The sequence below is a fragment of the Tamandua tetradactyla genome, chromosome 7, assembly GCF_023851605.1.
Source record: "Tamandua tetradactyla isolate mTamTet1 chromosome 7, mTamTet1.pri, whole genome shotgun sequence".
Lineage (NCBI taxonomy): Eukaryota > Metazoa > Chordata > Mammalia > Pilosa > Myrmecophagidae > Tamandua > Tamandua tetradactyla.
Window position 1 is genome coordinate 171,575,315 of NC_135333.1, and position 117,592 is coordinate 171,692,906.

The 117,592-nt window shown below is 42.1% G+C and overlaps 1 protein-coding gene across 12 annotated transcripts; it reads left to right on the forward strand.

The window, feature by feature from the left end:
- Window positions 1-16,954: 16,954 nt before the first annotated feature.
- Window positions 16,955-107,630, forward strand: MYBPC1 (myosin binding protein C1). Of its 12 annotated transcripts, none has more exons than XM_077111777.1 (33): window positions 16,956-17,207; window positions 33,100-33,153; window positions 35,527-35,568; window positions 43,707-43,745; window positions 44,258-44,293; window positions 45,915-46,025; window positions 48,649-48,797; window positions 49,242-49,359; window positions 50,885-50,936; window positions 53,036-53,092; window positions 58,183-58,349; window positions 60,106-60,238; window positions 61,786-61,910; window positions 65,673-65,778; window positions 66,844-67,010; window positions 68,401-68,563; window positions 69,530-69,636; window positions 70,657-70,790; window positions 76,814-76,973; window positions 78,001-78,105; window positions 79,459-79,647; window positions 80,485-80,619; window positions 83,678-83,731; window positions 84,588-84,755; window positions 87,356-87,444; window positions 89,877-90,072; window positions 91,012-91,151; window positions 100,301-100,460; window positions 101,053-101,189; window positions 102,782-102,968; window positions 104,704-104,762; window positions 106,194-106,236; window positions 107,360-107,431. In XM_077111777.1, exons 1-32 carry the CDS (start codon window positions 17,183-17,185, stop codon window positions 106,197-106,199), a joined length of 3,570 nt encoding a protein of 1,189 aa, XP_076967892.1. In that variant the 5' UTR covers window positions 16,956-17,182; the 3' UTR covers window positions 106,200-106,236; window positions 107,360-107,431. The 12 variants fall into 12 exon arrangements, with proteins under 12 accessions (XP_076967890.1, XP_076967892.1, XP_076967893.1 ...); XM_077111778.1 differs by having other exon boundaries at window positions 104,704-104,771; window positions 107,360-107,430; XM_077111775.1 differs by lacking the exon at window positions 106,194-106,236 and having other exon boundaries at window positions 16,955-17,207; window positions 107,360-107,630.
- The last annotated feature ends 9,962 nt before the right edge of the window (window positions 107,631-117,592 follow it).

Below are 117,592 nucleotides of genomic sequence, written 5' to 3' on the forward strand. Positions count from 1 at the left end.
ATTGTCCTGTAAGTTTGAATGTATTTCAAAATAAAAAGGTAGAAAATGAAAAAGAAAGTTAAGCATAGACTTACCACTTGACCCAACAATTCCACTCCTAGCACTATACCCAAAGGAATTGAAAATGGGTATTCAAACCAAACGCATGCAGTCGTAGCAGCACTACTCATAATAGCCAAAAGGTGGAAGCCACCCAAATACCCATCAATGGGTGAATGGACACGTCATTTGTGGATATATATAAATATATATATATATATATATACATACACACACAATGAAATATTATTCAGCCATAAGAAGAAATGAAGTACTGATACATGCTACAATGTGGATGGACTTTGAAAATACCGTTAAATGAGCCAGACACAAACAGTCACATATTGTATGATTTCATTTATATAAAATATCCAGAATAGGTGGTTTCCAGGGGCCAGAGGGAATGGGAATGGGGGGTAACTTCATAATGAGTATGTGGTTTCCTTTTTGGGTAATAAAAATGTTTTGGAACTCAGTTGAGGTGATGGTTGCACAACATTATGAATGTAATAAATGCCACTGAATTTTCCACCCAAAAATAGTTAGTTTTATGCTAGGTGAATTTCACCTCAACAAAGAAAAGTAAAAGTAAAACATAAAAAGCTTAATTCCTAAAAAAAAAACAAAAAACTTAATTCCTTAGAGATTAAGAAATCCTCTTCCAAATAACTCCTGGATCAATTAAAAATTAAAAATTATTAATTACTCAGAAATAATTAGCTAATTTTTCAGAAATTATTGAAAAGGTAAGTATTAAATAAAAATCTATGCAATACAGCTAAAACCCAAAGCTAAAAATAAAATCTAAACTAAATCCTCAACCTAGAAAAGCTACAATATGATTTGTCAAAAGAAATTAGAGAGAGAAAAAGTAATAAAACCATATGCTGATTCTTTCAGAGCACCAAAAAATATATAGTAAAACCCTGGGAAATCATATTAATGGAAAGAATGGAAATAAAAATATGTATTAGTAATACAAAAAAGGCAAAAAATCACAGACATAGAGTAAATTAAAGGAAAACATTGAGTACAAAAACATGCTGATTAAAATCTAGAAAAAAATTAACGATTTTGTAAAACAAACAAAAATAATTAACTTACCATGCTGGCTTTTGGTGAATATGAAAGCATTCACTCCTGCAAATATTAACAAAAGATTTCTTCGTGTCAGGCTCTGTGTAAGGCACTTGGAATAGAGCAGTGAACCAGACAGCACTGCCTCCACTCTCACAACAGTTTCTGGTCCAACATAGGAATAAGACAATTGAATAAGCAATTGCTGTGCGTGCTACGAGAGGGGATATATGGGAAGCTAAGAAAACAGAGAAGAAACCTGATGATTTAGGAAATATTGGAAAGCCCAAGGAATAAGCAGGCATCAGAAATTCAACACGTTCCTCAAAAACTGGGCAGGTTTATTTATCACAGACCAAGTTTGCCTCTAAATGCATTGTGGGGGACTCCCTGGTTAAAAGAGCCCAAAGAATCCTTTTGAGAACCAAATAATTACTTAGCCTATCAACTTGCTTTTTAATATGTTACAGGGGTATTCTTATATCTTAGTTTTGTAAAGTGTGTCACAGTTATGTACAATAAAGAATGTTAAAGCTGAAAAAAAATAATTAACTTGAAAAGAAGGAGAAATCCCCAGCAGCTTAAGGTTGAAAGAACTTGGAAAGATTGCCAAAGATATAGCATTTCTAAGGTAACAGACCCAGATGGTTTTACAGTCAAGTGTCATCTAAACTTCAAAGAACACATTCTCCTGTGTTATTCAAACTATTTAAACTATTAGAAAAAGATGCTAACATCTGTTAGCACTTTTATGATGTTGACAATTTATACGTTAGAGATAGCACAAAAAGAATGTGGGGTCATTTCATTAACAGATATAAATGAAAAAAAAGCTAAAATAAAATACAGCATATGAATCCAGAATTGCATTATAATAATATACCATAGTGAAACCATTATTAGTGGAAAGGCAAGAATTGTTTAACACTTGGAAATTTTTCAAATTATGACAATTCATTATATAAACAAGTTAAATAAGGAAAAACAAATGATTATAATCACAGACACCAAAAAATATATTTAATATAATTCAACAACCATTACTAATAAAAAGCTGTTAATAGGAATTAAAGAAAACAACCTGAAAATGATAGGTTACCTAATGAAAGTTAGTAGCAAATATCATGCTAAACTTAAATCCTACATCCATTTCCATTAAAGTTAAGAACAAGAGGAGTAGATCTATCCTTCCTAGTATTATAACATTATAATTGGACTTTTAGCTAATGCAATAAGAAAATGAAATAAACTAAATAAATATTGGAAATTAAAAAATCAAAATTGTCCTTTTTTCTACATTATAAAATTATACACTAAATAATTCCAAGAGACTTTCCTAACATTTCCATTTAAACTAAAAAAATAGTTTGATTAGGTGGCTGGATACAAGATAGCTTTTCTTCATACTCTCTGTAACCAGTTAGGGAAGTAGAAAACAGAAATTCCGTTTTCAATAACAGAAAAACCTATCAAATACCTAGCCACAAATTTAGCAAGAATAGTGTAAAACTTTTATGGAAAAAGTATAAAACTTTATTGGTATCTATAAAACAAGATCTGACTTGCAAGACATGATATTCCTAGATGGAAAGAAATAGTATTATAAAATGGCATTCATACATGAATTAATAAATAAAAAGTTATGATTCTAGTCTTGTTGGGAAAGGATAACAGGAACTGGATAAAATGAATTTAACATTTAGAAGGAAAAACATATACGAGAAAATTACAAAGAAAATTTCGAAAAGTAAGTTCCCAGACAGGGGAACTTGCCTTACCAAATATTAAAACTTAGAAGAAAGTTCATCTAATCCAAATAGTATGATGTTGGATAAAGAATAAACCTGTTGATGAGTAGGAAATAACCCTGAGTCTATTAATAGATCCCAATTTATGTGGGAACTTAATATAGACTAAAGATAACATTTCAAGTCAGTAATAAAATAATAGCAAAATGGCACTCCCTTAAAATTGGGGGAGGGAAGAGAGGTTAGAATCCTAACTCACACAATATAGAAAAATAAATTCTAGAAGGACTAAAGTTTGAAGATTTAAAAACAAATCTATTTTGGTTTGTATTCTAGTTCGCTAGCTGCCAGAATGCAACACACCAGAGACAGATTGGCTTTCAATAAAAGGGGATTTATTTAGTTAACATATAGTTTTTCAGAGGAAAGGCAGCTAACTTTCAACTGAGGTTCTTTCTTATGTGGGAAGGCACAGGATGGTCTCTGCTAGCCTTCTCTCCAGGCCTCTGGGTTCCAACAACTTTCCCCGGGGTGATTCCTTTCTGCATCTCCAAAGGCCTGGGCTGAGCTGCTAGTGCTGAGATGAGGTATGCTGAGCTGCTTGGGCTGTGCTGCATTGAGTCTCTCATTTAGTCACCAGTCAATTAAATCTAACATCATGCATTGCAGCAGGCATGCCTCCTAGCCGACTGCAGATGTAATCAGCCACAGATGAGGTTCATGTACCATTGGCTCATGTCCACAGCAATAGAACTAGGCACCTTCACCTGGCCAAGTTGACACCTGAACCTAACCACCATGGTTTGCTAATGCAATACATAATAAATGAATTGGCTTTTGCAAAGGTGATTTATTAGGTTACTAATTTACAATTCTAAGGCCATGAAATATCCAAATTAAGATATCCAGAGAAAGACATCTGGACTTTGAAGAAAGGCTGCTGGCATCTGGAATGCCCCTGTCAGCTGGGCAGGCACAAGGATGGCATCTGCTGGTCCTTGATCCTGATTTGTTGCATCCAACTTTTGATTCCAGTGGCTTTTTCTCTAAGCATCTGTGGGTTTCACTTAGCTTCTCTGTGGCAAACTCCAGATTTTATTTTAGGTTAGCATCTCCAAATGTCTGTTTCTTGGTTTCATTTCTCTGCTCCCTGTGTCAGCATTTTCAAGGACTCTGGTAAACTACTCAAGACCTACCTTGAACGGGTGGGGGTCACATCTCCATGAAAACAACCTAATCAAAAGATCCCACCTAAGAATAGGTCTGCCCTCACAAAGATTGGTTTAGGATTAAAGAGCATGGCTTTTCTGGGGTACATTACAGTTTCAAACCAGCACACAAAGTAATAATAAGTTTCAAAAATTTAAATAACACTGGGTACAGATAGTTGTTGTTTTTTGTTTTAAAGTAAGACAGGAAATCCAGAAGCCATAGAGGAAAAGAGTGACAGATTTGAAAAAATAAAAATTTTAAAATTATTTCTGCAGTAAAAGACACCATAAATCAAAAGGCAAAAAAAGAGAGAAAAAAATTATCTGAGACAAAGTTAATATTATATGCAGAACTGTTCTAGTATTCCAAAGCTGCCAGCATGCAACATACCAGAGATGGATGGCTCCTAATAAAAGGGGATTTATTTAGTTAAAAATGTATAGTTCTTCAGAGGAAAGGCAGCTAACTTTCAACTGAGGTTCTTATGTGGGAAGGCTCAGGGTGATCTCTGCTGGCCTTCTCTCCAGGCCTCTGGGTTCCAACAACTCTCCCCAGGGTGATTCCTTTCTGCATCTCCAAAGGCCTGGGCTGAGCTGCAAGTGCTGAGATGAGGTCTGCTGAGCTGCTTGGGCTGTGCTATGTTGAACTCTCTCATTTAAGCACCAGCCAATTAAATCAAACATCATTCACTGCAGCAGACACACCTCCTAGCCGACTGCAGATGTAATCAGCAACAGATAAGGTTCACATGCCATTGGCTCATGCCTGCAGCAATAGAACTAGGCACCTTCACCTGGCCAAGTTGACCAAGTTGATCTTTTATTAAGATCATTAATAAAAAATAGAGCAAAAGATTTGAAAAAAGAAATTCACAGAAGAAGAAAGAGAAGTCAGGGTAAGCGTAACCATGACCTATTGCCCAACCTTTTGAGAAAATGGTCATTCAAATAATGAGTGATCACTTCCCACTTACTAGGTTAACAGTCTTTTTGTGATATGATTTTAATGATAACATCCAGACTAGGAGAAAACAGAGTATAAGAAACAGTCTTATGCACCGCTGATTGAAATGTTGCATAGGCAACCTTTCAGGAAAGTAACCTAGGAAAAATCGATTAAGATTTAAATTGTGCACACCCACTGGCAGCTCACTTTTAATAATCTATCCTACTAATTTAGAAGTATCTCTCTATGATGTTATATAGAACATGGTATTTATTGTAGTACTACTTGTGGTGGTGAAACACTGGAAACAAACTGATAGTCCATCGAAAGAGAAGTAGTTGAGAAAATATGGCAAAATAATGCACATCCACGTGATGAACAATTTTTCAGTTCTAAAAAAACAGTTTTCAGTTTTAAAAAGTGTGGAAAGATGGATATCATAGATTAAATGGAAAAGGCAAGTTGAAGTAAAACATGGATAAAAGGCTCCCTATGTGTGAATATATAAATATGTGTGTTTATATGAAGATAGAGAAAATTAGACCCTAACTCATACCTGGGGGTGAGGATGACATAGGGAGAAGATGAGATAACAATATGGCTTATTATTTATACTTCCTTGGTTGGTGCAGGGAACATTACTGCTTTTATCTTGAAAGATGTGGCAGAAATGATAGTTGCCTATCCAACATCCCTTCTCCCCATTTCTCCTGTGATAACTATTCCAACTCAGCTTTTGAAGAGCTCGGGTTGGTGCTACACTAAGACCAAACAGCAGAGTAGGCAGAGAGTTGAGCATGGGTTTTATTGGGACTTACCAATAGGAGAAGATCTTTTCCAGTGGCAGCCATCTGGAAAATGGAAGTCACTGCCCCACAAATGGCAGGGAGTGCAAGGAACAGCTTATGAGGGTTTAGGACAAGGACATCCCATCGGGTGTGAGAATGGAGTTTTAGCAGAGTCTCGTGACACAGGGGTCTGGAGGTGTGTTATCAACAGTGATCAAGGGAGGGGAGCTCCAATGCTTTGTTTATGATCCCATCTGTACATTTTCCCCCCTCTCCCCTGAAGAGGTCTGATGACTTTCAACTTCTGTCCCTGTCACTGAAGGCAGCTTCGTGCAGTAACTTATTCTCAAGATAGAGGGAGGGCCAGGCACTGGGTCTACACAATAACAGAGTCCCCATTGTCACCGAAAATGAAAGACTACATTTTCCCGTTTCTTTTGTTACCATATTTGGCTATATAACAAAGTTCTGGCCAGTGGGATGTGATGTATTAGATGTGTCATGTGAGACTTCCAAAGGAATCCTTAAAAGGGAGAAGGTGAGTCCTTCTTTTTTTCTTGCCTGTTGCCTGGAATGTGGAGTTAATGGCTAGAGCACTAGCAGACACCTTATACCATGAGGTAACCCACAGGATATTAGAGTGGGAAGAAAACAGGAGCCTCAATTCCTATTGACACTAGGCTACTTGACCCTGGACTTGCTTTATGTGGAGAGAAATACTTCTATCTTGATTCAACTGTTTTTAGTTTGTGGTCTTGTGTAATATGTGACAATCTTCATCTTAAATAATGCAAAAGAAAGAGTCCAATAAAGCATTTACCAAAAGAAAAAAAAAGGCGGCCCTGTTGACCATTTTCCATTTTCCCTTCATCCTGAGAGTGGGAATGGAGATACGGTATCTGAAACCTTCTAGGCAGATATTTAAGGTCTGAAATTGGAGCTAAGTGTTCCAAAGTTATACAGTCCTGAAAAAATTATCCATGGTTACTCACCCTAATTTAAAATCTTCCCTCAACCATCTGATACACTGTACTAGCGTTCATCCTAGAATTCGTACATATTTCCAATTCCTCCACTGATGTTTTGCCTTTTTGTAATCAAATCTTTTATTATCAAAAAGTTCCCAAGTCAAAAAACAAAAAAGTTCCCCAGGTCACAACATATTTTCTCTATGGGTTGCAATATTTCCTGCACATATGTTTTTCAGTAAAATGATCAATGTGTGAAAACCCATCTGGGTTTCTGCAATGCATTGGAAGCTACCCATGGCAGAGAACCTCTTTTGTGGCATGTGTGAAATCTGCCTTTCTCTATAAACATTCTTCTGAAACATGACACTCTGCCCGTATGTCCATTTTATATATGGTATTCAGTATGCTGGGAAATTTGGAGAATTAAAATTAAAGCAAAACAATTGGGTGGGCAATAGTGATCCAGTGGCAGAGTTCTTGCCTGCCATGCCGGAGACCCGGGTTCAATTCCCAGTGCCTGCCCATGCAAAAAATTAAATTAAATTAAATTAAAACATGATTTTTAAGTAGCATTCCATGGTGAAGAAAGGGCTCTCCTTGTGAAACGATGTTCAGGGACTTTCTTGACTGGCTTTTCCCCTGGACATAACTAAAGCATGATGCTATTGAGTTTTAAGTAGCTTCCATCCCTATATGAAAAGTTAGCTTGGCACAGAGTTTGGCCGTGTCTTGACAAAGGAAATTAAGCAGGACAAGGTGGCTAGTTTTTTGTTTTTTTTTTTTTTAATATTTTCATTGAGAATGCTTCACACACAGTCCATACATGGTGCGCAATCAGTGGCTCACAATATCATCACATAGTTGTGTATTCATTGCCATAGTCATTTTTAGAACATTTGCATCACTCCAGAAAAAGAAATAAAAAGAACTCATACATCCGTGACCCCTTTCCCCTCCCTCTCATTGACCACTAGTATTTCAATCTACCCATTTTTTTACCCTTAGGATGGCTGTTTTGAAAAAATCAATCAAAATCTCTTGAAATTGATCACACACAAAAAAAATCCACATCAATGGCACAAGACTAGTCATCTTTATAAATAAATTCATTTCAGTCCTTGACTCTGAGGTGCTGTGCATGTGGACAAAGTAAGGTGTCTTTCTGAATTTGACCACCTGTAGTTTACTTTCATAATGTATGGGGCAGAAAGTAGCCAGAGCTGACATATTCTACCAGTATCTTAGATTTATGTTTCAGTTGCCATCTTGAAACGGTACAATGGCTGGTGGCCTTTCTGATTTTGTTTTTTGCCATAGCCTGTATGTTTTTTAAGTATATAATTCAGTAATTTTTAGAATACTCACAAAATTGTGCCATCATTACTACTAATTCCAGAACATTCTTATCATCCCCCCCTAAAACCATGCCTTTTAGTAGTCACTCACTGCCCAGTCCACCCACCCCCTGTCCCCAGGCAACCATTCACCTGGATTCTGACTCTGGACTCACAGACCCTGAACCTTCCTTGTAAAGAGAACACACAGCATGTGATCTTTCATGCCTGGCTTCTCTCACTTAGCATAATGTTTTCACGTTGCAGCCGTGTTGTAGCATGCTTCAGTACTTCATTCTTTATGTGCCCTGCTAGTTTTTTTTTATTAATTAAAGAAAAAAAAGAAATTAACACAACATTTAGAAATCATTCCATTCTACATATGCAATCAGTAATTCTTAACATCATCACATAGATGCATGATCATCATTCCTTAGTACATTTGCATCGATTTAGGAAAAGAACTAGCAAAACAACAGAAAAAGATATAGAATGTTAATATAGAGAAAAAAATAAAAATAATAATAATAGTAAAAAAAAGAAAAGGAAAAAGAAAAAAAAGACAAACAAACAAACAGACAAAAAAAAAACCTATAGCTCACATGCAGCTTCATTCAGTGTTTTAACATGATTACTTTACAATTACGTATTATTATACTGTCCATTTTTGAGTTTTTGTATCTAGTCCTGTTGCACAGTCTGTATCCCTTCAGCTCCAATTACTCATTATTTTACCCTGTTTCTAACTCCTGCTGGACTCTGTTACCAATGACATATTCCAAGTTTATTCTCGAATGTCGGTTCACATCACTGGGACCATACAGTATTTGTCCTTTAGCTTTTGGCTAGACTCACTCAGCATAATGTTCTCTAGGTCCATCCATGTTATTACTTGCTTCATAAGTTTATTCTGTCTTAAAGCTGCATAATATTCCATCGTATGTATATACCACAGTTTGTTTAGCCACTCGTCTGTTGATGGACATTTTGTCTGTTTCCATCTCTTTGCAATTGTAAATAACGCTGCTATAAACATTGGTGTGCAAATGTCCGTTTGTGTCTTTGCCCTTAAGTCCTTTGAGTAGATACCTAGCAATGGTATTGCTGGGTCGTATGGCAATTCTATATTCAGCTTTTTGAGGAACCGCCAAACTGCCTTCCACAGTGGTTGCACCATTTGACATTTCCACCAACAGTGGATAAGTGTGCCTCTTTCTCCGCATCCTCTCCAGCACTTGTCATTTTCTGTTTTGTTGATAATGGCCATTCTGGTGGGTGTGAGATGATATCTCATTGTGGTTTTGATTTGCATTTCTCTAATGGCCAGGGACATTGAGCATCTCTTCATGTGCCCTTTGGCCATTTGTATTTCCTCTTCTGAGAGGTGTCTGTTCAAGTCTTGTAATTGGGTTGGCTGTCTTTTTGTTGTTGAGTTGGACAATCTCTTTATAAATTCTGGATACTAGACCTTTATCTGATATGTCATTTCCAAATATTGTCTCTCACTGTGTAGGCTGTCTTTCTACTTTCTTGATGTAGTTCTTTGGTGCACAAAAGTGTTTAATTTTGAGGAGCTCCCATTTATTTATTTCCTTCTTCAGTGCTCTTGCTTTAGGTTTAAGGTCCATAAAACCACCTCCAATTGTTAGTTTCATAAGATATCTCCCTACATTTTCCTCTAACTGTTTTATGATCTTAGACCTAATGTTTAGATCTTTGATCCATTTTGAGTTAACTTTCGTATAAGGTGTGAGATACGGGTCTTCTTTCATTCTTTTGCATATGGATATCCAGTTCTCTAGGCACCATTTATTGAAGAGACTGTTCTGTCCCAGGTGAGTTGGCTTGACTGCCTTATCAAAGATCAAATGTCCATAGATGAGAGGGTCTATATCTGAGCACTCTATTCAATTCCATTGGTCGATATATCTATCTTTATGCCAATACCATGCTGTTTTGACCACTGTGGCTTCATAATATGCCTTAAAGGCAGGCAGCGCGAGACCTCCAGCTTCGTTTTTTTTCCTCAAGATGTTTTTAGCAATTCGGGGCACCCTGCCCTTCCAGATAAATTTGCTTATGGTTTTTCTATTTCTGAAAAATAAGTTGTTGGGATTTTGATTGGTATTGCATTGAATCTGTAAATCAATTTAGGTAGGATTGACATCTTAACTATATTTAGTCTTCCAATCCATGAACATGGTATGCCCTTCCATCTATTTAGGTCTTCTGTGATTTCTTTTAACAGTTTTTTGTAGTTTTCTTTATATAGGTTTTTTGTCTCTTTAGTTAAATTTATTCCTAGGTATTTTATTCTTTTAGTTGCAATTGTAAATGGGATTCGTTTCTTGATTTCCCCCTCAGCTTGTTCATTACTAGTGTATAGAAATGCTACAGATTTTTGAATGTTGATCTTGTAGCCTGCTACTTTGCTGTACTCATTTATTAGCTCTAGTAGTTTTGTTGTGGATTTTTCTGGGTTTTCGATGTATAGTATCATATCGTCTGCAAACAGTGAAGTTTTACTTCTTCCTTTCCAATTTTGATGCCTTGTATTTCTTTTTCTTGTCTAATTGCTCTGGCTAGAACCTCCAACATGATGTTGAATAATAGTGGTGATAATGGACATCCTTGTCTTGTTCCTGATCTTAGGGGGAAAGTTTTCAATTTTTCCCCATTGAGGATGATATTAGCTGTGGGTTTTTCATATATTCCCTCTATCATTTTAAGGAAGTTCCCTTGTATTCCTATCCTTTGAAGTGTTTTCAACAGGAAAGGATGTTGAATCTTGTCAAATGCCTTCTCTGCATCAATTGAAATGATCATATGATTTTTCTGCTTTGATTTGTAGATATGGTGTATTACATTAATTTATTTTCTTATGTTGAACCATCCTTGCATACCTGGGATGAATCCTACTTGGTCATGATGTAAAATTCTTGTAATGTGTTGCTGGATTCGATTTGCTAGAATTTTATTGAGGATTTTTGCATCTATATTCATTAGAGAGATTGGTCTGTAGTTTTCTTTTTTTGTAATATCTTTGCCTGGTTTTGGTATGAGGGTGATGTTGGCTTCATAGAATGAATTAGATAGTTTTCCCTCCACTTCGATTTTTTTGAAGAGTTTGAGGAGAGTTGGTACTAATTCTTTCTGGAATGTTTGATAGAATTCACATGTGAAGCCGTCTGGTCCTGGACTTTTCTTTTTAGGAAGCTTTTGAATGACTAATTCAATTTCTTTACTTGTGATTGGTTTGTTGGGGTCATCTATTTCTTCTTGAGTCAAAGTTGGTTGTTCATGTCTTTCCAGGAACCCGTCCATTTCATCTAAATTGTTGTATTTATTAGCGTAAAGTTGTTCATAGTATCCTGTTATTACCTCCTTTATTTCTGTGCGGTCAGTAGTTATGTCTCCTCTTCCATTTCTGATCTTATTTATTTGCATCCTCTCTCTTCTTCTTTTTGTCAATCTTGCTAAGGGCCCATCAATCTTATTGATTTTCTCATGGAACCAACTTCTGGTCTTATTGATTTTCTCTATTGTTTTCATGTTTTCAATTTCATTTATTTCTGCTCTAATCTTTGTTATTTCTTTCCTTTTGCTTGCTTTGGGATTAGTTTGCTGTTTTTTCTCCAGTTCTTCCAAGTGGACAGTTAATTCCTGCATTTTTGCCTTTTCTTCTTTTCTGATATAGGCATTTAGGGCAATAAATTTCCCTCTTAGCACTGCCTTTGCTGCGTCCCATAAGTTTTGATATGTTGTGTTTTCGTTTTCATTTGCCTCGAGGTATTTACTAATTTCTCTTGCAATTTCTTCTTTGACCCACTCGTTGTTTAAGAGTGTGTTGTTGAGCCTCCACATATTTGTGAATTTTCTGGCCCTCCGCCTATTATTGATTTCTAACTTCATTCCTTTTTGATCCGAGAAAGTGTTGTGTATGATTTCAATCTTTTTAAATTTGTTAAGACTTGCTTTGTGACCCAGCATATGGTCTATCTTTGAGAATGATCCATGAGCACTTGAGAAAAAGGTGTATCCTGCTGTTGTGGGATGTAATGTCCTATAAATGTCTATTAAGTCTAGCTCCTTTATAGTAATATTCAGATTCTCTATTTCTTTATTGATCCTCTGTCTAGATGTTCTGTCCATTGATGAGAGTGGTGAATTGAAGTCTCCAACTATTACGGTATATGTGTCTATTTCCCTTTTCAGTGTTTGCAGTGTATTCCTCACATATTTAGGGGCATTCAGTTCGGTGCATAAATATTTATGATTGTTATGTCTTCTTGTTTAATTGTTCCTTTTATTAGTAGATAGTGTCCTTCTTTGTCTCTTTTAACTGTTTTACATTTGAAGTCTAATTTGTGGGATATTAGTATAGCCACTCCTGCTCTTTTCTGGTTGTTATTTGCATGAAATATCTTTTCCCAACCTTTCACTTTCAACCTATGTTTATCTTTGGGTCTAAGATGTGTTTCCTGTAGACAGCATACAGAAGGATCCTGTTTTTCAATCCATTCTGCCAGTCTATGTCTTTTGATTGGGGAATTCAGTCCATTAACATTTAGTGTTATTAATGTTTGGATAATATTTTCCTCTACCATTTTGCCTTTTGTATTATGTACATCATATCTGATTTTCCTTCTTTCTACACTCCTCTCCATACCTCTCTCTTCTGTCTTTTCGTATCTGACTCTAGTGCTCCCTTTAATATTTCTTGCAGAGCTGGTCTCTTAGTCACAAATTCTCTCAATGACTTTTTGTCTGAGAATGTTTTAATTTCTCCCTCATTTTTGAATGACAATTTTGCTGGATATAGAAGTCTTTGTTGGCAGTTTTTCTCTTTTAGTAATTTAAATATATCATCCCACTGTCTTCTAGCTTCCATGGTTTCTGCTGAGAAATCTACACATAGTCTTATTGGGTTTCCCTTGTATGTGATGGATTGTTTTTCTCTTGCTGCTTTCAAGATCCTCTCTTTCTCTTTGACCTCTGACATTCTAACTCGTAAGTGTCTTGGAGAACGCCTATTTGGGTCTATTCTCTTTGGGGTGCGCTGCACTTCTTGGATCTGTAATTTTAGGTCTTTCATAAGAGTTGGGAAATTTTCAGTGATAATTTCTTCCATTAGTTTTTCTCCTCCTTTTCCCTTCTCTTCTCCTTCTGGGACACCCACAACACGTATATTTGTGCCGTTCAAATTGTCCTTCAGTTCCCTGATCCCCTGTTCAAATTTTTCCATTCTTTTCCCTATAGTTTCTGTTTGTTTTTGGACTTCGGATGTTCCATCCTCCAAATCACTAATTCTATCTTCTGTCTCTTTAAATCTATCATTGTAGGTATCCATTGTTTTTTCCATCTTTTCTACTTTGTCCTTCACTTCCATAAGTTCTGTGATTTGTTTTTTCAGTTTTTCTATTTTTTCTTTTTGTTCAACCCATGTCTTCTTCATGTCCTCCCTCAATTTATCGATTTCGTTTTTGAAGAGGTTTTCCATTTCTGTTCGTATATTCAGCATTAGTTGTCTCAGCTCCTGTATCTCATTTGAACTATTGGTTTGTTCCTTTGACTGGGTCATATTTTCAATTTTCTGAGCATGATCCGTTATCTTCTGCTGGCGTCTGGGCATTTAGTCAGATTTCCCTGGGTGTTGGACCCAACAGGTTGAAAGATTTTTCTGTGAAATCTCTGGGTTCTGTTTTTCTTATCCTGCCCAGTAGGTGGCGCTCGTGGCACTCGTTTGTCTGCGTGTCCCACCAGTAAAAGGTGCTGTGGGTCCTTTAGCTTTGGAAAACTCTCGCCGTGGGGAAGGTTCGCCAGCCGAAGCAGCTTGGAAGAGTGCCAATCCCAATCTCCCAGCCAGCCCGGGGATCCAAACGCGGGGAGGGTTGCCGGCCGCCCCAGCCCAGGAGAGCGCCCGTCCGAATCTCCTAGCCGGCCCGGGGCGCCAAGCATGACGGGAGGGCGCCAGCTCCCGCAGCCCGGGGGAGTGCACCGTTCCCAGCCGGACCAGGAAGCCACGTGTTTGGAAGGGACCCCGGTCACCATTCTCCGCGGCCTGGGGATCTCCGATTCAATTCTCCCAGTTGGTCCAGGGGGCCGCGCGTGGGGGGGGGTGCCAGCCGCTGCGGCTTGAGGGGACCGCCTGCCCAATTCTCCCAGCCGGCCCGGGAAGGAGGGAGGGAGGGCCTCCGGCCGCCTGCCGCTCCGGCCCGGGGAAGCCCGCGCCCCTCGGCGATCTCACCGGAGCGGGTTCTCCCAGCCAGTCAGCCATTCCAGAATGGGGCACGCTGTCTTTTTGATCTCTGTTTGGCTCCAGGAGCTGTTCTGTATCATTTCTACTCCCCTAGTAGCTGTTCTGGAGGAAGAATTAGCCAACACAACCCGACTCCTCCGCTAGCTGCAATCTGACCGCGTTGATCTTCCTCTTTTATTTAGTTTTGGTGCTTCTAGTTTGCAAGCACAATTCTTCGTGAAGGAAAAGTATCTTAAAGCCAAATAAAGTGAAGTTACTGACTTGAAGGGCAGGTACTCTTAGAAATTTTGTTCTTGTTTGCAAGCTATTTCGTGATTTCATCTTCGACTTTGCCTGTTCTTCTCGCCTGAATACGTTATATACTTTTGCACCCAACTATAGAGTAGCCCACAATCACAGTCCACAAACTTTAAAATCAAAACCAAATAGGGCTTAAGCTATGCCGAAGAATTGTGCTCAACCCTTCTAGTGGCTGGCGGGGATCACACAGTGAAATATGACGAGCTAGCAGGAAAGCAGGATCCGTGGCACGTAAGTTACAGAATTTAGGAAAAACATAACGCCGGCTCTGCATACTAAAACTCACTGAGAACATGCAGTTCGCTACGACTCTTCAAAGTGTGAATAGCGTGTTTACTGAATTGATTCATCAGAGGGAGCAGTTTCCCAGATCGCCTGACCCTACGTCCCCTTTCCTCTTCTCAAATTCCCATGCCTTTTCCTCAAAATCCTTTCCTGCCGGCCAACAGAAACTTGCTTGGCACAACGTCTTCACCTATACTGAGTCTTCAGTTTCTTGCAGGAAGTACAAATCCAAGCGGTGAAGAAAGCCAGCGCGTCCCGAGATGGTCCCAAAGGCTCCTGAAAGTGCAAGACCTGAGGAGGCATCTGACTCTAAGGGGACGCCTTAAAATGGCGCAATTTGAAACAAAATCCTTGGCTATTCCGATAAATCAGCAAGCACCCTCCGCACAAGTTTCGGTCGTTACCCTGCCGGGGTCGCCACCAAACCAGAGAAGCCGCCCTTGAGGATACAGAACACCACGTGACCCTCTACCCGAGCGCGACGCGGACCCCACGCCACTCAGCATGAATCCTGTACTGCAGATCCCCTCAGGGCGGGACCCTTCACAGGCAGCCTCCCAGCACCAACCCCCTCGCACCAGCTCGGCTCACGCGCACCCAGACACCCCCTGCTAGTTTTTTAAAGGACATGTCTTGATAAAAGGTAAATGCGTAGTATTCCATAATAGAAACCTTCACTATGTTTGGAGGAGAAAATAAGACAACATATTCAATGTGGAAATTTGACTTGGCACTTGACATATTAATAAAAAATAAGATGTAAATATAATAAAGTTCAAAAATAAAATCCAATAATTAAGACCCGATAAAGATGAAGAGCTAATGAGAGCATAAAAATTATCTGAAAGATATTTTTTACTTTCTAATCTTAGCAGAATTAAGGTATATGTTGATTTAGCATATCCTGATTTGTAATTTACTTTAGTTTTTTTTAATAAAAGGATATTTATTCTTTGTGTTTATTGGTTTCATAAAAGTACCATCATTAACTTAATGATGCCTCTATGCCTACATATTTAGATTGTTTCTATTTTGCTACCATAGTATTCAATCTGATAATCATCTTTGAAAATCTGTTTTTCTCAATTACCAATTGTTTCCTTAGGTTACAATACAGAAGTGGAATTAACTGGATCAAAAACTCTTGGTAAGTATTGCCAATTGACAAGCAAGAAATTTATATCAAGCTAAGCTCTCACTAACAATCTAAAAAGACTGCCCCACTCATTTCATTTTTCCTGTTTTGACCACTTCCTCGGTCTTTGCTGAGACTGGTAAAATATGTACTTACATGTATATGAGTGTGTATGTGTGTATATAGTGTCATTTCTTTTGTTTTTATGATAAATTCTGAAATTAAATGTTTTTAAAACATTCTACATACTACTTAATATTCATATTTATATATTATTCACATGTACAAACATTCAGATACTCTCATCTGTGCTTTATGCCAGCTTAGTGTCGTTTAATGTTCTTTTTTCTAACCAACATTTTATGTATCAAGATATGACTGCATTTTTCTTTTATGACTGCATTTTTTTTGTCCTATATATCGCAAATATTTTCCCAGCATCTTTTTTCCTATTTTCTGGTTTTCCAGTGTAAATTATTTTGGTCAAGTTTTCAGAAATAGCCTAGTTACAAGCAAATTTAATTTTTCAATCAAGAACCCATGTCAATTAAAGATCACTTAGGTATTCTGGCTACCATATAAAGGGGATAAATATTTTGACAAATACTACTTGAGCATCCAAGTTTTATAATTTATTCGCGTTTTAGGAATGGACCCACCTGTGTGATATCTGATTTGCTTTAATGTTTACCACCGAGCAAGCTTTTTGCCCTCCTGAGCCGGCATATGCACGCGTCAGGCAGAAAGAGAGGAACAAGAGGAGCACGAGGCTGCAGCTGAATTTAGAAAGTCAGAGGTGCTCGCATCAGCCACATGAGATGGACAGGAGATTCCTTCCAGTAGGCATGAGAGCAGAGCGCAGACAACAGATGTGGGAAAAGTCCTCGTGGCCATAAAGCCCCAGCATCTTCCCTCTGCAGGAGGGGAGGTGCCAACGTGATTGACATCCCGAGGCAGGATAAAAGCCCGGGGTTTGCCCCCCACTGCTTGTCACCCTGACCAACACCATCTCTCCGCCGCTCGTGGGGTTTCTGTCAACTAGCACTGCAGGGGAGAAAACGCTTTGGAAAATAACATTTACTTGTGGCCATGCCAGAGCCCACTGCGAAAGAGGGTAAGACTCATCCGTAAATCTTTTTGTTGTACTTTTTAATAAAGTTTGTTTATTTGTTGTTTTTGAACCAACATCCATTGTTTTTAGACAGAATATATAATGTCAATCCACTGATTTAAAGAAAAGTTCCTTTAGAGTAAAAAGGACAGAGGAAATACATAGGAAGAGTGTAAGCAACTAAAAAAGTTTATCTAATTATATTTTATGCAGGGATACTGACAAAAATTATCAAATTAGAATTTTATCATTCAATCTCAAGGGATCCTTAAAGTGTAATTTCAGGATGTTAATTGACAACAGTGAGCAGGTTGCATTTTAAAGCAAATTTTCTGAGGTTCAATCAGAAAATTTTCACCATGTGTTTGCAATGTTGGGGAGGGAACTTGGAAAGTTTCCTTACATGTTTAATAAATTTGATCAAGATTTCATAAAGGAATTTGTGACAATATTTCAGGATTTGTTGTATTTTTTCATGGAAAGACATTTAAAACATACAGATGCATGATTTTTTTTGCTTTTGTCAGTGTTTTTAGAGCTTCGGTTATTAAATACTTGCCTGGGAAGAAAATCAAACAGCTGGGTGGGTAAAAGAGAATACTTCTGGATATCACTGATAAATTATGTTCTTTCAGAAGTTTTCTGAAGATAATTTCATAATATGTAAACTTTTAAAAATAATTATGTATAAAACATGGACATAGTCTTCATTAGAAGAATATTTCCTCCAATAAAAAAGTTTCTCCTTTCTATAAGAAAAAGATTTGAATGGTATTTTAAAACTAACAAATAAATTAGAATTAGTCGTTACTAAAATTACTAATGGAAATCCCAAATTAATAGCACAAGTATATTAAGCGTTTTTTCGAATGGAAATATCTTAAAGCAATGTCATTTTATTCTCATTAGTTTTCATTAGTATTCTCTGAGCTTTTATTTTTCATTCCTGCAACTGAAAGCACACACAAAGATGAACAGAGGACGTGAAAGTAGTATTTAGTGTTTCAGCTTTGTTTTTGATCTTCAAAAATTATTTCTAGCCATTATTTTGAAGATCATTGACAAAGATGCTACACACTGAGCTCAAATTTGAAACAGTAACCAAATTATCAAAAGCCTTTTTAGTGTATTTTCTTTATGGAATTAAGTAACCAGTGTTGACAGGCTATGGTGATCGGTTTACACATTGGCTTTACTTAGCGGCCGAGGCCACTGGCAGATGAAGTCTTCTACCCAAAATAACCGCACCAAATGTGGGCATTAATAGGGGGACTTAATCCCGACTCCAGCCCCTGCTGAAGTGCCTTATTTGCAATGCAAATGATTTACTTATCTATCCAAGTGTCCGTCTCATTTGATCTGTCACTTGACTAGCCTCTTTAAGACTTACTTGGTTTGGGTGCAATGAACTCTGTTTCCTCACCAAGGGACACACTATTGTTTCAGTTATCCTGAATTTAGTGGACGATTCTGCATTTGTCATTTTAAAGCCCAATTGAAAATGACAAGAAAGCTGAAGACCTAATAAAAAGGTGACAGGCTGTGGAGCCTATAAAGCTAATTGAATTATTCTCACTGCTAGATGCTATGAAGTTTTACTTTTGCCTGACGCTTGAATCTGATCCATTCTACTTTTAGAAAGAATGACATTTTAGAGCTACAAAGTGAAATATATACCTTTAACTTTGGGTCCCCAATATATATTTCTTTTCCTTTTGGATAAATTGACATGGATACCAGTCTCTATTACCTTCTTTGCTATAATAGCACGGTTGACACACTGTGTACGAGTCCCTTTTCCCCCCTTGTCCCCCCACTCCCACCCAAGGACAGTAATTTTATACCCATAGATTCTTTCATTAGTTTAAATTTGGATGGTGGGGAGTAGGGGTAAATATATATATACTGATATATTTAAATTTCTTTGAGAAAGTGCAGGGATTTTTGTTGCCTTACCAGAATAAGTAATTCATGAAGGAATAAAACTTTGAAGACATTTCCTGATGAAATTGCATTTTGCTGTTGTTTCCATGAGAAGAGTAAGGAATATGGCAATATGGAGTTGACTCTCCTGGCCCTTGCTGTGACTTTTCACTGGGATTGGTTTTGGTCTTTAGAAGCATCCTTCAAAACCCAGCCCCAAGAATAAGACAAGCCACCAGACCAGTCCTTCAGGGTCATTTGAAATGACCTGCAGAAACCAGAAGCACCTGGCAACTTCTCAAAAGAGGCTGGGTTTTCATCCCTGAAGGTGAAGGTGGGCAGACTGCCGGCCTACAGTGCTCTAGTTCTAGGAGCTTTGCGTTGGGTCTTGGGAGTGCTGCTCCCTCTAAGGGGGGAGGAAGGACAGGCACCATTTTGGTCCTCCAGGATAAAGCCTAACAATTAGTCACCAGCCCTTTCTAAGGCTCTTGGAAATATTTTGGGAATCCCAGTAACATCTCCTGGAGGAAAAAAAAATGTTGTTTTTAGGGACCAGCCCCTTTCCATCCCCCTCCTCTCCGCCTTCCTCAATCGTGTAGTTATTCTTCGGAAAACTGTGATTTGTACTGTCAGTTCCAGAAAGAAAAACAGGCTTATCTTATACTTGGAATTCATGCAGACCTGAGGCCTGGTCAATTTAAGTTAGTCCAATCAAATGGTGTGAGAGAAGAGGGTCCGGGGGGAAGCTGCACTGTGGGAATCTCCCAGAGCGCCTTACTGATGCTTCGTTTATGCATCAACTGTTAATTGAGCAACCAACGCGCTGGCCGTGGGGCTTCGAAGATGCAGCCAGCACCGCCTCTCCCTGAAGCCCTCCGGCTCCATTGTCCCTGGGCTCTGCCACATAAAGGAGGCACCTTCTGCTCGAAATTCCTCTTTTCCTGTCAAAAAGTAATCTTATCAAAGTGAAATTTAAAAATTGCAATCGATTTCCTTCTGCGGTAGAATCGCTAATCGTTTAAAATCGTTTAAAATCGCTAATTGTTAAAAAATGCATTGCAGAGCCATGCAAATGCTCTGCAATGCATTTTTTTAAAAAAGGATTTTCTCAGAATTTTTCTCTCTGCAGTATATGGGGATTAAAACTGTAAAACCCAGTTCTTGAAAATACTTAGACAATCGTGAATTGTCACATACTACAGAACCCAGAGCATTTTTCTTCTAAAACCCTGAGCTGACATGAATTTCACTTTTTGTTCTGTGATATACCAGGCCCTGTTGCATTTTATGTATTAAACTCGTAGGGAGAAGGCAAAAAAAATTGGTGCCTATGGGCCATCCAAACCACCCTGGCAGAGTCAGCGTCCTTTCCTCATCTTCCATGTAAGATTCCTTCCTGAAAATTCAAAACGGTGGCAAAGCGTGGGCTCATTTATGACCATGAGTTTTGAGGGGCTCTCGGCTCATTCCAGAAATCACAGCCCTGGTGTTCTAGCGGGAGGCGCCTGCTGCCCCGGAGGGCGGCATCCACCGTCTTCTCCTCGCCGCCTTAGGTCTTTTCCAGCGCGGATAGGCGGGAGGGGGCCATCGAGAACGGTTTCTTTCCGGCCATGGGGGCTTCCCCCCTTTCTATATCTTTCCTTCTTGGTGGGCGGGGATCGACCTCACGCCCCCCTCCCGCGAGGCCCGGAACCCGTGCGAAGGCGGAGCGGCCGCCACTACCTTTCGCCTGGAGGCTGAGTCATGGGCAGAGAAGGGCCCCGCGGGGGGCGGGGGGCGGGGGGGGGCGGCCTGCCTGGGGTCCCTCCCCGCCCCCGCGTCCCACCTGCGCCACACCCACCGCCGGTCCCAAGCGCCAGCATTAATTTGTCTTCAGAACAGTTTTCTTTTATAGAGAATATCACTTTCATGCCAAATTGAGGAAATGCTAACAGTTTGTTTGGAGTTGGGGAATAGAATGGGGGAGGATGGCAGAGGTTTTATTTTCTCAAGGGCAACTGTTCTCCTCCTAGCTCCATTTAGGCCTAGTGGAGGATTTGGGTGAGGAAGAAAATGTATGCATGGATGCCACTATATGTACATGTATGTGCGTGTGTGTGAACACCGCTATACCGTTGTACTTCTATACGTGCCTGGGAAAAGCATCGCCGTGCTCTTTGGGAACTTTATGGCATAAATGTGAGCGCCCTGGTGTGAGGACTGCGCTGGGCAAGTGCACCCTGGAGGGCTCAGCGCTTGGCCGTGTCACTCCTTTTCAGTGACCTGCTTTTATGACTGCCCGTACTGCACCTGTTAGGAAGATAAATAAAGGACTGGCCAATTCTTTCCTCTCAAGCGTCCTAAATATATCGCCTTAAAAAACCTTTGGAAGACAAGATGTATCCTTGCTTCTCATCCAGAAAATCTAAAGAAGTCTCGCTCTCGTTTTCAGGCCCTGAAAGTCACAGCAATGAAGTCAGGGGTTAGGAGTTCACAGGACAGGACCAGCCCTGAGGTCAGGCTTTCTGGAGGGGCCAGGGCAGGGGAGAAAGGGAAAGAAGCACTTGCGAGCTGTTACCCTCTCAAGGGCTCGCTTTATTTCGGCCATGAGACGCAGCGCTTAAACATTTTATTTTAGGTTCTTTGTGTACACACAGAGTTTTCTTATTGATGCAATTGCAAAGTCTTCCGGGATCCACCACAAATGTTGGAACAAGTTACCGAGGCTGACATTGCTTTTAAAAAATGCCTGGGCACCCACAAATAAATTACTGTTCCTTCAAAAACTTAACTGAATATGAAACAATGTTCTTGCAATACTTCTGTAGACAAATGTATTCTCTTTTGACGATTTTAGAGAATTGTTGGAGGAGGCTGCTGTTTAAGGAAATTATGGCTATTGCTTTTATTATCCTAGAAGGCATGTTTTTGTTATTTTTGCTTAAATTTCTTATGCTCGTTTTATGTAGCTTTTATTTGAACACAGAGAAATGAATTATTATTATTATTATTAATTACTATTTCTATCTGTCTACTTCCTTAATGGCATATGAAACCTATAGGAGATGCAAAATCACCTTGGCAGCCAGTTACCCCTGTGGGTAATTCTAGACTCATCTCTAGACATGTGTGTGTCAGATGATAAAGTCAGAATTAGAGCCCTAAAATGAGTAAAACATTTTTTAATTTCATATGTGCGTTTGATGGGATGTGGCCCCTTCCTCTTTGTTTTGATTCCATGTCCATTCTTGATGGGCGTGGGTGACTTTTATGGAGTCATTGGTTTATTCAGAGTACTGAACCCTGGGGAAACTCAATAAATGTGCAGAAAAGTACTTACTGAATTACAGTGTTTAGAATTGTCATGAGGTAGCTGTTGTTTATTCCAAAGCTGTTTCCTAAAATTTGAGAGCAGAGTGATTAAGGAAGATGGAACTGTGAAAAAGACGTAAAGAAGACATTATCATTAACTTTCTAAACATATGCAAATGACCTCAGCCACAAAGCAGGGCACCTGTCCAGCAGCTTGTCACAAGGACAGGGCCCAGCAAACCAAAGTGACGCTACTGGGTCATGGCACCAAGTCCGCTCCATGTAGATGGTCCAGGCTTAATTTGCAAATAGTCCATCTGTTTTGGAGCCCCATGGATAAACAATAAGCCTAATTTCAGGGATGATGTTCCCAGCGCTGGGACAGATGAGTTATGCACTTTTATATGCATTTCAAGAGAAAAGCTTCAGATTCTATCAAGCTGGGGCATGAAGTGGTCAATCTGAAAGAGGGAAAGGCCAAGGTCATTTAATCACCTGCTTATTTCTCTCTCTCAAATAAGTTCACAGAAAACTAGCTGTCATATGATTTTCTTATAAGCCTTTCAATCAGCTTTCAAGACTGAATCAACTTCAGTAAGACTTTTGCCCTTTTTATGCTCCCTTAGGAATCCTTTCATAGGCCAATTTGGCATGTCGATACAATTTCTAAAATTATGGTTAATAATATGTCAGGTGTTAGATCTAATAATGTTACTTTATTCATCTTTTGACTTGTACTTTAGATACTTACCAGAATCCAGGGCTAAAATTTTTTCTTTCTTCTCTAATATCATCCAAATCTTCCTCTAAATAGCAACAAATCTCTTTTAAGTTCATCTGGAATCCTTTGCTTGGAGCCGGCAATAGCCTTGGCTTTCTGTAAAAAATTTATATCTTTTGGAACAGAATGCTCTCCTTATAATTAAAAATGTGCCAACTTGTCCAGTTCTACGTTTTAATTTCTCTTGGTTTTGAGTTAGATAACTTTAGGAGCATTCTGTATATAGTATGTGTTTCAGCTTTTTCTTTATAATATTAATAATAAAAAATATTCATTAAACATACTGACATAAAGTACACTATTTATAGGGCATTCTAGACAGGTCAAATTCCAGTTGTACCATGTCCTGAATTATTCATATGCTGTAGGTTTTCTCATCTAAAAGATGTGAGTAATAACAGTACCTAACTTACCTTTGTAAAAATTAATGAGATGAATCATGTAAAGCTGTCATTAGAGGGCCTAACACAAGAAAGGGCTTAAAAATTTTCCTTCTAAAGCAGCAAACTCAGAAATCTTATCTGCCATAAGGTGTTGGATGCCTCCTATTTAATATGAATTTTGAGGGCATTTCTGTCAATGCAAAGCACGTAGCAAGCACTGGCCATCTCCTTGCTCGGTGGTGATATAAACCAGAATGGTTTCTATTATTATCATAACCTTGCCATGACCATGGGTATTTTCTTTTTCTTTTTTTTTTTTTTTTTTTTTTTTTACTTATGGTGAACCATCTCAGCTTCTGTCTACGGGAGCTCAGATAACACGGGAAGGGTGGTCTCCAGGGCCTCTGTTATGTCCCTGCTGGAATGTGTCCCTTCCAGCTGGGGGACTGCAGTTGTCCGACAGAGGACGGGAGCCCGGTGCTCCTCCACCGTGCTGCGGGGCACAGCCTTTCCCACTTGGACCAAAACAGGGTCGAGTTTGTGGCTGTTTCCCCCGCCGAGGCTAGAAGGCTTGGGCTTATTGCACGTTCAGATTTCTTTTCCCAACGGAGATGTTTCTGGTAGGTGGGGCCTCCCTCTGGTCTGAATTTCTCTGGGATAACCCTGCGAAGCACTCTCCAAGGCCGCATATGGAGACGGTGGTTGATTGATTGAGTGCCGCTGTGTTTACTGCTGTGGAATTTTATTTTTATGACCCCTCCTGGCCTCAGGCCTCTCCTTTCTCTATTTTTAAAGTCACCCAGCGTGAGGTCCAGCAAGGCTTGGGGCAAGACCTTGGAGGGACTTAACCCATAGGAAAAATGTGGCCACATGAAACAGTGAGTGATCAGGGTCTGCCCGTGAGCAGACAGACTCCCCTGGAAAGGCACAGAGAGGGACTAAAGGCACAAGTTGCTGGCAATTCAAATCACTTTTGCAATAATTCCCTTTTGACCTGTGTTTACTTTGCAACCTTTCCCAGTTTGAGGAAAGCTTTTCCTGCGCCACTACCAGCTCCAGCGCCTCCCCATCCCCCCCTGCCCCACTGGGTCTTACTTTCCAACACGGTGAGAGTCACGATGAAGAGACAAGCCATCTGATCTTAGCAAGAGATCTTATTTTCGTCGATCGCAGGTTAACAGTGAGAGGCGACTTATTGCTATGCATTAATGACCGTAGTTTAATCTTTTTCCTGTGTGGAGTGACATCTTGTGTTGAAATCTTGCATAAATGGAAAGGCCTAAGAACAAGTAGACTAGGAGATGAAAAAATATCTGGTGGATTCAGGGAAATTCCATCATGTGAATAAAGAGTCACCGAAGATTTACACAATGGGTGTACAATTATACTTCATATTTTCAGTAACTTAGAGTACAATCCTTGGTGCTATAAATAAATATGGATTAAACTGATGGAATCATTCTGGATAACTGAATATTACGGATAAGCTAGAGGCTCATTGAATTCTTTAACCACTAAACTTTATTATTTCAAGCAATTTAGATAGAAACATTTCTGAAATGTAAGATATGATTCCTTGCTTTAAAAAACAAAATAGGCAGTGGTAAAATCCTTGCTCACCTTCCATGCGGGAGATCCGGGTTTGATTCCCAGACTGTGCAACCCCCCACCAAAAAAAAAAAAACAAAAAAACAAAATATGGGGAACATCGTTTAACTTTGTCTAAGTTATGGACATCCTCGATTACTGTCCCACGTTATCCTGAGAGTCTAAATCGCTTGCCTTCGTGTCTGGTGGGCTCGTGATGACTTGTATTTTGAACTTGTGTGCAATGCTCCATCGCGTTCCTGCTCTGCCCCTTGCTGGAACGTGGCTGCCTTCTGATACTCCTGTCCAAAGCTGCGCCCACACTCTCCTTTCTTCTTCGCTGTGGCCTCCACCCAAGCGGTGACTTTGGCTGAGGAGGGCTGGGGTTAGGGTGGAGCAAGCCAGGCACCAGGCACCACCTGTAAGCAGGGGCTGGCCCCGCGCTTGCAGGAGCCTGGGAGAGAACCCCTGCCGTGGGTGGAGGTAGGCCCCGGGCCCTCGGAGTCAAGCCTGGCACGCTCAGTGCTTGCTGCTTGAGATGCAGTGCCTTTGCTGTGCTGAAACCGCAGCTGTTCTCTGGGTAGGAAGGTTGCTGGATAGCTGGATTCCAAACAGCGGAGGCGACACCGGATAGTATTGCTTTTGTCTCTGTTATTGTGCATGTAGAAGAGTTCTTGCCCCCAGAATCAATCTATGACTTTTATTTTGACCATTTCTTTTATTTTACTTTCAACTTTCCATCAAGGTTGCAAGTTTTTTCCAAACAAAGCGCATGACATGAGTTTATTAAAAAAAAAAAAAAAAAAAACACCCACACAAACTAATTTTTAAAGAAGATTTGCAGCAAGTTAATAAATTCTAAACCAGCAGTTGTCAAACATTTTTGGTCTCGGGGCCACTCGCATTCTTAATAGTTGTTGAGGACTTTAAAGAGTATTTGTTTATGTGGCTTATATCAATCAATATTTATTGATATTATATTCGTGTGATTTATCAATATCATCAATATTTTATCATTATATGTATTAGAAATTAATACTGATAAATCTTTAAAATACAAGAATAAACAAGCACATGATCTATTAGCTGGCAGAGTGATTATGTCATCGCATAGCATGTACCCTCTGGAAAACTCAACATGTATTGATGAGAGAATGTGAGTGAAAAAAGGCGAATAATACCTTGGTATTGTTATGGAAATACTTTTGGCCTCACAGTCTCCCTGAAAAGATCTCAGGGACTCTTGGGGATCCCAGACCATATTTTGAGAACTAATATTATAAACCAATTTAAGGTTGCCTCTAAAAAGCATGTAGCTTTTTAAAACCCCAAGATATAAAATATCTGGCCCCATGGCTATAACGAATCGCGCAGGAGACATAATAAGCATATAGGTAGGAAAATATTAAACCAAACATTAATTTAAGTTCAAATTCTATATCTTTGGTGCCTGACAATAAAAATGTCCATGCTTGCTGACATTTATCAGCAAAAATCAGCACTTCTCCAAGAGTGTGACCGTCCCCATGCCAATGCTATTGCCTATTAAAGCAGTCTCCATTGCGCCATTGGACAGGCATTTGAGGCCCAGGTGAAGCCTGTGCTCTGTGCAAGATGCCGAATCACCAGGGGTGCACTGCTAGGGTCCACTACAAATTTAATAGAAAAGACAGAGCCTGTGCTGTAGCCCCACAAGGGACTAAACAGGAGTTGGCCAGGTAGAGCCTCATGATCGTTTCAACACATAAAGCACTCACATACTCGACTTCACATCTAGGCCCTGACTCCCAGAATAAGGAGCGACCACTAGCAGCAACATACACTTTTCTCCTGCACCCCAAATCAGCAGGTGATGCACGTAGAAAATTCATTTCTCAAAAAAAGATGTGTAGCGAAAAGAAAGCCACAAAAAAGACTATCGTTCCATCACCCGATGATAACCATTATTATATGCTTGCTGACTTTTCTATGCTTGTATGATGTATGTGTAGAATGTAATTATGCTCTTTATACCATTGAAAGTCAAAATTAAATCGCACATTACGGCCCATGAACACTTTTTGAGTATGTCAATGCCTTGTTTGAGACCGCAAGTTGATGGAGAGTCACCTGGGTGGTTTGCATCATTTAGACAAATGATGAAGGCAACAAATACAGACAAACACGAGTAGGGAGAGGCAGGTTAATGCCTTCAGACTTCAGTTTTATTTCCTCCCCCTTTGAGTTACCATGAAACCCTTGACCATGCAAACCAGGGAGAGAGCCAGCCATTCAGAGAGTTAGGGGCCAGCCTTGCGGCGCGATGGCCACATGTGGAGCTGTCAATTAGGACGCCACTGGTGGCACACCTGCGCTGCCCACAGTAGGTGGCCATAGGGAAAAGCCACCATGGACAGGTCAGGTCCTCTGAAAGCACTCCAGTGTGGCTGAGGGGGAGAAGGTCTCTGTCTGTGAGTTAGAAATCACCAAAGAAAAGTTCATCTTGGGGAGGAAGGAGCTCGTTTCAGCTGCTGGTTCAGAATCCAGTTAAATTGTATGCCGTCCATTAAAATATTTCCTGGGGCTCATTTTTCCAAAGACTCTCTTGGTGTCTTCGTTTTATTCAACCAAATTAAAAAATAGCAACTTCTACACTCATGCTTCTTTAGTCCATCCTCTTGGTACGCTTTCTAACAGACAGTAAGGGGTGGGGAAAGAAACAAAAAGCCAACTTTATTCACCTGGAAGAAAAGTCCCACGGAACGCCCTCGGGCTTTTAAATAAGTAGAAGTGCCTTACCTCAACAAACACCCACCTGCTTGCTTAAGATTTGGGGAGCTTACCCAGGGCAGGTGCTTGCTGACAGTGGTACACAGGTGGTGCAGCTGATGACAGAGCTGGGCATGGTGGCCGGGGGGGGGGAGGTTATTCACTGGGGACCTGGTGGGACAGGCACCGCGACTCGAGTTGCTTTGCTGCTTCCCACCCATCTTCAGAGTTGGGGAGGGATTCCTTAGAGCGGCAGGGATAGGCTGTAACTGAGAGCCAGAACTCTACCCCGAGTTGTTCTCCAGCTCTAGTAGAGACACGGAAGGTGTAAGCTTATTGTGTCGCTGGAGGGAGACGTATTTGTTCCCCAGTGTCGCAGCCCCTCGCCTTGCTGCCCACGCTGGGCCAGCGGACAGAGCGCACGGCTCCAGGCAGCAAGGAGAAGGGACGTCTGTGCGAGCAGGGACAGTGTCCAGTCAACTCTATTTGTGGGGCACTTGCTGTGTGGGATTTGAGAAGGAGGAGGGACAGGCACCCTGTCCTCAGGAGACTTGTGATCAAAGGGGAAGAAAAGTCCCCATCTAGATGGGTGGGTGGGCCTCCTCTGCAGACGCGTTGCAATTGCAGAATCCCATGCCCGCCCCAGACCTCAGAGCCAGCCTTCGGTTTAACCTGATGCCTGGGCCCTGTGGCACCCGGCAGTGTGAGCCGCCCGAGGGCATCCACGAGGCGGGGGCTTGAATGTTTTGAGAGAGGCTTGGTTGAGTGACTAAACTGACCGCAGCGGGGGCTGGCCATTTCCCCATCAGCGTCTGAAACACAGGGGTCCCATCTTAGCCACATTTGAAACCCCCCGGCCCTTGGGAAATTCCTGAAGGGTGCTCAGTGAATTCTGGTTGCAGGATTGTCCGGCACAGGGTCCCCACTCGGCGACTGCTGTCAGTGGATTGGTGTTGTAAAGGCAGCCGATTGGATTTGGGGAAGATGCAAATGACTTTTAGAAGCTTGATAAGAATCTCTCATCAGAGACAGAGGCGCGTTTGACTAAGGTGCTTGAGCATTTCCTACTGCGTCAGGGACACCTGGAGCCAGGGACACCTGGAGGCTGCCACTCACCAGGAACAGAGCATTTTCGCTCTGAATCGTGCTCTGTGTGACTTTCACCACTCCCGGTCCCCCATCTCTCCAGGGTTTGGACACCTGAAATTCTTCATTTTAAATGCCCTGAAAACTATTGAGAGCTCATTTCTCTTTCTGTTCCACCATGAGTCTTTTTCTTTTTCTTCTCTTTCTTTCTTCCTATCTCTTCCTTTTTTTCCTTTCTTCCTTCCATCCTTTCTTTCTCTCTTTCATTACTTTATTCACTCACTCATTCATGTACCTATTTTTCTATCAAATTCTGTAATGATATATCAGTTTCACTGAAATCAATTACTATTACCCTTACAAAGCAGGGGTGTGAGGGGCTGGCCTCCTCTATCCCATCCCCAGAAGCTTCCAGTCTCTACCCCAATTCCAAAGCTACTCTGACATGCTGAGGCCCACGGTCTAGAGAGAGGCCAGGCACTCAGCTGGCAGCCCCTGGAAAGGCCTGATGCCACGCTCCCAGGCCTGTCACAGGGAAAATCATAATAATGATGATAATCAGGAATACAGCAGCGTTCACCACGTCCCCCCATGCGAACCCATTCACTCCCACCAGCACTCCTCGAGGTGGGTCGTTACTGCCTCCGTTTCACTGAGGGCAAGCCAAGGCACACCGTTCCTACAGATAGGGTCTCGCTCTTGTGTCCCTGAGAACAAGAACGCGCATCTCAGTGGGGAAACACAGTCCTATCTCTCGGAAAGATGCACCAGCCAGCTTCGTGCGCCTCCATCGGCCTGAGCCGCTGGGAGAGGACGTGCAGGGTGACCTCCAGTCAGGTGCGAAGCTTAGGTTCACCCTCCGTGGCCTGTGGGACCCCTGGGCCCTCAATGCCCAGCTGCAAAGTGGGGTAATTACATGGCACACTTCACAGCACTGTAAGGCTTATCAAACTTACTGTAAACCAGGTCCTAGCACACCTTCGGTGCCAATAAGTGATGATCATTCATTTATTCCTCCGCTAGCTATAAAGTAGTGAGATTTCTGTGATTTTAAGAAGTTCTGGCTCTGCCTACTTATGAGGCAGGCATGCGTTTTCCTACAGCCATTGAAACATGTGCTAGCATTATTGTCTTATAAGGTTCCTGTATTTCTGACTGTCTGTATGGTTGGCTGTTAAAAACTATCATCCTGGGATTAAGCCCTTCAAATTACCCTTTTGATTCGATGTCATCGCTGCCATGTAGAACAGTGGAAATGAAGAACTCGCATCCAGGGCACATTGACAGTTTCAGTGTCCAAGACGATTTGCTTTTATTTATTTGACTAGAAAATTCATCCTTGGCCTTACTGCCAAAATAGGATTTTAAGCGACCACAGCTTCCCTTACAGAATGGGCCTTCTTTTACATAGATGCTGAGAAAGTACAGTCAATTTAGAAGTTCATACACAATCACCAAAGAAGTCCTTCTTAATTCTTTTTTATCATTAAGTTATGCATGGAATGTCTTTTAAGCAATGAGATAGCAGAGAGATAGGAATAAAATATCCCCATCCCTATTTAGTTGGGAGGAAAAAACAAATATATATATTATACAGGCATAGTTTGTTTTATTGCACATCACGGATACTGCGCTGTTCACAAATTGAAGGTTTGTGGCGATCCTGCATGGAACAAGTCTTAGCTCCATTTTCCCAACCCTGTGTGTTCACCTCGTGTCTCACATTTTAGAGAAGTTCTGTACATTGATTTTTAGACATATCGCACACTGAGGTGTGGTATAGTGTGAACGTAACTTTTATCGCACCGGGAAACCAAAAAGTTCATGTGATTCACTTTATGGCAATTTCCGCTTTATTGGGGTGGTCTGGGACGGAGCCCTCGATACCTGCCCGGGCACCTGTGTGCACTGAAACGACTGGAAAATGACCACATCATAGCGACTAGTGTATCACGCTGCCATTCAGGAGGCCGAGAGAATAAGGGAGAGGGTCAGAGAGGAGTAGTCGCCTCTGAGGGTCTTGAGAGATGATGAGATGGAAAGGATTGTCAAAGGCCAACGGTGCTTCTATTTATGGCTCATTTCAGAGCCCCGTGTACCTGCGGGGAACTGTGTCATGCACTTTACCAAAGGTTAGCACCCTAGGAAGTCTCTTGTTTTATTATCCTTACTTTACAGATGAGGAAACTGAGGCTGATAGAGAGTAAGGAATAGCCCAAGATTACCCAGCAATAGGTGTAGAGTCAGGGTTCAATCCCAGGTCTGGGGACTGGAACGCATGGAGAGAAAAAGCAGGAAGTCCCTTGGGAGGAAGAGCCTCACCTCTCTGGAGGCAGCACGTGGAAGGTGAACAGAGAAACCCCCTTGCGAGTGGAGGGGCCAGTGGCAGAAGCAAAGGAGGGCGGAAGAACCAAATAGGTAGGGACCCCTCAGGTAGAACAAGGGCAGGAGACAAGTGGGAGAAGTAATTCCTGCAGCTGCAGCACACTGAGCCGCAGGGCGGGACAACTTGTGTGCAGAGGAAGCCAGAAGGGGTCCTCACAGCCCCCGGCACCACATGACAGCGTCCAGTCCAGGTGGCAGGTGGCTTCTCGCTCGCCGCCTGCGGATATCCACGTACTGCCGCAGCTCTCCCAGACCCAAGAGGCCGCTCTTAGATGTGCGTTTCGGCACCCCGACCTCTGAAGATAAGTGCCTTGGCTGAGGTTTGATTTGCGGGTGGCCCCGGGATCCTCGCCTCCGGTTGGCACAGACCCGGAAGCATCTCTGTCCACGCCAGCCGCGGCGCAGCTGCGCTTTCACGCCATCTGCAAACTACATCCCGGCGGGTGGGATGTGCCTGTAACACAAAACCTGCCGGCCATGGCCGCTTCAGCCAATAATCAGGAGCCGATCACCTCCTTTAAGCGCTTTCTCCCGCCCTGGAGGAGAGCCGCGGGGTCACGCGTGTCGCCGATTCCCTGCGTGGATGTTCTGCGCATTCGCGGGGGTCACTGGGGGAAAGTCCACGCGCTCTGTGGTCACCGGGCCTGCCTTTGGCCGCTGGGAAATCGGTTTTCTCCAGCAGCGTCACAGCCTGACTGCGGCACCCACTGGGCCCCAGAGGCCAGGTGCCACGGGCATTGCGCTGAAATTCTGCCAGGCCTCCACACCAGAACTTCGGACGTTTTGGAATCTGCGAGACGCGAAGGTGGAAACCTACTGCAGGCATCTGCACTGCAGGAAACAGCCACGACCGGGTTGATTCTGTTCCTCACCGAACAGCCAGCGGCTCGCCTTAAAATCCAAAGCACCCCCAGGGCCGGAGGCGCTGCTTCCTCACCCTGCAAGCGTCTCTGGGGGGGGCCCCTTCCACGCTAGAGCAAGGGGGTCTCGCTGGCTGGGAGGTGCGGGCCGAGGTGCTTTCCACGCTCCCATTTCACCCCCGGAGCGGGGGCCAGTGCGCCCGCTTCCCCGAGGGGGGGCCGCCTCAGCCCCGGGCGATACCTGCCCGCTGCCCCGGGACTGACACGCTGGGACGCGGTGAATCCCCGTTTCACCTGCCCGTCTCCTCACAGCGCTAGGCCGGCTCCGAGAAATCCGTGTGGTGCCATTTCGCTCCGCCCCTCACACCACACAGGAGAAGAGCACTGAGTCCAGGCCTCCTGGCCGCGCAGGTGGGCGCTTCCCTGCTGCGGTGCCGCACAGGTGAGGCCGCGGTGGCCCAGGTGGACGCTTCCCCGCCGCAGTGGGCGCACAGGGGAGGCCGCGGTGGCCCAGGTGGACGCTTCCCCGCCGCAGTGGCCGCAAAGGGGAGGCCGCGGTGGCCCAGGTGGACGCTTCCCCGCCGCAGTGGCCGCAAAGGGGAGGCCGCGGTGGCCCAGGTGGACGCTTCCCCGCCGCAGTGGGCGCACAGGGGAGGCCGCGGTGGCCCAGGTGGACGCTTCCCCGCCGCAGTGGGCGCACAGGGGAGGCCGCGGTGGCCCAGGTGGACGCTTCCCCACCGCAGTGCCCGCACAGGGGAGGCCGCGGTGGCCTGGAGGGCAGCGCAGGCTGCGGAAGGAGCTGTACTCTGGGGTAGGAGAGCCCAACACTTACACTACTTTTCTATTTCCAGAAAATGAGGCACCAGCCCCCGCCCCCGCCCCGGCCCCCGCCCCCACCCCGGAAGGTGAGTAGAGACGCTGCCTCAAGGGTTCGAGCTGCAAATGCAGGATGCCCTCCGCTGAAGCTGCCAGCTTTCCCCTAATTCCTGCTGAGAAGATGCATGACCGTACTTGTATACTTGTGACATTGATAGTAATAAACAATGTCTTGTGTTGGAGTAACCCTTTCCTGTTATCAGACTTGGATGGCGCTTCATTACATTACCTGATCGGTTCTTATAAAACCCTTGGCTTGATTCAAATGCTGTTGCTGTGCCCACGTGGGGGCTGAGCCTGAATGAGTCCCAGGGCCTTTGGCACAGAGGGAAGCGCCAACGGGGCCCTTCCCGGGCGTGCAGGAAGCAGTTCCCAGCTCAGCCCAGGAGATCAGTAGCCCCTCCCAGACTTGGCGAAGTCACCATTAGCACCCCTGGAAACTCCTCTGGGGTTCCGGGAAGGCTTCCTGGTCTCTGAGGCTCGATGCCTCCTGAGCTTCTCGAGCTCTTGGTACCTCCTTATCCACCAGGTGGCAACAAAATAAGAGGCAGGAGAGGCAGTGCCCGGCCACACAGGGGACGAGGAGCTGCGCAGGCGCCCACTAGACCTGAGGGGGAGAAGGGGATTAGGAGGACAAGTCCTGGGAACTGTTAAACTCCCTACACTGCCTTCCAGGATCTTTTGTCTGGCCCAGCCGAATGAGCCCCAAATGCAAGCAGCCGAAGTCCTGTGCTTTTTCCCAGGAAGACCCCAGCATATCCTCTTCATCCCTCTTCCTCCTTGAACAGGAGGACTCAGCCCGCAACCAAGAATTGTTCACTGGGCATTTGCCGCATGCACAGCTGTGTTCTAAGCCTTCCGAATACACAGCCAGACGCTTGATATACCTGGGTGCCAGCATATAGGGGGAACGCTGAGTAACACTTCCCCCTTTTCACCGTGCCTGCAGCCAAGTAGAAAATATAATACAGACTGAAGAAAAATCAAATAAAATGAACCCCACCACGTTAAAATGTAAGGCAATACTGTAAGAGCCTCACAAGGCAGTATGCAATTAGCTGCAGGTTATTTGAATTGACAGTGAAATTGGAGTGAAGGGCATGGCAGGATGATGATACAGGGCTCGGCAGGATGGTGCAGTTCCCTGCAGGATGGTGCCGTCTTGGCAAACCCAGGGGCTGATAAGGCCTGAGTTTCTCATCGTCTTTTTTGCATGGAAATTTATAAGGGGATTATGAAGCTCTTCCACACTGGAGATCATTTTGGGGGGTGGCAGGACTCTCACTGCTGCCAGGGCCCCTTTATCCCGTAAAGGACACACAATTCACACATTTGAAACCCTGGAATAGTGTAGAGAGTACTGCCATGTGTCAAAATGAGTGAACAGGCTCAGTGTTAGGTGCGTTCAAAGAGGCCAAGCTCAAGTTTAGTTTTCTTCAGACCAGATCTTGAAACCAGTGTGCCATTCCTCTTAGGCTTTCCTTCTCCCTTGGTAGGTTTTCTCTGTGCACGTACAGATTTCCTTTTGCCAACACTGAGTACTCCAAGGACCTACAGACCATTGCAGCAAGCCTTTCCAGCCTGCTCTTCAGACCAGTTACTGTGCCTTGGTCACTGTAATATTTCCCTTATTATGCCACGTTTCATCTTCATTGCACAACATTGACTGTCTGTTGTCAGAATGCGTCTCCTTCCAACTCGATAAAATGGCTCTTCTTAATTGACTAAGGCTCAGATGTCTGTTCATTGGTTAAAAACAACATGAAAATTCATGCTTACACCTATTCTTTTCTTACATATACCGTAAGTTAGATGCCCCTTGCTGATGTCTGAAATAAGATGATTCTTGTGATCTCAGTGGATAAAGTCGGATGTTCCCACTCTCATATTGCAGTTTATTACCACTTGTCCCAACGCGGATTAATATGTACACCCAAATATTTTATTTGAAACTACACACGTTGTACAATTACATACTTTACACCCTGGCTCCTTCTATAATATTACCTAGAAGTGGGAACCACTGTATCAGTCAAACCTTCTTAGCGAGTGGGGATCTAAAATGAAGTGATCGCATTCTATAGAAAGTCTCATTCTTCCCTACTATGACAGTGTCCCAGCATGGCGAAGTGTGTCTTAACAAACTCTTCATTGCATGTGTCCAAGTACGCTTTTTTCCAAAAATGCTCAGAATTATTCATTGCTATCATTAAAAGTTTAATACAAATCTGAATTATAAATCTCAAATTCATAATTCATGTATAGCTCAATCCTTGGGTATGGAGCATCATTTATTGTTTGTTTTGTTGTCGTTCATTTCTTTCCACCCCCTGTGCTCACCACACAGTAAAATGCTTTTTGTCAAAGACACGTTCAAAAATGTGCTTGTACTTTCCACACAGAACCAAACAAAGAGAAGGAAGCCGGAAATAAACCAGCAAAAGGTGAGTCCAATGCAGGGTAAGGGAGGCAGAATTCAACAAAATTAAAAGCGGAAAGAGGTCAGCAATGAGTGCCGCGGTGGCCACGAGCAGTCCCTCTGCGTTTCTTTCATCAGCACGGTTCGGAGTCTCCATTTAGGCCCAAGTGCCATAATGACAAGGGCTGCTCTGAGAAGTTCCTGCTGTGCCTGTCTGGTTTTAAAAGAAAACCAGAAATGATAAAAATAGCACAAGACCTTGTTGAGATGCCAGTAAACTAACTAGTAGTTTCCATGTTGCAGTATGCAACCCAAACTGAAAGAGGTGTCTAATCTTTTTTAGGATTATACCAATATGGAAAATCAATCTGAATTACCCAGAATTTTTTTAATTGAATGTTTTCCCTTTACCAAGTGAACTTTCCAGGTTTTGCCAGTAATTTTGAAGGCTAGCATCTCATTTTGTAACGCTGACTACATATTCATGCAGATGTATAGAATGATTAATATAAATTAATTAATTTATATTAATTATAATTAATTAATTAATCATAATTTATTAAGCAAGCATTGTGTCACTTCTCACCAAACTGGAAACTCATTTATTCCTGTAATATTATTCTGTTTTTACTTGACATGAGACAGTTCCGTTTTGGAAAATGAATGAGCTTTATCATGTACTTCTGCAAACCAATGAGATATTAAATCCTTTGTCTTCCAGTGGAAGAAGCCACTGTCATTATTGACCTCTGTTTTAAGCAAAACAGCATTATTCTTCCATAGACGAAAGGTTTCATGTGGGTGGGTAGATTTGATAATTTTTCTTTAAATGTTTGTATCATCATTTTAAAAAATTTATTCTTTATTTGCGTAATGAATAGCATAGTTTAAAATTTGGAATTACCAGCTATTTCATGACTGCTATCACAGAAACTCATGTTAAGTATCGAGTTGTTCTTAATATATCTTATTTCATTACTGAATTCCTATGCTGATGTTGTCTCCTGTGCACTGGTAAAATGCTGTTCTTCTTTCTTTCAGTATGTTGGACCTCTTTTCCTCAGCTAACTTGAACTTAAGCTCTCATAAATGAGCACACAGTGTTAGTTCACCCAGTTTGTCCTTGACCTTCAGTGGTCCCTGGGACAGTGATGTGAGTTCCGATGCTGGCCGCGTGGGCCCCAGCCTGGAGGCTACTTGCTTATGGAATGCAGGCAGTGTCCAGTCCCAGAGCTCCTTCCGTGCGATGGGCTCAGGAGGCTTGGGACATCCTGGCCGAAGTTCTTGTAACATTATTCCCTACAAGGCCGGTGCATGCACCTCTGTGTCCAAATGTGGAAAGGTGCTTGGCCCAGCCTGTGAGGCTCGAGATGTGATCCCAGAGAGCAAGCTGCCAAAGCTTCCCCCACGCCTCTGCCAGCCCTAACCTGAAAACTCACCGTGTTGTATTATGTGCTGAAATGAGAAAGTGCTTTTCTATAACTTAAAACCAACCAACCAGTATGGACAAACAAGAACTCTTTTCTCTGTGGAGAACACAGTAGGATGGAAGAGCAAGGCTAGGTGACTAGGGCATCCTGGAGTTAGTAGCCTTTTCTTCCTGACATTTGCAAAAGATAAGTAAGGTCATAGCCACATGCAGCTGCCCAGGTATCTCTACATATGCCCTACCTATTTAGAAAGCAAATCTCAATTTAGGGATGGAAAGCGACATTCCTAAATAAAGAAGGTAGGTGGATGGATTTTATTTCTAAATGTACAGTCATCTTCACCCATTACCTACTTTCATCAAGGACAGGGAAATGTCAAATAAAAGACTTAAGCAAAAAGTAGATGCAATAATGATTGCTGCTTCTTTCTCCTCAGTAGAGAGAGAAGCCATGCATGCTTTGGCTTCACCAGGATTGAGGAGTGCAGCAGACCTTTCTCCATGTTGACTAGAGTGCACCCCGCCCCCTGGCTCTCAGGCCGGTTAGTTTATTGCTGTTGTGTAATCATTCAGCTCAGATTTCACTTCTCTCTGCAGCTTTCCCTGACCATCATAGCTCACTTTCATCTCCCTTCTTCCTGCTAATTTTTCCTGAACTATTGCCTCTGTCTTTCAGTCACTCTTCTTCCCTTAATCACGTACTGATGCTTGTATCCTTTCCCTAACAGGTTTAAGCTTTTTGACAGTGGGGCGCCATGTCTTAGCACCTCTTTCCTCCCCTCATCTCCTTCCTTCCAGGGTCTGGCAGACAGCTGCATACGGAAATCTCCTGGCGAATACTTGTAGAATGAATGACTGCATTTCCACGCTAGCTTAGCTGACTGTGCAGACAGTGGTCATCTGGATGGACTTTCATTCCCACTCTGCAGGCTTGTGGGACGGCAAATGGCCACCTAACCCTGCTCCTGGTCAGCAGGACGGACGAGGCATGGGCCCCATGCGTTCTGGGAGGTCATCTGCAGAACTGGCCCAAGATTTCTGCCATAAAAACCTTACTTGCTTGACGCTACTGAAAATGGACACCCCTGGATTTTAGCCTATTTTCAGCATTCCAGTTAGTCCTCTCCCCAGTTATTTGAAGTGTGTCTGATCAATAGCTCCCAAACTGCTGCTGTGAATAACATTATTTATTACAAATGCAGTGCTGTCCCAGATGGACTGGAATTCTTCTGCAACAGCTCTAAAATGTTCTGAAACATATTTTGTAGCCAGACGGTTATCTGGTTCCTATACCTATCGTATATGAAGAGTTTACGATCTGACCTGTCAATGTTTTCAGATTTACTAAGAGTCTCTGTGGGGGAAACAGTTGGTTTCCCAGGAAAAGGTTTTATTGTTGTTTGTTTGTTTGCTTGCTTGTTTGCTTTTGAGCTGGTTGTCTATCCAGCTATCCTGTCCCCTAATTTTGCCTACTTTGTCCTGGAACCCAGGCAGAGTCTCCTGGAATGGAAACAGTGGAGATGACAGTAAGGAAATGGGAGTGGTTAGCCAAACAGCAATGCCAGATGCACAAATCCTGTTCAGAGTGATCACCCCGGGAGGCAATGTCCTTGCACAGATAATGCTGCCATGACTTCATCTTTCCGATTAATTACGGGTGGCAAACCAATAGAATGTAAGTGTAGATTCTCTTCCATATCCTCAGTGGGGCCGAATATCTGCCCTTCACTCCAGCATCCACTTATTCAGCAACACTTCACCGAGTGCCTGCTGTATGGGGGAGGGGGGGTTCTGGCCCTGGAGGACGCAGTGATAAACCGAATTAAAGTTCTGTCCTCCCGGAGCTGACTTAGCTTCCAACAGCACCAAAAGAGGAAGGTGCATTCCGCTGTGGAAGTGGGAAGGAGCGTGGGGGGCCCCACGCAGACAGTGGCATGGCTGGTCAGTGGGCTCGCCCCTTTCCTTCGGCCACCCGACAGCAGATATGCGAGCAGGAGCCGGGGCGACACGCCCTCCTGTGTCTGGACAGCTGGCCCTGTGGGCAGTTTCCAGATGGGCCCTGTGGGTGGTTCCAAATGCAGAAGCAGCGTTAGGATCAAGAGGCTGCTTTGAAGGTCAGTACTCATTCCAACGCTGAAGTTCTCATAGTTTAAAATGCTTTTAAAATGTGTATATCTCATTAGTTTATAGTCTGTGTATTTTCTTAACAAGCCCAGTTACTACCGCTTTTAAATTTTCTTCCCCCCCAAAATAACTGTTTTTGATAATTGCGGCAAGGAGAGGGAAAGCTTGTTTCCTTTTGCAGGCATGCAGACAGCACTAACACTGGGACACACACCATCATCAGTGCATCCTGGTGTGTCAGAGAGCTCACGGATTTTTCATCGGAGGGTCTCTCTCTGGCCGTGAATGTGGTTGGCAGAGTACAGAGTGAATCAGCACTATTTCCAACATATTTCCCCCTGATTGATGTGGTTTTTTAATTTAAAAATTGTTTTTCTTTGTTTAGGTCTCTTTACATCTGCAATAACCCTACCCTGGTGCTTTTTACGTTTAGGATTCAGACAATCGACCAATGACTAAAATGATTCCTCGCTTTCCCTAAGTAGTCTAACCGGTTGCTTCTTTGTTCTTTATTTAAAATTGATGTCGCCATACTTTTCAATTCTAATCAGAAGATGTAGCAGTGGTCTAATAACAGATTTGGAAGAGATAAAAACTCACTAAATGTATCTGTTTGTTGTAAGATGAATCCTGATTTCAAAAGTATCAGAATGGGAAGGCGTGCATCTTCTCATGAAGACAACGTGATAACTTAGTCCAATGTCTGAAAACATGGTGACTTAATGTTAGCTGTTGTTATTGTCTTATGTGTGTGTTGTGGTTGTTATTGTGACAATAGCAGTGTTTATAACAACCAGCATTATAAAACAACCAGTATTTGCAACAGTATTTATAGTAACCATTTAACCTGCTGGAGAAATTCATAAATTTGTCTAAATCAAATAAGGCATCATATCAGTATTTAACTGAGGTTGGTTTCTAGTCACATAAATTTGGATTTTACATGCTTCTGGTCTTTATTCTAAAGTCTCAACAATTGTCCCAAGTTTAATTTTTTTGAAAAAACAATTTCAAATTAATAACAATTTAAATGAAGTTACCTTCTGCTGTAGAAAGTTTGGAGAATATAAGAGTAGACACACTGTGCTGTCTTTGGGTTCTTTTTCTCCCACAGCAAGGCTCCTATTTGCATTCCACATTTCATATGTAGCTTCCTAACTTCCCAAACCTGTAAGATGAGACTAAGTTCTTTCTCTACTTCCCAGACATTCTTCTCTGGGAACTTCAGTTGTTTAAGAAAATAATCTTTATGGTTTTACAAATGCTATTTTCCCATGACTTTAAGATGATTAGATTCAGCTTTGGTAAACTGCCCTCTGCGTGCTATGGGAGCTAGCACTGCTGCTTACATCTATGGTCCACATGTTGTGTTATGAAGAGACAAAAACAGATGTTTAAGTTTTCATCATCACTGTAGTCCTTTAAATAGAAAAAAATATGATTTACATGTTGCTTTGTTTTATTCTGTTTGAACATTTTCCTTGGGTGATAACATGTCTTTCACATCTGTGCTGTTGAATTGGAACCAACCACAGAGATTTGTATGATCAAATTTCCCTTCTAGCAATCAAACCTGGTTTTCTACAGTAAACAAGAAGAATCAAACCTTTCAATCTCATCCAATTCAATCAGGGAACTGTTTAAGAAATTAATGTTGGAGTCCTATCATCTTAACTTTGTTTCCCAATATAAAAGGGCCCCAGGGCTAAAGCTACTTTTAAAAGAAGGGAAATAGTAAACTTTGCTCCTGTCAATTATATTTTCTAGCACTTCCTTAAATCTAAAAATTTATTTGCAATGAATCAAATATTGCCAATGGATACATAATTCCTGTTTGGAAGTAATTTTAGATCACTTATTATGTGGTTCCTTAATAGTCTAAAGTAATTTTTCATGTACCCCAAATAATCTTAACATTTAGTGGATGTTGAAATTACTCACCCATCAAAATTTTGTTTAAAAACACATTATCTTCATTTTGTTTTATGAAACTATACAAATATACTTTTCTCAGACACTGTACATTTTAAACAATTAACTCAGGGTTAACAATGTGCTATGCACAAGGCAAACAAAGCAAACAAAAAACACCACCAAAATATGTATAAAATGGTATGAGTTGAATCAAAATGGTTCTTTATTTCTAGTTTATACATAATAAAGGAAGCCCCTTGGTTTATTTAAGTGATTGAATTTAAATGCTTTATTTTCAGTAATTTTTACAGGACTTTGAGTCAAGCTTTTCTGCATAGTTCAGTAAATAAATGCCTTTAAGTAGGTTACAAGAAGAAAATACTGAGTTAAATTTTTGACAAGTATTATCAGAGAAAAATTGCAAGGTATTTTATTTTTGACTATGTTAAATTTTACTTATCTGTCATCTGAAACAAAGAATTCTCCTGAGAGCTCAGAAATACCTATAGTTTCCAGCTGCATGATTTTGTGGAATGTTAATGGATACACCAGGAGAAAACGACTGGAAGGTGAACTAAGCTTGGGAAACGCTAGGTGCTGTGTCATATCTTGTCTGTCACGGGTCAGAGCACATTAGCACCTGAGAGGCTTGGGATGGCCTTTCCAAAGTGGGTCCTCACTCTAGGTGCACAGAGGCAATCAGTAGACATTTGGAGAAGAAAACAAGTTTATTTAGCAAAGCTAGCCTCAGGAAGACAGGAGGACGGTCCTCAACTCTGTCTCCCCGAACTGGAGAAGTGTTTTATAGCGTTCGGACCAAGCAGGCTGGCTTAGCATAACAACCAAGGCAGTTTGAGAGGCCAAGGTCGGAGATGGCCTCACTCCTGCGAAGGGGAGAGTGATTCCATACTTGGGCAGGTCAGGTGCGCTAACGTTGACTACAGCTGCTGGTTCAGTAATCTCGTCTAGGGATTTGGGGTGTTTACCTCTGGGCTGATTCATGTCAGTCACTAAGGCACTGCAACTTCAGGAGGCTGAGTGCAAGGGCACCCGACTTCAGGGTTGCAAAACAAGATGAGGGGATACAAGCAGAGCCAGTCACAAGCTGTCTTGTTAGTGCACAGTTACACGTGCAGTTCCAGAACAGTGCCAGCAAACAGAGCAGCGCGGCTGCAGTTCAGTGAGGGTGAGTTTTTGCTCTTGTCATTAGGCAAAGTTTTCTCCCAGGGTAACCTTCTTTTTAATAGTGCATGTATTGGTGTTCCGTTAAAGCCAATTAAGGCTGGGCTAGCCGGAGCTGTTGGAAACAGGAACTGATGTGTGAGGTGTGTAGGCAGAGATTTGGAGACCAGAGAGAAGGAAAATGGAGACTTTTGCAACCTAGTTTGGGAGGGAGCTGCTTCAGAAAGCGGTTTCGAGTGGCAGGGGGTCATGAAAAACACACACACACACACACACACACACACACACGATAAAATCTAAGCATTTAACTTTAATTAGCTGAGCATTTCCCACATGTCTTTGATCTCAGGAACCTTCCTCTAAAGAATCCCAAGTCCCACAGTATCCAGTGAATCCCCTTTTTGGTTTTGAAGCTGAGACACAGTCCCTATATATGACATAAATTATTTCATTAAAAATTATTAAAACATGGCCCTGGTTGACAATTTTGAAAAAGAAATTTCAGGCCAGTAATTCGTATTTATAGTAAGTATTTTAATAGCTTATACAAAAAAATGTGCTATTTTATCTCTTCTCAACAGAAAATTTTTTAAAACACTAACATTCATGTTACATGTATACTCTGTATAGTCATTTGGTTTGTATTTTTAAATCTATAGTTATTCTAATATTTTAAGTACAATTACTATCTATACAAACACCAGTTTTCATGCCTTGGGAGAGGAAGGGCAGAGGCTCAGTAACACCAAATGCCTATTTAAGCATCTAAAATGTAAAGACAATTTGAGATTCAGACATTTTAGTAAAGGGAAATTTTCAGTGGCTCTGCACATAAATGCTACAAAGGCATATTTTGAATTTTACTAATGTACATGAGTAAGTTTAAATAACCAGATGACATACATTGCTCAGCACCAATATCATCTTGGGAAAATGCTTATAAAGTTCCTAAAATTACTGATGAACTTAGCAAGTATAACAAATTGATTCACATTGGTTAATCTTGACTTTTGTTTCCTGAATTGGGAAGGGGAATTACTCATGAGGTTTTTTGCAGGGGAATAAGAGTTTTCAAACTATAAACATATGTTTTTATGTTTGTGTCCAAATAGAATTTGGTATATGAAAGAATAATGCCTGTCATTGTCTTTAGTTATAAAAGAACTTGAAAACCATACCCATTATTGATTTCATCTAGGCTTGAATTTTAGCATTAATTTTTTTTCCTAACCTACAATTATATGTAAAAGGAAACCTTGCACAATGTCCCATGTTTTAATCCACAATTTCATTTTGCTTACCCTACTCTCTCACCCTTTTATTGATTCACTTTTTCTTTTCTTTTGCCTGAAATACTCCACTTCACCCTTCCAGGTACTATGCCTTTTAAGGCTTTTTGATCAGTTTAAGATGTTTTATGTAGTTTCTCTTCTTTTCCAGATTTCTCTCTTTTCAGGTCACTGGGGATGAAGTCCTTTCCTCCTTGACTTTTTAACTCCTATTTCTTGTTTCAGATGAAGAGGAAGTCTCCCCTCCTAGTGCCTTACCACCAGGTTAGGACATTTCCACCCTCTCCCCACCCTCTTACGGATTAGCTGACAGTAAAAGGAAAGCAAGGGCGAGCACCCCCTAAGCCGGTGAACGGGGCAGGGCACCAGGCTGCACCTGCACCAGGTCCAAGAGGAAAATGTTGGCTTTAATGACAATTATTTGGTTTACATGAGGAACGTAAAGAAAGGGGGGCTTCTCTGTGAAATGAGTAAATCTTGGGTTTAAATTATAGGGGCACCAAGCTTGTGTTCCATCTCCAATGATATGCCCTTCTCCCCGGTTCCTTAAATTTAAATATTTGGATTTCTTCCTATATAATTGTTTTAAAATAAGACACATACTTTTTACAGATGCTTCCATAGATGAAGCACCACTGTTTTCCCGTCCAAGCCAACTTCTAGCTTCTCCGTCCTCCTTGCCAGAAGAGACAGGGTTAGGGGGAGCTGAGCACGCTGAGGCCAGCACTTCTTTTTCACTGTCCCTTGCCTCAACCCACATCACGCTTTCCTTTCAGGTTTGGGTAGTCGGGCGCTGGAGAGAAAGGACTCAGGTGAGCACATTCCTGGGGTGCCATCCCGATCCCCCCCTACTACAGTCACTAATGGCCTCATTTCTCGAAGCGTTATGTTCTGGGCTCTAATCCTTGTTTTACTCAGTTTGTAGATCATAAAAATCTTTCATTACGTTTCCTCTTACCAGAAGACTAATGCTTTGAGAGAGAATTAATTTTGCATGACATATGGACACAACAATTCAGGAAATGTAGCCTCACCCAGTGCAGGTTTGTTTGTTTGTATGCTTGTAACAATCCTTCCCTCACATTCAGCAAGATCACAGAGACCAAGAAACTTTCAAAATTTCCGTTTCAAGGGTGTGTAGAAGTCACATGATAATTCACATTTTTATAGAACTTGACGTACATGATAAAACACTTTGAAGTGTTGTCAGCTGTAGCCAAAATTCTGTGGGGTTATTCATTCACCCACTCATTTACCTAACAAATAAGCCTATTATCACAGCCAACTATGATCCTTCCATGAGCCAGGCACTGTTGTAGACAATGTGTGTTTAGATGCAAACAAAACCATAGAAATTGTTGCCCTGGTATTCCAAACTTGAATGGCCGTTCTTCACTACTGCTGTTAATATCGTGGACACACACAACATAAAATGAAAACATTAACCTGGGCCTTAAAAATAATTGTGTAGCCACGTGACTTGGTTGCATGACTTCACCCATGGACCGAAGCGTGATTGGACATGAAAACTAAAATAACAAAGTGTGCATTCCCTTCTACTCACAAAATGTTGACACAGTACCGAGTTGGTGACCCACGCATTTTTTCTCCAATTATTAAATTCCTGAAACTGAATTTCTCTGAATTTTAGCTCTCAGAAGCAGAGGGAATATTTACAGTTTTCTCTCCTACCCTCCTCACTGGAGTGTACTGCAGATTAATGCCAACCGAGCACCTGGAGTGTAAACTTGAAAATCGCACATTAAACTTCACTTTCAGCTTCTCTCTCTCCATGAGAAATGTCTCAAACATTTTTTTCTTCTTTTCAGTTTTTCTGTTTTTTTCCCCTCCTTAAGGACACTTCCAGTATTCATGAAAATTATACCCACAGGTTCTGTTACTTGTTCGTCCACCCAGGGTCGTCTCTATACAACATAACGGAATCATCTGATCACACAGTAGCGAGGAGTCTGTAAAGCCCAGCCAGCCTCCGCTGCCTGAACAATTAAATGCACCCATCCCTTTAGCCTTGTCCAATTCTGTTGTTGCCTAGATGTGGCCTTCGAGTCAAGCACCCTGGAAAAATACTGCGAGCACTGCTTTAGGTCACTTAATCCCCAGGCAGGATGGGGAAGCAAAGGAACCAGCCTGCCAACAAAGACAGAGTAACAACTTACCCGCACAGTTTCACTGATTCTAGGAATTAGAAAATGTTCCTTTGTCATGGAAGAGACATCCCTGTAAGGAGAAGAAGCCCCCTCTCCTTCCTGGTGGCTGCTAGGGCCCGGGGAGGGAATCTAAAGCATGACATTGCATCCATCCAGTTTTATGAGACACAGACAAGCTGCAGTGTTCATGTGAACAACAAACGCAAGGTGAGGCTGCCTCGGGAGGGCCCGGCCCGCGGTGACCCTGTCCCCTTCTCTTCGTCAGAGTGGTCTCTCGGTGAATCACCTGTCGGGGAGGAACAAGACAAGCAGACTGCCAATACTCAGCTGTCCACACTATTCATCGAAAAGCCACAAACAGGAACAGTGAAAGTCGGTGAGTGCCTAGCATTAGATCCTACTTTAAAACATTTTTTGAGGTGACGTTCGCTAACATGGTATCAGCCATTTTAAAGGGGACAATCAATTGGCATTTCATGCATTCTCAGTGTTATACCAGCGTCACTTTCATGGCGTTCCAAAACATTTGCATCCCTCGAAAAGTACACCTGTACCCATTAAGCGGCTACTTTCTACTCGCCTCTCTCCTCTGCCCCTGGCACCATCAGTCTACCTTCTGGCACAATGGATTTACCTATTCTGGGTATTTCATATAAACGGAGTTATGTGACCTTTTGTATCTGGCTTCTTTCTCTTAGCCTAATGTTTTCGAGGTTGTTTCGGTTTGCTGAAGCTGCCAGAATGCAATATACCAGAAATGGATCAGCTTTGACCGTGGGATTTATTAACTGAAAGGCCATGAAAATGTCCCAGTTAAGGCATCAGCAGGATGATTCCTGAGCTCTGAAGACAGGTTCTTGGCACCCAGGGTTCCTCTGTCAGATAGGAAGGCACATGGCTGGTGCCTGCTGGGTCTTCGCTCCCGGGTTTTGTTGTTTTCAGCTTCCGGTCCCAGTGGCTGCCTCTCTGAGCTCTCTGGGTGGTTCTGTCTTTCCCCCTTTCATAATGGACTCCAGTGAAGGGCGAGGGCCCACCTTGAATGGGCTGGGTCGCATCTCAATTGAGATACCCTAACCAAACAGTCCCACCCACAATAGGTCTGCACCCACAGGAATGGATTAGAAGAACATGACATTCTGGGGTACAGGACAGCTTCAAACCAGAACAGAGGTTCATACACACTATAGTATGCATCAGTACATCATTCATTTTTGTGACTGACTAGTATTCCATTGTACATATATATACTAAATCCTGCTTTTGATAACTCAAAAAAGTGAGCGACAACCATCATTTCTGGAATGTTTAGCAAGGCGAGGCTGCACAGCACAGCAGACGAGTGCCTGGACCCTGCAGCCAGATGGCCTGGCTTCAGATCCTGATTCTGTTTCTTACTTGGCCCTTGAACAAGTTGCTTAGCCTCTCTCTACCTCAGTTTCCCCATCTACAAAATAGGAAAAACAATAGGACCTATTTGTATATGCCTGGCATATCATAACGCTCTGAGGCGGTGTATGCTGTCATTACAACACACGTCATTCCAAAAAATGATTACAAATCCACACATGTGCTAGATGATACATAATGTGTAATATCTCAGAAGCAGGTAGTTGGAGAGATGATTCAACTTTTAAGATATTCAATATATTGGTTTACTAAAGCTGCAGGAATGCAATATACCAGAAATGGAATGGATTTTAAAAAGGGAAATTATCAAGTTGCAAGTTTACAGTTCCAAGACTATTAAAATGTCCAAACTAAGGCATCCAGGGAAAGATACCTTGACTCAAGAGAGGCTGATGGGTCCAGAACACCTCTGTCAGCTGGGAAGGCAGGTGGCTGGTGTCTGCTGGTACTTTGGCTTCTGGTTTCAAATACCTTCCCAGGGGCTGTTTTCTTTCTGCATCTCCACATGTCTGGATCTAGTGCGGGTCCTGCCAGCTCGCTCTTTTTCCAAAATGGTTGCCTCTTAAAGGGCTCCAGCGAGCAACCCTACCTTGAATGGGTGGAGACACAACTCCATGGAAGCCATTTAATCAAAAGGTCCCACCCACAGTTGGGTAGGTCACATCTCCATGGAAACAATAATAAAGCTCCCACCCAGCAATATTGAATAAGGATTAAAGGACACGGCTCCTCTAGGGTATAGGACTGATTCAAACTGGCACATTCATTACAACTATATTGAACCTCCTGGTTTAGGCGCCATGCTGAGCTCCATAAGAACTCAGGACTTACAGTCAAATGGGAGAGGCAGACCAAAATTGAAGCAAATCATAACAAAAGCTTAGTGCTCTTCCAGGCTGGGGAGGGACCTGGAAGGGGAAGGGTGAGGAGAGGGGCACGGGGCACAGAAGAGGAGCCAAGGTTCAGGGAGGGGCTTCCAGGAATCGCACTTAAATAATTTTATAGTAATACATTGTGATCACAATTAGTCTTTGATACTTGCCGAACTTGGTGCAAAAAAGTGCATACAGTTGAATATAGTCCAAAATTATTCCCTTCGGGTCTGAAACGTGAAGGCCACTGCACGTGAACACAAATGTTTGCTCCCTCGTGTACCTCGACACTGGGCTGACAGCACAGCCCTCGGAGTCCCATCCGTCAGCAAAGCAGAGGGCAGGAGTTACTCCCAACAGATCGAGTGCCCTTAGGGACAAGTCAGTCCAGGCTTCCCATCATCTTGCCTAATGAAAAAAAAGAAGAAAGAAAATAGGCATATGTATTTCTGTATTTTTCATTTTCTTTTCTCTCTACATACATATATTCAAACGGATAATTATTTCCACTGATTTCCCATTGCCCTTTTTCAGCTCCATAAACCTCAAAAGCGGAAAAGACTGGGATGTTCTAAGAACCTTCTGGTTCTCATAAAAACCAGGGCCATCCTGTCCGACAACTGCAGGGGTCGCCAGTCACACGCTAGCGGTACAGCGCGGTCCGAAGGGGGTGGTCCAAGCTCCCTCAGACCTCAGCTGCCCTCTCTGCACTTTCTCTAGGTGAGAACATCACCTTTATAGCCAAAGTCAAGGCGGAAGACCTTCTTAGGAAGCCCACCATCAAGTGGTTCAAAGGAAAGTGGATGGACCTGGCCAGCAAAGCTGGGAAGCACCTGCAGCTGAAGGAGACCTTCGAAAGGCAAACCCGGGTAAGGCTGCCCTCCGCCGCCGTCTCAGCCAGCCCATCCTTCGGGTGAGATTTCAGTCCCGGGAAACCCTGCCAGAGCTGCCATTCCCAGGGTCTCCCCTGGTCGTGGTGACCCTGCTGCGCCGAAGGCACACGGGCGTGAAGTACGCTCGGCCCCCCTGAATCAAGACCCTGGTCCCGGAATTCCCGGATTCCGGCACAGGGTTAAGCCAATGCCGAGGAATTTGAAAAATAACTTCTCTCTACGAGGTGGGTGCGAGGGGTGTGTGGGCACTCCCCGTGGCAGGTGTGCACGTGGGCGCTTCCCGTGGCAGGTGTGCACATGGGCGCTTCCCGTGGCAGGTGTGCACGTGGGCGCTCCCCGTGGCAGGTGTGCACGTGGGCGCTTCCCGTGGCAGGTGTACACGTGGGTGGCAGGTGTACACATGGGCACTTCTCGTGGCAGGTGTACACTTTCGAGATGCAGATCATCAAGGCTAAGGAGAACTACGCGGGGAACTACAGGTGCGAGGTCTCCTACAAGGACAAGTTTGACAGCTGTTCGTTTGATCTCGAAGTGCACGGTAAGACGGCCTTCCCGCCTGGATAGAGGTGACTTTCCTTACCGGGTGGTGGGAGGGAGAAGAAGGCTTTCAATAACCATGAGATGTTGAAAAGCAGCCTTTAAAACTTTGCGTTTCTGATTGGGGTAGTCTTAGCAAGTGAGCTGAATTAAATTGTCACGGACAGTTTCAAGATGGAATTTGGGAAGTTTTATTGATTACTGTCTCTTGGCATTGCTATCTATATTCTTTTGATCTCCTAGATAAGGGAGTGATGTCTTTTTTTTTTTTTTTGCTGTGACTGAATGTACCTGTTTCATTGGGCCCACTTACCCCTACTCAGGTTTGGGGATAAGGTAACTGGGTATGAGGATGTGAGGATACCCAGGTGGATGGGAGACTTTAACTTATAAGGAGTAATGTCAGATATGGAAGTTTTCTATCCATTTCCTCTATGTTCTGCCCAGAGCGAACCTAATAGGGATATATGTGAAGGTGTGCACTCAATGTGGGGAAAAAACCCAACACACTTCTCTAAGTGCATACAAAAGGGAAAGTTGGCTTGGCAGCACTTAAAGATCCTAATCTTAAGTTGAATCCGAAGTGTAGTATGGCTGCAAAGAACGAGGGCAGTGTAAATCCCAGTGAGCTATTACTGTGGAGAGGATCTAAGTGTTAGAAACTGTGCAACTCTCTGTCACCTGCCCCTTGTTCCCCATTCGGTGTGTGTGTTTGGTCACGGGTACCACATCTCAGCCCGGATGGCTCTGGAGAAGGGTCACTAGGGGAATGAAGAGGCCAGAACCAGGTCCTATCCAGCTCGAGTTGGGGGGGTGGGAAGGAAATCAGGCACGCGTGGCTCCATGCAAATGGAGGGAGGGCTGTCCCCCAGGAGAGGGGAAAGGCCTTTCTCTGCGTCCGCTGAAAGTGGAGGCAGATTAGACTGAGTGGGGGAAACGATGAGGCGAGCCCTGTCTTAACCATAGGATGACCTCTTAATCAAAGCTGAGTAGCCACCTGTGAGATCCCGTTCCAAAAGATGCCAAGCAAGGCCAGGGCTCGGGAGTGCTGTCAGAGTTCTGCCTTCGGTGGGAATCTGGCCTTGGTCAGCGCTCCTTCAACCCGGCCTGGCGTCTCTGAGAATCACCTGGAGGGCCTCTGAAGAATACTGGCGACTGGGGTGTCCACCCCAGATCTGGTTTATCCAAATCTCCATCAGGGAGGATCACGGAGATGCATACCTCCACTGGTTCTAACAAAAACTGGACAAGCCCCCTAAGGCCTCTCCTTCGCCCTTGTGTGAGCCAGTGTCTGATGCTTCTGCAGCCCAGCCCCCGGGGGGGAGCTCAGCACCCCCCTACCCCACCTTTCTACCCAAGGAACCCCCCAGCCTGCGCTGAGCCCAACCCTGCTTCCTCGTGGGCAGTTATTTCCACAGCACCCACCCTACTCCACCTTTCTACCCAAGGAACCCCCCAGCCTGCACTGAGCCCAACCCTGCTCCCTCGTGGGCAGTTATTTCATTGTCTTTTCTTCCCTTTCAAAGAATCTACCGGGACTACTCCAAGCATCGACATCAGATCTGCTTTCAAGAGAAGGTAACTTGAAAAGGGGAACCTAGGGAGCTGTTGGAGAATGTGAAGTGAAGGGATTCCCAACACACTTGCCCCTCTCGCACTCCTTATTCAAGTGGGAACAGCCCTTTTCACTGTAGTCAAATGAAAGTTGGTGTTCCAGAGAAGTCATGGGTTTGATGCCAATTCAAGCATATACCAACGGATGTTTAGAATATTCTTGCTATAGTGAAGCTCCCATTTTTGCAGAGTTCACAGTTGCTCATAAAGGTGTAATTTCTGCTGTTTATAGATGGCTTCTTCCTTAATTGCATTATTTTCCCCTCAATGGCCAAAAAAGATATGTGCATATAAAGATACACATTTTATATGGCATGAGTTAAGTAATGTCAGAAAATGTTTGCTTCTATCGCGTTTCGTCTAGAAACCACTTCTGAAACTATTAAACCATGTGCCCCAAAAAACCACAGCTAAGTGGCTACTTACGGAAATTAGTCCCTTTGAAACAGTGCATTATCCTAAATAAAAGACGATTTCATTTATTTACATGGAATAAAGCACATTGTAGAAAGGCAAATTATACACACCTAACTGGTTTGTTTTGCAACTTTCAAGGCAATATCAGGGGGTCAAGGGAGAAAAATGAACTTTTTTCTAGTCTTTGAGAAAGGTAACAGCCCCTTATTGCCATTATTTTACTCTCTGTACTCAATTCTTCCATAATATATGTTCATTAACGAAAACAAATGTTTTATCCTTCTAAGACTGAATCCATATTCTGTTTTGTTGAATAAGGAAAGTCATCTTGAATTTGAATCTCTGTTCCCAAATTGTTAGAAAACAATGATTCAGACTGTTGATAAAAGAAAGATTTTCCTCCTAAATTGTAAATACATCAAAATGTTAATTCTTTTAAAAAGATATTTAATATAATGTCATCGATTAATATTTTCTTATTTTAAATTTGTCCTAACTTTAAAATACTATCACTTAGCCCCACCTTTCCTTCATACTCAACAAATGTCAGGAAAACTCTGCTTGTATGCACAGGTGCGTTTTTAGGAGAGGGAGATACAGCTTGCTAAATGTTGTGCTTAAAAAGAATAGAAAAGTGTTTACTTCAAAAGGCCTTCTCCTGATACCTGCTATTAAAGAAATTTTGAAAGCACATGATTTGAATTCAATTCTTATAACTTACATTTTACACACACTGTTTTTAAACCCGCAGACTCTTTTCTTAGAAACCATAATTAACATTTGTAAAGAGCAGGAAACAAAATCTTCATTAAAAAAATGAACATGTAAGTAAATGTGTAGTGCCATTTCAATGTCAGCGCCATAGCTTCTGTTCTAGAGTTTAAAAGAAATCACAAGGTGACTGCATGCCTGGTTTAAGATGCATTTCTCTATAGGAAATCACTTTTCAAAAACTACCAGTAAAGGGTCCGCTAGCAATTCAAAGACAAATTCTTGAAAATTAAGTTTTAAGTCATATAAATATTAACAACACAATTAAAAAGTTATAATTCTGTCTCTTTAAAACAGAAAGGAATGCATCTTTTAAAAAGCTCTGCGCTAGCTCTATTTTTACATGATGCTGTGTTGATATCCCATTATCTGATTCATCTGTTCATGGACACAAAGAGGTTACCTTTGAATATAAGACTTTGTGCTTATATATTTGACTTTGGTACACTTCGTCCTATAAGGCAGAATCAAGCCAATCTCTGTCTCATACGAATAACAGAGATCAGCAAAAGTCCTTTGCTTTTTACATAGGTATGTTTCCAGAGCCTCCAACTTGCAAAAACAAAGTACTTTGTGTTGCTTGGCTTAAGTGCATTTGTGTTACTTGGTTTTAACACAAATCCAAGCAGTTTTATATATGCAATCTATGAAAATGTGTCCTATGAGGTTGTAGAGCAACACGAGCTGCTCATGTCACTTTTCCACAAGTACTTATTCCAAAAACTTGTGTGAAAAGAAATAGTTTGTGTGGATGCAGTCCCACGACTCGTTTGTCGGTACAAAATTGCATATACCTTATATGTAGAGTGTGCGGGGAAATGGTTGTGCGGGTGCCGGCACTAAACCCGGATTTGCTTTTCTTTTGTTAATGACAGTGGAGAAGGCCAAGAAGATGCAGGGGAGCTTGACTTTAGTGGTCTTCTGAAACGTAGGTGAGAACCTGTGCTGGACGGAGGCGCCTGGCCTGGGCATCTTCAGACACCCGGGCAGGCCAGCCAAGGCTAAAGTGGATGCTTGCCAAAGAGTCGTTCGTCTCCTAAAATGTGTTTTGCTTATAGAATGTAACAGAGTCAACTAAGAAAGAGACAGAGAAACAGCCGCATACTAACCTGTATTAAAGATTCTAGCCAGTATTTTTAAGCTTTCTTTTTAAACAGTTCATGAATCTTCCTGTTTTCTTAGTTGGGGATGGGAGATTTGAAAACTGAGACAAATACAAACACCTAGAAACCTCTGAGACTGTCCACAATTCCTTCTCATGACTGAATAAATAAAAGCTCCATCTTATTGCTTTTAATAAGTGTACTTGACCCCAAAAATCAATGTCATAACTTTGGTAGAACCATTTTCTTCTGTGTATATTGTACATGTATAAAAGGCAGACCTACTTTAATATATTGTCTTTGGTTTACAATATTTCATCAAGTCAAAGACACCATTGATGTTAAAATATGCCAATATTTTATAAACCACAAGGCAAGAAAAAATGCTCCAAATATTTAACTTTGGCACCATATTTATTATAAGATGCATCCTTCTTTCAGAGATGTTAAGGATCTCAAAGCCATTTTAGAAGCGATAAAATATAGTAGCAAAATGGAAATAATTGGTTAGTGTTATCACTTACCCTGCCTTGACATTTTTTCTCACAATAAAATTTATAGAATTTCATGATGGATATTTAGTTCATAACGATTGTATAGGATTTCTGTCCAAATATATCCTACACAATCATATAATATGGTATATTATATGAGTTATACATATAAATTAATACACATCTAGATATTAGTTATAGTGCAGAAGCAACAAAAAAAAGAAATTGATTTTTGTTTGGATTGTATTTTATCAGAAAAAAATTGTGAATAAACAAAGTAAAGTCACAATTTTAAATTAATATATAATATTGATATCAGCTTTCATTTAACTTTCAGATTCATTTTTTATTACTTTCAGTGACCTCTATGGTTGTTAAAGGAGCATAAGTACAAATATGCTTCCACACAAATGATGCTTGTAATAAACTGGTTTATTCTCACCATCTGCAGTTTAGTCCCTGTGAGCGAAAAATTCCCTCTGAGCTCTAAACATGTAAGTTGAGAACAGAACAATGAACGGGTGCAGTTCATTGATTACCAATGGTTATTAGTCCATCGGGAGACTTTGGCAATGTCAAATAGATCATTTCTCCTTTGGACACTTCAATTAATCATTAGCCTCAATAATATTCATTAATTTCCCAAATTCACTTAAAGTGATAGCATTTTAAGTGACCTTTAGTGAGTCTCGCTCCTCCTCCATCTACAGGTGAAAAAAATCAATTTCGAGAGTCATGGTTTGACTTATCCCAAGTCACCTACAAGGTAGAGGCAGGCGGGACCCACATCCAAGTTCCCCTTGTTTAAGTTGGTTTATTTCCTGCGACTCCGTACAGGAAACACCACTCCGAATCTGTCCCAGAGTTGGTGCTTCAGTTTCTAACACAAATCTTTATGTTAAGAAGACGTGAGGTCTTCTTTTTCCTGTAATCATTTATTCAACCAGGAAAATACTAACTGCTTTCTTGGGTACAATATAACGCTTCCTAATGTGAGGAAAAAAGATGCAGTGCCAGTCAGCATTTGGCACAGAAAAAGGAACTAATTCATATTTGTGGGAGGGAAAAGGTGATGGTAAAAACATGGATTTGAGTTTCAACTATACCATATACTAATTATGTGACTCAAATTATATATCCTCCCTGTAAATTGGTTTCCACATCTGTAAATGGGGAGAATAAAGACTACTTAGAATTATTGGGAGAAATTATAGTACATGCAAAGGGCCTGGCTCATTATAGATGCCAAATAAATAGTCACTTCCACCGACGAAGTGTGATATTTTCCCTTAAAGAGCTTATATTCTCAGAGACAACATGCACGTGCAAAAGGGAAAAAATCTAGAAAAATGTTTTAATCAGTGCCATGCTCTGATTAAAAAGGAAAAAGAACGAAAAGAAGGGCAAAGTTCCATCAGTAGTTCGCAGAGTAAAAGAAATCTGCTGATTATATTGTCAAAGTGACTAAAGAAAAGAAGTCATCAGAACAAGTGGGCAGCCAATATGTCTTCAGTTTTCATTTTCTTTACATCCCGTAACTATAATTTTGGTTCATAATTTTATTGTTAATATAAGACTAAGTTAATTTAATATACTATACTAATACACTAGTATAATTTTAGAAATCATTGTATTTTCCTACTAATTTGTGAATTGTGTGCGTTTTCATTATGGTAATGGCATGTGGTTCTCCCCTTCCAAGAGTGTGTGGCAAAATCCCCAACAGAATCAGTACCATTATGGCCAACATCTCTTACAACAAAAGACCTCCTTGCCCCGAGGAAAGTCAGTTTCTGTTACACAGATACTAGCCAAATCAGAATAAATCTTCTGGGCAGCATCTTATTATAGGTTGTGACCTATTTAAAGACTTGAAAATTTTACTCTACATGAGATTCTGTAACATCTTTATACTTCACTGAGATGATCAAGTGACAGAAATTTTGAGGTAGTAATACTTTGAAGAGTCCTTTGATAAAAGTACTATTAATGTGGTCACGATTCATCCCAATGCTTAGAAAGGAAGCAGAGGGACATAAAAGAATTGGGATTTTTTCCCATCACTGTGGCAGAAAGGGCCAGGCGGCGCCATGGTAAGTAAAGACAGTAGACATGTCCCAGATGAGTTCCAGGAAGGGCTACAGTTGAGATCAGACCTCAATTCCAGTCTAAAATAGTAACAGCTTCTCCCACCAATGTGGGGTTCAATGAAGTTATGGAAGGAGAAGGAAGGAAGGAATAGGCAAGAGGTCATTGGTTTTCTTACATGGAATATATGAAATTTAATAAGACCAAGAACTTGATGAAATGGGGTGATTTTGTTATCGTAATGAAAAATGGTGAGGATAATAGGTTTAATGAATCTACCAACAAAACTGACTTAAGAAATCATCCTGAAAATGATGGTCGTTCTAGTGGCTTCCTTAATGCACATATTTACCTTTCGGTCCCAAGTAGGTCTAAGTGTTTGACTTTTGCCTCCCATTACTATCTAACTTACATCTAGTTCAGTATCGCTAAACCCTTTCACTAGTATCTGGAGGGTACTTGGAATGTGTGTACTTCTTCTCGGCGGAAGTACACATTTAACACAATCCAGTAGGGTACAATTTAACAACTTAGGGACAAAGGTGAATGTGACAAAGGTACAACATTAGAAATGGCAGAGGGGCCAGTGGGCATTTTCAGAGGCTCCTGCTGACATTTTGGATGGAGGAAACATTCAGAGAAATATATACACATACGCATTTTAATGGCAATTCTCCAAGACTTCCCAGTAAAATATCTTAAGATGTAATTGAAATTTAGACTGCTTTCAGGCAGTAGATTTAGTGGATCTCACAAATTATTGCCATGATTCCTATTACAGAACAGTCTTTAAGTTTTCTAATTTCCCTCAAGTTCATTTACAGGGTGCAGTTATCATATCAGTGACTCGGAGATACTGCTTATCTCGTGCATTAACAGACATACTTTCTTAACAGTGTCGCCTGGTCCTTCCCATCAGCATTTCTGATGGGCCAGTGACCTCTTGCTTCCTTCTATTTTCCAGGAGAGTTGTCTCAGTCTTCTCCCTCAATGGGCACAAAGAGTTTCATGATGATGTAAAATGGAAATTCAGCATTTAGAAGTTGCTCCTTCCTAATACCACCCCAAACACCATGTTACTCTTTCTATCTTCCCTCTTCCTCATATATAACTGACCCGTGATTGCATTCGGCATTTCCCTCCCTAAGTGCATATGAGTATAAAGAAGGACCTGGGAGACAGGTGTAATTAATGTTTCCATGCCAACGTTTGTGCTCCGTTGTTCCCTAACACGATAGCCGAAGGCGTTTTCCCACTAATGTGTAAGGTGTTTTGACCAGTGTCCTGAAGAATCATATCCAAACCAGCACTACTCACAGTAAGTAGTCACTGTAAGATTTCCAAATTAACCTGTTAAAAATAGTCAACTAAACTTAAATAAAAGCAGAAACATTTAACCATTTTTAATTGGGAAATTGTTTTAAATTATATTCTGCCTTTACCTCAAGCCCCTTTCTCCCCAAACAGTGTTTCTTCCAGGTTTTAGTTTCATTGTGTAGTTTTGAAATAAGGGCAGACAGATGAACTTTAAATCTTAAAGTCACACGTGTTCTTTAGTCAGTGATCAAAATCTCGGAGTCACAATTTTGATCTTTAATACCCACCGATTAACCACTTTGTTCATGTAAGCCTTTTGGTTTACACCATGTATTTATTTTTGAATGATTCATACCCAACCCATTTCCAAAAACAACAAATACAACACAAACAAAAAAGCATTCAAGACAGCACACTATGAAATGAGAGGATTTTGTGCTTTCATTTCAAAAGTTTAGAAAAATATTTTCTTTTGAAAAACAAATCATTTTTTAAAACAAAATATTAAAATTTAATTTAAAATTTTAAAAATAGTTTTAAAAAGACTTCATGGCAATTTCAAATGTTTTTTGTATTGAAAACAGCAAAACTTGTTCAGGTACATATGTAGTAATATGGTAGGGGAAAATGTTGTCTGCAAAATGGAAAGGTTCGAAATACTGGATTTATACCGCCACCATCCGTGGCTAGGGCATGTGGCTCAAGGAAGGCAGAAAGAGATCTTTTTTGTTTCTTTCCTCTTGCATAGGCCAGTGTTTAAATATTTCAATTCTTAATCCACTTTTCAAAACAAACTCAATATCCATATTCCTTATGAAAACCGTTCCGTTTCTCGGAAGCCTCCTGATGAGCCGGTGGCGTGGACAGCAGAGGCAGAGCCCCCACCCGAGCCCCCGTCCCCCCCAGGTGGCGCTCCTAGTGCGCGCCCAGAGGGGCCCCGCCCCGCCCCGCAGTCCTCAGCCCTGCGGCCTCGGCGCTGCCCGAGCACCTGCTGACGGGCCGGCGCCCCTTCCCCGCCAGGGAGGTGAAGCAGCAGGAGGAGGAGCCCGAGGTGGACGTGTGGGAGCTGCTGAAGAACGCCAACCCCAGCGAGTACGAGAAGATCGCCTTCCAGTACGGCATCACCGACCTGCGCGGGATGCTCAAGCGGCTCAAGCGCATGCGCAGGGTGGAGAAGAAGAGCGCAGGTGAGGGAGTGCGGGGTGGGGGGGGGGCGTCCGACACCCTTCCCGCCAGCCCCGCCCCTGGCCCTGTAACCCCCCTGGAGGTCTGGGGGGCGCCGGAGGGAGGTGCGGGACGCTTAGCTTCCTGGGGCGTCGGGTGAGGTCGGTCAGTGCCCCGCACCTGGGTACCTACCTGCAGGCGCGGCAGGCCCACCTGAGCGCCCCGCCCGCCACCTGTCCTGGGCGGTGGCCGCCGCTCAGCGGGCTCCTTCCCTCCAGCTCCGGGCCCCCCTCACCCTTGCGTCTTGCTTTCTGCCTGGCCAGGGTGGATTCCGTGTCTCTTGCTTTACCATCATTTCTTCCACCCGTGTCATGAGAGGTGGGAGCCCCTCTCACCTGCGGTCGGGTTGTCTGTTTGGCAAACACCTGTCCCGCTCTCTGGGAATCCGAAGTGGGTGCCGGGGCTGGTGGGTTTAAATATTTACAAAAATGGTTTCAGGTGTTGACGTATAAAGTGAGAGAAAGGAATACATTTTTAACTGATCATTAGCTTTGTAAAGTGTCCTGTATGCACTCATTGTGAGTTACTGGTATTATGACACATCTGGGTAATATATCAATTTTATTGCGTGTTTTTTAATGTTCAAATAGAATATCAAGAATCTCACCAATTCTTTTTAAAAATCTGTTCTTAATTTCTAAACCTCTCTGTAAACTGATTGAGAAATGTTCCCAGAGAAATAGAGAAGATTTTTCTCCCCCCCTACTCTCCCATACCGACTATCTCAGAACTCCTGAAGTGGTGTTTTTAGAGGTGTCTGGGACTGTATTCTCACAAACGTGTGAAAGCTAAGGTGTTGGGAGGCTGACATCTGCTTTTCCGACTCCGTCCCTTCTTACTCTTATCACTACACTCTGAATTGATGGCTTAAGGTATGATACACAACTTTCTTTTAACAAGAAAGTGTTTATTTTATCTTGTTAAAGTATGTAGAAGTGGGGTTGTTTAAGCAATAATATAATAAATTTGGAATGATGGAAATATGAGCTCAACAACTTCGTGAAACATTCCACATTTTTATGTATTTCCCAAATTGTCTAAATGAGAATTACCTTTAAAAACAGAACAAAAAAATCATTATTGAGTTAAAAAAAAAAAGAAATTAATTACTTCTGCTTAGGACTCCTCAAATATAGTGTAATTACTATATTCTCTGTTATTTAAAATATTTGGAACTCCTGAATTCCTAACCACATATATAAGGGGTGTTTGAAATATGCCACTATTTGGATAGTTTTCCACACTGTAAAAATTTTGATAAGCCTACTATTTCAGTTACTCAGAGACATTGAGTGTAATCACATGAATTACACATAAATTTTATGAATCACAGAATTTGTCTCAAGTTCTATGATTTCTGATCACAGAATCTGTGTCATAGTAGAAAATAACTACTGTGATCCTAACAATAATTATGCTGGAAGAATAAGCAGGTCCTCAAAGTAAAATTTCACTTGGGTGCTTTATATTTTAATTCCCAACTATCCTTTGCTTATATTTCTTCCAAAAATGTGGATTTTCTTTAAGCTTTTGAGTAATCTTATTGTTTATAAATAGACACAAAATTCTAAAATATAAGGGATATTTGGAAGATTCCCATGTTTTTTCTTCTTGGAGACCATTTTTCATCTGTTTTTGTGTCACATGCATATATTGACTGTTTAAGTTCATAGCAAATGCATATATAGTAATACAGTTTTTGTTTCTTCTCTCCATCAGCTTTTGCAAAAATTCTAGATCCTGCATATCAGATTGATAAAGGAGGCAGAGTAAGATTTGTTGTGGAACTGGCAGATCCAAAATTGGAGGTGAAGTGGTATAAAAATGGTCAAGAGATTCGACCTAGTACAAAGTAAGTAAGCTTTACTAATAACCAGTGACGAAAAGAAAGAAATCAGATAGCAGTTTGACTTCATTTTCTGAGATTAAAGGCACTTTTTAATATAATGAAAAATCATGTAGGTGGAGAATAAATTTAAAATAATTAAAAATAAAAAATATAGTTACTTTCCATGTATTTTGAAACTATTAAAATTATTATGTTATATGAAGCAAACCTTGTTTTATGTTTTAATTCAAAGTGTTTTAACAAACTATTTCAAATGACTCCCAAGGATGGGTTTATGTTGTTCTAGGATGTACGTGATTATTTTAGAGCAATGCTAAACTTCTGCTAAATTTTTAAAAATAAAATTTTAAAGAATTCGAAATTCGTATTTGATCTTCCAGCTGGGAATCATAACTTATAATTAGATGACTTTTGTTTTTTCAGAATAACATCTATATTCATTGATGACCAAACATTTTCTATATTCATTTCAGGCCCTGTTTTGAATGCTTATAATGTTGCATCTGAATAAAACTATTTACTGTCAAGATCCACAAAAATATGGATTTGAGCCTGTGCTTTATCATTTCTTGGCCGTCTCCCAAATGAAGGAGAAAGGCCAATCCCTGATATCTGATAATATCTCTAGTTGATTATGCAACTCTTTTATGGAGATCCTTCCCAGTCAAAAAGATTTCCAACTCGAGTGTATTTTTTTAAGTTAATATTAAACGCATTTTGCAAATTGCATGAGTGCATTTACAGAAGACTTTAATCCTGGAAATCTGTCATTTCTGGAATACAGTTAGGTGGCTTCCAATTACTTAATGTGGTCATGCCTACTGAATGACTTTGTGATGATAATATTTCTACCTGGTAAAAATCTCTTGAAGATGGCTTGAATTTACCAAAAACATAATTTTAATTGATTACCTTTATCTAAATGTGTTATTTGATGTTTTATTGTTGGTCTTCAATTTTGAAAATTCCCTAATAAGAATTTTTTATGTAATCTATCATAATACCCTAATATGCTCTTCCAAAATCCAAATCACAGATAATTAAATTTTGCAATCTTCTTGGCTTCTAGTATTCTGTTTCCAAATATTCAGTACTTTCTTACTACATAGTATAACTGCTTATTCATTTAACAAAATCTGCTGTGTCACTAGCCTATGCAATTTATCATTGAATAAGATTTAGTCTTATAAAGTAGATAAATTGTTCATTTGCAAAAATAGACAGAGTTGAAATCTCCCTGACATCATTAGCCAATCCTTTTTTCCAATAGTAGGTTAGAAAAATTAAAATAGTTTTGATTTATATTTGAAACAAAAGCCTATGTAAAAGAAAATAATCACAGAAATTAAATAGTATGTGTAAATATGCATATGTATTATGTTATAAAGATGAAAATTGATTTCAGGTTTGATGTTAAACTGTGAAATATGCTATATAAATGGCAAATCAAAATTATGTATCTAACTCTCAAAAATTACTGAATTATAAGCCAAATATGCTGGCAAGAAAGAGAAGAAAAATTCTGTTTATCTTCCTTCTATTTAAAACAGATACATCTTTGAACACAAAGGATGTGAAAGAATCATGTTTATCAATAACTGTGCCCTGACAGATGATTCGGAGTATTATGTGACAGCTGGTGATGAGAAGTGTTCCACTGAGCTCTTTGTAAGAGGTAAAATGAAATCTCTTCTGCCTCAGTTGAGAGCAGATTGCTCTCCTTCTTTCAGGGGTAGTTATGAAAATGAAAGTGATGAGGTGAGCACTTCCTCTTTAGAGCAGAGGTATCCCTCTAGACATGGTACGACTTGGTGTTCGATTGCATCTGCACTGAGATTGCATCTGCCTCTAAACTGGCAGGTGTTCAGTACTCTAATTAGACTTTGGGTGTGCTGAAGACTAGAAAAGCTGAAGGGAGAAGAAAACTACTGAGTAAGAATGCTTTGTGGTTTTGGTGCAAGTCAAGCACTGTTTTGCAAAATAATTCTTCAAATTATGGCTTCTGAAACCTGACAAACTCCACTGGGAGTTTCACACACTCAGCTGATCACAGACACATTTTCCCTCGAAACAAGCTTCCTTAGTACAAGGACATCATTGGTTAGCAGGAAAGCTAACCAATGAAGAGCATCACTGACTGACAGCATGGAATAAGCAGGAAGATATCAATGAAACCATGATCATTTATTTTCTCTATGAAGAGGCCCTCTGATTATGGACAATTCTGACATCTCTATCATCCATCTAGAACCAGAATCAAAGCATTTTATTGTTAAAAGTTTTCCTTCATGAGAAATACCTACGACCTGATAACTTACTTGCAAAAAGAAGGATATTTGATAAATATTTTTGTCTGCTTTCTAGCACAATGACTTATTTGTTTTGGAGGATTCTAAGAACATTGGAGAAACCAGGGTCACCACCTATTTATTTTGCCAAAAACAGACTTTAAAAACCTACCTACTGGCAAGATGGTGGTGTAGTGAAATGTGGACTGGAACAACTGTCTGGGGAACATCAGTGACTGTACACACACTGCACACAAATCTGAAATGGGTGGAAGGAACAAGATCACAGCACAGAACTCTAAGGAAGCCTCTCAACTGCAGAGGTTGGTGCCCCTCCCCCACTGGTATGGCAGGCTGTGCTGGAGACACTTCCCATGAGACGAAGAAGCAGTGTCTACTGGGAGCAAGGGAAGGTAGCTCAATCAACCTCCAACTGGGTTTTAATGAACAAATTTGGACTGCTGAATACATGCTGTGAACACAGATAAACCTAGAGCAAACAGGAAAGGAATCCTGAGGTCTTTTCTGGCAGAGAGGAATAGGGGCTAATGAGAAAAAAAAGGAAGTTTTTATAGTCTGCTGAACTCAGAAAACTGGAAAGGGCTGTGCCCCAAGAAAAGAAGCACGTAGAGCTAGGTACCAAGCTCTTGACTGGTGAAACTTGGAAGCTGGGGACTGACTCTGAAAAGAGAATTAAAAAAAAACGATTCTAAGTAGCTCATTAGAGAAAGCATCAGGCATTTTCAATTGTCAGCACTGACCAAGGCAAGGGTGGAGTTAAGATAAGTCTGAGGCAAAAGTAGCTATGTAGGTGGTGCAAGGGTAATTCAGTGGTAGAATTCTCACCTGCTATGTGGGAGACCCAGGTTGATTCCAGGTCTGTGTACTTCCCCCACACACACACCAAAAAAAAAAAAAAAAAAAAAAAACCAGCAAAACAAACAAACAAAAATTCAACAAATGGTGCTGCAATAATGGGATGCTCACATGGAAAAATAATGAAATGTGCCATACAGCATACGAAGAAAAAAAAAGTAATGGGTAAGTGAAGGAGATAATTTCCAAAAGGGCATACCTTCCTCAAAAAAATGGGGATGGGACACAGCTCAAGTGGTGGCTCTTATTCAGAGAATTCAGACTCCAGGGGCTGGGAATCAGAACCAGCTTAAGCTTGCTTTCCACCTCAGCCTCTGTCTCAACCATGCATCTGGCAGGGACAGGGTCTGTTGACAAAGGCACTGCACCACTTTATGTTTGTGGGGAGCTGTTGGATGGCAAGCACCACTGCTCAGCAGGATAGGAAAAGCATAGAGTCTAGAGGCTCCACAGGGAAGTCTGACAACCCCAGGGAAACGTGATATTGATTACACCCTCCTCCTGAGACCTGGGCCAGTCTTGTCTAGGAAAACCTGATTGGGGTCATCATATCTGGGGAGACCCTCCTCAAAAAAAGGTTCCATAAAGGGAGGGTAGGAACCAGAGAAATAAGAGCTGAAAAAAACCTGATTAGTTAAACAGAACCTATGGTAGAGGTCTATAATAAGTTGAACTGAATTCCAAAGAACAGTTGGAGAACAAAGCCAACCAAAAAGAAAATCCTAAGTGAAAGAGTGAAAACAACCTCCAGAATAAACTAATCAAGGAAAGCAGATGCCTAGATACCAGCCAAAAATTTTGAGTCATACTAGGAAAAATGAAGATATGACCCAGTCAAAGGAACAAACCAACACTTCAGATGAGATATAGTAGTTAAAATGACTAGTTAAAGATGTTTTAACAAACATGCTAAATCACATAAAAAAATAATATCAATGAGTTGAGGAAAGATATGGCAAAAGAGATGAAGAATATAAAGAAGACACTGGGAAACCATAAAGAACAACTCAAAGCTTGAAAAAAATGACAGAACCTATGGGAATGAAAGGCACAATAGAAGAGACAAAAAAACAATGGAGACTTACAATAGCAGATCTGAAGAGGCAGAAGAAAGCATTAGTGAACTAGAAGACAGAACATCTGAAATCCTACATGCAAAAGAACAGATAGGGGAAAGAATGGAAAAATATGAACAGGGTCTCAGGGAATTGAATGGCAACATGAAACACATGAATATACATGTTATGGGTGTCCCAGAGGAAAAGGAGAAGGGAAAGGGAGAAGAAAGAATAATGGAGGAAATAATCACTGAAAATTTCCCATTTCTTATGAAAGGCTTAAATTACAGATCCAAGAAGCATGCCACAAACAGAATGGATCTGAATAGAACTTCTCCAAGGCACTTATTAATCAGATTGTCAAATGTCAAAGACAAAGAGAGAATTCTGAAAGCAGCGAGAGAAAAGCAATCCATCACATACAAAGGAAGCTCGATAAGATGATGTGTATATTTCTCCGCAAAAAACATAGAGGCAAGAAGACAGTGGTATGATATATTTAAGGTACTGAAAGAGAAAAACTGCCAACCAAGGATTTTATATCTGGCAAATCTGTCCTTCAAAAGTGAGGGAGAGTTTAAAATATTTTCAGACAAACAGATACTGAGAGAGTTTGTGAACAAGAGACCTCCTCTATAAGAAAATACTAAAAGGAATACTACAAGCATATTAGAAAAGACAGGAGAAAGAGGTTTGAAGAAGAGTGCAGAAAGGAAGACTATCAGTAAGGGTAAAAAGAGAGAAAAATGAAAGATATGACATATAAAGTCCAAAAGACAAAATGGTAAAAGAAAGTACTTCTTTCTTTACAGTAATAACATTAAATGTTAATGGATTAAATTCCCCAGTCAAAAGACATAGACTGGCAGAATGGATTAAAAAACAGGACCCATCTATATGCTGTCTACAAGAGATTTACTTTAAACCCAAGGACAAAAATAAGTTGAAAGTGAAAGATTGTAAAAATATATTTCAAGCAAAACAACAACCAGAGAAGAGTAGGGGTACCTATACTAATATCAGACAAATTAGACTTCAAATGTAAAACAATTAAAAGTATACTATGTATCAAAACAAAACAAAACAAAAACCTCCTACTATCTACAACCATGGAAACCAGAGTTCTTTGATAGGTAATTTCCTACTGTTGATTTTTCATCTGTGAACAAATCACACATTTAAAGATTCTGCCACCCCTCCCCCTTTTCACACTAGAGCCTCCAATTATGGTAACCAAACAGCTGGAAGATGTAAATGCTTACTGTGGAGAAAGAGTGGAACTAGAATGTGAAGTGTCTGAGGACGACGCCAATGTAAAATGGTAAATAGCTTTCCTGGGGTCTGTCCATTTTAAATAGACCAAAAAAACTATTTTATGCTTCACAGAACAGGAAATACAACAATAGCTTTTAAATATATGAAAGGAATCTTAATCTCATTCATAGCAATAGTAACTGATGGTATACTAGGATACCATTTTTTTTTCAACAAGTAAACTGATAAAAAAAACCCAGAAACCTATATAGATAAGTTTGTAGGAAAGTAGGCAACTTACGCGTAAGTAAATGGCTCAAGCTCTACCCTTGACTTCAAAGCCCACAGATGCTTTTAATCTCTGTACAGTGCTCTCTCTCACTGTTCCATATTGTGCCTCTTCTTACATGGATAAACATGCTTACATATATACTTTTCATTGAATTCCTAGTCACCTTAATGTTATGTACCTCAGAAAAAAGTTTTACGTTGAGAATTACTAATGGCTTTTTTTTTTTTAAACATGGGCAGGCACCGGGAATTGAACCCAGGTCCTCTGGCATGGCAGGCGAGCACTTTGCCTGCTAAGCCACCATGTCCTGCCCACTAATAGCTTTTAAAAATAAAAGCATGGGGTTTTTTTCACTCTGAGAGGGTGCCCTGTGAGTAATTTCAAAATAGAAAACTAGGAGAGTTAGAACTCTAAAATGGAAATGCTTGTCGAGAAGTATAGTAAATTGTACAACAGGAATATAGTAATTGACACAGTGAGATTGTTCAATTTGATCAAGGATCATAGTTGTCCTTAAAATGTTTTAAATGATACAATTCTTGCTAGTGTGATTAAAGAATTCAAATGTGGGTAACGTCCGCTCTTAGCATCTTCATCTGATTGACCTTGAATGAGAAGAGGTGGCTTGTCTTCTTTTAATGTGATTTTGAAGATACTACTTATCAAAATATCAATCCATTGATAGATTCATATATTCTTTAACTCAATAAATAGTTCTTGTGGGTCTAGTTTCTGTGAGGTACTCAGCAAGACACTGGGATAAAGCAATAGACAAGGTCAGTGTGGCCCAGCTCCTGAAGAGTCTTTTATAAAACTTTCTTTAAATCCATTGTAACTCAGGTTTAAGAATGGTGAGGAGATCATCCCTGGTCCAAAGTCAAGATATCGAATTAAAGTTGATGGCAAAAAGCACATTTTGATAATAGAAGGTGCCACGAAGGCCGACAGCGCAGAGTATTCCGTAATGACGACAGGAGGGCAATCGTCTGCTAAGCTTAGTGTTGGCTGTAAGTAAGACTCCTCAATCTGTAGCGATTTTAAGTGTTTGTCAGTTCTGTTTTAGCAAAGTTTTCTTCTATTTGATTCTTACTTGTGGCAATTTTAAATTTGTAAATATAAATTCCATTCTAACTGCATATCCATATCAGATCTCTCAGGGTAAGGCCTCTGAGAAGAGACCCTTCCACTCAACTTAATAGTAAAACAATAGTATTTTGTAAATCAACTGCCAGAAAATGCTTAAGAAATATTTTAATCCTAAAGCCATAAAAATAAATAGCAAATACTAAGTTGCAATGTCAAATCCCATTAATGCTTGCTGAATCCATAGACAAATTTATCTACGAATTAAATAAACATTCAATACTGTACAATTCCACTTGTAGTGAGAAGTGATTCAAAGCAAGGGGGGCCTAATTGAGAACCCTGTAAGAGACACGAGAGAATTATTGCACTTCCCCAAATGTCCCATAATAATAATTCTCAATGGCAGAGTCTGTCTCATGAAAATTAAAATAATAAATATCTTGGGATAATTGGTAGTATTTGCAGAGCAGGTGTCCTGCTTCCTTATTTCTTTCTTAACCCAGCTGCAATTCATATAATCATTAAATCATTTAGAAACAATCTCAGTGCGCTCTTTAAGTTTCATGGAATGTACCCATTTTAGTTTAATATCAAAAAGTTTTTCAGTCAAGGGCAGATACTTACCTGATATTTGTATCCATTTACAGCATTGTAATCAGTTCTACCATAAAGCAACAAATGCATTCCCAAAAATCACTATGCTATTCAGTCACTCAATAAAAACCTCAGTCTTATGGGGAAATTGGGTTATAGGCACAATACTCAAAAGCTGTCAGTGACGCATTAAAAAAAAATAAAAGCTAGGAACCTAAAAAACAGCACCATTTTATAGTTATTAAATGTTTAATAAATGCGGCATTTTATCTTGAAAAATTTGCTTGTGGAAGTGAATGTCAAAAGTGTCACAGCTTGTGAGTTACTGTGAAGTGGTGGAAGGAGGGTTTGAAATCAAGTGGAAAGTTGTAACTTCAGATGTGGATGGGCGTGGCCCACGGCACAGGGGTAATTGAGGTGGCGGAGATGCGTGCAGTGTGTGCACGGGCACGTTTTATGCATTCCTACCTGGCTCAGTCCAGCCAGGTGCAGTTTTCTGCATTCACCTCGTTTTCTCAAGAGTAAAATCGTGCATAATCAGACATGAAATTTGCAGTTTCTTAAATTGCACCCCATTACAGCAGTGGTTTTGAAGCAAAGTCTCATTTTCAAAATAAGTGTTCTTATAAAGCTGCCTGTACCATTATGAAATGACACTGTCTTGTCCTGTCTGGAGTTCAGGTTGGTCATTTGTAATGTTCTGTTTATTTCTACAAGTGAAACCATTGAAGATATTGACACCTCTCACGGATCAGACTGTAAAACTTGGGAAAGAAATCTGCTTGAAGTGTGAAATCTCTGAAAACATATCAGGGAAATGGACTAAAAATGGTCTACCTGTTCAGGAGACTGACCGTCTAAAGGTTGTTCACAAAGGAAGGTAAGAAAGCAAGGTGATCCATGAGTGAGGGCTGGTCCTCATCTCTTCTTTCCACTTCATGAATCGCCTGTCTGGTGAGGGCGTCTGGAGAGCAGCCGTGCAGAGGGTCTATTGCTGTAGCTTTGCTTCCAACGAGCAAGAGCTTGTGCTTTCTCTGTGTGCATCACATTCTACCGATTATCGGGTGTCTTCAGCTCACACTACAGTGCTGTGCCTATTCAGCATCTTCTGACTGATTCATTCCGTCTAAACATGAAATTGGGAGAATGATACTGAATTCCATTTGAGGAACTGGTCAAAATGAATTAACTATAACCAATAAGTATCAAATGATCTTTCCACTAATTTATTTTTAGGGAATAATATCCTAGAATCTAGCAAATATCTAAATGGAGGGTTCTTAGCCTTCACTCCATAAACCCTTGGGAGAGAATGAACTTTAGGGGCCCCACCAATCCTCTGAAATTTTAATAATTATCTATACAGTAATGCATCCCTTTCTCAAGGGAGCAGATACATAGGTGCGTGCCATCAGCTACTTACACGTCCATGACCCAAATAAGGTTAACAATTGTTTTAGGGTTTGACATGTAAAGCCAAAGTCAAGATTATTCTTTGTAATTTCTTGAATCTTAAATGATGGCATTATTGAAATGTTTTATTTTAGGCTTTTTAAAGTTATGAGATAAAAAAGGAATAATAAACTCTTACACACATCTTAAGCAGACTGTTTTTGCAGAGGTAATTCCATATAATTCAAAATAAATATTAAATGTTGATCAATAAATAGGATAGTTAAGGCTTCTCTCTCTCTTTCTCTTCCTATCTCTGTTTTTGTCTGTCTCTCTCACTTGCCAGCTTGCACTAAACACATTAGTTATCTAGAAGCCAGGTATCACTTTACCTTGGTCATATGCAACCTAAGCTTTGCAATGTCTTAGAAATGTGTTTTTCTCATTTCCTTAGAATCCACAAGTTAGTGATAGCCAATGCTCTGGTTGAGGACGAAGGCGATTATGTGTTTACCCCAGATGCCTACAATGTTACTTTGCCTGCCAAAGTTCATGTTATAGGTGAGTAGCTAAAACAAATTGCAGAATTCTGCTTTTTGTTTGTTTTTACTTACTTTGGAACTATGACAAAATTTAAACTATGTGATATTTAAAGAAAAAAAAATACAGTAATCTGTGTGATTGTGAAAATCTTGTGCCTGATGCTCCTTTTATCTATGGTACAGACAAATGAGTAAAAAAAAATTGGATAAGCAAAATAAGCAAATAATAGATGGAACAAAGGTTAAAATAAATTGAGTAGACTGAAATACTAGTGGTCAATGAGAGGGAGTGGTAAGGGATATGGCATGTATGAGTTTTTTCTTTTTTCTTTCTTTTGCTAAAGAGATGCAGATGTTAAGAAAAATGATCGTAGTGATGAATACACAACTGTGTTGATATTGTGAGCCATTGATTGTAACCATGTCAAGAATATTTGTATGTCAAGACTCTATATTTGTTCCTTGTTTATAATAAAAATATTTTTTAAAAAATACATTAATCAAGGGTGCACGGGTGGTTCAGTGGTAGAATGCTAGCCTTCCCTGTGAGAGACCTGGGTTAGATTCCTGGACCATGCACACATACACATGTACACACACACACACAAAAAAAAACCCATTAATCACTAATCATAAGTCATTGAATTGTTAAACATTTAAAAAGTATTTTATTGATAAAACAACATACGAACACAAACATTCTTAACATACAAACATTCCATACGTGGTGCACAGTGGCTCACAATATCATCACATAGTTGTGTATTCATCGCCATGATCATTTCCTAGACATTTGCATCACTCCAGAAAAAGAAATAGCGAGAAAAAAGAAAAAACCCTGAAATAAAAAGAAAAACTCAAAAGCCATTGATTTTTAACTCTTGCAATGAAGTAGTTGTACCAGGCTTGACCCTTCTTATGTTCTTTTAGCTAGATAAAATATTGATTACTGCCAACATTTAGCACCAGATAAGTACCTAGTCTGGATATCCATGCAGCAGTGACTGGCGGGTAAGAAGGCTGTGTTTTAACGTTCCAGATCCTCCTAGGATCATCCTGGATGGTCTCGATGCTGACAACACAGTGACGGTGATTGCGGGCAACAAGCTTCGACTCGAGATCCCCGTCACAGGAGAGCCGCCTCCTAAGGCCCTTTGGAGCCGAGCAGATAAGGTTAGCTCTGCACGCACGGGCATTCACACCCTGCCCACTCCAGTCCCTGCCGTCTAAGGAGGGGAAAGGCAAACAGCTGTACAGAGGTGCATTACAGATGTGAGTCCTTTGAAAAGAAAGATTAATTGATTTCCAGGCAAATCCAGGTAATCATATATTTACTTCTAACCTTTCTGGCTACCTCTGTGCCAGGCATGTTTTAGACGCAGTGAATGTAAGAACGTCCTTCTCACATTCTGATAGGCACCATGGATGGCAGACAATGAATTAGTAAATGAATAAATTGGCTTTGGATAATAGTAAGTGCTATGGAGATAATAAAATAGGATGATGTGACGGTAAATGAATGGGTGGTCAATGATGGCTTTAATGGATGAGACTGTTATGTGAAGCTCAAAGGGAAGTGGTTTCCAAATGGAGTCAATGTGAGTTCAAAGACCATGGCGAGTAAATGGGCTTGGTGTGTTGAAGGAATGGAAAGGAAGTTAGTGTGGCTGAGGCAGAGTGAGTGCAGAGGAGAAGAATAAGGTTGCAGAGGTAGCGTGCTGCCAGTGTAAGTGACCTTGTGGCTTCCTGAATAAAATGACTTAAATCAAAAGAGCAGAACGTGAAACTGCTTCCAGCCAGGATGGAGTAACAGAGGCCTGATTTACTCACTCCAAAACAAAAGCCATCCCTCCTCCCAAAACAACTGTAAAAAAAAAAGAAGAACCAAAGATTTTCAAGACATTGGAATCAGGAAAGACAAAGGATCCTTGAGAGATGGGAAACAAATGAGGTGACCCTTGTGATTGCCCCAGTTTATTTGCCCCTTGAGAGAATTTCCAGGCAGTGGTACAAGGACCCTGGGTGAAGCCTGGTGATCTCCTGGACTCAGGCAGCTAGACCAGAAGACATCCCAGAGAAGAATGCTGCATGGAGAAAGGACCCTAGAGACCTACAGAGAATCTCCTCAGGTGTTCAGTAAAGTGTATCTCAGTGCTTGGTGTGGAGGAAAGCACTCAAGACTCGGGAAAGAACCATCCAGACAGATAAAGGGAAGAGAGCTGGTATTCACAAAGGGTCAGGAGTTGTGCTTGTTCTCACCAGCCAGACTTGAAAACTTCAAAATCCACAGGGCACTGGGTAGGCCACAGTGGCTCAGCAGGCATACTTCTCACCTGCCGTGCTGGAGACCTGGGTTCGATTCCCAGTGCCCATGAAAAAAAAAAGGAAAATCCAGAGGGCATCGAGTGCAGTACTCAGAAAGGGCTCAGCTCCTGAAAATAACTAGCCCTAGAATGAGCACTGTGCCTGACTCAGAGCTTTGTATATGCAAGACCCAAAAGGTGAAACCAATTTCCAGGTAATTTAACAATTTAATATATAAATAGTTCAAATTTATATATATTACAAAAATATCAAGCATACTCAATGTAAAATTCAGTATTTTCTTCCCAAATATTACTTGGCAAAGAAATAAGTAGGAAAAGACAATCCAAAATAAGGAGAAAAACTAATTGAAACAGACCCAGATCTCACACAGAATTAGCAATCAAGGACATTATAACAGTTATTGTACTTTATGCCTTTTATTTAAAAAGTTGAGTGGAAAAATGGAAGATATTAAAATTCCAAATCAACTTCTATAGATAAAAACTATAAAGTCTGGGATTAAAAGTGTATTAGATTGGATTAACAACAGATTAGAGATTGCAGCTGAAAAAAATGGGTGAACTTGAAGACATAACAATAGAAATTATCTAAAATGAAACAAAGAAATATGAAAATAGCCTCACTGAGATGGGGATAATTTCAAGTAGCCAAATATGTGTGTAATTAGGGCCACCCAAGGAGGGGAGGGAAGAAAAAGTATTTTAAAAAATGATGCCCAAAATTTGATAAAAAGTGTAAACCCCTAGTTAAAAGAATCTCAGTAAACCCAAAGCACAACAAGCATGACAAAAACTACACCAAGGCCATCGTAATCAAATTGCTCAAAATCAATGATTAAGAAAGAGTCAAAAGCAGCCAGAGAAAAAGACACATTAAGTACAGAGGAGCAAAAGCAAGAATGACGGCTGACTTCTCATTGGAAACAATGCAAGTGAGAAGATGCTGGAATGTCATCTTTAAAATACTGAAAGAAAAATACCTGTCAACCTGTAATTATATGCACAGTGAAAATAATTTTTGAAAGGAAGGCAATGTAAAATTATTTTCAGAAACACAGAAGCTGAAAGAATTCATCACAAGCACACTACACTACAAGAAATGTTAAAGAATATCCTTAAGGCAGAAGGAAAATAACACTGGATGGGAATATGGATCTTTACAAAGGAATGAAGGGCATCAGAAATGTTAGCTACATGGATAAACATATATGTTTTTCTTATTAACTAAAACTCTTAAAAAGATCATTGGCTGTTTAAATAAAAATAATAGCAATGCACTGTGGGGGTTGTAAAATAAGTATAGGTCAATTACATAATGATCAGGAGGGGAAATATGGAAGTATACTATTGTAAGTTGCTTATGCTGTATGTGAAGTGATATAGTATCAGTAATAACATATTATGTTAACATATTCAGTAATAAGTTAAGAATGTATATGAACTCTAAAGAAACCACTAAGATAACAAATCAGAGTTATAACTTATAAGCCAATAAAGAAGACAAAAATGGAATCATAAAAAATTCAATTAACCTAAATGAAGGCAGAGAAAGAGGCACAAAGAACAGATAGTGTTCTAGTTTGCTAGCTGCTGGAATGCAATACACCAGAAATGGAATGGCTTTTAAAAAGGGGAATTTAATAAGTTGCTAGTTAACAGTTCTAAGGCCAAGAAAATTACAATTGCAGTAAGTCTATAGAAATGTCCAATCAAAGGCATCCAGGGAAATTTACCTTGATTCAAGAAGGCCAATGAAGTTCAGGGTTTCTCTCTCAAGTTCGCACATGGCAAACACAGTTGTAGTTTCTGTCTCAGCTGGAAGGGCACGTGGTGAGCAAGGCATCCTCTACTAACTTTCTCTCCTGGCTTCCTGTTTCATGAAGCTCCCTGGAAGGCACTTTCCTTCTTCATCTCCAAAGGTCACTGGCTTGTGGGCTCTCTGCTTCTCGTGGCTATGTCGTTCTCCTCTGCTCTCTCTGAATCTCTTTTTCTCCAAAATGTTTCCTCTTTTACAGGACTCCAGAAACTAATCAAGGCCCACCCAAATGGGTGGAGATATATCTCCCCTAATCCATCTTAACAACCATTCTTGATTAGGTTACATCTCAAGGAAATTATCTAATTACGTACAGTATTGAATAGGGATTATTCTGCCTCTACAGAATGGGATTTTGATTAAAACATGGCTTTTCTAGGGTACATACATCCTTTCAAACCAGCATAGAAGGGACAAATACAAAACGAATAGCAAGATGATATAGTTAAACATAAGTATATCAATAATCACATTAAATATAAATAGTCTAAAATGTAAACTCCAGTTACAAGACAGATATTGTTATTTTGGACTAAATAGCAAGGACTGGTTATATGCTGCCTATAAGAAATCTACATTAATTAAAAGGCACAATTAGATTAAAAGGATGAAAAAAGATATACCATGGTCATTAATAAAAAAAAAAAAAGGTGTCTATATAATACCAGACGAAGCAGATTTCAGAGCAAATGATAAGGATGAAGGAGGTCATTTTATAGTGATAAAGAAGGCAAGTTGCCAAAAGGACATGTCAACTATGTGATGATATTGTGAATTACTGATTATATATGTAGAACGGAATGATCAAAATAGGAATGTTTGCGTTTGGTGTTTTTCGGTATTTAAAAAATAATTTAAAAAAAGGGATATGTCAATCCTAATCAGGTTTCAAAATATACAAAGCAAAAACTGATAGAACTGCAAGGATAAAAAGGCAAGTAAATTATTATACTTAGAGATTTCAATACATCTTCATCAATATATGATAGAACAAGAAGGCGGAAATCCAGTAAGGACACAGAGGATTTTAAGAACACTTCCTACCATCTTGAATTAATTGAAATCTATAGAACGTCCCCTGGACAGCAGCAGAATTGGCATTGCTTTCAAGTGCACATGGAACATTTGCCAAGATAGACCATATTCTGGACTATAAACAAGTCTCAATACATGTAAAAGGATTCAAGTCATGCGAAGTATGTTCTCTGACCACAATGAAATTAATTAGAAATCGGTAACAGAAAGGTATAAAAAACATATATTTTGTAACTAAATAATAGGGTTCTAAATTACCCATACATTATGGATTGAATCCTCACCCCCAGTCCCACTGCTAGCATCCTACTTAATAGGGAAAGGCCCGTTGCTTTACTCCTTAAGATCAGGAACAATAGAGAGATGTCCACTCTCGCTACTTCTGTTCATCATTGCACAGGAGGGTCTACCAGGCAAGAAAAAGAAACAGAAGACATATGTATTGGAAAGGAGGAAGTAAAGCTGTCTTTCTCTGCAGATGAAATAACCATCTATGTGGAAATTTCAATAGAATCTACAAAAAAAACTATCAGAACTAAGTAAGTTTAGCAAAGTTACCCAAGAGAAATAAAGACATACATCTACAGAAATACTTATACATGAATGTTTATAGCAGCTTTATTCATAATTTTCAAAATTTGAAAGCACCTCAAAAGCTCAAATGTGCATACATAAATCATTTGTACATAATACAGTGGAATTCTGTTCAGCAACAGAGAGGAACGTGCAATAGCATGGATGAATCTCAAAACATCATGCTAAGTGGAAGAAGCCAGGCTTAGAAAGCTGCCTACTGTTTGATTCCATTTATAAGAAATTCTTAAAAGGGAAAACTAGAGGGACATATATCCTAGGGAACATAACCAGACCAGTGCTTTCCAGGGAGCGGGGTACGGGTGAGGGGTTAACTGCCTGGGCGCATGGAGAGACAGTTGGAGATGACAGAAATGGTTGATTTGGGTAGTGATCACATAAATTTGTCAAAATTCATAGACCCGTATGCCTAAAAGTATGAATTTTGCTCTGTGTAAATAACAGTACATCAAACAAACAGAAAACTGAAGAGAATAATGTAATGCCTGTGTTCTTACCACCCTAAATAAACATTTTTCTTTTCACATTAAAATAAAAAGCAGAAAATCTTTTATAATCTTATTATCAGTTTGCTTAATATGAGGATATTTTATTCTGTTTTAAAATTTGAATTATGAAAATTATTTTGTATGTTCTTACTGTTGTCCTAATCGTATACTGAAGATCTGAGAGTCTTAATCCAGATACAAAAGAGTAGCGAGTCAATTTATAGTTAGTGACAGATTACCAAGTTCTAAATGACTGTCTTTGATTTTCCTTTTCATATATTAGAAGTTCATTGTCGTGTAGAAAATATGATCTGGGTATCAGAAAACCGTCATGCTGCTTAAAATGTCGGGTTTGAGAAAGAAGTTTAGAAAGGAGGAAAATAAATATTATAGGGGCTCAGCATCACTCTGTCTTCACTTTGGGAATTAGATGTTCATTCTTCCACATTCTACTAGAGGGAGAAATCAGTGTTCAATACCTGTTTGGAAAATTGGTCTTGCAGTTTTCTTTAATCCTTTTCATTATTTTTAAATTTTCAAGATGTCTAAGGAAATGAACAAATCATTATTCAGTTTCTATAATGAGAGTGAGTATTTCTAATTTCACAATCAGTGAGCTCTCCGTCCCCTGGAATGACACTTCTGTACTCATGTTTTAGTATGCCAGCCTTCCCTGGGGTGAGTTGGTAGGCACTGGGCTTGGGGTCACATCCCAGCTCTGCCATTTCTTAGCTGCGTGCCCTTGGGCAAGTTGAGCCTCAGTTTCCTCATGTGTAAAATGAGTGCAAATACCTTTGTCGTTTGAGTTGGTGGAGGATAGACCTGAGAAAATGTCCTGTGGGCATTCGCGTTGTGTCCAGCCCATGTTGTGAGTCGCTCTGAAGCAGCTCTGGTTGCCACGTGGGCCACGCCACAGGTTCTCTCTCTCCTTCCCAGGCTATCATGGAAGGCAGTGGCAGGATAAGGTCAGAAAACTACCCGGACAGCAGCACCCTGGTCATTGACGTGGCTGAAAGGGATGACTCCGGTGTTTACAACATACATCTGAAGAATGAAGCTGGAGAAGCACATGCAAGCATCAAGGTTAAAGTTGTGGGTAAGTCCTCCAGGTGACTGAGCTTCTAGAGTCATGTTGACAGGTCTGGAAGCAGAGGAAACTTTGCTGGATGGTGGGTCTTGCAGTTTTTCTGGACAGTCAACAAAAGAAAAACACAGAATAGCACATTTCATATTTCACTCTTTCTTTTTCTACCATTGCCAGTTCTGTCCTCTCCTCTCCTTTCTTTTCCTTTCCTTTCTTTCTTGCCTTGCAGAGGGCTTCCCATGGCAGCAACGAGTGGGCACCTAGCCATTAGCTCTCAAAAGTCATATTCCCTTTTGGTGCCTTTTAAATATACTGGAACACAATTCCTAAGTACATTTGCACTGAAACCACTGGGGAGGGGCACTCTCTGCCTTCATGCTTAGGTCACCATAAGTACATTTTTCCCAAACCTGGAACCAGGTGGAATAGGTCTAGTAGATTATTGTGTTCCACAGTCTCATAATCTCTTCCTGTGTTGGTTTTCCGTTAAGAAAACTACTTCAAACTGACATTAAAAATGGAGGTCACTTTATCAGATACTGAATTATATTTACAAGGCATGCTGATTTTCCATTTCTGACTTGAATTTCTACCAGTCAATGTCTTGACTCTTCCAACTGATGTAAAATTTACAATCATTTGTTCTTGATTCAATTCTGCTGGAAGTTCACTTTGTAGTTAAAAAAAAACCAAAAAAACCATATCCAACATTTAGGCAATCATTCCTTAGTTACCATTTTCTAGGTAGAGAACAAAAATCTTGGGTTCCACGTGGGGCTTGTTCTCTAATGTTGTGACACCAGTTTAAAGGGTTTGGGGCTGTCAGTATTTTTACTTTTACTGGGCTCACCATCCCTTATGCCATCTTGAGCATGACTTTTTACCCAAATCAGTTTACTAACTACCTTTCAGTAGAAATGGACAGGTATTCAGAAATAACATTGCTTCTATGACTATCAACAAGATACATTATTTTCCAATTAACATTTTCCTCTGCTCTCTCTCATTTCATTTCATTTTTTTTTTTTGTCTACTACAGACATCCCTGATCCTCCAGTGGCACCAAATGTGACAGAAGTTGGAGATGATTGGTGCATAATGAGCTGGGAACCTCCTGCCTATGACGGGGGAACTCCAATCTTAGGTAACTGCATGGTGGTCGGTCTGGGGATCTGCTCATAGAGATGGTGTCCTCTCTGTGCACATTAGAAACAGAGCACACACTAAATAAAGTGCATTTGCAAGAAAACCTATTGCACTGTGACTTCGAATATCCACTGAATTAAAATCTATTCTGAGTTGCTTTGTAATTGGTCAAGACTGGAAAAGCTCTGATGAACGTCATTTGATTGCCTGTCCCCTTTCTTTGTTTGCTTTGTGTCTGAACTCTAGTTTGGAAACAACTGTGAATCTGATTTAATCTGTCCTCATCAGTAAATGCCAAGTTCCACAGAGTTAGGGCTATGAATACATTTCTTTTAGAGTTAAATGCTTGGAAGAAGTTACATCCCCTAAGGAACCAGAATTTTTCTCCTTGTTGAGAATGAGACTCACAAATCTGTTCAGTTTCCTCATCTTACCTGCATTGATGGGACTCAGAGCTAAATACATGGCTTACTTTGAGCAGCTATATAAATTGCTGTGGCCTCCATATCTGTGATCTGTGCGGCTTGGGGCTTGCCTAGCCCGACCGCACTGGGGTCTCGTCCTCGGATGTGGTTCGGCCGGAGAGCGGCGTCAGCCGAGACCACGGGGCTCAAAGGTTTGGAGGGCGCGCGAGCACAATAAACCGAGACTAAAGAACAATAGCAGTAGTTTATTGCATAGGGGCTCGCGGGACCTAGCTGGCTGGCAAGGCTTACAGGTTAGGACCCCGACAAGAGGAAACACAAAGAATATATAGGGTTGGTGAGGGGGAGTTAATTAGAGGTGAAGAAACTTTGATGGGCAGCTGGTATGGTGTCGTGTAGGATGTGGATTGGTTAGGATGTGTGTTGAATATTATAATGGGTGGTGAGGTGAGGAGTGTACATGGTCTAATGAAGAAGAGGTGAAAAGGTGGTGCGATATATGCTCAGGAGTTGCTAGGCAGGGGGTTAGAATAGCAAGGCTTGCAAGAACAAGAGATGTCTGGATATGTTAGGGCATGTTAAGGCAGATAAGAGGCAACAGTTACAAATATATGCAGCAGATCTGTGTTTCTCTCTTCTCTTCCTGGGACAATTTAAATTTTTATCTAGTCCTCTTGCTTTATTTTTATCTATTTTATGTTGTTTTATAGATGTTAGGTATATTAACATCCTATGATAATATTTGTATGCCCTATAATCTCCTTCAAACAGTTGGTGGAATGAGATGGCTCAAAAGGCATAAAGATGTGACTATTTCGCTTAGAGGGCTGAGAATATGCACATTTTTAAAAGTTACTAATATCTGCTGAAGTTCAGTTCTGAAGACTGAGGTAAAACCTTGAGTTTCCATTTTGTGTCACCTCCAGGATACTTTATCGAGAGGAAGAAGAAACAGAGCTCCAGGTGGATGAGGCTGAATTTTGATCTCTGCAAAGAAACAACTTTTGAGCCCAAGAAGATGATTGAGGGTGTGGCCTACGAGGTCCGCATCTTCGCTGTCAATGCCATCGGCATCTCCAAGCCCAGTATGCCCTCCAGGCCTTTTGTCCCTTTGGGTGAGTCCAGAGAAATGGGTCTCTGTCATGGGAGCCCGTGCCCTAGGCTCTGAGTTCTGTCCTTCTAACCTCTAATGGAGCAGGCCTGGAGGCTTCTTAGCGTGGTGGGCGAGCAGGAGGTGGGAGGTGGGTAAGACAGTTTGCTGTCTAAAAGTTAAAAGCAAGTTTGGTAGAATCAAAGATCTTCACGATATAGGCCCTAGAATTCAGTACCAGAATTCCGGTGACGACTGTGTGTGTGTGGTTCCAGGTGCCACAGCTCACTGAAAACATGAAGCCTTGTCCATTCTCAGAAGGCCATTCTCTGTCCTCCCGAAGACATAATCCAGCACCTTGGCATAAACACTGTAACTAAAAAAACTGAGATTGCGTCAACAAACTGCACTTGACAACTAGTCTCTTTGCATTGCAGTCACACTTATATGTTTTCTATTGAACCAACCAACCAAACAAACAAAAAAACAGATGATAAGATGGCTCCATTATTTTATAGTAGTGATGTATTTTTACAATTGAAAAAAGATTCAGTACAAGAGTTATGAAAGTTTACTCTAGATCTTTAGATATCAAACATTGAATTCTTCAACTTCCTTAGGTCTCCCATCTTCTCACACCAACCTCCCAAACTGGAGGGGAAAAGGCAGCATTTCCAAAGTTTTCCATGTCTAGCATGATTTTGCCTTACAAATTGCTCAAGGAGCCTCTGTTGGGTTTTATTGATGAAAACTTGGGGCTTCCATGTGTATTTTATATTCATCATAGTTCATTTTATCACACTTCTTGTGCCGTAATTCAGTAGTTAACAGTTTCTTCTTTCCCTTTCTTTTCTCTTCTAAGCTGTAACCAGCCCTCCCACTCTTTTGGCTGTTGACTCTGTGACTGACACCACAGTCACGATGAAATGGCGGCCCCCAGACCAGATCGGTGCGGCCGGTTTAGATGGCTATGTGCTAGAATATTGCTTTGAAGGATGTAAGTATAACTAGTAAAATGACTTCCTAGGACTTACATGATATCAGCATTATAGGTGAAATATGTCCTCTTTCTTTTGTTTCTCTTTCTCGGGCGCTCATTGAAAATGAGATGGAGCCAAAGTTCATCCTTTAAAGATACATAAAAATTTAGCCCTTCTTTGATACTTGATGCTAAGAAATTAAGATCTCAGAAAATAACCTGGGTAGGCTACCAGATTGGGTGTCACGATTGAACCAAGACATAATAGAGTGCATGGGTGGTTCAGTGGTAGAATACTCGCTGCCATGGGGGGGACCCAGTTTGATTCCCAGCCCAGGCACCCCACCCCCAAAAAGAAAGACATAATAGGAAGGGGCTCTGACAAAACTTCAGGCACTTCCACTTCTTGAATTGCACCACAACAAAATAATAGTCAACATGGGTGAAGGAAGTTAGAAATTCTAAACCCTGTACTCAGCAGAGGTTAGCTATAGAAAGTGTGGCCTGTTCCTGGTCAGTAAGGAGAGACTCTGCATTTGGATACCTGGTAAGCATCCCCTGCCTTCTTATAGGAGGAAAAAAAGAACAAAGCACAGCTCTCAGGATTTGAAGAAAACAGCATTAAGTCTGAAAAGCTAGAAGAAATAGGTTCAACATATGGCAATGATATCATAGGATTTGGGTATATAAAAATTTACTAGCTTAAATTTAGAAGAAGAGAAACTAAGCAAAATATAAATCACTGTTAGAAATAAGAGAAAAAGATACAGGAAAGTATGGGCCAGAATGTACCCAAAAACCAAAGAGATATAAAATTCACTGAAAACCTCTTGTATTTCTTGGTTTCCCACTTGTCATGACTGATGATGTTTGAAAATGGGTAAACAAAACTTTCCCAACTCTGGACTCAGGTTTCATTCTAGATGATGGTAGTAAGCCATTTACCAGAGAAGTTTGCTAGGATTTCTTACAAATAATAGCCTAAGACTCAATCTCATAGAAAACGCTTTGGATCCTAAATTTTAACATGAATCTGGCAAGTGAAGGAAAGAGAGACGACAGAGTCCATTTGGGAAGTGAGGAGTGTGCACACAAATGGACCTGCCTGGGAGGAGAACCAGTGTGAAGGGGAAAAGTCCGGGAAGATAGCTGCCGGAGAAGACATCCCAGCCCGCTGGCTTGGCGTACACGTGGCAAGGCTCATTGCTGGGAGGGAGGGAAGAGAGCACCCTGGCAGCACTTGGCTCGGCTCATGGAAAGCCACGCACAGAACCACTGGGGTTAATGAAGAGAGCGTTCCCAGGGTCTCCTAGAAGAGGGGGGCGGCCTCACTAATGCAGCACGTCAGGGTACGATTTATTCTGATTCCCTTTTCCCCCTTATTTCAAAACCTTGCGGGCATTCCTTTCTGTTCTTGACATTGCCCAGCCAGCGAACTCCCCAGCCTTATGTGCCATGTGGCTGCTGCGGGCAAGCCTTTTGTGTGTGTGTATGAAACAGAGCAAATTCTTTACTCTTTTCTTTCTGATAGGTTTAAAAAGTAAGAAGATACAGCAAAATGATAGAGGGCTGTCATTTTGATGTTACCCACCTTAGTTAAAATACAACGAAGTGTATTTTACATAATTTTGCGTGTGGTCTGTGTAGATATATATGTATAGATATACATATGTATATGTACACAGTCATTATTATGTATATACTTTGCCACATAACGTTTTGGAATTAGCTTTCTATGGAAGTTCTTTTGTAACGTGTATATCTTTCTTCTTGCATTCTTTTCTTTCTTTATGTGGCTGCCGTATTCTTCGTTCTCTTTTAACGGCTGTTCTCCAGACTAATTTTCTGCAGTGTTGAATGCTTTTAGATATCTTGGGTTTTATTCCGTAAGAGAATCTCTTTTTTATAAGACCGTGTGTGGTTTCTGCCTTTCTCTGGTTTATTTTTTAATGCCTGCAGCATTTTATTCTTCTGTTTCCTTCCTTCACTCGAGTTCTTGCTTTTCTTTCTTAAATCTTTCTTCCCTCTATTAAGTAGCTTTCATATCCCTTTCCCATCCCCTGGACACCATTTTCTTTCTCTCAGTTCAAGTGGTTCAAATGTGAAGGGACAGGCTAGTTTTGTTCCCTTTTGATCTTGTTTCCATCCTGCTTTCTCTTAAAATGGTCTCCTTCACGCTTTCCTACGTGTTTTCTCGACCTCGTATTTTCACCTCCTCATCAGTTGTCTCTTGACTATGAAAATACCATTAGGGGAGCTCCCAAGCAGACCATTTGCTTAACGCAGTGTCTCTTTTGCAAAGTCATAAGTCATTTTTGTCACCCTCATCCCCTCCCAGCTGCCAAGGTCTGGTGGCTTCCTGCCGCCTTCCCCCTGCTGCTGCTGGAGGGGTTGGACCCAGAGGCAGGAGAACTGCTCCTGGGGACATCCAGGCCCTGCTCGCCGGCTCCTGTCCCAGCCCATAGAAGCCCATCGCCCCACTCGGAGGGGCCCCGAGGCCCCCAGGTTCCCCCATCCGGCAGAGGGCGGCGCCAGGGCGGCCACCAGGAGCTGCCTCCCGAGCGGCTGGCGCAGCTCCGTTCCCTTGGGAAACTGGAGCCCTGGTGAGCCACGCCGGTCTGGGCACGGGGGCCCGGCTCCCTACCCCGAGGAGAGGCCCTTCAGCAGCGCGTGTTCCCGGGACCCGGGGCGGCGGCGCGGCTCGGAGGGCAGGGACAGAGGCGGGACAGGCTGCCCCCTGCGCTCCGCTCCGCCTTTCCCTTCGGGACTTGCTGTGCTCTTCTCGGCCTCTTGCTCCCACTGCTGGATTGGCCCCAGCCTCTTCTGTCCCCCTCTCCCCTTTCTGCTCCCGGCCGTCTCTGTGGCGGGTGCCCCGGGACAAAACGCAGCCTGAGCGCAGCAGGCTGCCTCTCCGCAGGGCCTCTAACCCCTTTGGCCTCTTCCACCACTGCCCTGAGGACACGTGTCCCCGCGCCCTTTGCACACTTTACTAACAGAGAATGCTGACTACTGATACGATCTTCTTCTGGTGTGAAAGTGGGTGTCTTTAATTAATTTTAATGACGAACTCTCAAAGGTACATCAGCAAAACAGTCTAATGAAAATGGGGAGGCCGCGTATGACCTACCAGGTAACGTATTCTCTGAAAGCTCTCAACTTTCTTACTATATGATAAAGTTTCTGGGAATGTCCCGTGACTAAGCATGAAGTACACCTCCCACCCATGCAGAAAAAGCCCTTAGAATTTGGGAGATGAATTAATAGTGTGGGAGCCAAGCTTTTTTTTTATTATTCCTGTGGGCATAACATATACAAACTTTAGCTCAAATATTTTGTGTTTGTAAGCCCTGGGTGCTGGGCTTACATTCTCTTGATGTCATAGACAAGAGTCACTAAAAAAAAAAATTAGATTTTTGGTTAAAGGGCAAGAATTGTGCCAACTCCTTATGAGACTTCAGCTGTGAGCTGTTTCTCTTTGCCATGGAAATAAGCATCTTTCCTTCACAAATGTGAACCCGGTCAGCCCCTCTGCTCATAGCAGAGTCGCGCAGTAACCCAGCTGAGACCACCAGGGGCTGCCTGCCGGTAAAATCAGTGTCTCTCATTCGTAAGAATAGTTTTCTCCCGAATTTTAATGTGTGTGGATGGCTAACCACCTGGGTTACATGTCATTCTAAATCCAAATTGGAATAAAACTGCTGGAAAACTCTTGGGGACCGTTGGTATGATTCAGGAAATTAGTATCCTGAATAAGGGAGTTTTCAGAAATAGCAAAATTTGATGGTTTGTCCTCCTTCCTGTGGTTTTATTAAGCCTTTTTAGGCCATTTTTCAGTAAGTCAGAAAAATGTCCACCCTTCCACCTGAGTCCAGACAAAGTGACTTTCCCTGCACGCGGCTTAAGGAGGGGTAAGCTCCCGTCACGGTTGGAGCGTGCGCCTCGCTGAGACCGTTCTCCCTTGTTTGCTCTTTCTTTGCGGATTTTAGCTGATAACTGGCTCCCGGCCCACAAAGACCTGATCGACAAGACCAAGTTCACCATCCCGGACCTGCCCACTGACTCCAGGATCTTCGTGCGTGTCAAGGCCGTGAACAAGGCCGGCGCCAGCGAGCCCAAGTACTACTCGCAGCCCATTCTCGTGAAGCAGATCATCGGTACTTCCTTACGGCTCTTACGGGGTCTGCTTGTGCGTTCCTAACCCCTGGTCTCCAGGCTTCCCGTTGCATCGCTCCTTGGAGGTTGTACAAACGCCTCCCTGGAGTGTGAGGTGAACAGGACAGCTCTTTGTGCAGGCAGAAAAGGGGAGCGCGCGTGGGGGTCCCCCTGGTTCTCGTGGTAGGTCCCCTGCCAGGCAGTGACCCTGGCTTCCGGGTGCCCAGGGGACAGGAGCGTGCCGGCACAGTGCCCACTGTCCTGCAGCCACAGCGTGGCTCTCCTGAGGCTGCAAAGGCAAAGCGGTTTCATAGCAATCCAGGAACCTTGTTGGTCTCTCTGGGGTCTTGACATTTGCATGACTGGTGCGGAGGCCACGGCGAGTGCGAGGGCAGGAGCCCTGTGCCCTCTGCCACCCCCTGCCCCCGGCCACCGCACACTCACAGCTCGGGCTGATGCCAAGTGGCCTCAGGGTGTCCTTGATGATGCAGCAAGCACGTCCGGCATGGTTCCTTCCCGCTGTTGAGGACGCGCGTGTCCAGCACCATGCGTGGCAGTGCAGCGTGAGGCGTGCGTGAACCCTGCGCCCGCTGCAGCACTGGCAGCGCACTTGTGCCGTGGGCTTGGAGGCTGAAATAGTGAATTTTTTTCATGAAATCCCATTTTACTTGAGAGAATGGCTGCGGCCTGCCATCGCTCCTCAGGTCGGGTACTTGGCAGGAGCTTTCTAGACCAGGCGTGGCTGAGCCTGTCACCTCAAGGAAAACTATTTGCAGTACTTGTTGTCAACTTGTCAGTGATAAAATTTGAAGTTGGAAGCAAATATTTGAATTTTGAAAAACCTATACCCACCCCCATGAAATTGACAGCTTCCCAGTACATAACGACTTCTCTCATGAGTTAGATGGAGATATCAGAGTGAATTTTTTTATATTGTATATGGAATGTATCAACATTTGGAAGCTCTGCATGATTCAGTGAAGTAACATTTTCTAAATGACCAGTGCATAATATAAAATCACGCATGGGTAAAAGAGGCATTCAAAGCATAAGATAACCTGGAGGATTTTAATGTTCACAGAATGTGGAAGTTCACTGGTGTGGTTTCAGATTCCACACTGCAGCCAGCCTTTAGAAAACCACCACGTATTTTGTTCCAGCATAGAATCAAAGAAAATCTAGAACCTTGATTAAAATATTCCTCCCTTCTCCAACTACCTATCTGTGGAAGCTTGATTTCTTCATATACTCCAACCAAAACAATGGGCTGTAACCGACTGAATGTAGAAGCAGGTCTGGGGGTCCATCTGTCCTCTATTCAGCCAGACCTTATTTTCCACCATTTATTCACTGTTAGATCATGGGCAGGACTTAATCTTTCTGAGTCTTAATTTCTTTATCTGTAAATAGTTGGAGATAAGGGTATTTAGCAGATCAGGGGGGGTGTGAGCATTAAATAAGAGTGATTACTATTGGGGTTGCACGTAAGTGCCCGATGCGTGTTTATGTTAATGTTACCGTGGCTTCATTAACTGTGAGGCCTCGCTGGGTCGCAGCTCCTCGTATGTGAAGAAATAGGGCTTTGGAGGATTTACAAGTCTCTTCTGACCATAGCAGTCAAAAACAACCACCGCCACCATTGCAAACACCCAGTACTTAGGGAGCATTCCTTCTCAGCCCCCCTGTGGACGGCTCCGTTGAAGCCTCAGCGTGCCTCTGTGCACGGATGCAGTGTCACCCCGAGTTTGCAGAGGAGGAGGTGCTGCGTGCCTGGTCCAGGATGAAACCAGGCCTCCCTGGCTCCAGGGCGCGTGCTTCGGCGCAGAGCCAGGTGCTCATCCAGGCTGTGCCACCGGGAGCGCACAGCCTGAGCCCCTGGGCTTCGTGTTCCTCCCTCAGTGGTGGGGTGAAAGCAGCCTCTCCGTCCCACGGGGTTGGGGGGTGTAAATGAATGTGGCCTTTAGCCCCGCGTCCAACACATACTAACACCAGGTTCGAGACTTGCTCGGTCCCTGGGACGGCAAGCCTGTGCCTCATTGCCCGGGAGGGGTTTGCAGCACATGTAGGGGTGACTTCCTGGTTTTTAATCGATGAATACTACGGGCAGTGGGCTAGGGCTGACTGTCAGGGACTCCACTCCAGTCACATGAAACAAGTTCAGCAGAATTCCATAGGGCACACAGAATTGCTTCTCCAGGTGAGAAGGAGCAGGCAGCGTGTCAGATAAAGCAGCACCTGCAAATCTTTTACGGAGGGTTTATTAGACAGTACATGCCTTTGTTAGAAACCATCAAAAACATTTCTAGGGATGTAAAAAAATTTAGTGTTTTTCTATAAATTGCTTTAAGCTCAGAACACACAGTAAAAATAGGAAGCTGTAGTGAAGTCAAAGATGAAATTTGCTGAGTCAAACTGTTAAAACATCTCCTATCTTCTTGCCTGAGTTACCGTATATAATCCCTTAGTGAGCCTGATTACCATATATAATCTGTTAGTGGCCCACCCGAGATTTACTGCCGGGAGCATCCCGCTGTTACGTCTCAGCAAGGCAGTGTCCAGTGTGGTGTACTGACCAAACCTATGCTATTTCACCCTCACCCAGAGCCTCCAAAGATCCGCATCCCGAGGCACCTGAAGCAAACCTACATCCGGAGAGTTGGGGAAGCCGTCAATCTGGTGATACCTTTCCAGGTAACGACTCGGGGTGGCTCGTCCTCTCTTCCCAGCGCCACGGTGTGTGAGGAGTGGAGGGGAGCACTCCAGCACTTGCATTCCTCTAGAGTCGGGGTCTCTTCAGAGGAAGAGGAGGCAAACCACGGAAGGGATTTGTGGGAAACGGTCGCCTCCTGTAGACATAGAGAAATCTATAAAACTGTTGTAGATGTTCCTTCTGTGTGAGATAAATTAGATTTAGTCTTGCGCCAAGCTCCAGGGCAGCTAGAGGGAGGCAGGGAGGAGCCAGCAGGCAGACCCTTTCTGACCCTACAAATCTGTGAAATTGATTCATTTTAGGTGAAGTTCTCAGAGTAACGATCAGGAAAGCAGCACTTGCTTCCTTCCCGGTATTGCCCCAAACCAAGGCACGTTCCAATAAGAGGGACAATTTTGAAATCTTGTAGGAAATTCAAGATCTTGATGCCACTCACTGAAGTATGTGAAATCGTTAAATCATTGCTTCAGCCGGAGTCTGTGGTGGACGTGATTACCCAGACTTTGCGTGTGACAGTCAGGGCCCTTCCCACGCATGGCCCTCCCTGTCTCTGCTTGTGCCTCCACATTGTCCAGCAGAACTTTGTGTGATGGTGAAAATGCCTCTATCTTGGTGTCCACTGGCTGCTGAGCCCCTGAAGCGTGGCCCAGGTGACGAAGGAGCTGGGTTTTTATTTTATTTCATTTTAATTTTAGTTGAAATAGCCATGTAAGCCAGTGGCTGTTCTAACAGACAGCATGGCTTAGAACGTCAGCTCCGGTCTCTGCACGTGTTCAAGAGCACACGACCTCAATGCACATGCACACTCGCGCACAGGCTCCAGTGAAAAGCAGGCTAAAGGGAACACTCGGGGTTCCGATGCGCTTGGGTCGCCGCCATCGGCAGAGGCGGGCCCCCGCCCACCGCACACCTCCCCCCTCCCCGCATGCTCAGCGCCGGGAGTGAGAACACATGGCTGGAGGGAGGCGACCACGCGTGCACACAACCTGAGGAGGGTGGACCAGCTTGCAAGGGTCTCCCACCTCCCTCCTCCTGCAGCTTCCCCTGAAAGCAGGAGGGGCACCAAGGCCCACATCCCCAGCCCGCTTGTTCTGAGGCATTCCTGCCTCTAGCAGTCATCTGTCCCCGGATCCCGGGGTGCAGGTTTGGCGTCTCTGCTGGGCCTGGGAGAGGAAGAAGCGTGGGGACAGGTGCTGCGGAAGGTTGCCGCCCCACGGCTGCCCCAGGTGAGGCTGGGGGTAGGACAGATGTCCGTATTGCTGCACTCTGCCGTGTGTCTGTTTGAACTCTTTCAGTCCTATAGGCATTTCCTCTTTGATCCTCAGAAACACCCCTTTGAAGCGGGACGCGCAGATTTCACTGGCCCTATTTGAGAAGTTAAGTGACTTGCCCGAGGTCACACCACAAGTGAATGGAAGTGCCAAGAGACACGGCCACTTCGCCTGACATTTAACCCCGTGTATTTTCCCCATTCCTTGTGCAATCAAAGAACTCACTCCCCCGCTCCCCCCCCCCCCCCCCGTGGCTAATAGCAAGTTGTATATTGAAAGAAGCAAGGCTGGAACTGTTTTGTTGTTGTTTTTAAATCTATCTGTAACAGTTTTGCTCTCTCCTTGCCATGGGGTGCCGGTCTAAGCACCCCCGACCATATTTCAGGCTCTCTGGGCAGGGCCCTGGCAGCCCTGGGCCCCCAGGAGGGCACAGGGGAGGCTGCACCAAGTGGGCTCGGCTCGTGCCGGACTTCTGTCTGCTGAGCCCTGGGCTCGGAAAGTCTAGGGAGTTCCTTTTTAGAACAAGTGAAACTCACATCCATGAATGAGGTTGTAACCTTCAAAAATGGCTGTTCCCGAAGAAGCATTTCAGCAGCTAGAGAATTACAGACCAGGCCAAAAGGAGCGGCGTGGCGCGGTGGAACGATACCAGTAACATTCAGACAGCATAAAGAAAACTGTTCACGGTGTGCCTGAAGCTTTCTAGGCTCAAACCTCTAAACCACTCTGTGAATTAGGTGCTGTTGTTGGCTCATTGTAGAGGTTGGAAAACTGAGGCTCAGAGAATTTTAGTAACGTTCCCAAAGTCACACAGCTCATCAGGGTGGAGTCGGGAGCAAATCCTGGTCCCAGGGTCCTGGAGCCCTTGCCCTTGACTGCTGTGCTGTGCCTGAGGGGAGCCGGGAGCACAGGTGTGAGGGCTGGTGCCAGGCTGCCCTGGGCACCCTTGGGCAGGTCATTTAACTCCTGAAGCTGAAAAATGCAGACACTTAGCTCAATGTGAGGACTAAGGGGTGCCCACAGGGCGCCTGTCCCCCGGGGCCGCTACTGGCCAGTCCCGCTACCGCTTTGGCCATGCTGGGAAAGCCTCACGAGCCAGCCTGGCGGCCCGCCCCTCTGCTTATCCTGTCTTTCTTTTTAAGGGAAAACCAAAACCACTATTATCTTGGAAGAAAGATGGTGCCGAAATTGATAAGAATCAAATAAACATCCGCAACTCGGAGACGGACACGATCATATTTATCCGGAAGGCGGAGAGAAGCCACTCGGGGAGATACGACCTGTCGGTGGCGGTGGAGAAGCTGGTGGAGACGGCGGCCATAGACATCCAGATCGTGGGTAGGTGGGAGGGCCCCACGCCCATGTCCCGTCCTGGCCCACGGGAAGGGATCTTGGTGAAGTGGCTCCAGCAAAAATTCTGAATATTTTTTAAATAGATAAATTAGTAAGATGTGTTCATATCTCCAAATAGTTTTTCCCTGAATAAAAAGAATAATCATGGGCAGTTTGGGGCTTTTATAAGAAAGATCATGGTTGTGCGTTTTCATGACCCCTTCTGGACTGTGTGACAGACAGTCTGGCTTCTCTCTCACTCTTAGGTTCTCGGTTTTCCTGTGATAAAGTTATTTTCTGTGTTGAATACTTGCATGAAATTTTGCAAATTCTAGATATAGTTTAACATGCTTTTTACTCCCTCTAACACCCACTACAAAGTAACTTTCTAACGAAGAATTTTTATTAAATGTAAGGAAGACACAGCCAAAGTCACACAGTCGGACACTGAACTGGTTGACTCTGCAGGGCGAGCTCAACGCTCAAGTGTGCAAATAATAAATAAGGTCCACGCTGTGCTTGTCCAGACTGAGGGGAAGGGGGCAGGTCCCTTATAGATGAACCCTGTCTTACTTGCATTGTTTTATTTATTTATTTTGCAACAGCAAGAAATTAATTTAAGAGGAGGTCTAAGAGAAACCTTGCTCCCAAACATTTTTACTGCCATATTTTGGCAATGTTGCAGAAATCTGTGGTTCACTAATTAGATGGGCAGCTGCCTGTGCCAGGTCTCCTCTTGATGTATCCCCTCCACCCGCCCCCCGACAGACCTTTTAGTCTCTGTAAGTGAGAGGAGCCGGGAGGTGGGGGCACTCCTCTTGCCGCCCAGAGCTCCCTGGTGGCCAAGGGGAAGAGTGCCGCCTCCTGAGACAGGGAGCCCTGCGTCACACTGCCGGTGAGAAGGGGTGCAATGGTGTCATCCTTGCCATGCCCTTCTCACCGTAGACCGTCCTGGCCCCCCCCAAGTTGTGAAGATCGAGGATGTCTGGGGGGAGAACGTGGCTCTTACCTGGACGCCGCCAAAGGATGATGGGAACGCTGCCGTCACGGGGTACACGATCCAGAAGGCTGACAAGAAGAGCATGGTAGGGTCCCACACCCTCGGGGAGCGCGGGGAAGGCAGGGGTGCCCCTGGTGAGGGGCGGCGGGGCTGGGAGAAGGCGCGAGGGAGCCTCAGAGAGTTGTGTTTGGGTCCCAGCATCGCCACCCCTGGCCGTGCCCACGTCCAGTCACCCAAACCTCTTGGTCCCCTCTCTCACCCGTAAAGAGGACCACTGAAGCGTGCCCTGGGTGGCCGTCATGAGGCCAGCAGCAGTGGAGCGGTGCCCGTTCACAGTCAGCAGGCCGTGTGGCTAACAAGCGTTTATTTGCTCTAGATTCTGACCCAGCTTTACACCCATGCAACTTTTTTCCTTGTGAAATGTTGGATAGTGTGGATTTATATCTTAAAAGAAAAAAAAAAGACAACAGCTAGAAAAGAAAGATTTTGAAGGAAATAGCATGTGCAAAGGTCCTGAGGAGGTAAAGAGCTTGGGTACTCAACAAACAGCCCAGCTGGAGTATAATTACTGCTATCCCTGTTTTATAGATGAGAAAACTGCAGGTCAGAGTGGATACATGACTTGTTGGAGGTCACCAGCATTTAAATGGCAAAGTCTGGGCGCTTCTAAATCAGTGTCTGTCCAGTACACCCTACTTTTGCAGTATCTGAAAATTAATAAGGGAGCATTTGCACACACAGTGTATACCATTTGTATTCTCCAAGGGAGAGCTCGGCATCATCTTTAATGCTAAGACGATTTTAGGCTTTTATCCTAGCGCACTTCCGTGAGAACTTGATTCATGAAGTTATGTGGGGTCAGTAGTCAGAGAGAAGGCTGGAGGGGGACATCTCAACAGTAGGAAGGCTCATCACCAAAGGATTCCAAGGCCTTCTTTTCCAAAAGCTGTTTTCAGCACCTCTTTTTTCTTGGGTTGCTATTATAAGATCAGATTTAACATTTAAAACAGCATCTTTCATCTAAACTGAGGTGGTTTGAGCTGGACAGACGGACGGCCCGGGAGGGAAGGACCTCAGTGTTGTGGACTTCCTTGGCTGGGCGGCTCTGCCGTGGGCCTGGGCCAGCCATAGGCAGGGAGTCCAGGCCAGTGGACACTGCGATGGGTCACCTCACACAGCCCCCCAGTGGACACTGCGATGGGTCACTACACACAGCCCCCCAGTGGACACTGCGACGGGTCACCTCACACAGCCCCCCAGTGGACACTGCGATGGGTCACCTCACACAGCCCCCCAGTGGACACTGTGATGGGTCACTACACACAGCCCCCCAGTGGACACTGCGATGGGTCACTATACACAGCCCCCCAGTGGACACTGCGATGGGTCACCTCACACAGCCCCCCAGCGGACACTGCAATGGGTCACCCCTCTGCATGGCCCCGAGGCCACTCCACAGTGTCACTGTGTCTGAAGGTGACGCCCCCACTCATGTTTCCGTCGGCACTCACGCCTCTCACAGACAGTTTTCGTTCACTTATTTGCTCACTTACTATGTGTTCTGTCTCCTGCACTGAAAAAAAAGGGCCCCTTCCATCAGGGCACTCACAGTCTCAGCAGGAAGACATAAAAACCAAGTGATAATACGATGCAGTAAGCTGGGAATAGAGGTTTGCATATGATGCTTGCAAAGTAGAGGAGGACACAACTGCACTTGTCGGTGTCGTAAAAATACCCAAATACAGAGTGAGTGATGGCCCCTAGAAGCTCCAGAGAGAGGGTCTTTCCTCTCTTCACGTCATTTTGTCAGCAAATATGTTTCCTCAGGTAGAGGTATGTCTAATGGTGTGGTGCGATGCGGTTTTCCCCTGATAGCACATACTTTGAAACCTCTGTGATTCCTGGTATGATGAAGTAAAAATTGGAAAAAAAGTCCCCGTAGCTTTAAGTTCTCATTCATTCTCATGTTCAGTGACTGTTTATTTGAGCACCTACTGTGTGCCAGAATTGTGTAGACACTGGGGATTCAAGGGTTGAGAACAAAAAGTCAGTCTCTCCCATCATGAAATGCACATTCCAGTTGAGGAGGTAGCTAGCAGGCAAGTAAAATGGTAAACATATAATTTAAGGTAGTAAGTGCTGTGAAGAAAACTTAACCAGGTTAATGTGATAAGAGCAGAAAGGTAGAAAGGAGCAAGCAAGGTTCAGGAGGAGAATCCTATAGGGAGTTAATGGCCAGCGAAGACCCGAAAGAACATAATAATGTTGGGCAAATTTTATTTGGCAATATTCATTTCTCTCTGGTACTCTAGCTTCATCTCTTCCTCATAATAGATAAATTGGCACTAAAATTTTAGAATTACACTTTGCTACACAAAAGATAGCTAGATGGGACTTCCAGAGAAGATGACGGCTTAGTAAGACGCGCGGATCTTAGTTCCTCCTCCAGAACAGCTACTAGGGGAGCAGAAATAATACAGAACAGCTCCCGGAGCCACGACAGAGATAAAAAAGACAGCGTACCCCATCCTAGAACGGCTGACTGGCTGAGAGAACCCACTCCGGTGAGATCGCCGAGGGGCGCGGGCTTCCCCGGGCGGGGCAGCAAGAGGCCGGAGTCCCTCCCTTCCTCCTTCCCAGGCCAGATGGGACAACTGGACAGGTGGTCCCCTCAAGCCGTGGCGGCTGGCGACGCCCCCCACGCACGGACCCCCCGGACCAACTGGGAGAATTGGATTGGAGAACCCCAGGCTGCGGAGAACGGTGATCGGGGTCCCTTCCAGACACGTGACTCCCCGGTCCGGCTGGGAACTGTGCACTCTCCCGGGCCGCGGCGGCTGGCACCCTCCCGCCGTGCTTGGCGCCCCGGGCTGACTAGGAGATTCGGACAGGTGCTCTCCCGGGCTGCGGCAGCTGGCGACCCTCCCCGCGTTTGGATCCCCAGGCTGCCTGGCACTCTTCCAAGCCGCTTCGGCTGGCGAACCTCCCCCACAGTGAGAGTTTTCCAAAGTTAAAGGGACCCACAGCACCTTTTACTGGTGGGACCCGCAGACAAACGTGTGCCACAAGCACCACCGACTGGGCAGGATAAGAAAAACAGAACCCAGAGATTTCACAGAAAAATCTTTCAACCTGTTGGGTCCAACACCCAGGGAAATCTGACTAAATGCCCAGATGCCAGCAGAAGATAACGGATCACGCTCAGAAAATTGAAAATATGGCCCAGTCAAAGGAGCAAACCAATAGTTCAAATGAGATACAGGAGCTGAGACAACTAATGCTGAATATACGAACAGAAATGGAAAACCTCTTCAAAAACGAAATTGATAAATTGAGGGAGGACATGAAGAAGACATGGGCTGAACAAAAAGAAGAAATAGAAAAACTGAAAAAACAAATCACAGAACTTATGGAAATGAAGGACAAAGTAGAAAAGATAGAAAAAACAATGGATACCTACAATGATAGATTTAAAGAGACAGAAGATAGAATTAGTGATTTGGAGGATGGAACATCCAAAGTCCAAAAACAAACAGCAACTATAGGGAAAAGAATGGAAAAATTTGAACAGGGGATCAGGGAACTGAAGGACAATTTGAACGGCACAAATATACGTGTTGTGGGTGTCCCAGAAGGAGAAGAGAAGGGAAAAGGAGGAGAAAAACTAATGGAAGAAATTATCACTGAAAATTTCCCAACTCTTATGAAAGACCTAAAATTACAGATCCAAGAAGTGCAGCACACCCCAAAGAGAATAGACCCAAATAGGCGTTCTCCGAGACACTTACTAGTTAGAATGTCAGAGGTCATTGACAGAGAAAGAGAAAGAGAGGATCTTGAAAGCAGCAAGAGAAAAACAATCCATCACATACAAGGGAAACCCAATAAGACTATGTATAGATTTCTCAGCAGAAACCATGGAAGCTAGAAGACAGTGGGATGATATATTTTAAATTACTAAAAGAGAAAAACTGCCAACCAAGACTCCTATATCCAGCAAAATTGTCCTTCAAAAATGAGGGAGAAATTAAAACATTCTCAGACAAAAAGTCACCGAGAGAATTTGTGACCAAGAGACCAGCTCTGCAAGAAATACTAAAGGGAGCACTAGAGTCAGATACGAAAAGACAGAAGAGAGAGGTATGGAGAAGAGTGTAGAAAGAAGGAAAGTCAGATATGATGTATATAATACAAAAGGCAAAATGGTAGAGGAAAATATTACCCAAACAGTAATAACACTAAATGTTAATGGACTGAATTCCCCAATCAAAAGACATAGACTGGCAGAATGGATTAAAAAACAGGATCCTTCTATATGCTGTCTACAGGAAACACATCTTAGACCCAAAGATAAACATAGGTTGAAAGTGAAAGGTTGGGAAAAGATATTTCATGCAAATAACAACCAGAAAAGAGCAGGAGTGGCTATACTAATATCCAACAAATTAGACTTCAAATGTAAAACAGTTAAAAGAGACAAAGAAGGACACTATCTACTAATAAAAGGAACAATTAAACAAGAAGACATAACAATCATAAATATTTATGCACCGAACCGGAATGCCCCTAAATACGTGAGGAATACACTGCAAACACTGAAAAGGGAAATAGACACATATACCATAATAGTTGGCGAGTTCAATTCACCACTCTCATCAATGGACAGAACGTCTAGACAGAGGATCAAGAAAGAAATAGAGAATCTGAATATTACTATAAATGAGCTAGACTTAACAGACATTTATAGGACATTACATCCCACAACAGCAGTATACACCTTTTTTTCAAGTGCTCATGGATGATTCTCAAAGATAGACCATATGCTGGGTCACAAAGCAAGTCTCAACAAATTTAAAAAGATTGAAATCATACACAACACTTTCTCGGATCATAAAGGAATGAAGTTGGAAATCAATAATAGGTGGAGTGCCAGAAAATTATCAAATACATGGAGGCTCAACAACACACTCTTAAAGAACAAGTGGGTCAAAGAAGAAATTGCAAGAGAAATTAGTAAATACTTCGAGGTGAATGAAAATGAAAACACAACGTATCAAAACTTATGGGACGCAGCAAAGGCAGTGCTAAGAGGGAAATTTATTGCCCTAAATGCCTTTATCAGAAAAGAAGAAAAGGCAAAAGTGCAGGAATTAACTGTCCACTTGGAAGAACTGGAGAAAGAACAGCAAACTAATCCCAAAGCAAGCAAAAGGAAAGAAATAACAAAGATTAGAGCAGAAATAAATGAAATTGAAAACATGAAAACAATAGAGAAAATCAATAAGACCAGAAGTTGGTTCTATGAGAAAATCAATAAGATTGATGGGCCCTTAGCAAGATTGACAAAAAGAAGAAGAGAGAGGATGCAAATAAATAAGATCAGAAATGGAAGAGGAGACATAACTACTGACCGCACAGAAATAAAGGAGGTAATAACAGGATACTATGAACAACTTTACGCTAATAAACACAAAAATTTAGATGAAACGGACGGGTTCTGGAAAGACATAAACAACCAACTTTGACTCAAGAAGAAATAGATGACCTCAACAAACCAATCACAAGTAAAGAGATTGAATTAGTCATTCAAAAGCTCCCTAAAAAGAAAAGTCCAGGACCAGACGGCTTCACATGTGAATTCTATCAAACATTCCAGAAAGAATTAGTACCAACTCTCCTCAAACTCTTCAAAATAATCGAAGTGGAGGGAAAACTACCTAATTCATTCTATGAAGCCAACATCACCCTCATACCAAAACCAGGCAAAGATATTACAAAAAAAGAAAACTACAGACCAATCTCTCTAATGAATACAGATGCAAAAATCCTAGCAAATCATATCCAACAACACATTAAAAGAATTATACATCATGACCAAGTAGGATTCATCCCAGGTATGCAAGGATGGTTCAACATAAGAAAATCAATTAATGTAATACACCACATCAACAAATCAAAGCAGAAAAATCACATGATCATCTCAATTGATGCAGAGAAGGCATTTGACAAGATTCAACATCCTTTCCTGTTGAAAACACTTCAAAAGATAGGAATACAAGGGAACTTCCTTAAAATGATAGAGGGAATATATGAAAAACCCACAGCTAATATCATCCTCAGTGGGGAAAAACTGAAAACTTTCCCCCTAAGATCAGGAACAAGACAAGGATGTCCACTATCACCACTATTATTCAGCATTGTGTTGGAAGTTCTAGCCAAAGCAATTAGACAAGGAAAAGAAATACAAGGCATCAAAATTGGAAAGGAAGAAGTAAAACTATCACTGTTTGCAGTCAATATGATACTATATGTAGAAAACCCAGAAAAATCCACAACAAAATTACTAGAGCTAATAAATGAGTACAGCAAAGTAGCAGGCTACAAGATCAACATTCAAAAATCTGTAGCTTTTCTATACACTAGTAATGAACAAGCTGAGGGGGAAATCAAGAAACGAATCCCATTTACAATCGCAACTAAAAGAATAAAATACCTAGGAATAAATTTAACCAAAGAGACAAAAAACCTATATAAAGAAAACTACAAAAAACTGCTAAAAGAAATCACAGAAGACCTAAATAGATGGAAGGGCATACCGTGTTCATGGATTGGAAGACTAAATATAATTAAGATGTCAATCCTACCTAAACTGATCTACAGATTCAATGCAATACCAATCAAAATCCCAACAACTTATTTTTCAGAATTAGAAAAACCAATAAGCAAATTTATCTGGAAGGGCAGGGTGCCCCGAATTGCTAAAAACATCTTGAGGAAAAAAAAACGAAGCTGGAGGTCTCGCGATGCCGGACTTTAAGGCATATTATGAAGTCACAGTGGTCAAAACAGCATGGTATTGGCATAAAGATAGATATATCGACCAATGGAATCGAATAGAGTGCTCAGATATAGACCCTCTCATCTATGGACATTTGATCTTTGATAAGGCAGTCAAGCCAACTCACCTGGGACAGAACAGTCTCTTCAATAAATGGTGCCTAGAGAACTGGATATCCATATGTAAAAGAATGAAAGAAGACCTGTATCTCACACCTTATACAAAAGTTAACTCAAAATGGATCAAAGATCTAAACATTAGGTCTAAGACCATAAAACAGTTAGAGGAAAATGTAGGGAGATATCTTATGAATCTTACAACTGGAGGCGGTTTTATGGACCTTAAACCTAAAGCAAGAGCACTGAAGAAAGAAAGAAATAAATGGGAGCTCCTCAAAATTAAACACTTTTGTGCATCAAAGAACTTCATCAAGAAAGTAGAAAGACAGCCTACACAATGGGAGATAATATTTGGAAATGACATATCAGATAAAGGTCTAGTATCCAGAATTTATAAAGAGATTGTTCAACTCAACAACAAAAAGATAGCCAACCCAATTACAAAATGGGAAAAAGACTTGAACAGACACCTACCAGAGGAGGAAATACGGATGGCCAAGAGGCACATGAAGAGATGCTCAATGTCCCTGGCCATTAGAGAAATGCAAATCAAAACCACAATGAGATATCATCTCACACCCACCAGAATGGCCATTATCAACAAAACAGAAAATGACCAGTGCTGGAGAGGATGCGGAGAAAGAGGCACACTTATCCACTGTTGGTGGGAATGTCAAATGGTGCAACCACTGTGGAAGGCAGTTTGGCGGTTCCTCAAAAAGCTGAATATAGAATTGCCATAAGACCCAGCAATACCATTGCTAGGTATCTACTCAAAGGACTTAAGGGCAAAGACACAAGCGGACATTTGCACACCAATGTTTATAGCAGCGTTATTTACAATTGCAAAGAGATGGAAACAGACAAAATGTCCATCAACAGAAGAATGGCTAAACAAACTGTGGTATATACACACGATGAAATATTATGCAGCTTTAAGACAAGATAAACTTATGAAGCATGTAATAACATGGATGGACCTAGAGAACATTATGCTGAGTGAGTCTAGCCAAAAACTAAAGGACAAATACTGTATGGTCCCACTGATGTGAACCGACATTCGAGAATAAACTTGGAATATGTCATTGGTGACAGAGTCCAGCAGGAGTTAGAAACAGGGTAAGATAATGGGTAATTAGAGCTGAAGGGATACAGACTGTGCAACAGGACTAGATACAAAAACTCAAAAATGGACAGCATAATAATACCTAATTGTAAAGTAATCATGTTAAAACACTGAATGAAGCTGCATCTGAGCTATAGGCTTTTTTTTGTCTGTCTGTTTGTTTGTTTGTCTTTTTTTTTTTGTACTATTATTATTTTTTTATTTTTTTCCCTATATTAACATTCTATATCTTTTTCTGTTGTTTTGCTAGTTCTTCTTCTAAATCGATGCAAATGTACTAAGAAATGATGATCATGCATCTATGTGATGATGTTAAGAATTACTGATTGCATATGTAGAATGGAATGATATCTAAATGTTGGGTTAATTTCTTTTTTTTCTTTAATTAATAATAAAAAAAGATAGCTAGACGATAGAGCTATGTCAATAAACATGAATGGATGGATAGATGGGTAGACAATATTCACAATCCAGTTATGAAGAAAATATAAAAGTAGTGGATTATGTCTAGGGTTTGAATCTGATGTGTAAGTAAAGATTAAATTACACAGACAAGTATAAATAAATTATAAATTAAATGTGCATTGTACTCTCAAAACGCTAACCCATTTGATGCTTTCTTTTAAGGGCTTAGTTTGCTCGGGCTTTTATGACAAATACTACACAAAACGTTGGCTTAAACAATGAGAATTTATTGACTCACAGGTTTAGAGGCCAGAAGTCCTGATTCAGGGCATTGGAAAGGCCATGTTTTCACCCCGAAATCTGTCGGGTTCTCGGGATGATGGCCCCCTCACGTGGAGAAGGCCTTTGTCTCCTCGGGCACGGCTTTCGCTGACCGCCTCACTTCTCTTTCTAAGCCTCCCGTAGTGTGGACCGGGACCCGCTCTGGCTCCGTTGGCCACACCAGAATGGGATCTGAGCGGGTCCTGCTTCCAAACAAGTCCTCGCCCTAGCGGGTGAACTCACCTTCACAGAGCCGTACTCACACCCGCGGGCAGTGGGCACGTGGCCTAAACATACTTTTGCTGGGGGGACATCATTCGGACCACCACAGCACAGGAAACATCCCTGTTACTTTTTCTGTGCAACAGCTGGGAACCTTGTGTATTTGTAGGTGATTTTGCCCTATTACTGTTTTATTCTCGCAGGAGTGGTTCACCGTCATCGAGCATTACCACCGAACCAACGCCACCATTACCGAGCTGGTCATAGGAAACGAGTACTATTTCCGGGTCTTTGCTGAAAACATGTGCGGCCTCAGTGAGGATGCGACAATGACCAAAGAGAGCGCCGTCATCGCCAAGGATGGTGAGGGCCGTCTGGGGTCGGCCAGGGCCCCGTCTTCCGAGGCGAGATGGAGGGGACCGAAGAAGTGATGGGGCGGGAGGGCCCAGAGCTAGGTCAGCACACAGTTTTTAACTAGTGGAAGTGTTCAGGTAAAATCATTATTTTCCAGTAAAATCGTAATGATTACGTTTTTAAACTAGAAGCCTTAGTTCCCCCAGCGTTGGGGAAGCTGGCCTGGAAGTGGTTGACATCACCAGGAAAGAGGACGAGCACTTTTGAGCTCCTACTTCTGTTCTTGGGAGGTTTGGTGGAGCCACAGGTGTGGTCTCCTTTTCCAGTGAAAGAAGCTGAATCATCCTTATTTCATTTCATCACAAACCAGTCTCCTTTTAAAGGTGCTTTCTTGTTTCTTTGACATCAATGCACATTTCTGATTAAAATACTCCAATGACACGTTTCCCTCAGTCTGCCCTCCCGCCCCGGGGTGCCGCGAGCCACGTGTGCTCAGGTTTTCTAGGTTAGCCAGGCCCGGGAAAGTTTTTATCACGAGTGAAATATGCCAAGATTAACATATCTTAGTCCAGGCTGTAAACTGTGAATGCTTGTTTTTAAGGTAAAATCTACAAGAATCCGGTGTATGACGACTTTGATTTCACGGAGGCGCCCATGTTCACGCAGCCCCTTGTCAACACGTTCGCCATCGCGGGCTACAACGCCACCCTCAACTGCAGCGTCCGAGGGAACCCCAAGGTGCGGCCGCCTGTGGCGCGCGGGGGCCGTGGGGACCCCCGGCCTCCCGCTGCTCTCTGTGTCCTCCCGGGGCGGAGACGGAGATGGGGGCGGCGCAGGGGCGCGGGCAGCTAATTGGGCGCGCTGTTCAGATTGAGGGGACAGCGCTTTAGGGCCTCCCAAGGGAATACCATCGAAGGGAAAAGCAAACCGCCTAGTTTTGAAAGAACTGAGTTAGGAAATGGAAGTAAAATTGTGTCACTTGAAAAACTATGTGATAACGTTGATTGACCAAAATTTCTGTAATAGATTGAAGTAAAATAGCTATTAGACTGTAATGTAAACCGGAATATAGAATGTGCCATGATGAGAGCACACAGTGCTAGAAGGGAAGAGACCACATCTGATCAAAGAGATCTAAAAGGCTTTAATGTTTCAGGTTGTCATTTTAGAAGGACATCAGTGAGCATTGCCCACAGAGGCACACACCCCTGGGTGGCACTAAGGAAAGTGCCCTGGCAACTAGAAAACTTGTGAACAGCAATACTTTTTCTGCCCACACTGTGAGCAGAGGCAGAGGGAAGTTGAGGGAGGAGGCAGTGTGAGGATGGCAGGCAGATGATGAATTCGTGTTTGATTGGAAGTGAGGCTGATGAAAATGGGAGTGAAGAAGGGATGGGGGTGGGGGGGGGGCGCTGTGAGCAGAACTCTGGAGAAAGACCAGGTCTGTTCCTCTTAGTTGGAGGTCCTGGGCCCGGGCGTGTCACATTCCACCCCCTGGGAGCTGAAACGCGAGAAAAGATTGTCGTTGCCGGAAATGGGTGGTGAGAAAAACAGCCAGGAGCAGGAGCCAGCCTCACCAAATCCACCCCTCCGCTTGGAAGGTGCGGGGAGGGAAAAGACGATGTGAAGGAGACTGAGAAAGGGCCGTCTCTAGGCTCTGAGCCACCAGATACAGAGAGGTGGGGAGGGAAGGTGGAGCGGCGGCATTTACAGAAGGAAAGAGAAGCACATGAGGAAGGAGTGGAGGGTCAGTGGACAGACTCACGTCCTCGAGAGTCCAGGGAGAATGGGGTCGTCCTCCTCGGCGATTGGGTCTTTCTTAATCTTGCTCCGTCTGTTTGAGATTGAGCCATTTCTACCAAATAATGAGTGTGAATGTGTCTTATTTGTAAGGAGAGATTAAGTAGTGAGAAGGCACAAGCAGCCTGTAAAAACCATTCACTAGACAAGACCACTCAAAAAGGAAGGAGAGGAAGCCGGCCATGACACCCTACAGAGTCTCTGGGCAATGCCGAGCATGCAGCTGACAGGATGAGTTAACCTCCGGGTCTGTGAGCAGAGATCACCGCAACCAGATTTGTTTGGGAAGATTGCCCTAGAGCTCTCCTCTGAGTAAATCTGGTTTACTTCTCCCAGACTGCTCATTTGCATTCTTGCCAAGCACCAAGTAGAATTTAATTGGAAAGAAGCACTGCTCCAGCCGGTGTGGATTCTTCTTAGAAGTCCTTTCACTGTGCAAGGCTTCAAAATTCCGTCACTGGCTTTGATGCTCAATTAATATGCTAAAAACAAGTATATTTTTAGCTAACTTCCTTCAATCTTAATTTCAGCCCAAAATAACCTGGATGAAAAACAAAGTTGCCATCGTGGATGACCCGAGATACAGGATGTTCAGCAACCAGGGGGTCTGCACGCTGGAGATCCGCAAGCCCAGCCCCTATGATGGAGGCACATACTGCTGCAAGGCAGTCAACGAGCTTGGCACCGTGGAGATCGAATGCAAACTGGAGGTGAAAGGTATGACGGCCAAAACCTCATTTATAGGAGAGAGTTAAAGAAAAGCACCTCATTATCGTTTTTACTGCAAAATTCAGTCTGCCAAAGTGGTGGCGGGTAGAGGGGATGGGAGAGAAGAGATTTGTACATTCTGCATTCCCTCTGAGTTATTTGTTGAACGCTACTTGATAATTCAAGTAGACTTATTTTTATCCCTTGCAATTCTTCCTAACAAAAGGAATATTAATTTTAATGGGATGCCAGGATGTTTGCAGCATGATGAGAACAGGTAAAGTCCAGGGGGTCTTGCTTTGGTGAAGTAGTACATCTATAAATAAAAGCCTAGTGCTTCTAATCACCTAATAAGACTGCCGTTAAGGAATTCTTGCTAATTTTTAGTTTACTATTTTGTGAAACTTCCAATATATGGGAGGGGAGGTTGTACAATCTTCTAATTTCATATTATGTGTATAGAATATAGCATGTACATCTTATAAGCAATCGCTGTTAAAATCTTACTAGGAAATTTCCACTTATGGGTATGCATTTCATTGATACTAGTTTTCAGAAGTGTTGCAACTAATTTATACCAAGAAAACAAGTAAGGATTTATGTGATAGAACTGTTTCAGCATAACCTGCCAGTTTAATCAACTTTTTTCATATTAATTGACTATAATTTTTTTAATGAATTTTTCCTTGACAATTAAAACCTACTTTGGGCCACCACGAAAATTCCTGCAACTGCCAGAATCAGCATTATGAGATAATGAGATTATTATTATGAGATAATAGGTAATGGAATCATGGTGTTTTCTCTTCTTATTATTGTATTATATTGCCATTCCATGATAACCTGTCTTTATTTTTCCTCCTTCTCTACATGAGAAAATTAGAATCTAGAAAACATAAAGATGACTAGACTTTACTTATACAAAACTCTAGTGTCAATATCTGTTTTAGAAAATCATAGTAACTGCTAAGGGTATTTGTTTTTTTAAAAAAGAGTTTTTTAGTCCTAAATTTAGTATATATATAGTAGAGAAACTTCTTGGAAAAAAAAGAGAATTTCCTCTTATAACTTTTCCAAAACAGTTTTGATTTCTCTTATAGTTTCTTTCTCAGGTATACAGTATATTAGATTCTGTATTGAGTGACAAGAAAATTTTTTTCTGACTTTTTCATCTCAAATATAAAGCATATAATGTTCTTAGAAAATTTCAAGCCTCACTACTGAGATTTACGAATGGAAATGTTATTTTTTTCAGCTGCTGTATTAGCTTTCAATGTAGATTAAGATCACAATTGCAAATACATATAGTCTCTCAATTCCTAATCTTATTAGTTCCAAGGTATTAATGATGTTTCAACATGTCCAAAAAAAAAAAAAACTATCACTTTTGCATGCTTTGAAAATAACTGAATGTTGCTAATGATATAAAATGGTACTTTCATAAATGGTTCATCTTTTGGGCTTTAGTACAAGTTCAATGTTGTGAATATAGATGATGACATTCTTTATAATTTGTAATTGAACATGATAATAGGAGTAATGTGTTCTAATACATAAGTTAGCAGTAAAGTATCAACTGTGATTTATTAGTAAAAGCCTTTGGTCCTAAAAATAAAGCTGAGATTGTTTATCATCAGATTGTTATCTGAAATAGGTGACTTGAACCAAGTTAAGCTGTGAAAAAAAAAAAAGGTAAGAATGTCAACTGAGAATAAATACTGGTACAAATATTCTAATTCTGCAGTGATATATCAAGGAGTAAATACCCCGGGACAGCCAGTCTTCCTGGAGGGGCGTCAACAGGTTTAAAAAGTTCATATCCCACTGGATATTTCTACTTTCTGTTCCATTCCTCTTACATGAAAACGCACTTTGCATGTAAAGCTTGACTTTCTGTTTTGCTTTTAATTATATTTTTTAGCAGCTCATGGCATATAGTGTTTATGCCATGAACAAGGAAGGCCAAATTATTCAAGGATATTAAGTAATATAGGAGCCAAGTGTTGCCAGAAAACGAACCACTTTACTGCAGGCCCCAGTGTGGAGGGCCAGAAATCTGCAGATTCCTTCATTTCATATATCTAAGGCTCTCAGAGCCTGGAGTCAGTGGCATTTCTTTAAGGTTTTCATTTTTTTAATATGGAGAGACATATTCTTTCTTTAAGATAGTTTCCAGTGTAGATTCCTTAGATTCAGGTTAAAACTTGGGAAACTGAACATTTTTTAATTGTTATTTTAAAAAAAAGTGTTTTGGGCCTTTCTGTTGAATGCAGGACACAAGTGAAAATAGATCCAGTCTACGGAAATTTTCACATTTAAGATTTTCTGATTGCAAATTAAATAGCAGCATAACTTTAACTCATCTGTCTGTTGGATATTTTGGACATTTTCGTGGGACTGAAATTGGTTCACGTATTCATAAGCTAAGTAAAAGAAACTTCTAGACCCCACTACAAAATGCATAACACTATAAAGGAATCCTGCCGTATCTGTAAAATTCGCCCCCATTTGAAAGAGCAGATTGAGGGTTTGGGGGCTGGGTAAGCAACCCAACGTAAAAAGACATCCGTCTGAGTTTATGTGCTTGCTCTGTCATTTCCCAGAGATGTCACCTTTCAAAAGAGGAGAGGCTTAGGGCGGTTTTTGTAGATGATATAAAGTCACACTTTTATAGCCCAAGTTTGCCTAAACGTTGTGTTCATTTAGAGCAGCCATATATAATCAGTTCAGAATATTATACGATGGAGCACAATAGTCTAGTACTTAGAGGTACTTGATAATTTTGCCTTTTAGAATTTCAACATATATATATGTACACTAACGCTTTGTCTATTTGTCAATGTTTTTCTTTTGTTGAAAAACGCAATATATATATGTTGTAGGGTTTGTTTTTTAAGCTAACAGTTTGGAAGCTTTTTCCACAAATATTCACCGAACAATCATTTTGACTCTGCCAGCTACTCAGACGAAGTGGTGGAAATCCATTTCTTGTGGTTTTGCCTATTAATAAATCTTTCACCTATTAATGATCTTTTTGAAGTGACTGGACCCCCTGCCCTTCATTCCATGTGCTTCTCTGTTCCTACATCTTTCACATGACTAAGGATTAATGAAATCAGCTCATCATAATCATGACCATAATTTCATCCAACAAGCACTCAACTTTGGTGTTAGCACTTTATTAATATTAATGCTTACAATTTCTCTCTCTCTCTTTCTCTCTCTTTCCCTTAGTCGTAGCACAATAAGGATTTTTGAATGTATATTGTCATCTAAGGTAAGCTTTCATATGGTTTTGGCATATGAAGCTTATGACTGTCATAAGCCATACAAAGCTTGTGGAGTATGGCATGATTTTCATTATGTAATCCAATGAAAATAGACGATTTAAAATCGCTAACTTTGTAGTTTTAATTTGTATTTCAGTATCTTGAAATTAACACCTAGTATTTATTCACCACAACCATCTCCTGTTGACATGAAACGAGTTGTTAAATGCATGAATTAAAGCATTAATGTAGATGAAAATGAGTGGCACCCAAGCATCCTGAACTCTTTGCATCAAGGAATGGACATTACATAAATGGCATCATTTCTCCAATATGTGACTTGAATTTTATTTTTAAAAAGGAGAATGACTTTCTCAGATGTGCATCAAAGAAGTGTTAAGAATGTTCAAATAGCATGCTGTTTTTGTCTGTATGTGAATTTATTAGCAAGTAGTGAAGCACTTTTCTAAATTTTTATGGTTTCCTGGGTTCTCTCTTAAACGGTACTTTATTGCTTTAAACATAATTTAGAAACAGAGATGGTAAGTATTTTCTCTCACCTTCAGAAGGTGTTGGACAGGTTTTACTATTTTTAACAAAAATTTCCAATTTTTTTCACTTTTTTTTTAAGGTTTTGTTTAGAAGGTGTGATGGCCAATATTAAAGAAGTAGTCCTTTTTTCTTTTCCTACGTGCTTAAATCAGACCTCTGTGCTTAATTAAAAAGTACATTAACAAACTGGAAGCCCACCTTCCCACTGGCCCGTCACACGTTATGCATTTATTCCGCCATTGATCCGGAATGCTTAAAATATCTATCAAGGAATCACATAACCTTTCAAAGAGTAAAAAAAACTTTCCAACGATTTCGGAGTTTAAATTGGGCTTGAATACCAGTAGGAAGAAAATCTGCTAAGGGTCTGCTGGGAACTTTCTTTTCCTTCCAGATGCCAAATGCTTTAATGCTAAATGTACTAAAACCGGGAGAAGATTTCCCGTAGGGACTGAATGAATCCTCTAGCTAACTGGAACATAAGTAGTCGCGTTTCCAGGCTGCTAGTCAAAGAGTATTATTTCAGTGTTTTTTCACGTGGATGTTGTTGACTTTTCCTTTTCCTTTCTGTCCTCATAGGTGGGCTTTCCTTCTGCAGGCTCCTCTTACAAGGTGTGCCTCCTAACATAATTGATTCATATTTGCGAGACTTGCAATCAAGCGACCCCGAGCAACGCTGAGGGCGGGGCCTGCCACTGCTTTGAAATCCGGTTGCAATGAGAAAGCATTTTTGGTTTTGGTTTTGGTTTTCCACCAGGCACCCCAGTGTGGTCATTTTCTTTCCTCTTAACGTTGGGAAAAAAAAATGTTTGCATGGATTGCTTAATTAAAAATTGCAAACGAAACCTCAGTTGAAGTCAGCACTTGGATCCTTATTGCTTGTACTTAGTCACTGTACTTTAAAAAAAAAACAACTACAGAATAAGCAAAAGCAGTAAATTTAGTTTAAAATGCTGGGTTGTAAATGAACTTTTTTCCAGAGTGAAGAACATAATACACCATGATAGAATACACTATGATAAAATCTTTTTTTTTATTCGAGAAGTTTAGGTTTAAAAAAAAAATCATGCATAAAATACAGAGTTCCCATATACCACCCTATTATGAACTGCTTGCATTAGTGATACATTTGTTACAACTGATGAAAGGACATTTTTATAATTTTCCTATTTTAACTATAGTTCATGGTTAACATTAGCGTTCTCTGCTTTATACTGTCCTATTTTTTTCTTTCATTTAAAAATTCTATTAACAGATATACAACCAAAAAATTCCCCCTTTTAACCACGTTCAAATATGTAATTCAGTTCACAATTTGTTGTGCTGCCATCACCACCTTCCACTGCCAAAACTTTTCCATCAACCCAAGTGGAAACTTGTGCAGTTTAAGCCTTAGCTCCCCATTTCCTGTCCCACCCCAGCCCCTGGTACCCTGTTCTCTGGTTTCTGACTCTGTGTGTTTCCTTTTTCTAATTAGTTCACAGCGGTAAGAACATATAACATTTTCCTTCTGCGTCTGGCTTATTTCACTCAACATGATGTCCTCCTAATTTATCCAAGTTGTCCCATGTATCAGAACTCCACTCCTTTTTATGGCTGAATAATATTCCATTGAATGTATATACCACATTTTATTTATCCATTCATTGGTTGATGAACACATGGGTTGCTTTCATCTTTTGGCAACTGTGAATAATACCGCTGCGAATATCAGTGTGAAAATATCTGTTTGAACCTCTGCTTTCAGTTCTTTTGGGTAATATCTAGAAGTGGGGTGCTGGGTCATATGGTCGTTCTATACTTCACTTCCCAAGGAACTGCCATACTGTGCTCCACACCATGTAACTGCACCGTTCTTTACTCCCACCAACAGTGAACAAGTGCTCCTGTTTCTTCACATCCTCTCAATGCTTGTTATTTTCCTTGTTTTTAATAGTAGCCATTCTAGTGTGTGTGCAATGGTATCCTGTTGTGATTTATATTTCCTTAATAGCTAGTGATGGTGGGCATCTTTTCCTGGGCTGTTAGGCCATTTGCATATTTTCTTTGGAGAAATGACCAGTCAAGTCTTTTGCTCATTTTTTGATTGAGCTGTTTGTCTTTTTGTTGTTGAGTTTTAGGATTTCCATATGTATTCTGGATATTAAACCCTTATCAGATATGTAGTTTCCAAATCTTTTCTCCTATTGTGTGGGTTGTCTTTTTATTTTTGTGATAAATTCCTTTGATGCACAGAAGTTTTTTTATTTTGATGCGTTCCCATATATCTATTTTTTTTTTTTGATGCTTGTGCTTTGGTTGTAAAGTCTAAGAAAACATTGCCTAACACAAAGTCCTGAAGAAGTTACCCTGCTTTCTTCTAGGATTTTATAGTCCTGACTACAGTCTGGGTTAATTTTTATATATGGTGTGAGGTGGGGTTCCCTGTCCATTCTTTTGCAGATGGACATCCAGTTTTCCCAGCACCATTTGTTGAAGAGACCATTCATTCCCCAAAGAATGGATGTGGCACCCTTGTCAAAAATCAGTTACTCCTGAAGTTTATACCCAGCTGGTGATAGGTCAGAGATTTTCTTGACTGCCATGAGCCGATCAAAACAAACCAGAGCAGCACGCTCCTTTCACGTGCTCTGCAGGTTGTCTCTGCTTTGGCTGGGGGTCTCCTTCAGAACTTCGCTCTCCTGTCAGGAAGATCAGCCTGAGAGAAATGTGAAGTGCCGGGTCCTCTCTGCCTTACGTGTGCCTGGCCGGAGCCATGGAGCCTGCTTCTCCTGGGGTTGTGTTTGCTCCTGGCCTTAGGAACTGCCCCGTTTCCGGTTCCCAGGAGTTGACGTGAAGGCCCCTCTCCTCCCTTTGAAACAGACTCGCCCACCTCCTGGGTGCTCTCTGTGTGACTTCAGGCAGGTGGTCCTTTGCCCCAGGCCACTTGGACTTGTTCCTCACCCTGTCCCAGCTGTTACCGAGCATTTTCTCCGGCCTCGGGCTGATCTCTGGGAGGATGAGCTCCTGGCTCCGTCCCTCAGACTTCCTCCCAGTCGCTTGGCACTGACATATGTGCACCCCCATAGGCACACGGGGTGCTCCCTCTGGAAGGGGGCCAGCGACCCATAACGGGGCACCGGGAGGCTCCAGCCTGCCTCGTGGAGGGGCGGGAGAGGGGCCAGCCAGGGGGCCAGGACCTTATGGCTTTCGAAGCTGCGTTGTTTCGGCTCAGCGCTTGCCCAGTTAATGCAGCCCTTTAACTGAGTTTTTGAGGGAAGTTACTGTCCTCAAGACTCCTATACCAGGCCACGGCCTGAGAGGGGGTGGGACAACGGCTGCCCCCAGGGGTGGCCCCAGTGATCTGAAAAGCGGTGTCCAGCAGTCCGATCACACCGCCGGGATGTGGGGGGCTTGGAATTCAGGTCTCGCCCACGCTGTGCCAGGAGCCCAAGCTGAGGCTGCGGGGCAGGGAATTGAGGCCGAAGCAGAGAGGACGGAACTCACCGGTGTTTTCCCTGATTTACCAGACTCTTCTTCCATGGATGCGCGGTGTGCTGGCCGACTCCATCGTTTCAAAATAGTTGATTCAGGCCATCCCTGCCAGGTTCACAGTTGTTTTGTGGAGGGACTTATTCCTGGCACTCCCTACCCAGCCATCTTCCCACGACCCTCTCTCCATGGCGATAGACTCTTGAAAACCATCTTTCTCCTGATCTAGTGGATTTTTCTAAGCCTGGCATGGTGGTTTATTTCCCCAGGCCTGCTTATCTCCCGCAGATCCGTGCCTTTTTTCCCATTTGAATTACTGAAAGCCTTCTTCAAGTGTAACACCCAAGCAAGTTTTCTCAATAGAATGCAAAAAGCCTTGAATGAATGGTGCAATAAACCCAAGGTGTTCACAATGAAATGACACAGTGTGGGTTTGGGGTCGGTGCTCTCAGACACAGCACTGAGGACAGGAGGCTGGGCTGTAGGATATGACTGAACTGAGGCTTCTCCTCCACCTCTTCTCCACTCATGGTGAACTCTACAGCTCTGCCAGGGGAACTGGTCTGCTCCTGCAGCTACAGGGTGGGGTCAGATTTAAGGTTTGCTAATGGCAGCCATTCAACTGGAAAGGAACCTGTTTTTAAAAACTAGCTGCTGGGAAACCTTTGTCCTAACCAGTCATCTTTTCAGCTGCTTCTTCCACTCTTCCTGATGGTACAGAGAAAATTTCAGGTAAGAGAGTGGAGTAGAAGAGGTACCATGCCGTTATCATTTACTCCTCCACGCCCACACACTATTTTTCTTTGTGGATTTTTGTTTTGTTTTTGTTTTCAATTATTTATTTATTTATTAAACATACCAACATACGAACATAAACATTCTTACCATGTGATCATTCCATTCTTGATATATAATCAATAATTCACAATATCATCACATAGTTGTGTATTCATCATCATGATCATTTCTTAGAACATTTGCATCAATTCAGAAAAAGAAATGAAAAGAAAACAGAAGAAATTTCATACATACCATCCCCTTACCCTCCCTTTCATTGATCACCAGCATTTCAATCTACTCTATTTATTTTAACATTTGTTCCCCCTATTATTTGCTTATTTTAATCCATATGTTTTACTCGTCTGTCGATAAGGTAGATAAAAGGAGCATCAGACACAAGGTTTTCACAATCACACAGTCAGACTGTGAAAGCTACATCATTATTCAATCATCCTCAAGAAATATGGCTATTGGAACATAGCTCTACGTTTTCAGGCAGTTCCCTCCAGCCTCTCCATTACATCTTGACTAACAAGGTGATATCTATATAATGCATAAGAATAACTTCCAGGATAACCTCTCAACTCTGGAATCTCTCAGCCATTGACATTTATTTTGTCTCATTTTGCTCTTCCCCCTTTCAGTCGAGAAGGTTTTCTCAACCCTTGATGCTGAGTCCCAGCTCATTCTAGGATTTCTGTCCCACGTTGTCAGGAGGGTTTATACCCCTGGGAGTCATGTCCCACGCAGAGGGGGACAGTGGTGAGTTTGCTTGTCCTGTTGGCTGAGAGAGAGAGGTGTGGCCTTTTGTTTGAAGCTCTAGATACTTTGTTCCTTACAGGTTGGCCCATGGCATCCCGGAACAACACAAACTCTTGAGACGAAGGCTTCTTTCCAGGTTGGACTGGACATTGTGATGGGGCCATAGATCTGGGTTGACGTGGGGTTCAAAAAGGTGGACAACCCAAGGAGTTGGAGGAAATTTGGGAAGAGGTAGGGGGAAGTCCATAGGTTTTGCCAAACTATGTTGGCTTCTTCTTTTTCTATTCTGATTGGCTGGTCATCATGCTTTGCTCATTGTTGAGAATGTTGACTATCACCCCTGCTCCCATGTTCTCACGACTCAGAGATCATGTGTGCAATCCCTGTGCAAACACGTGTTTTAGCCGGGACATCTGTTTATACATTATTTATACAGAGGAAGGCTGACTTCCTATAAAGACGTGATGCCCACGGCTCTACGTGCAGATCAAATAAACGATGGGGTGGCCAACCCAGTTAGCGTGGCCCTGCGGTCTGGCTGCTAAGCCGGGGCCACCGTGTCAGAGCTGAGCTTGCTGCCCAACTCTAGGCAAATGTACGTTGGCCAGTTTTGCCAAGTCATGGTCAAGTTTGTTAAGCCATTTATAAATATGCCTAAATGTGAAACATCCTTACAACATTTTAGTTCCCTGGTCATGGCTTCAGTTCTCACATTCTGTTTTATGCCACATAATATTACTTTTTAACTTACACCCTCTCTTCATATTAGAAGTATTGACATACTGCAATGTTTCAAAAAGGAGAAAGAAAACTGTTTTGAACCTGTAAGAGCAGAAAATGTCAGAAGCTACCATTTCTATTTCAATTTCCCCATAATTTTCTTCTAATTTTGTTCAAATTTCACTCTTCTAAAGAAAAATTATGCATCAGATGAACTTACCAAAAATTATTTTGGAGGGCACTAATATTTATTAAAATGTTTAAACTATCACACTTATTTACTTACTTTACATGAAAGCTTAATGAAAGTTCTCATCTAAATTAATACTAAGGCAGGGAAAACACCCCAGTTCCAAGAAACATTGAGACATCATAGGTCATCAATCATCCACATTTGAATTGAATTATGAAACATTCTAGTCAGCCCTCAAATGAATTATTGGATGTCTGATGTATGCATGGGATCGTGATGGATTCGGCTAGGAACCCAGTGATAAACAAGCCACTTAAGGCCTTCAAAGAATTTATAACGTTTAAGACCAGGTCACAAAGGGAAACAAAGCAGAATGCAGCTGTTATAAGAAGTCCGAGGACAGTGCCGTGAGGATCCAAAAGTTGGATGCTGCAGTCGATGCCTTCGTTATTCTGAGTGTATGCACCGCCCTGCTGGGGAACGGGACACGTCACTTTATTTTTAATGTGACTGTGAGCTCCCTGCTAGCCAGGGAGAAATCCTCTCTGTCCTGTCTGGGGGCCCTACCTCAGCCCTTGGGTCACCTGGAATGTGGGGGCTTTCCTGGAATCCTGAAAATGGAGAAGAGGAAAGGTCTTGATTCTTCGGTGTCCACTGGTGACCGCAGAGGTGGCTATGGACGAATGCACTGTGGTGCCCTCGAGGACGGTGACTCTGAGACCTCCTTAACGAGCCTGGGTCTGGGGTCTTTCAGCTGCTTTTGAAGATTTCCTTCGTGGGAGCACTGGCCACATCTGCCAACCCACACAGCCCTGGGCCTTTGCAGGAGCAGACCCTGTGCTTTCCAGAGCCTGATTCTGGCTTTCCTCCAGCCATGTCTCCCTCCAAGGTGGGGAGTCTGTGGGCCTAAGGCCACCTGCCTGCTTGGGACCCTGACCACACCCTGCCCCAGATTATGCCCAGACCCACTTTTAGGGCCTCTGTGGGCCTTTCCCATGTATTCAAAGTCCCAGGGACGATCCATGTGTCCAGTATATGCACCCCAGGGCCCAGGGGTGGCCTAGGGGCATCTGTTTCCCAGGGTGTGGGGTGTGGACAGAGCCTGGGCATGGGCACTGGGCATCCACACGTGTCCACCTGAGACCCCTCGGCGTGTGCTGCAGAAAGGAGCTGGGGCGGAAAAAGCAGGGAGACCAGAGGTTGGCATTGGGCCATGACATTCTGACATGTATTTCTGAAGCATCTGATTATTCTAAATGCACCCTGGCCTTCTGGGTCTTTACTGAGGAGTCCCTGTGAAGACTAGCATATAAAACAATTTTATCAACCATCGGTCAGCTTAGTTTATAACTTTAAAATATTTATGTGTACGGACTGCAATAGTTTGGGACAAACCAGCCCTCGTCACCGTGCTCCCTTTCCTGTCTGCTGTCCTCCCCTTCTCCCAGCATCCAGGATCACGCTCACCCCTCCACCATCTCTGCTCCCTCCTTCCTACTCACCCAATGCCAGGCCTGCCCTGCCCTGTCCTTCCCCTCCCCTCGCATAAGCTCCCCTGAATGGAATTCTAGAAATACTATTTTGGCCTCTCTTTCTAGGCAGAGGTAGAATGAGGAATACTAAGACCAGTCTTCTTCCCTACTGTCTCTGTAACATTCATCAATTCCACGTTGAATGCGACGTTTGGCTTATTTATTTATTTTACTACTCAATTTCCATGTTCACAGCAACAGTTCAGGTGATGTCCCATTTAGGCATCTACAAAATCCTCTGTAAATTAAACTTGGATAATAGAGAATGCCCTAGAGAAACAGAACCTCAAATGGAGCGCCGAGTCTCCTGGTCCGAAGAGCTGCCATCACCCCCTTGAAGCTGCCTCATCTCTCCGTCCCCAGATGCACTGGCCTGAGCAGTCTCTGACCCAGTTAAGTATCCCCATCTGTCTGGAGTAGATCATTAGGGACAAAATACCAGGGAAGCTGCAGAGGCGGTCGGACACTGCGCAGGGGGTATTCGGAATGTCGCCTGGCACTCACTGGTGCTCACGGTCACTGAGATGAAAATGTTGCACTCGGTTGCATAATCAAGCCATAACTTCTTTTCTCTCAAACAATAACTTTACAAAGAAGTCTTTTGTTTTCCCTAGTAAGCACTTACTCAGTTGTCCGCAGGCAAGAGTCCCTCCTTTTATGTTCTCCTCTAACCTTCATTCTTGTCTTGGAACCCAAGAAAATTAACAGACTTTAAATATCAATTTTAAAAGCTTGCCTTAAATTTTTTTACTTAATTCAAAAAAGGAGGGCTGGTGATGGATACTAGCACACATTCGGCAAGGAAAAGAACCATTACTCTAATTTTGTAAGGCATGCCCTTGGAGAATCAAGACAGTGGGTCACTGGAAGGAAATCATATTTCAAAATAAACCAAAGCAGATTTGAAGTCACATGGTCATTGGAAACTTCCAGGCACAAATGTCTCCCCTGCTGGCTACAAGATGGGGTGCCTTGGGGCTAGCTGTCCCAGCCCAACTCCTGAGTGTCCACTTCTCATTTCTGCACTGGAGATCCCATAGAGCTGGGGAGAGTGAGATAACGGTGGAGGGAACCAAGAAAGAGCAGAGTCTCTCTTGGCAGGATTTTTGTTTTAGTGCACATCTTGATAGCTCTTGGTCAGGACTCGATAAACATTAACTAGCAGTTGAAATAGGGGTTCATTGGCAAGATGAGTTGTTCCCTGGGTTTTTCCATGCTTGTCAAAGCCTTCACAGTGGCAAGCATGGATTCTGAACCCAGAGTCTGCCTTAGTAACGCCACTCACTTCAGAAGTTACGTGAGAGCGCTGGACAGATCTGGGGAGGGTGTGCGTGTGATAAGAGGGCTCAGAGACGGCCAGGGAGCAGCATCAAGCTGTTGGGAGGGAAGGAGGACAGGCCATTAGCTGGACAGAAGGATGGCAGGTCAAGGGCACCGAGACAGAGAGAAGTCAGAAATATCTTTATCAGACAAGGAACTTAAGAAAAAGGAAAAAGCCACAAGAAAATCAGTAATACAGAGAAAAGAACTCCTATATATATTTATTAAACATCCGCTTTACAGGCATTATCTTAATCAGTTCCTTAGCCCTTTCTACCAGACGCACTTCTTTTTGCAAAAAGGAGCCCCCAGGAGGGGGCAGGATGTGGGCGCACGAAGCGTCGCATGGTTTTTTCTTTAGAATTTATCCACATGTTCTATTCTACTCCATGATCTATAAATCTATTTTCAGATAAAAACAAATGTTTTCTTCCCAGATTTCCAAGTGGATATTTGTTCCTCCAAGCACATTATCAGGGACCAAAATGTACCCCAGTTTAGGAAGCCCAGAATTTGTCTTAGAAAAGGGTCACCAACAGCCATCACCCTTCAGACCAGCAGGTAAAGCTCAAGCATGCTGCAGAAATTAGGTAATGGTAGGTAGGCAGGTACGGCTCTCCTCTGCCCTGGAAGTACCAGCCTTAACAAAATGGAATCAAGCTGGTCTTTCTCATCCTTTAACTGCCCCGAGTCCTTTCTCTGTTCTTTCTACCTGTCCCTCTTCCAGCTGGCGCCCAGGGACTTGCTCAGGGGGCACCTCCCCTCAAGCGCCCTAGGACACTGCTCTCTGCGCCTGGGCCGCTCATCACTCAAAATGCGGTTGGAGAAACAGCAGCACCAGCCTCACCTGGGAGCGTGTCAGAGCCTCACCTGGGAGCGTGTCAGAGCCTCACCTGGGAGCGTGTCAGAGCTTCACCTGGGAGCATGTTAGAGCCTCACCTGGGAGTATGTTGGAGCTTCACCTGGGAGCGTGTCAGAGCCTTATCTGGGAGCATGTCAGAGCCTCACCTGGGAGTGTGTCAAAGCCTCACCTGGGGGCATTAAAGCCTCACCTGGGAGTGTATCAAAGCCTCACCTGGGGATGTTAGAGCCTCACCTGGGAGCCTTAGAGTGAAAATGCTCAGGTCCCGCCCCAAATCATAAACTGCAATATAACAGGCTCCCCCAGGTTTTGTGCTCACATTCTCTCTAGTTCCCTTGTCATTCTCTCTCAGCTGTCCCAAAGGAAAGAAACTCTGATAAACCTCTCCTCTAAGATATGATTATGACCCAACCGAAAGGCGAGAAACTTGTGATGGGCTCTCTCAGGCATCCCAAGTGGCTGAAGAGAGAATGTTTAAGGGACAGGATTTTTTCTATAGCTCCCGAATCATTCCATGGGAAGTATTTCAAAGTAGTAGGATGTCTACTCAGAAAATAAAAGAATTAAAATGATTAAAGGCTATTAAACAAGAAAGAGTGCTAAAGACAATGTCTCTGAACGGAATCAGTTTCCTTAACCCTAAATTGCTTTTGCAAATTTTCGGACCAAGAGGACAACTACGCCGTCTTAGGAAATTTTGCTCTTTGATCTAGAAATTAGGCATTGCCAGAAAGGAGAGCAAGCTTTGGTTAACCTATTATTGAACACTGCATGTATATTCACATAGTTTTGTTAGGTACCACAGCTCCATAAAACTTGGGCTTCAGGGTCTCAAAGTACAAAGTATAAATACGTAAATTAAATCTAAGCAAGTAAATGAGTAAAAGCACATATTTACACCACAGAACCATCTTTGTAAATGCTGCAGCCTGCAGGTCTAAAGTTCAGAATTCTAAACACTCCCTGAATGATAAAATTCTGCTACACAGTGTAGCCAAGAAATTTCTTGACTACAACCCATGCCTTTTTCCAAATGGTTGAAAATCAGCGCCGTTTTTAGGTGGTTATTGCACATGCAGGTGTACCTAGCCTGGCAGTGTGAGACTGTGAAATATTCTTTGGGAACTTGGCCTAGATATTGGCAATACTAAAATTTGAAACGCAAATGAAAA

Excerpts from the sequence above, each read along its gene's own strand:
- MYBPC1 (XM_077111775.1), top strand. The coding sequence starts at position 17,183 with ATGCCAGAGCCCACTGCGAAAGAGG. Across the intron at positions 44,294-45,914 it reads GCTGGAGAGAAAGGACTCAG|AGTGGTCTCTCGGTGAATCA; the intron begins GTGAGCACATTC and ends TCTCTTCGTCAG. Across the intron at positions 90,073-91,011 it reads CATAGACATCCAGATCGTGG|ACCGTCCTGGCCCCCCCCAA; the intron begins GTAGGTGGGAGG and ends TTCTCACCGTAG.